Raw genomic sequence first — 144,179 nt, 5'->3', positions numbered from 1 at the left:
TAGACTGTTCTCTTTAGAGCGACTGTTCTATCTGAAGGAACAGATAATTTTTTTTTGCGTTTCGCGATAGAAAATTATTTTGTCACGACTGAAGATTACGTTTAAGATTATTCGGACCAGGTAATTTTATTTCCAGGTGCTGTGTGACTTCAATTAAAGAGAACATGTGGGAAAAAAGCAATGACAGAAAAATCCGGCAGATCCCACGCGCTGTGCGAAGCAGCCAGCAAAGAGCTCCATACGTTAGCTTGTTTTCTTTGAGGCAAATGAAGCCATTCATGTCATGACATCTAGTGCACTATATATCGCATATTTGTCATGCTGCATGTACAATCTGGTATATACCATGCTAATGAAACGTATATTCTGGTATACACAATGCATGACCTGTAATTTATGTTCGTCACGCACTCATATCATGCCATACCAATTTTGTATACATCCACTTAACAAAACTGCGGGAAGGGCAACAAGACAGTGTCATGTAAATCATACCATACATGACATGAATGTCATGATTCGCATGTTCGGACCTGTCATTTATGTTTATCGTACAGCCACGTCACGCAGTACCAATTTTAGTACATAATAAGCAAGCGAAACGGCAGCGAGCGCACCATGAGCATCGCGTGTAAATCATTCTGTACATGAAATGCATGCCATGATTGTCATGTTACCACTCGCCATTTATGTTTGCCGTACAGTCGCGTCACGCAATGCCAATTTTGGTGTGTATCAAATTAACAAAACGGCCGCAAGAGCACCAAGACCGTGACATGTAATCATGCTGTACATGGAAAGCATGTCAGGATTTTTATGTTATGACTTGTCATTTATGTTCGTCATACAGTCATGTTATGCTATACCTATTTTGGTAAAGATTCAATTAACGAAACGGCCAGGAGAGCACAAAGCCCTAGGCGACTAGATAGATACGCTCAAAGTCGCAGAAGTTCGCTAAGATATGCCTCGCATTTAAAAAAACCGCAGATCCCACGCACTGTGGGAATCGATGTAATGCGAAGCAGCCAGAAAAGAGCTGCATACATCGTCTTGTTTGTTTTTGAGCCAAATGAAATCATTCATGCCATGACATCTGGTTCACCATATATCTCATGTTTGCCGTGCACGCATGCATCCACAATCTGGTATGACCTGTCATTTATGTTCATCACGCACTCGTGTCATGCCATACCAATTTTGGTATATACTATCCAGTTAACAAAACAGCCGCAAGCGCACCATAGCAGTGTCATGTAAATCATACCGTACATGACATGCTTAACAAGATTCGCATATGTTCGGACCTGTCATTTATGTTCGTCACGCAGTCGCATCGCGCAATACTAATTTTGGTGTATATCAATCTAGCGAAACGGCCGCGAGTGCGCCATGTGCGTGGCATGTAAATCACGTCGTACATGTCATGCATGTCATGATTATCGTGTTACCATCTCTCACTTACGTTCGTCATACAGTCGCGTCACGCAATACCAATTTTGGTGTATATCAAGCTAGCGAAACGGCCGCGAATACATCATGAGTGTGGCATGCGAATCATGACACACATGACATGCAATGTCATGGTTTTCATGTTACCACCTGTTATTCATGTTCTTCATAGAGTCACATCGCGCAATACCAATTTTGGTGTATATCAATCTAGCGAAATGGCCGCGAGTGCGCCATGAGCGTGGCATGCAAACCATGTCGTGCATGACACGCATGCCATGGTTTTAATGTTACCACGTGTCAGGTATGTTTGTCATACAGAAACGTCTCGTCATACCAGTTTTCGTATATATCAATTCATTTAAACGGCCGCCAGCATCCGAGACCATGTTATGTAAATCATGATGCACATGACATGCGTTGTCATGATTTGCACGTTAGGACTTCTCATTATGTTCGCCATGAACTCTTGTCACGCCATACCAATTTGGTACTATATGAAATTAACGGAACGGCAGCGAGAGTCCCAAGGCCGTGGTATATAAATCATGCCGTTGATGACATGCATGTCATGATTTTCATGTATGACGTGTCATTTATGTTCGCAATACGGTCATGTTATGCCACACCAATTTTGGTATACATCTGTTCAACGAAACGGCGAGGAGAGCACAAAGTCGTAGGTGGCTAGATAGATAGATAGATAGATAGATAGATAGATAGATAGATAGATAGATAGATAGATAGATAGATAGATAGATAGATAGATAGATAGATAGATAGATAGATAGATAGATAGATAGATAGATAGATAGATAGATAGATAGATAGATAGATAGATAGATAGATAGATAGATAGATAGATAGATAGATAGATAGATAGATAGATAGATAGATAGATAGATAGATAGATAGATAGATAGATAGATAGATAGATACGCTCAAAGCCGCAGAAGTTCGCTAAGAAATGCTTTGCATTTAAAACAAGAATACTGTTTTGAGTGTGCTTGTTATCAAAGCACGTGTACACTCTGTCTTGACACGTCTACGTTGTCGCGATGTATAATCTGGTTATACTTTGGTCAGGCCGATTTTGATAGGAAATGGAATTGACTCGAACTTAATTTATCAATCTGCCGCCGGTTTATAATACACAGAAATATACTCATCGAATCGCCGCTTTGTGAACTTGGGTTGAGTAGAACATTACTCTCTTTTGATGCCTCGGTTCTGGTTTTTAGTAACGTTGTCGTGTTTCATGAGTGATTGCATTCAAAAAAACAATACTTATACCACGCTAACTCACATTTCTTCATTTAATAATAATTTTTCTTGGATCTTTACTTTTTTTTCATCTTTAAAGTGTAACCCTATGTTCATATGGTCCCATCGCGCAGTCCGTTGATAAGCATCGATGACCTCAAACTCGCTTCCAATATCATCCCAGAGAAACAGACATATGCCAGTTCCGCTGAGCGTAACACGGCATCGAGGCGGAAGTATCAGCCTCTCCCGCATTACTAAAAGCTGCGCTAACTCAAGCTTTGGAGAAGCAGTCCGAGAAATAGCTGCCCCCACTCCTGCAATGATGCGTCAGCTCATGCCTTGAATTTTCCACCTTAGACACTGTAATCTATGTAAGTCTCTTCACACATCCCCGGTATCAACACGAAAAAGAATATACCACAAGCTGAGATTTTGGAAATCACCCTAGAATACATCGCCAAGAAATGCTCCAGTTCGGCTCATATTTTTACTGACGGGTCTTGTTCTGCCATAGTTCGTCATGTGGTTTATACAAATCTTCAACTGACCAATGTTTCTGTTACCGTCTTGAACCACCAACAACAAGCACATCAGCTGAACTGTATGCGATAAAGGAAGTCATTCTTTACATCCAGCGGCAACCTCCTGGACGATGTGTCGTTTTAAAGGATTCGAAAGCAGCCCTACAAAGCATGATAAAACATCAACGTCACTCGTCAACAACATCCGGTGACCCGAGACATTGGTTACATCCACCACATGACCACTCTGTCTGGTCACACTGTCATGTTTCAGTGGATTCCCGAACACCGCGGCGTATACGGAAATGAAAAGCGGATCTAGCTGCACGCAGAGGTATGTATTTAAGGAAAATTCCGCGAACATACTTCGCTAAATCAGGTGCATCAGCAATGGCAAAGAAAATACGCCCACCGGGAGAGAGAGATCAATAGACCCTTTTCGAAAAAGGGCGCCCCTAGCGCCGCGCACGCAAACTACAGTCTGCCGCCATTGTGAGGGCACAGCGGCAGACGACGCAGGCTTCGGCAACGTGCCAGTGCGTGACATTTCAGCACCGCCGAATCGTGAACTGTCATCAACGTTTTTCGTAGAGACGGCGTGCTGCAATGGTGCAGACGTGCCTGCGTTCCCATGTGCCACCATCGAGGTATCGCGACGAGAACAGCGATAAGGTACGCGATAAAACTTGAACAACAAACGCCGTGTTCTCTCTCCGTACGTGATGTCAAACGGACGTGCGGAAGGGCGCCGTTTTGTAAACGCGCTACAGAAACGGACGTGCTTATTTCACAGCGCCATATGTAGCCTGCTTTTACGAATGAAGAGTCTTCTCCGGGGGCCCGTGACCCCCCCCCCCCCCCCCCTGGCTACGCCATATACCCAATATACCCAACGCGTGGCGTTCGGAAAATAGTTGCGTGGTATGGCTTGGCGGCAGACAGGATTTTCACGGTTGCGGTCGCATAGTTCCGCGACAGTGACGTCCTTCCTTTCCTTCGGTGATAAGTTTGTAGTTTGTAGCTTTCGGTAAGAAGCTTTGTAGCTTCGGCGAGCCTTTTTTCCGGTCCGTGCGCGCGCGCGAGTTGGCTGCGGTCGCGGTCCCGCAACCGCGGCAGTCGAGCCAAACTCTTCGTCCAACCCGTTGAAGGGTACAAAATGTCGCTCATTGTGCAGCAGAAGCACCTCAGAAAGACCAACAGAGAGTACTGTTCAAGCACGCAAACGGTGAGATTTCAGCGGATGACACGGAGAACTAGCCGCCAACACAAACATCACAGCACTCACGCATTTGACGGCTCGCTTTCCAGCGACTCGCTTTCCGCTGGATATCCCACGCTCCTTTGCGAAGCGAAACTGACGAAAAGCCCACAGTCAGGTGGCGTATTTATGAAAAGGGTCTATAGGGGGTTGAAAGATAGAGTGAGAAAATAAATAATAAGAGAAAAAAATGCACCATCTCTCGCTAAAGGGGACCATGAGGCGATGCGAAGCCGGAGCACTTGCACGATCGCGTTCCGTTGGCGTTCGTTGGGCATGCTACCGACCTCGGGCATGCTTCCGACCTCGCGTCGTGGAACGCGAAGAGGAACACTACGCGCGTCGTGTCTTCCCTCTAGCCTGGCCGGTAATTCTCACAGGGCGAGCGGGGAACGCCGTCGACAGGCGCGCGAGAGGGGAGCAGCGTAGGAGAGGAGAGAGGGGGGAGGGGACGCGCATGCGCTGGCGCTCATCGCGCGCTGCGCAGGACAGAACTTCGGCAGTCGAGCCCGCATTTCAGAGGCGTCAACCGAAGCAAGCGCTGGACTGGAACGCGCGCAGCGCTCTACACTTGAAGGAGAGGAGACTAGAGGGGAGGAGTAGCGCATGCGCCGCGAGAGCAGAAGCGAGAACGCAGGAGAAGCGCAAGCAGGTGCTGGTAGAGAAGCGGAGAGAGTAACGCGCAGCTGTTGGAGAGAGGGAAGGAGGAGAGTTGCGCATGCGTAGTGTGAGTGCGGACTAGCACGCCGCGGGACATACCCCCGAGCAAGAGATGCCTTCGCATCTAAAAAAACAATCACAACCACAAACACTCACACGAGAGCGAGGCGTTCTGACAGGCCAGCAGATTGCAGGAAGCCTAGTAGCGCTTGTAAGGCGTTCTTCTGCGAACTTGTGTCAGGACGATGGCACAGTAGTTTTTCTTATGATAGAGGCTGGTCGTCCAACTTGTTGAAAGCATGACAAAGAGATTGTCTCTGTGTACTATACTCCGGACAGTCACACAGAACATGTCGAATTGTTTCTTCGTCACCAGAGTGTTCACAGGCGGTGGTGTCGGCCATCCCTATGCGGAACGCATATGCATGGGTAAACGCGACGCCCAGCCATAACAAAACGGAGCGTCACCTAGGCGAAGTCTTGATGGGAGTCAAGGCTTAACGTGGGATCAAGGTAGTGTAGTCGTGCATGCATGAAATGTGGCTCATTCCAATTTGACGTGGTGCATTGGCGAGCGAGCATGCGGAGCTTCCGAGCAGCGTCTGTCCTGGAAACAGGTATCGACAGGTCGCGGTCCTCTGTATTGGCTGAACGGGCAGCTTGATCGGCCCGTTCATTACCGATAATCCACAGTGACTTGGTAGCCATTGAAATGCAATGTGGTGTCCATTCTCGGTTAGGTAGTGTAATATCTCAGCAATCTCAAGTACCAACTCTTCGTGCGGACCGCGGCGGAAGTTCGACAGTAGAGACTGCAGTGCCGTCTTGGAGTCGCAGAATATCGTCCACGTTTTTATTGCGATAGCAATTGTATGGACACTCTCGACTGGCTTTTGCCGTCGCCGTCGCCATCATGTCCCGGATATGTACATATATATGTATATATAAATAAAAGCCACAAAGAAAAATAAATCAGAAGAAAAAAAATTCCGAAGCGCACCACCGGGATACGAACATTCGACCCTCGCTCCGCAGCGCTCTGAATTAAACAACTCGGCCACGCCACCACCGGCTGTTCAGCATAACAATGGCGAGCTATTTATATACAGCATTTAACGCTAACGGCACGCAGAGCTCGGAGGTGCTTCAGTATGCGTAGTATCATCCGCGAGATTGCCCGAAGGGCACGCTTTAACGCAACGCTCCTACATTTTCCTGCAGACGCACACTAAAAAGGGGCCCATTTCTGTACCCACTGACGATGTGGAACGCCGAGTAAACGTAAGGTCCCTATATTTTAGAGAGACTTTAGAGGGACTTTAGAGTAAACGATGCGTCGAACGCCACCGCGCGGCAGGAGTAGCGGAGGGGTCACTCCACACGCCGCAGTTTTCAATAAAAAAGTCACAGTTTCGCCGCAACGGCGAAGCAATGAATGCGATAGCAACAAATTGGAATGTAACGAGAAGAACGGAAAGCAGCTCGAAATTGTCAGCGCGTCGCTCGAGCCCAAAGGACGCACGAAAAGAACGCACACAGGACGAGCGCGAACTATCATGCGTCACAGCTCGATACTTGTAGTGCACTGCTGAAACATAAAGCAGGATGCACGAAACGAACGAACAGGTACACACAGGACGAGCGCGAACTAAACATCGCAGTTGTTACTTATTTCTCTTTGAACAGCGCGCTCCTTTCGCAACGCGGCCGCTGCAGCGAGCGAAGGGACCGTCGTACGCTCTGTGACTTCAGCGCGGACATCGCGGGGAAAGCACAAAGCATACAACCCCCCGCTATACCCGCGCCCGCCCCCCTTCTTTCCTTGAGATAAGCGTACGAAGGCGACCACGCCCTGTAGGGCAAAGAGCAGCGGCGTGTTCCTCACGCGAGGCGGTAAATGCAGGAGAACGATCCTCAGGTCACGTGGGCATAAAGTCACGTGATCAAAGCGATAGCTCATCTAGGTACATCTTCACCTAGGAGCAGAGAGTGTGTCTAGGGACGGTTTAGGTACAACCACCGAACACGCGGAACACGTAGTACAATCGCGTGGTGCTTGATGGGTTTGTGTGAGAGGCATGAACGGGGTGGGCGTGTGTCCACAGCTTCCGAGCTAGTAAAGTTGCGTTAATTCGTTACCACTTAAAACGTGGCAGGTCGTTTCAAGCACGTCTTCATTAGCACTGAAACCGACTCTTGGGAAAAGAAATACAGGCAAGTGAGGTGTGAAAACGCAATGTGAAGTGCTAAATGTTGAGAAAGCGCTTATGAACCAAATGTACTGGCCAGGGGCGTAGCCAGAAATTTTTTCGGGGGGGGTTCAACCATACTTTATGTATGTTCGTGCGTTCGTTTGTATGTGTGCGGGCCTATATACGCATGCAAAATTGAAAAATTTCGGGGGGGGTTTGACCCAACCCCCAACCCCCCCCCCCCCCCCCTGGCTACGCCCTGGTACTGGCAACAGCTAGGTTGAGGCATTTTCATTGGTGTCATGTGTGTTGACTCTACGTAGTTTCCGTGAATGGTTTGAGAAGTGTTTTGCGTTTTTTTTCCTTCATGTATTGCATGAAGCTGCACACATTTTAAGTGTCCCGTAGAAATGCTTGTACGCAAGAAGAGTAGCTGGGCTTGTTCGTGTACATACATAACGCAAGCGGAATAGCTCACACCGAGGCAGGGACGGTGTAAGCAAGTCGACACGAGAGCATGTGTTGTCTGGCTTGCTCCGTCGCTGTCTCAGTATGTGCTATTCCGCTGCTCGTGCTAGGTCTAAGTTATTGGCAGATGCGGACATGTGCGATATATGTATTTTGCAGACGTGAGCACTAGTAGCGCAGTGCAATAGAAAATGTCTAAGGTAGTGCATCTGATGATGCACAGACATAACAAGTGCTTCATGACCAGTTTACTTTGAAGGACTTCATACGTTACGCCTTGCTCCCGACACAGTTTAACCGGTTGTTTACTCCGGTTGTTTACTCCTTTGTTTTGCTGTTGCCAAGGCCTCTTCTCCATGGACATTTTTCCATGGACATTTTTATGTGCCTTTTTTAAATTGCTCGCATTTGAACAAGCCTTGTCGCAGAAAGTGCAGATCTTGTCAAGTCTCGTGGAGGTGCTAGCGCGCGCCCCGGCACTTTCGCTGCCGTCCATCGAGAGCGTCCGACAGGAGAAAAGAATCGCTCTCCGCTAACTCGGGAGACGGGAACGCGAGGCTCACTTGTGCGGGATCGGCAGGAACTGTAGGTAAACTGGGAAAACTGGCATCGCCTCATAGGGAATAATCGAGCTCTTGATTTCTCTCGTGGTTGACGCTGCACCCGTCCTAGAATTCCCCAGAAAGCGATGTTATACGGAGCGGTGACGTCTGCATCGAACTAGCCAATGAGAGCGAGGATCACCCTCCTGGAGTTACCGCTTCGCGTTCCTCACCCAGCCCCAGCGCGCTCCTCGCGCCATCTCGCTGGTAATGAAGACCAATTTCACAAGGGGGCTGCCATTTTTAAAGCACTTCACCAACCGCAGCGCCGTCTAGCGTCTGCGATGTTTCGCCGCCCTTCCGGTGTGTGGGGTTCCGCGGCCGCGTATGCAGCGTATACGCTCTGTTCGCAAGGTATTGCTATTCTTCGCGGTACACGGGCAAAACAGAGCAACGCTTCGCGAGTGTAAAGCAGTGTAAAGGCGCTAGTGAGTAAACTGTAAGCTGTCAGCTTCCAAGATGGCTGAAACAGCAAGCAGCGGCGGCCCACGAGACGTTCCGCAGCGGCGCCCGACGATGAGTAGAATGTCAATGCAGTTCTCAGCAACGCGTTTAAATTGGTAATTGCTTTGTATGTTTGTTATGGCTGGCCTAGTGGGGTTCTTGGATTATGCACTATAAAAGAGCGTTAACTTTTAAGACAACTCTCGAAGTAATCGGTGAAACGTGGAGACGAGCGAACACATGGGTCATTGTCCGGCTGCGCGCTAGGTTCGCGCATTAGTGTTTTTAGGTGAACCTCGGGTTTTCTTGCCGTGATTGTTCAAGTGGCAACGTAACCCTCTCTAATCCCTAACAGACCATTTGGTTCCGCTTGGCACGTTGCAATACAGTGTTCATGGAACGAAGAGAGCATAAACACCGATGCCTGCGTTGATTCGTGTCGTCGTCATAGTTTAAAAACTTGTGCTCTATGATCGTTGCGTAGGATAAGAAACAGATGTATGATGGGTGAGCTCAAAATTCGGCGTAGAAACAACACGATGATAAAATTAAAATAAGCCTGTTACACATCTGGAAGCTCGGCATGGAGTAAGTTCGCTGCGGCGTGAGCCGCCGCCACTAGCAGTACGCCGAAAGGGCGCCCGTTTGAAGTAACGTTGTCAGTTGTTTTTCTGGCGAGTATATGAGAAACATTAGGACGAGCGCACGTGTTCAGGTAACGACCTTGCTTCAACGAACGTGGGCAGATTATTGACGACACCCAGGTTACCGTGCGAAAAAAAAAAGTGCGGTTGTCATAACACTACCCCAGTTATCGTCCACAAAATTGACAAGTCAAAAAGAACTTGCTCTCGATGAAACGTTAGAGACGCCTACCTGCGCCAACACATGTCACGCGGGCCTTTCTGTCATGTAGATTGGAAAGTGCTAATTCGATAATCTCTAAATTGCACGCACTAAAATAGAACATTCTGTAGCCGCGGCAGTGTAAATCATGTGCTGTAGCATAGAATTAGAGATGTCAATGTTGTGAGAGAACAACTCTTGGCTAAAATTTTGTGTATTAATCGTCAGCTTTGACATTGGTTCTCTTGGTGTAGATGATAAAGTGTACCAGCACACAAGCACAATCACAAGCTGGTGTGATGACTTGAACAAATGGCCATAAGTGCAGACACCCCTAAGTGTTTGTTGGAGAAGAAGGCGTGCGACCTAAGAGCATCGAAGTGATTTAAATTAATGGTGCACTTCGCATGCCTCGGCTGCCAGTCTTTTACTGTTCCGATAGCTGTTGCGGCAGCCAAACAGATGCAGTGGTATACCGTGTCGACCTGTTCTCGTCCGACATTTCGATTTTCTCCAGCACAATTGGTTTAGCGCGTCGGAAAATGGAAACACACTGACCTCCCACGCGCCACGCAATGCAAAACGCGGGAATGCGCACACACCCGCGGCAGTGGCCGGACACGGAGCAAGAATTCTTGGAGGCGAAACTGCGCTCGCTCGGTCGTCCTAATAAAGTCACGGAATAGGGCACAGCGCGCACGCGCCCTCTGTCGTGAGAGTCCGCTAGCGTAGAAGAAAATATGCGCGCGTCCCTCTCACCGCGCTCTCCGACAAAGCTCGTCGGTTCAAGGCCATTCCAAGGTCGATTCAAATAGGTCGCGAAGCTTCGGGCGAAACACGGTTCAGAACCTATTGCCAGCGACACCAGCAAGGGGAATTATGGGTGCTGCGATTAAAGCGCGACTATGTTTGGAGGGAACAAACACTAATAGCGAAAAAACTAAGTTTATTCAAACGTAAAGCAATGTTTATGTTTTTAGAAATTACATTTATTTCCCGAACAATATTATGTAGGTGCAATCTGCCAAGATTGTGCGACAGTGTTTAATTCTTACAAAAAACCTTTTTCTTAGCGCCCCCTGAAGAGAGGCGCACGTCATTGTCATTCAGGGCAGCTCTTGCAGTGCATGGAAAGGCGCGCTCGTAAGTTCGTCTGCGACGACACGCCCCCTCAGGTATTCTGGTGTTTCGCACTTGCATGCGTTCTGTGAATTAATGTCGTGAGAATTTAATTTGGTGTGCGTGAAGTTGCGAGGTGCGTTTCATCGTTGGTGAACGTGTTGGCTACGAGTGTTCAACGGACAACAGCACGAGGCGGCTAATATTTCATGCCGAACGCTTTCCTCGGCACTCGCACAAACGATGTGGTGTTCCAAGGATGCAATAGCAACACGCGTACGCCTGGCGAGCCCTCTCTTCTAGATTAGACACCGGGGCAACGGTTCGGAGTATTGTGCATGGTGGACTTTCATGGATCAGTATTCCTTGCCCGGTTTCCTTCGTGAACACGCGGGCCTACTATATTTCCTGTTATCGGTGAGCAGATCGACTAAGTTATCTATCGCTGCTACCATCACTATAATTCGCATGTCTTGATAAGTTACACGTACGGTTAATTTATCGGAACAAAAGCCAAAACATAGTGCACGTAGTCTACGCACTTTTTGTACTTAGTATGACATTTCTTGCTCATTGTGTATGGTGTGTAATTGCGTTATTGTGACCATTGAATAAAACTGAAATATTATTTTGGCGTGACCAGGCGTCATTTCTTCTCGTTAGAACTGAAGGACACATGCAATGCGCTCTTTAAGTCCCCTGCACATGTGCAAAGCAAATAAGCAACGCTGCAAACACGAGAGGTACGCTGTTGCCTACTTTATTCACGCTGTGGAAGATGACACGAACGCAGAATAAAAACTCAAAGAATAAAGTATCCTGGTAAAACCAAGGCGAATTGCACGACGGTACACTTAAACACCGCTGTTTAGTCACGGGTCGATATTAGTTTAGCTAGCGTTGGCTTCAAGCGCATTCGCCAAGGGCTTGCCGGCTCGCCGTAGCGCGAGTCCTTAGCGATCAGGGGCCTAAGAAGAATGTTTTGAGGTCAAATTTCGCGCTAGGGCCAACAAAATGACGTCACTTTACCGGATACTGCGTCACACTCGCTTATTTTTTGTTCCGCCGGAAGTGTTCCCTCCTCACACAGATGGCGCTAAGCCCCATGAGCCCCAAGTGTTCAATGATCACGGAGACCATACGGTATTAATACAGGGCCAAAAAATACCGAGGGTAAGCGAGTACAAGTACCTCGGAGTATGGGTAAATGAGGGGGATAGATATATGGAGGTACAAGAGAAAGCATCGGTAGCAAAGGGAAAGAGGAATGCTGCAATTATGAAGCACAGAGCTTTATGGGGATACAATAGGTACGAGGTGCTTCGAGGGCTGTGGAAGGGTGTGATGGTTCCGGGGCTTACATTTGGGAACTCAGTGGTGTGCATGAAGTCAGAGGTGCAATCAGGAATGGATGTAATCAAAGGACGGTGGGCCGCCTCGCGTTGGGCGCTCACGGGAAGACGACAAATGAGGCGGTAAAGGGTGATATGGGATGGACAGGCTTTGAAGTGAGGGAAGCGCAGAGCAAAATGAGATTCGAAGAGAGGCTGAGGAAAATGAAGGAGAGTAGATGGGCAGAGAAGGTTTTCAGGTATTTGTATAGAAAAAGCGTTGACACGCAGTGGAGAAAAAGAACTAGGAGGCTCACCAGTAAATATACGGCTGGCAGTGCGGGCGATATGGCAACAAGGAGCATTAAGCGGAAGGTCAGAGAGGCGGAGAGGACTTATTGGATGACAGCGATGGAAAAGAAGCCGGCTCTGAGTAACTACCGAAAAGGAAAAAACGAAATAGGAGGGAAAGGTTTATGATAATTCAAGGGGAAGCGCTTTACTGTTTGAAGCAAGGTCGGGCTGCCTTAGAACGCGTAGTTATAAAGCGAGATTTAGTAACGAAGAAGAACAATGTACATGCTGCGGGGGAACTAAGGAAACGATGGAACATGTACTGATTGAATGTGGCGATATTCACCCAGGTATACGTGTGGGCACGAGTTCTACATGAAGCCTTGGGTTTAGGGACAACAATGGAAAGCTGACACGTCGCGATAGAAATAAGTAAGAGACGGTTAGAGTATGGTGGCAGAAAAGTAGAGATAAAGAACAAAATAAATAATGGCGGAAAAATAAGGCATTCTGACTTAAGAGGCAGAGAAATGGACCGTGAATTTATATTTTTTGGTATAATAACATAGATTTAATCAATGTAGATAAGGTATTAGGCCAACATGAAACAAGGAAGCTTTTTTTTTTTTTTTTTTTCTTCGAGCCTGGTGGCAAGACATGTCCCCGCCCCGTTTTAAAGGGGACGCTCATAGCATCATCCATCCATAGAGTTTCCTAAAATGACCTAGAGGGAACTCTGGCGCTGCGATCGTTCAGCCACCATGGGAATGATGGGTAGTACGCGGATTTGCCTAGTCTTCGTGCTTGTGGGCTTCGAACGCACTTGTGGCTTTGTTTATTGCTATGTTTTGGTTTTCTTTCGGATAAAAAAATGGATCGTTGTGAACTTCTTGACCAGATTTGAATCGGTGAGCCTAAAGAAGTTAAAGTGGTGAAGTGAAACTGCTGATTTTTGCTGAACTTCGTTTTGCAACAAAGCGGATGCAGGCGACGCGGAGCCAAACGGAGCCGAAAGAACGAAGTTTAGACAAATCCGTGTACTACCCATGATTCCCATGCTGGCTGAAGCGCGATGCATTGCAGCTCCCATAGACACTAGCGCCAGAGTTCCCTCTAGTAAGTATTGTAGGGAACTCTATGCCATGAGCAGCTGATGAGCAGCCATTTTCTGAACGTATGGGCTTCTATGGAAGCTTCGCTACCATTTACATTTACCTTGGCCATTCGTCGCCGATTCACCGTTCGCGCTTCACGCCCGAATTATTCTAGGCACTATACCCGAATGGATGTGCTTTTGTGCGTCCTCGCCTGCTCCATATTTTAACGCGACAGCGTTAAAGAGCTCGTGTCGTAGAAACACCGGTCTCGGCGTCGGTGAGGCGAGCAACTGAGAAGGCGATGCGCACGGGGCCCGATTACGCTATCGCGTTCTACTCTTGAAGGCGAAGCTCAAGCGCACTTCAAGTTTTTTCGGTTAATTAACGAGAAAAATGGCGTCACATACAGGAAAATAATAGCGTGGTACATTTTGTACAACGCGAAATCTATAATTTTTGATAATGAGACTCAATGAATTAGGTATAATTTATCTCAACGAATGATGGGGCTTGCCCTATATGCCATCAATTCAGATTTAGGTTGTTGCGGCGGCCGCATTTAGATGGAGGCGAAATGCTAAAGGCCCGTGTGCTTACATTTAGGTGCACGTTACAAAGCACCAGGTTGTCGAAATTTCACGTTGTCTTTTTTTTTTAGAACATTAGACAGGTAGCTGGGACAGCGCGCGGAAAGGTTGAAGGCACGGCGTCTCGTAACAACACTGGCCGTTTCGGTTTGTCAAGGAGAACTTCGCCACCAAGCTCGCCATAATAACGCCGCCTGTCTATGTTACTGTCCGAGAAGTGCTTCTCGCAAACGTAGTCACGAGGCGTCAGCTGTCGGTCTTTTCTTGGCATGGCGCGAGCCCACGCTTCCAACATCACTGGGTCACTAGGAGCTTTGAAGGTAATTACCTTCTCCTTGCAGGACGCGTATTGACTGCTGCAGTTCGGCACGACACATTTCCGCCCCATCCTGAAGAAGCACTGGTCGAAATCTGCAAAGCACTCTCCTTTGTCGCGGCGGGAAAAGCGCGCGCAAACATCAAGGAGTCGGCGCCGCAGGCGCAACGCGCCCCAAGGCCACCTACGCATGCGCGCACACAACATGCGAGCGAAGAGCGAGGGGCGCGTGCATGCGGCGGCAGACGTCGTCTGCTCAGGGGCCACTACTAGCAGTTCGTTTCAAGCGATGTATGGCCCCTAATTCTGGCAGTATCTATTAGTAACTGCAGCTAAAATATCTGTCATATCTACCGATTGATAGACAGAAATCTTAGAAATTTTACAATGTACGAGGCGCTATCACGATTTTTATGCGTCGCGTCCATAGAAGAGCATGTAAAAGATGGCGACAGGCCGAAAGCGTCATCTGTCGTGCTTCGGCGTAAACCGCATTCCGCAGTGACGCTATCGCGCCGCCCTCGCGCACTGCAGCGGCCTAGAGATTCTCCTCCTCAAATATTTCTTTCTCCGTGGGCCGGACGGTCGGACACGCGGCGGAGAGAGAGGGAGGGGTGAAAATGCACCGGTTGAGGCTACGCTCCTCCTCGCCGTGAAAACGCTCTATAGGCAGTGGAGTGACATACCCATAGGGCCAATGGGGACGTTTTTCCGCTTCCGGCGACGGTGGCGGTTCCTGGGCTGGGCGGTAGTTGACTGGATTTTGGATTTCTGCTGGAGGCGAGCCAATCCGAAAGGAAAAAATCCAATATGGCCGCGCCCGTTTGCGGTCGCTTCCTCGCTCGTGGTGCCGCCGGCCCCGCGGCCGCGACGTCGGTTCGAGCGTTTGCGCACTAAATTGCACTGCACTTCTCTCTTTATTGCCGATGTACGTACGTAATGTGTGTAGTTTTTTCTGCTTCGTTGTAGCCTCTGTGGTAGCATGGCGAATGGTGGCGAGCGGCGCCGTCGCAGCTGCATAGCAGCCGCTTTCGGCGCTCGCTCGAGAAGCAAAAGCGCATATAACTTTCTTCACATGACATTTTATTGAAGGAAAACGTAAATTGCTGCACGTTTAGGCAATATTTGGGCTATAATATCGGTAACAATAACAAAAGGAAACGAAAAAGATTCGAAATACTGCTGTGGTAAAACCTGAATACAGGAATGCGTACATCGAGCACGCGTACAATATAAATAGGATACGAAAACGCATAATACAGCATATACAATCACATAAGCAGGGTAAGCATATAAAGTGCTACAATCAGCGTCAATAAGTGTACACATACGAGTTGTACAGATTATGACTAGCAGCATGAAGCGAAACAATCCCGCGCATTGAAATATATCATAACAAAACAAGTGTTCGAATGGTTGGTGCATACTGTGCAAAAGATAATGACTCAACGCAAGCCGAAGAAAACAAGGGGTATAGGAAAAACACCCTTTCCTGTACTTTTTTTTTATTGCCCTGCGTTGTGTCACTCCCTTTTGCACATACACACACACACATACTTTGCATATATGTACACAGAAAGTGCACCTAACAGTCATAGCCATTTGGCTCATGTAGACGAACCCATGGAGCATAAGTAGATCAATGTCATAATGTGGACTGATGCTGCAGTGCTACAGCATATTATTTTGTAAAAGCAGTGAGACAAATCTACCATTTGGCTCAGCTATCCCTGATCATGTTTTCCTCCAGGTAAATTGTGTTGTAGGCAAGCTCACGTGATGTGACAGGACACAGCATGCTTTAATTTTCAAGTAATAAAGGGAGAGAACGCAACAAAGAGTGGTCTAGACTCAGTTGCAGAGGTGACCTTTGAAATTTGTGGAAACATTGTGGTTGTGACTGGTGCATAACAGGAATGATCACAGGTCATTAGTCCAGTTCGAAGTTGTGCGAATACTCAAGGTACATGAAATCTACACGAAGATACGCATCTTATCAAAGAAATAAGTAGAGTAAAGTGCAAAGTTGAACGCAGCTTCCCTATTATTTTTCTACCAGGTATCATGTTGGATCCATCACAATGTCAGAAGATTTTCTGAGCAGTACTTAAATTGCAGATGGGGAACGCTGCACAGTTTCATCATAATGTGTCACTAACTAGAACTGCATCGCTTGTCATTCGTTGGTTCAGGAAGTGGAATGTCGGAGTTTGCAGAGTTTAGTTAAACAAGAAACACAGTTGCTCTACACAAACAGTACGTTGTGAATAGTTTCAGTGAGTATGGATGCATGCTTCTATTTCAAACTAACATGCATGTCAACCGAGTCGCAGCTTCTGCACAAACCCCTCTGGAATCCTCACAGAGCTGAGCACTTCATCAATGTATCTTTTATGCCTGTGAATAGCTGACACCATCAGTTCTTTGCAGTGGCACAACAGTCATGACCAGAGGTTTGTAATTGAAAAGTGACAGAGCCCCTGGGTGCTGAAAATCTTTTGGACTTGGTGAGCACCTGAATTCATGCATGCTTCAACCTTCGTGGCCCGTCGCAGTGGTCTAGTGGTTACGGTGCTCAACTGCTGGCCCGAACGTAGTGGGATTGAATCCCGGCTGCATATCAATGGATGCAATATGCTTGAGGCCCATCTGCCTAGATTTAGGTGCACGTTAAAAAAACGCCAGGTGCTCAAAATATCTGAAGTGCTCCACTACTGCATGCCTCATATTCGTATCATGGTTTTTGGACATAAAACCTCCACATTTTTTATTAATCAACCTATTTTTGCAACGTTCATTGTGAATTAATCACACTGTTACTGTTTGTAAAGACTGCTTCAGTGTAAAACGAGTCGTCAGTATTATATAAATTTTGGCATTTTTTGGGAGGCTGGATGTTTGATTGCCTTCCAAACCATGTCAAGCAAACAGAAAGAAAGCAGAACGAGCAGGGTTTTCCAGTGCATTTTGGGAAGTGTTGGCATTTCCCAATACTAAAGCAATCCAGAACCTCTGGTTGTAATACTCATGCTGATAGGGGCACACAAGGCTTCAAAAAAAAAGTTAGTCGGTTAAACTTGTATAATACAAAAGTAACGCAGCAGGAGCAAAAGTAGTCAATGCATTACATACAACCACAGCAGAATTATAAATACACATATATAAATATATACCTACATAAAATATACATATATACATAAAAATACGTACATATACACATAAAAAAAGAAATAGTGCAACACATCTAAAAAATGGATAGGAAATGGGTGCAGAAGGCTGCACTAGAAATCCAATTTACATAATCATGTTCTAGAAAGGCACAGGATAAATTTAGCCTGCTACTTTACGTTATTGCTGGCAGAAGCACTGTGCCTTGACTTTGTTTCTCGTGTGTTTTTGTTTACAAATGTAATGTGCCAATGTAGCCTTGTGCGGCAGAATATTAAGAAATTTCTCAGTGCAGCCAACTGAACAGAAAATAGCTTGCCGGATTGGCATCCTTTCCACCAGATTTTTGCACACATTGGAAAAATGTGCACAATAGTTGATTTCATGTCTGAAGGCGAATCTAATTCCTTTATGTAATTCAGACATGATTCAGAGGTTACTGCAATGGAACCGAGGAGTTTCTCGGGTACACCACTTTCCTTGAGTAGTGCAAAGAATTGGTGTCGTCCATGGAGAGAGCCTCCATCCACTTCAAGGAGTGTTCTCTCACATATGCACTCACTAGTCCTCAGTTCAAGAAAGCTGTTCACAAGAGTACCAGCGACATGGTACACAACATTTTCATACACCATGTCGGTCGCATCTTGTGAAGATGCCTGCACATCAGATGAATCAGAGGCCTGCTGCGTGCTGTGGCTTGTGGTTGGTGTGCTGCTATAGTTGACAACAATGCAGATGCACTCTCCAAGTTGTTGAGGAAAGCAATTGTTGTCACCTCACAGTTTCCTTGAGAAAGCTTGAAGAGCTTGCCAATCCAAATATGTTTTAGAGCCGCCACGAATTGGTACACATTTGGTGTCTCATTGCAGCCATGTTTTTGACAAATGATTCCAAAAAAGTTTTCTAGGGGATCTTGCTGCAATCAACGTGTGAAAAGATGAGTGAAATCAAAGTCCTCTTTTAAACCAGTCCACAGCAACAACAAGGCTTTGATTCTAATCTGCCAACCTTTAACAGTGCGCGGCTGCTTGTCCCGAGGACTACCAAAGTGCCATTGGGCAATCCAACTGATGCATGACTCAAGGGAAGCACGGTGTTCCGACCCATCAATCATTGCATACCGCAACTTATCATCCTGATTTTTTGGGGTCGAACTGTTCTGGCTGTCAAAAATCTTATCCATTCTTTCTGTGAACAGAGCTGTAAATTTAGCATCAAGAGGAAGCTCTTGAATGGCAATGAGAGTGGGGAGTGCCACAGAGACAGATTCACTGAATACTTGTGTGGCATACTTCACTCTTATGTCAGCCACGGCCGCTGGATGAAAAAGCGCACTTTTTATCCAGCGGCCGTGTGTCAGCAAAGGGCATCTTGTAGATATGTTGCTCTTTGAGCTTCCTTAGCAATCTTTCTTTTTTAGATGTTCAGTTGGTGTGTTAGAGGCGTGATTTGCGAGTATTTTTGTAAAAGGTTTCAATGTACGCCCAGTCAACAACCTCGGAGCCAATCGTGAGCTTGTGTTTTCTCAAATTATTCCGCGTGCATTTTATCAGGTGTGGGATGTCAAACATGAAGTATAGTTTGCAGTTGTTGACAGTAAAACATGGTTCATGAAGAGAATGGATCAGCATTCTTGACAGGCTGACATTGTTTGACCCTTGATCATAGATGACCACTTTTACCAAAAGACCTTTTTTTTTCAAGCTGCATAATTACATCTAATAGCAGCTTGTGCATTGCAAGAGCTGACGTTGCATTGCGGGACACTGCAAAGGCTACTGGCTGCATCCAAATTCTCGATATGCCAGACACAGCCATTAGAATGGCTGCATTTGCCACACGAGAAGTCCTTGTGTTTCCATCATATGTGTAGCCAATCACTATATCTTTTGATTGATCGTACATCAAATGTCTTTTCAAGGCTATTTAATCGAATAAAAGACAGCATGCTTTGTCTGCAGAGGCCAAGCTTTAATGATTGATTCTATTGCATCCATGGCACCTGGAATGATACCAGGTGTCATTGGGATGTCTGCCAGCCAGCACCTGAGTGTCCGCACATGTGGCAAGTGAAGCATTTCTCTGAGGAAGCGTGAATTGAGAGTGAATTGTTTCATCCATTTGGACCAATGTTTTTTTTGGGGGGGAATGTACCAAGCCTGATTCGTGCTTTAAGCAGTTCAAAAAAGGTCCTTTGACAAATCCGGTTCAAGCTTGTTTAAAACCTCCTGCTGCGTTACTCGCCTCGCCTCGTCCCTTTTTTTCATCTGACCGACTGCCTTGCGGTACCTTTCACTTCGTGAGTGAAGTGTTAGCAGCTTCTTTTTGGTGCGAAGGGTGTGCACAGAGCTGCGTTTTCTTCGCCCACTTTCTTGGCGTTTCTTGCATCTGCTCCGCGCTGCTGCCCTCCTTGGAAAATTGGAGGCCGCTCGGACTAGGCTCAGCTGAAAAAAAAAGACATGGAAGAATGCGAAGGTATAGGCTTTCATCAGTCTTGTAGAGAAAAAAAAATCACGATTAAGCTATCAGGGCGCAATCACAGGGCTACTAATATACGGACCACTATGTGCTGCCATGCCATTTTTCATTGGAAGCAATGTGTATTCTGCGACTGAGACAGGAATCATAATTGATTTATACATTCCAAGCATTTTATCTTCAAAGAATCATCCATGATTAAGGAAATATCACAAAGCATTGCAAAAATGAACATTTCATGAAATGCTGAACAGAGGCAATGACATTTACAAAGTGGAGGATTTTGAATTATTCATCTCATAAATAGCTATCTGGGCTGCATAAGCCACATTTACATGAATGCACACCTTGATTGTGCATCATTTCGCTGGCCTATCTCGCAGAGCTACTCTCATCACAACAAATCGGACAGCACAATTTTCAGTGTGAACATGTAGGTCCAACTGCACCCACCTTATATTTGAAATATAAATAATTGCGTGAACTAAATCACGGGTTGCAGGCCCTGAACTATATGTATGGTTTTGTCAACATTATAGGTTGTGACAATATTACACAGGCTTAGGTGTCCATATCTACTAGGAAAACATCAAGACTACTGGTCCATACTTCCTTATGCAGATGCAGGATGTGTACTTTGCAATAATTCTCTCTCTCACTTTTTGCACTTACCATCACTTGGTGAAACCTGTGACGGTGGTGTGGGCCTTCTTGTGGTTGTGCTTGGCGAAGCGGCTGTTGAAAAAGAAATAAATATGCTATAAAAGGCTGGCAAGCAGGTATTTTAATACCCTCACTTTGCATTGCACGTGTGAATACTGAGCAACAGACTTATGGAGCAATTTTCACATGTGCCTGAGGAAAACTACTCAGTGTTTTCATCTCTATGGAATGAGCTCAACAAAGAAAGCACTGAGTCTATGCATTGATGTAGAAAAAGAAAAGATATCTATACCACGCAACAAAGTTTTCTTGCAGGGAGTAACTAAAACGCGTTCTTGGGCTAGTTGGTGCATGGTCTGACAAAAATTTGCAGGCACAAAGGAACAAGGACAAGAAATGACAGGACTGGTGCCAAACTAACAACTGTTTTATTGGAAAGAACATTGCATTCCAGGTAGCTTCACGCGCATGCGCGAGTCACATTGACAATCACAGTAACAGAATGACAACCTAATTGAGTTATCAAACATGTCTAAAAAGTGCAATTCGTTGCGATATAAGTTCAAGGAAGGCACACTAACACATTGGGCACCCTTCTTATTTATGCAAAAAGCCTCCAACAATTCTCTGGCCACCTGGTTTCGACTTTTTTCAAGCACCCTGGTTTCAAAAAACCGGGGCGCGCATGCGCAGGACTTGCAGTGCGAAGGCAAGTGTAAACCAGATACACTGTTAAGGGAGGCTTCATGTTCCTTTAATCGAACATTTAAACATCGACCAGTCTGGCCGATGTATGTCCTACCACAGCTGAGGGGTATTTCGTAAACCACCCCAACTACGCATGGGCAATACGGTTTTACATGCTGTATGTCACAGGCGGCCTTATTGTTTTTCTCAGACACACGGGCGCATAGCCCGTGTGTCTGCCCCTAACAAGCTCTCGCGGCTATGCGCCCGTGTGTCTGAGAAAAGCAATAAGGCCGCCTGTGACATACAGCATGTAAAACCGTATTGCCCATGCGTAGTTGGGGTGGTTTACGAAATACCCCTCAGCTGTGGTAGGACATACATCGGCCAGACTGGTCGATGTTTAAATGTTCGATTAAAGGAACATGAAGCCTCCCTTAACAGTGTATCTGGTTTACACTTGCCTTCGCACTGCAAGTCCTGCGCATGCGCGCCCCGGTTTTTTGAAACCAGGGTGCTTGAAAAAAGTCGAAACCAGGTGGCCAGAGAATTGTTGGAGGCTTTTTGCATAAATAAGAAGGGTGCCCAATGTGTTAGTGTGCCTTCCTTGAACTTATATCGCAACGAATTGCACTTTTTAGACATGTTTGATAACTCAAATTAGGTTGTCATTCTGTTACTGTGATTGTCAATGTGACTCGCGCATGCGCGTGAAGCTACCTGGAATGCAATGTTCTTTCCAATAAAACAGTTGTTAGTTTGGCACCAGTCCTGTCATTTCTTGTCCTTGTTCCTTTGTGCCTGCAAATTTTTGTCAGATCTTGCAGGGAGGTTGGTTTGTTGTGAACTCATACCGAGCTCCACAAACACTAGAGGAGTAAGGACGGAAACAGGACAGAGTACAAACTATTTATACTGTGAGATGCCAAAAGCCATTTTCGCTGCTCTATCTCCCTGTTTCTTCATTTTGCGTTTGTGCAGCATGCTATCAGTTCATCCATACCATGTAAACAGTGCACTCAGACATTTTTACTGGAAAGCATGCAAAATGCTTCTCTATGAGTGCAAGCAAACAACATTTTTTTTCCCCTAGAGTACATTTCCTGCATTTAAGGTTTACGTACAGCAATTGTTCTCATAGCACTGGTAATTGAAAAACAGCTGTGGCATTTCTACCTACTGTTCTAATTTCAGAGAACAATATGCTCGAGTGTGCAGGTGTAGAATACAAAATAGTACCGCTCTTTGTTTTTATTTTTTGCAAGCTATTCGTGCAGTATTACAGTGGCACCACCAACCAAATATTCTGTACCCTTTCATTCCAAGCAGAAAGGTGAAACAGATCCTTGTTCGGTACACCTACCTTCCACACTAGGGGGGCAGTCTCAGCAGCAGGGACGGCAACTCGCTTGCAGTAAACTGGTTGTCTGCAATTAAAGTACTCGAACTTAGTCACCCTACGGTGAAAAAACAGCTGGTAAGCTTTTAAAGGCATGGCACTAAGCTTAATAAATGTGCTTGCTTTTAATCTCCACTAAATTATAATTACAGATAATTACATATATCCCGACAATATTCTCTGAATTAAAACTTGATATATGAAACACAACTCGATCGAGTTCTTGTTTTTCCACTGCTTTTGCGAGTCGAAACGATATTGAAAGCTTATAAGGAATTATGGTGTGTAAACGCCTAGCGCAAACAGCGCATTGAAAAAAAAAATACAGAAAAGTGAAAGGGTGGCGGTGGGGATGGGTCCAGATTAGAGAGGGAAAAAAAGTGGCCCCGCGCGATAAGTGCGGCCTGTTTCATGAACATCCAAAACCGAGCTTGGCCATGCCTTCGCCCGTTGGAAGCATCACGAGGGAGTAATGAAGAGATAAGCGAAACTGTTTCCGGTAGCTTCCCGAGAGCGAAAAGGGGCAGGTGGGTATCACGCTTGGTTCAAGGTCCCCCGTCGAGCAGCGCGGCAAGGTACGCCGAAGGGAAGGAATGCGGACAATTTACGGCGACAAAAATCCGAGCAGGCGGTCGGTGTGTAAACAGACACACAGATGAGGAACGCGGTGGTTTTCACTTGTGCAACAGCAGCACACATTCGAATCTGAGGGCAGTGTCCCGAGTTCGCTACTGGGGCCTCCGCAATAACTTTGCGAGCGATACTTTCGTCGGCTGCGAGCACCACCCATAAACTACACGGACATGATGTATACGCACGCATTAAAGCGCTTAAAAAAACAGCTGCAGCGAGCACAACAACTATCCCACTCCGTTAATGTTACTAGCACGCATAAGTTAAAGTAACACGTAACAAAACACCTGAAGACACGGTTGCATGACACGGTAATCCGAATTGGTTAGATTTCATGAGATAGTAGAGGTAACGTCAGGCAGTGAGGCACGCACATATATACTAACGTGAGCAACCATAACTAGCGAACAGCTCCGCTTTTGAGAGGTGACGCGCGTCGAGCCACAAACTGCAGCCCGCCCACTAATTTTAACTTATTATCGTAACCATTTCTCAAACAGATAGCTGCAGCAACGAATGGCAGTAAGAAAATTCGCTGTTCATTCAGCAGTTTCAAATCATAACGGTCAACGACAGTCAAATCAAAACTTTGCGAACATCTTGGGAAATAATAATAGTGAACGTATAAATACCTGTGGTCAGCAGGGATTCTGAAGAAGTGTTCGCCTTCATTCCCCGAGGAATCGCACCACTTCACGCCGCAATAAAGGTGCGACATCGCTGCTCCTCGCTGCGGTGGTAAAGTTTGCGTTTCTATGCGCTCTCGTGCTTGCGCGTCGTCTGCTTGTGCGCTGCGCAGGCGTGATGGCGGCGGTACCTAGCGGAGCCACGCACAGTCATGTTTACAAAACTTCTTTAAAACTTTGCCTTGTAAAACTCATGGCTGGTTATAGTTTAATGCAGAAGCACGTTTTTATTTACTGCTGTGTACTACAGTGGCCGCGTTATTTTATTTTAATTAGGCTTACTGAGGCCTTCACTCCCCGCCCGTACCAGGTTCGCTGCAATCGTTTCGACGGTAGCGACGCCCCATGGCTCGGACGCCAAACTGCCATCATGCCTCGGGCCTGCTATAGGCGCCTGCCGTCTCCGAGTCCGGCCAGCGGTAAAGGGTGTGTATATAACGCTCGCCGTTAGCTACGTGGACGATCTGCATTCCGTGGCGTAGTCAGGCGTAGTGGCTAGCGCAACGCGCTGCCGAGCGAGAGGTCCCTGGTTCGATTACGCGCTTCGGAAGCATTTCTTAGCGAACTTCTGTGACTTTGAGCGTATCTATCTATCTAGCCGCCTACGACTTTGTGTTCTCCTGGCCGTTTCGTTAACCAGAATTGAAACGACACATGACCGTATTGCGAACATAAATGGCAGGTCATAACATGAAAATCATGACATGCATTTCATGAACAGCATGATTTACATGCCACGGTCCTGGGGCTCTTGCGGCCGTCTCGTTAATTTGATATATACCAAAATTGGTATGGCGTGACAAGAGTGTATGACAAACATAATGACAGGTCCTAAAGTGCAAATCATGACACGCGTGTCATGTACAGCATGATTTACATTACATGGTTGGTATGTATCCATTCATTTAAACGGCCGCGAGCGGCCCGGCCCGGCCGGGCCGCTCGCGGCCGTTTAAATGAATGGATACATACCAAAACTGGTAAGACGAGACATTTCTGTGTGACAAACATAACTGACACATAGTAACATGAAAATCATGACATGCATGTCATGTACGACATGATTTACATGCCACGTTCATGGTGCCCTCGGGGCCATATGGCTCGCTTGATATACACCAAAATTGGTATTGCGCGACGATACTGTGTGATGAACGTAAATCAGTGGTGGTAACGGGAAAATCATGACATGCAAGTCATGTACGACATGATTGATGCGCCACGCTCATGGTGCCCTCGCGGCCATTTGGCTCGCTTGATATACACTAAAATTGGTATTGCTTGATCATACTGTGTGATGAACGTGAATCAGTGGTGATAACGGGAAAACCATGACATGCAAGTCATGTACGACATGATTTACATGCCACGCTCATTGTCCGATCGCTGCCGTTTCGCGCGCGTGATATACACCAAAATAGGTATTGCGCGACACGACAGCATGACGATCGTAAATAAGAGGTGGTACATGCAAGCCATGTATGACATGTATAACGTGATTTACATGCCACGCTCGTGGCGTACTCGCGGCCGTTTAGCACGCTTGATATACACCAAAATTGGTATTGCGCGACGTGTCTGTATGGCAAACATAAATGACCGGTGGTAACTTGAAAATCATGATATGCGTATAATTTGCGGCACGATTTACATGCCACGCTCATTGTCCAATCGCTGCTGTTTCGCTCACTTGATATACACCAAAACTGGTACTGCGCGACGCGTCTGTATGACAAACGTAAATGAGAGGTGGCAACATGAAAACCATGACACGCATGTCATTACGACATGATTTACATGCCACGCTTATAGGGCGCTTCCGCACTAAAACTGGATATACACCAAAACTGGTATGGCATGACACGAGTGTGTGATTAACATAAATGACAGGTCATGCATCGTATATTCTAGTATACACGTTAGCATCGTATATACGGATTGGACATGCATGCATGCATGGCAAACATACGATATATAGTGAACTAGATGCCATAGCATGAATGACTTCATTTGCCTCAAAAACAAACAAGGCCATGTAGCAGCTCTTTGCCGGCTGCTTCGCATTACATCGATTCCCACAGTGAGTGGGATCTGCCGTATTTTTAGGGGCGAAGCTCCTTAAGGCGGCACCCGTTCGTCCCTCGTAGTCGTCGTGGTCGTAGTAGTGAGTAACAAGTCTTACGCTTTGACCTCCAAGGTGGTGCCGGTGGGAGATTTCTCCTGTGCGTTGTTGAACAATAAAAAATTCGCAGCGTGCGCGTTAACTAAAAGCCGAATTCTTCTGTCTCTCATTCCCCATTAGCAGCCATTGGCATGTTCCAGTAGGAAACGTTAGTAGAAGTAGAAGTGTAAGTGTTAGCTAAAAGCCGACTTCTTCTGTCTCTCATTGCCATTAGCAGCCATTGTTTACCTCCAAGGTAGTGCCTGGTGAGATTTCTCCTGTGCGTGATTAAACAAAAAAATTTTGTTCAAAACGCCGTTGATTGATGAAATAAACCAACGAAAGACGCCAGATGTTTTGTAAAAGCAGAACGAAAGAACGCCAGATGTTTTTCTTAAAGTGTAGTAGTAGTAGTGTATGTAGCCACCTCGCCCGATCGTCAACGGGCGAGGTGGACCGGCAACGGCGCGAGGACCCTGCCGTACGAGAGTTAAATCACACTAAAAGACATACTTTGCGGGCGATACACTCTAGTGAGCTTTCAACTTTTCGTCTTAATGTACATGATAAAGAAATTATTTCTACGAAAAACGCAAGGCACACCTTGAGCAATATATTTGGTTTTGGGACGCTAAATGGAACCATGAGGCGATGCGAAGCCGGAGCACTTGCACGATCGCGTTCCGTTGGCTTTCGTTGGGCATGCTACCGACCTCGCGTCGTGGAACGCGCGTCCTGTCTTCCCTCTAGCCTTGCCTTTAATTCGCACAGGGCGAGCGGGGAATGCGGTCGCTCTTGGCGCTCTTTCGCTCGGGAGCGGACTTCTTCCTTGCATTTCACCGATCACAAGTGATAATGAAGGGACCACGTAAACCAACAGTACAATAAAAGTTTGATGTTTAATATATACACGATGTTTCACACTCTTTATATTATGTACTGGGCGCATTTCACGGAAGAGTTTCACGGTTTACAGATGATTCCCTCCGTAGCTTCGCCCCACTCATCATCATTCACCCCGTGGATATGCTGTGATTTTTTTTTCTTGAACTTCGAAGAGCGTTTTTCGTAGTTTATTTTTTGGGGCGGAAATTCGGCGTTTATCGGAGTTTATATCTCGTAAATCACCAATTCTCCGAAATTCAGAGTTTAATCGTGCATTATTCGCAATACTCCAATATCTTCACCAAGGTGGTAACCTGGGCACGTTGGCATCCACTTGGTTGCGACAGCAATTATATAGGCACTCTCGGCCATTTTTGCCGTCGCCATCATATATATATATATATATATATATATATATATATAAGGCACAAAGAAAAAATACTTTCCGAAGCGCGGTTTCGAACGGGCGACCCCTCGCTGGCTCGGCCATAAACTGTACGTCCCTCAGCGTACTAACGGCGAGCTATTTATATACACCATTTACCGCTGGCGGTACGCCGATCTCGGTGGAATTTCAGCGTGTTCTCTGCATTACCAGCGAGATGGCGCTTTAGAGGTCGTCGCCCCGCTTGTCGCGATGCGCGCGTTCCGCTATCATTCCTACTTTGCCCTACAGGTCGAAGTCGCGCGCGCTTGTCTCTTGATGGGGGCGGCTTGTTCGTCTTGTGCTTTCACCGGAAAGTTTGCTTTGATGTTACAGAGCGCACGAATGACACTTCGCTCGCTGCAGCGGCTGCGTTTCCGAAAGGAGCGCGCTGCTCAAACACAAGGAAGAAACAACTGTGATAGTTGTTAGTTCGCGTTCGTCCTGCTTATACCTGTGGGTTCGTTTCGTTCGTTCTTCTTTGTGTTTGAGCAGCACGCTTTAAATGTCGAGCTGTGCACGTTGTTAGTTCGCGCTCGTCTGTGTGTGTGCTCTTCTCGTGCGTCCTTTGTGCTTCTTCAGCATTGCGCTGCACGTTGCAGCAGCATTCCAATTTGTTGCTGTCGCATTCATTGCTTCGACCTTGAGGCGAAACTGTGACTTTTTTATGAATGGTAAAAGCGCACTGGAGACGATCACACAACTAAGGAACACACTACGCACACAATGTCTTAGATTAAATGATATCTGAACACGAAAACAACAGAACACACGAAGCATATAGCTGTATACCCCGGAACGCTTTCGTCTCCGTGGGCTAAAAACGAAACGACAGGCCCCTAAACCACCAACAGACGCTCGCGCTCACGTGCTCCTCTGCTAGCCCACACGTGCGCTCGTTCCTTGCGTTTTCACCTCGGAAGCTGAGGAAGGGCATTCGGATAGGTGGACAGACAAGCCGACGAATGCGTTCGCTGTAGACTCGTGCACAGCAACTGCAACGCCACATCTAAATTTCGACCTCTCGGTGGTTTAGGGGCCCTATAACAATTGCAGGCAAACGGCCTATCTTTCTTTGCAATCAGGCATACAGCATAAAGCTCAGTATTCGTTTCAATAAAGAAAACCACAAAACAAGCATCAAAACCACATGCTGGATCATGGATGATAAGGCACCTGTGAACAATGGGAACACCTTTCCACGCGTTCCCGGTAAAGATTAGGTTGCAGCTGCTTTGCATTTCACACGTGGGCTTCGATTGACGTCAAACGGCCCTTCCTTCTCCCCGCGTGTTTTTCCCGCTTTCATATATAAAAGGAAGACCCGTCTAGCAACTCACTGAGTTCATTCTAAGGCTGCCATGGGTAGACAACGTAAATTAAGGACAGTAGAAGAACAGCGAGAATACAATGCTCGACTAAAGGAACAAATTCGTCTTGCTGAAAATGTAACCAACACAGCGACAACAAAGCGATTTTGACTGCCATTACTCTAAAGTAATAATAAAGCATACCCCCCATCGGCATGTGTGATGTTTGATACAGCTGCGCTGGACATTCACGTTCGCAGGGCGGGATGGCGGCCAATCTTCTTTAGTTGTCTGGAACATAGGTGTCCGCAGGGATCTTCATTAGGGGCCGGGGCCAGTTTCACCGCAGCGCCCTCCCCCCGTTCGTCGATTCCGAAAGAAAACTAGCTCCGCAATGGGTGCAAATGAAGCGATGTCGTGCTTAGGACTTTAAGTAGCACAGTTGGGCGAGTTGGTACGGATGCATGGATTTAGAACGGCGCAACAAGGCAGACGAAAAGACAAATGGTCGCACGAACAAGACGCTTGTGTTCGTGTGATCATTTGTCTTTCCGTCTGCCTTGTTGCAACGTTCTAAATCCATGCTTCTGGCTTTTGGGTGAGAAGTAAACAGAGCTTTGAATGCAACATCAGGGCCCTTGGTCGCCATTATTGTCAAAAGACATGCCAGCCAAAACATGCGCATTAGAAAATGACGTGAAAGGTGCGACTTAGTAAAGGTATGGGGCATAATTGGCGCTCCACTTTAGATGATTTGGGGACCTATGGTGTGGAAGGTTTGAACGCACGAACACATATACACACACGCACAAATACTTGATTACAAAGTACCTGCGTTAGTGCGTATTACAGCCTTAAAGCTTGTTGTAATAGACGGAAGCGTACTTTATTTATTTTATTTATTTTTACATACTGCAGCCTCAATGAGGCTATTGCAGGAGTGGGAAAAGAAAACAAACAATAACAGCAAATCAACATTCATGAACATGCTTCCAGAAATTCTTTCAGTGGTAAGCAACGCACACTTCCGGGCAACAAATTCCAGGCTTCAATAGTTGCAGGAAAAAAGCTATATTTGAACATGTCAGTGCGGGTGAAAAAAGTTGTAATGTTAAGGGCGTGGTCGCTCCGCGTAGACAAAGGTCTGGAGAACTGAAGATAACTGTCTAGAGTGTCGAGGCGGGGAGAATTGATTAGATTGTAAAGGAATTGAGGCATTCAACGTGGCGACGCTTCGCAAGTGTAGTGAGACCTAGTTGAGGAAGACAATTCGACGGAGAAAAATCCCTGTCATATCTTTTGCATACAAACGCACAGCTCTTTTTGAACGCGTTCTAGTTTTTAATGTCACATTTCTTATGTGGGTTCCACACCACGCAACCATATTCGAGGATGGGACGAATGAGAGCTTTGTAGGTAAGCAGTTTGGTTTCTTGAAGAGCAAGACGGAGCGTACGATGTAAATAGCCTAATTTCTTAAGAGCCTTGTTGCATGTGTGATCAATGTGTTTAGACCATGAGAGATTATGTGTCATAAGGATACCGAGGTACTTGAATTCGTTCACCCTGCACAAACTAACATTGTTAAAACCATAGTCGAGGTCCTTACATTCGACTTCGTCTGGCGCGCTCCAGTGCCGCCAGTGGACCGTGTATCGTCTCGCGCTCCCGGGGGCCGTATACATACGTCGACTTCTTTCCCTCCGTGCGTGGCGAGCCCTTTGTTAAATGTGCGATGGGTGCAGTCTACGAGATGTTGCTGACGTGAGGTATACCTTTCGTGGTTGAAGGTTAAAATTTCGTAGTTGTGCGCAGCGCGCTGATGCTACTTTATTTGTACCCCCAGACAAAGAGCTTTATTTATTTATTTATTTATTTATTTATTTATTTATTTATTTATTTATTTATTTATTTATTTATTTATTTATTTATTTATTTATTTATTTATTTATTTATACCTCAAGTCCTTACAGAAGGGAGGGCTTAGAGTAGACAAACATGTGACCACCGATAACGTTTTCACAATAGAAGATGATTCAACTATCATTAGCCGCTCTCACCTGTACGATGAAAAATTCAAAAAGTGCGTTCAGAAACTGCGTGAAAGATTTTGAAGATGACCCGCACTTGGCACCGAACTCATTCTCGTTAGAACGTCTCGTAGCAAGAAGAAGGACATTAGAAACTTCCGAGGGTAATTGATTAAACGACGCCAAACAGCGAAAAGCAGTGAAGCACGTAAAGGCGTACAGTATAATTAGATAAATTAACTCTAAACTCGGCCGTTTTATTGGTAGCATTTTCTTCTCTGTAGTCCTGTGAGATACTTTAACGGCTTAGACTTCGACCAGCCGCCCAAAATCGTTACGATGGCTGACAGGGAAGGAAATGTGCAAACTGCCACGAAAATAACCAGCGAACATCATGTTCGCAGATGTTTCGACAACGGAATAAGAAAGTTCGAATGTTACATATGAAATTTTTTTAAAAAGCATACCGGTTAGCCGCCAACGAGGGGACGCCATCCAGCACTTTCAAATTAAAAATGACAACCGCACGGCATGCTCGAACCTGCCTAATGGTGTTTCATCATCCACATAAACTTTTCAAGTAGGAAGTTTGCCGATGATGACTCTTCGTCCCTAGCGTCTGCAAATGTCGCAGAAGATATTCACGATGTTTTCTTGTCATGCCACACTGTCCACGCGGTGGTAAGTAATGACGTAATTATCCTAGGGCCTTGAGGTTTAAAAGTAGTGAAATGAAAGAATCCATTATGGTTAAAGCAGCGCAAAAAACACGGACGGATAAAGAAGGCTTTTTTTGTTGTGCTACCCGAGGGTCTCTTGGGAGAAAAGGCATCTGATGCGCTACAGAATTTTCAGCTGACTTCACTGAAAGAAAAAAAGGTTGAGGAGAAGGCCCTAGTGCTGCTCGATGAACTTAACCTCACCAGAACCGCTGAAGAAGTTAAGAAGGCAAAGGGTCTTCACTTGGAAATCTTCTTTTCTATAAAAACCCACAAAGAGGGCATGCCCTTTAGAGCAATAGTGTCTGAACAGGGTACATGGTAATGCTGTTTCCAGCTACCCTCAGATGCATCTATCTACACTTAATGTTGTATACCCGTTTCGTGCTCACAATTTCGAAGTGGTTTTTGTCTATCTTATGTATAGTAACCCAGATGCATGCTCTGCCTTCAGTATTGATGTCAAATATGTTTTTTATTCTTTGCCACATGACCGTCTTTTGCGAAATGTGAAGCAATGTATCTGTGAGGATAACGATGAAGTTTTTTTTCCGCGATAAAGCCGGTATCAGTGTGGACGATTTTATGGAATTATTGTCTTTCTACCTTGTGTCGACCCTTGTAGGATCCTATGTGGCATCTATCTCACCAAATTTATCACAGCAAATATCTCAGCTGGAACAAAATTTGAATGGCCTAAGTAAACGAATCTCCCGCTGTGTAGAAGATTTTCTCATTTTTATTCCGAATTTCGACACTGGAAAGCTCCTCGTAGATTGAAGGTTTTTAGAGAAGTTAGTTTCGGTCTTACCTTCACGTTTGAACTTCCCAAAGACGAACATCTACAGTTTCTGGATTTACAACTAAAGTTTTCATGTGACCACACGTGTTGGATATTCTGCCCTATACTCGGGGACAACTTTTTGTGGCAATGAAGGGAAAGCTACAGAGCCACAATGCACGTATCCTACCGCTAATGAATGTAGTCCCACAATTGCGTCTGTATTTTTTTGCATGATATATATAAAATACTCCTTCATTTTCTACATGTAGCTTTTTGAGACGGAACGCAGCGCACACAAGCGAGGTATTTGTATTTCTTTTACTTTATACGTTGTCACTTTGGGTTTTTGCATGCTTGAAAAAGTCGCGCCTTTTACCCGTACCTTAGACGCTGAGCAGCGTTTGCGTCGAAATACAACGCTAGCCATCACTTTCCACGGCGTTACGAGACGCGCGCCAAACCGGACTACTTCGCGTAGCAGTACATGTGCAGGCGCTCCGCCCCCGTAGCTTTCCCTTCATTGCCACAGAAAGTTGTCCCCGAGTATAGATCAACAAAGCCACTTCTAAGTTACAGGTCTTCACATTCTAAAACGGTGAAAGATGGTATTGCACTTTCTTGCCTCCGTTTCGCACTCAGAAAATCATGCAAGCACCTCATTAGCACCAGCTTCTCCCTTCAAATACCGTATTTACTCGTATCTAGGCCGATGTTTTTTTTTTTCGAAAAAAAAAACGATGTGCGAAAGTGAGGGGGGGGGGTCGGCTTAGATTCGAGTACAATGATTAAGCATTTTTTTTCTGGCCTTGCGAATTTCGGGGGTCGGCTTAGAATCGGGGCAGGCCTATATTCGAGTAAATACGGTAGATAGACTGTCGGTTTCCACTTTCCCGCCTCAGATCTTGGTTGCTCAATGCAAAAAGCTTTTGAAGCAGGTAAAGGTGAATTTTGCATCACAACACAAGGATCAAAACAAAAAAAGAAACTGTCGTTCCCACAACCTAAAGAAAGTTGGTGCCCGTACTTCAGTGCGCCTCACAAACTGGTTCACAAGAAACTTGATCCTACCTCACAGGAAAGAGAATGTAGCACGAAACAGCAAAATCAGTTTGTGCCATGCGCTTCCGGCGTTGTTTATCAAACCCCTGTGGCCTGTGGGCTCATTGGGCAGACGGCACACGGCCTAAACACCCGCTTTAGGGAACATAAGAATAATTTGAACGCTAACTATGGTTCACATTTAGCCGCCCAATACGGGGATTGTAAGTGCACGCCTATTTTTAATAAGACGACAATTATGTATAGGCACAGGGATGACACGGCACGCGAAATTTACTCCTTCAGGGGCGTTATCGCCAAGCGAAGTCAGTTTTTTAGAAGCGGGGCGATGGATACACATGGTTGTTTCGGATTTTGAAGGTTTTGAAGATACGTTGTCATACCTATGTGCTACTTTCTGTTATTAAGATGTTAGGTATGTTTAGTGAAGATGTTGCATTCCTTGCCTTTTTGCAAGTTGGCAAGTTTCCTACGAGGCGGCGACTGCGCAGTTCGTTTGAGCTCACTTCTTTTTGTGTTTCTTTTTATGCTTCATCTAATAAACCTTTCAGTTAAGCGTTCTTTGTGTCTACTTCTTCGTCCTGCTTTAACCATAATGAAACCTTAGCAGCTAGCCCAATAGTCGACCTTGCTGCAAAAGAAAGAAGCCTGCCGGCAGAAAATATGTATTGTAGAAGACGGCTGCAGTGGACGGGGTGAAACCTGTCACGCTACAGTCCAGCAAACTGTGTTTATTCAATCGCGTTACTTGAAACAGCATGCTGGCGCAAGAAGAGAGGTGGGCAGTCGCGACCGAGGTGTCGCTGCCGATTAAGTTCAGCAAAACATTTTTTTTTTCGTTCTCTAGCGCCTGCTTTTGCCTTTCAAATGGTCTTACGGAGCATGGAAGCGGGTATTTAGCAGTAAATCAATTACTCTAAAAGAGTACAATGCGATATGTATTTTTGTTCGAGAGAATGGGTGGCTCCTCCGTGCAAAATGCTTACGTGAACTTGTTAGCTAGAACAGCAATGCATTTCATGACAAGTGCAAAGAGGCGTATTTTCCGAAGCACAAAGAACGCAAAAGGGTGCGAATGCTGACTGGTTTGAGTTTTCTGAAGGTTCATTATTCACCAGCTGTACAATTCAGAAACTGTTTATAAAAAAGATTTATAATTACTGTTGCCATTGCTCCACAGCATCTGCCTAAGTCACTCGTGTTCGCTCACTAGAAAAAAAAAGTTCGTTAATGCGCGACCTTCCACATTAAAGTTGAACTGCTTCAAATTGCTAAATAGCCTAGTTCACTAGTGCCAAAGGTCTATATCGTATCTGAAACTCAAATACACGATACTTCATACGATGTATCGGAAATATAGATCCTGCCGAAGGTATCGAGATACAAGATCGCCAAAGCGGATCTACGATAGTATCTAAGATAGGTGTATCTCCGATAGTGCCCTCATCTGTTTCCGTTAGATTGGCATTACTTATTTGAAAAGGTCCATAAGACAAGAACAAATAGAGCCTGCTGGGTCAGCATTAAACATCTCTTTCAGACAGCTCTTTCACTTGCCCCGCTGAGACAACAAACATAAATGCGCATGCGCGCGAGCCCTCTGTCCACCAAATTGGCCAACACTGTCCACAACCAACAGATCGTCGGTAAGTGTGCCCCACGAAAGCAATTCCGATTATACAAAACAAAATTATATATATATATACATATATATACCACGACCACAAAGGATGTCCGGCGAAATATTCAAGCGCGCACGCCTAGCGAGCGCCACGAAGGACCTTCACTGTACTGCAGCAGGGCCCCCTGCTGCACTGCATTGTGGAATCGACCGTCCCGAAGCTCTCGCTACGCCGTAGAAGTCTTTCCTTCACAAGTTCTGGAATAAAACAGCCGATGAAGCCTTATAGAGACGTAAAGGCAGTCTCATTTGACGCAGTGGTTTCGGGTCCTTTGGTGCGCACGGGAAAATTCGGGCGTTAAAAAGTGAGCCGTACTAAAGTGACGCTAATAGGCGGACATATCGCGGTCTCACGTCGTTTTCCGGCAAGCTGATTGCGCTCATTACATTTAAAATCCCATTGTTCCGTCATTAGCCATGTGCGCTTCTCTTTCTTTCGCTCTGCGCTGATTCAATCCGTTCGCTGTTTCAACTCTGCAAAACGAAGAGAACGCGTCCGCCCGCGTTATCGTGCATCGATATCTCATTATTCTTAGCCGAGGTCTCGTTAGCGCGTCACTTGCAGCGCTAATCAAGAGTCCGGCCAGTTATTAATTAACTCCCTCGCCCTTCGGTCAAAAATGAGCTCGCCTTTTCCGTGTCCCCATTTTGCTGCAGTGTTTGGCGAGGTGAACGATCAGAAACGCCCCGCCGGTTTCTCGCAGCGCGTTTCGCCGGTTTATACTTTATCGAGAGGTGTAAGAAGCTGAATACCGCGACATATCTGTCTCGTTTCATGCTAGCGCGAGCCAGGTTGAAGCGCATGCGCTCGTCTTTTATCGTTTAATGTTTCTATGCTTTCCGAAGAAGCTCATCAATGAATCAAGCTCTCTTAAGCTTTGTATATACGCGAAAGCCCTTACAGAAATTGGTTTCGCCTTAGTAATAATAATTGTTGCGGTTTCACGTCCCAAAACCAGGATATGATTATGAGCATAGGCCTGCGCACGGGGGGCGGCCGCCCCCCCCAATCACCAAAGAGGGAGGGGGGCGCAAGATCTGCCCCATACATTGACCCCCCTAGTCACCTAAGAGGGGGGGGGGGGGCAAAATCTGCCTCGTACATTGACTTAATAGGAGGGGGGGGGCCGCTGCAATGAACCTTCGCCCCTCCTGATGGGGAACCCTGCGCACGCCTATGATTATGAGAAGCCCCGCTGTGGAGGGCTCCGGAAATTTCGACCTTTAAGCCACCTGTGTGTTACCCACTACCCACCCTATAGTCACCTCCATGTGGACTAGGCCCTTTCTTTTAAAATAAACTTACTTAAAGAGAGGTTGGTGCTGCCAATGCGTGGCGCCAGCTATTCCTCTTCTCTTGGACAATAGTTGTAGCCGCAGAGCAGAAAACACGAGGCTATACACAGACACATAGTGCAACACTGATGCACTCAGTCCAAGTTCTTCAATACAAATATGTGTCCACGCAACAAAAAAGTTGACAAAGCTCAATTATTCACGCAATCGAAATGTCCACACATATAACATAAAAGTTTGCTAAAATGTTGTCACAGCCGATCACAAGTCACTTGGGAATTCTCTCTTAAGTGCCGCACTCTAACTGCTATAATTATGTTTTCCCAAAGAATTATCTGCTAAAACTAAAACACAAGAATCATGTAGCCAAGCGTACAGTTTAACAATAAAGCGAACGAAATTTTTATTAGATTTAGCATCTTTGTGATATTTCTGACTCCTCCAAAAATTGCACTACTGTGCGTGCATCAGTGTCTTGATAAATTCCTTTTGGCCATGGGTCCAAAATTTCCGCTATTGATGTGAGCCGTTCATGCAAACTTAGTCTTTGTAAACGTTTCTTTCCAAGAGCATCATAAGCTTTACAGTGTAGAAGAAGGTGTTGTGTCTTCTTCAGCTTCTTCACATGCGACCTATTTTACAGATCGTCTGTAGACATTGCGCAGACGGGAACAAGTATACTCATCTGTATGATCGACGTGCAAAGTGTGTGTGTGTGTGTGTGTGTGTGTGTGTGTGTGTGTGTGTGTGTGTGTGTGTGTGTGTGTGTGTGGTGTGTGTGTGTGTGTGTGTGTGTGTGTGTGCGTGCGTGCGTGCGCGCGCGCGCGCGCGCGCGAAGTCTGCAGAAAGGCTATAATTTTTTTGTACAGAGATCTCTATTTAGATGCGTTTCACTCGTATGGGAGAGCGAAAAAAAAAACCTTATTACACCTTATTACCACTGTAAGCTAGCGCTACGCGGTTCAAAGCTGAGCAAAAAATATAACGCACGTACGAAGGAAAGAAACACGAAAACACTGCTGACTAACAACTGGCGTACATTGAAACACTTTGCAAGGGGTGGGGGGGGTGTGCGCCATATTTCGGAACTTTGCGTATAATAAAAACACTGGTTTGACTTTGTACTCCAGGCAGTTAGCTCACCGCAAAGTTTCGGGCACACATAAAAATGTTTGCCTTGCGAACCCTAAGTCTCGCAGTTTCTTCTGCTGTAATTACTGCGTAATCAACGTTGCATCCCTCGGCAAGACTGGTACTCTTGTGCGGTAATGGCTTGTGCGGTAACTGCGCTTGCAGCTGGGCCTTAGCGGCCTCTCATCCCTAAACATTTATAATGGTTCCACATGCAAGCCTAACAAGCAATTAAACGCTCCGTGCGGCTTAAGACAGGGAAAACTTTTGAGCCGCTCGCACAGCAGCCATTCTCTCGGGAATACCTTAGGGCGTAATGTCAGGTTGGCGACAGCCGAGCGTGATTCACAGCCGCGCCACGTCGACGACATCATTTTGTCGTCATGTATTGCTGAGCGCAGCTGGTGATTAGTGTGCGACGATAAGACGCAGCCTGTGCTGCACGATGTCACGGAGGCCGTTCTGGCGTCAGTGCGCAGCGAACTGAGAAGCGAAGGTTCCTCCGCCCAGCGTGCACAGCGATGCGCAACGCCCCAACAATTTTCAGAATGAGAGAAAACTGAGCTAGTCGGTTCGCGACAAAAGACGACACGCGTGTAAACACGGACAAGAGAGAGAAGTCAGGACAACACAAACGCTTGCTACCTAACAACTGAAAAGGTACACAGCGGCGGAAAAGAAGGTAGGCGCAAAAACTTATCTGCGCATGCCCAGTAAAGAGGCGACACCTATCAATCCCGCACTCGTGGGGGCCTATGTTAGAGATAACTGTTTAGGCGTTTGATTTCTTCTAATTTATGCAATTTATTGACGGCTGGCTCACGCATGCAATGTCACTACTATCGATATACTATGCCTCAATATTAGACGCGTTTCTTCATTCCTGTGCCTGTATAAAACTGCGCATTAATCGAAATTTGGCGCCTTTACACCCTCGACAATGTGAAGATAGATTAGATGGGGAGCCTCCGGTTAGCAACCTCTTGTGTTCCATTAATCTCTGGTTAACAGAGCGACCCATCTGCCCTGCGCGTATCTTGTCGGTGCTCGAGACTATTTTTCTACATAAATCTGAATACCCGATAATAAAAGAAAAAGATGTGACCCCGTTGGTGTTCGTATATTTCACAGTTAACAATACGTCAAAACTTGGATGCACAAAGCATAATAAAAAGCATGGCTGATCCCTCCGTCATAGAAATCGGTATAACTCGAAAGTGAAACGTGTCTTCACGGAACTAGTGCTTATTGTGTAGTGATATATGAGAGCTTTTACAATGTATATTCCTGTTTGGCAGCTATAGCACCGTTTGACGTGGGTGCATCCATGTTGGCGCCTAGTGGCATATCTCCATCGCGACGACTAACGCCCATGATCAAGATTAAACCGTTGTGGTAGCTGAGGTTGTGAACATATATTTTGACACAGCGAATCGTGAATCCCGCGCAAAGATGACATCAACAAGCTCATAATCAACACTGGTACCCGATATGCACTTCTTCAAAACGTGGTCAATAAAGGAGAGAAACGGCACGGTGTGCGCTGTCTGGTAATGGGTTACCGACGCATGTGCTCATGCATACACTACCGCACTGCGCTTCAGCAACACGGGAGGCAGAGGTTCGTAGCTTGAGCGCCAAACGCGTGCGCCCCGCCGCCCGCTGTCTCACCCCACCAAAGCACGACATTCACCAGTCGAATTCGTGTCCTTTCTGCAACGCGTATCGCAGCAGTTTTGTTAGTCGGTGCTCTCGCAATCGAAGTAGTCGGCGGCGGAGAAATCCCGTTGGTGCATGTGGAAGCTGCATTACTACGATGAGCCAGCGCACGCTGACACGAAGCGAAAGGAAAATAATGTAACCAATGTAACTGCGTCTAGGTTCCCTCGGCGACGCTAGCGCGGCCAGTGTCCCTCCCTGGTATCGAGGCACTTTAACCATGACCTCCGATATCGCGCGCAATCTCGGAGCAAACGCTAGTAAGTTTCGATCGTGACGCATTACTTCTTTTCACCTCTCACAGACGGCGGCACCGCCCCGCCTACCTCTCTCTCTCTCTTTTGGCGGCGCGCACCGCCAACAGAGAGCACCGTGCGAGAGAGAATGTGTGAAAGATTTAAGGCGCGTTCGTGAAGTGCCCAACATCTACCAAGGTAGCTTAGTCGGTTGAGCGTCGGGCGCTTACCGTCGCGGCCATAAAGTCGTGGGTTCGATCACAAGCAGCGGACCTTTTCCTTGGACTTTCCTCATCACCCGATGGCGTTCATTTTATCAACGTCATATCCGTAACAGATGTACTTGGTGGACCCCGGCATAAAAAACACTTTCGTATTAAAATATTAACCCGAAGCGCAACTATTCAGCAGCACAGTGTTGCCGTCATTGGGCACTCTGCGCCAAATTGGCTACTTTACGACGACCCCGTATGGCAACGAAAATTTCAGTTTGGCTCCATGAATACTTTCTGGCTACTTTTAACTTCTGTTTTGGTGCGTTTGGTATAGCCATTTTAATATGAAAGTGTTTTATGTTGGGGTCCACCAAAACTTCAGTGACGTATTTCCATCACGGAAATGACGTCGCAAAAATGCACACGATCAGATGGCAAAGAAAAAAAAGGTTCCATCAACGGGAGTCGAACCCACGACCTTTCGGTCCGCAACTGCAGATGCTGCGCACGCTATCGACTGCGCCACGGTCACTTTTTTTTTTCTTTATTACTTACTTTTGCACCTCATACAATAATATTACAGTGCATAAACAGTACATACAGAGGTAATTACCGGAATGGTTACATAGTGACTAGAATTCCTTTAGACGGATAAGTGGCTCAAGATGTTCGAGCCACTCTGGAATTGGGTCTTTAGTTTTACACTCTTCAATATACTTCGTGATCATTTGGCGGAAATATTCACGAATGGGCAGTGTATTGATATCAGCATGGCGAACTGCCATGTACTTTTTCCAAATACTGTGAAGGCCGAGCAACATAACAGTATCATAAGGTGCTCCATCGTCTTCTTCATTAACTGGTAAAAACCTGATCCCGTAGGCATCAATCGGTAAATCTTTTTTTATAGTTCTCTGCAGAATGTCCCAGAAGAACACCTCTTCCCAACAATCCAGAAAGACATGTTCGATGGTTTCAGGTTTACAACAGAGAAAACAGTGCGTTCCCCACGGTACAAACAGTCCCCTTTCATGCATCCACGTTTTAACTTCTAGAGTCCCTGTATGGAGCTTAAAGAAAAATGATTTTGAACTAGATGGGACAGCCATTTTTTTTACTCGGGCCAGTACATTTTCGCCACGTCCAGCAGGGTACAAACTCCTGTAAAGTGGTACCGGTAAAACAATGTCGAGAAGGTCTCTATACAACCTTTTTCGTTTTACTCCCGCTAGATATTCGCTAGAGAAACGTGCCAATAAAAATTGCATGCACCAACTACTTCTTTTAGATAACCATAAAGCGCCCCATGCACATAGTCCGAGCTGACAACAAGTGAAGGTAAAACTCTTCCAAGCCTCAGCTGAATAACTGCACGTAGAAACGGGTCTCTGTGTCTCGCAGAAACATAAAACGACTAACGACCTGTCTTAAAAACAAATGTGACAGACTAAGACCACCGAAGCGAACACGACGAAAAAGATTAGTGCGACTAGACCGTTCCCACACTGATCCCCATATAAATACTGCAAACACACGGTGCAGCTTTTGCACGTTTATACGCGAGCAATGTAAAACCTGTAATGTGTACCAGAGTTTAGAGACAAAGAAAAGGTTACATATGGTGGCCCGCGTGAAAATAGAAAAGTCCCATCCTCTAACCTTATCCACTTTTTCACGCATTTCAGTGGCTTGCCGCCGCCAGTACGGCTCACTGTCACGATAAAATTCTAGTGGTACACCCAAATATTTCGCAGGCTGATTCACCCATGGCATGTTGGCAAAAACGACTGGAGTGGAAGGCCAATCCCCATGCCAACATCCCAAGCACTTTTCCCAGTTTACCGAACTTCCACTAGCCGTACAAAACTGTTTCGCAATATAGACTACTTCGTTAACACTCTCGCAATCTGAACAAAAAACTGCCACATCATCAGCATATGCAAGTAATCGTACTTCATTCTCATGCAGTTTGAATACACAATCTGGAGGCTTCACAAACGAGCCTTTTATATCTCCCACTTGCCTCTCGCGGTGCTCGGTCGGCGGGGTGGTGTCGCCGTCTGGGAGAGGTGCAGTAATGCACTATAACCCTGGCTTCCGCGATTCGCTCCTGCAACGCGTCGTTGCTACGCGTCCGTCCCATTCGGCGCGTTTCCAATAGACGTGCAATTTTGTGAACGCTTTAACACACCGCGAGGTGGCGACTTTAGCCCAAGCCCAGTTATTTTTCAGGGACTTTAAAGCCCCGGCCTTACTCATAGCATCCATCCATATTACAAATAGCTCTGCGACGCGCGCCTGCTTCACCTGGCTGTAACACCACTTTCCCGCCAGCACTTGACCCACGGCACCGTGGTTGTGGCCGCTCTAGGGTAGACGCGGCCGGGCTCTAGGGTAGACACGACGCGCGTTGCGTTTTCCTCGTCCCGTCTTGGAACTAACAACTCAGGGGTTAAATAACTCTTTAAGATGGTGACCTTAGCTTAAGTTCTGCGTCTAATGAGCGACGTTCTTTTGGCTGTCACACCGTTTTCTCTGATTACGCTCTCACCGTTAACTACAAACACAAAGGTTTGTTTATTCATTGATCATGGACATTATTCATCGGGAATGGAGATGTGTCACCAAGCGTCAACGTGAATGCATCCACCTTAAACGGTGCTATAGGTGCCAAACACCAATATTATTTGTGGAAGCCCTCTTATGTCAATGTACAGTAAACACTCTGTAGCGAAGCCTTGGAGCTCTACCGTGGGTCGTCCTCTCCAGCGCCTCCTAGTGGGTCACCCTTATAGTGAACTAGAACCAATAGTCACCCTCTTTAGCTCCTTTCTGAGAGAACGCCGCTCGTGCTGAGAGTCCGCGCCCCGCCTTGACTGGCGCCGTTGTGCATCGTCGCCGAGTGACCATTAAACGCCTTTACAATTTGGTGGAGAGTGATGTGCCTTCAAAACAACTTCGGTCCGCATTCGATGCCCCTGGAGCTTCGATCCCGTGCCGTGCCATCTACCATGCCTCAAGACGCCGCCCAACAAACGCCTCCTCCTGCATGTCCCGGTGTCCCCTGCATCCGTACCTATACCTACCGCTCTTTAACATATCCCAGACTTAAACTTTTACATCTATGCCGATGATATCGCTTTCTGGTTGAAATGAGGCTCAGATGTACACTTTCAAGACACACTACAAGCAGCTGTAGACATAATAGCTGCACTCGGATCTCAGATGAATCTTTATTTCACCCCCAGCAAATCAGAATTACTCCTTTTACCAACTCACCGTCGAAACAAACACGTTCCAATGATCGAAGCGCACATTAATGGGTGCTCGATTCCTAAAGTCTCACGCATTTGTGTGCTAGGTTTATTTATTCAAAACAACCGACTTAATACGCACACACTGGAAACTTTGCGCAATACCGTTGAAAACACCCTAAGACTGGTAGGAAGAATCTCGGGTAAAGACGGAGTGCTCCGGGAGTCAGAGCCACCTCGCCTCGTACAGGCTTTTGTGATTAGTAAAATCACATATACTCTCCCCTACCTTCACCTTAAACCAGCAGAGGAGGACTTGGTCAACACCCTCCTTTGCCGAGTTTACAAATACGCTCTAGGAATTGCGTGCAATTCCTCTAACGCACGACTCCATCAGACAGGAGTCATAAATACCCTATCAGAAATTAGCGAAGCCAATACGCTAGGCTCAGTACGCTAGGCTCGCGAGCCCTAGCGCAAGGCGTCACATTTTAGCTACTACCCACATTAACTTCACGTCTATCACCAAAGCTAAGTATAAAATTCCTCACCGCATACACAACCAATTACCAATTACTCATACCGCCCCTTCCTAAAAACATGCACCCCACTTATCATACTAAACGTCGAATCCAAAGAGCAAAAGCTTTTCAAAAAAAATTACAAGGAGCCCATGCATGCTTTATGTCGATGCGGCAGAATACCCATCTTCCTCGTCCTATGCCCTCTCTGCTGTGGATACCAACGGCAAGGCGATCACAACGGCATCCTGTACTGTCAACTCCTCGGTGGAGGCTGCCATCGCATTAAGTTTCCCCAATGTCACCATGATTGTTAGTGACTATAAAACTGCCATACGTAACTTCAGTGCAGGTCGCATCTCCCAAACTGCCTTTTCAATTCTTAATAAACATCCTCCCACGAAAGACGTTGCTCTCATATGGGCGCCCGCGCTGCGGGGCTGTGTGGCGATTAGGCGGCTCACGCTTGTGCATATCCTGTATTGGGCCAAGAGGGTAGTGGAGTAGGCTCTCCCTCCACCACTTTCCCTCCTGGGATAAATAAAGCCTTTTTCCTCCTCCACCCCCGCATCCGCGACCCTCCTGTATTCACCGGCGTGGATGGCACCGACGCGGGGGACTGGCTCGCGATTTACGAGCGCGTGAGCGTACCCAATAAATGGGACGAGGCAGGCAAACTCAGCAACCTGGTTTTCTACCTCGCGGGTGTGGCAAAAGCCTATGGTACAACCACGCATCCGATTTCCCTACGTGGTCAGATTTCAAGACCGCCATCATCGACATGTTTGACCGCCCTGCCGTTCGTAAGCTGCAAGCCGAACAGCGTTTACGTGAACGAGCACAACAGTCCGATGAGTCTTTCACAAGTTGCATCGAAGACTTGCTCGACCTGTGCAAGAAAGCCGACGAGAGCATGTCTGAGTCTGACAAGATCCGGAACGTTATGAAAGGCATCGACGATGATGCCTTCACCATGCTGCTCGCCAAAAACCCTCGCACTGTGGCAGTTGTCATCACACTGTGCCAGAGATATACAAGAAGCTGCCCGGCAGCGGCTGATGACGCGTCGACCTCCATCACGCGACGCCGATCTCGCTGGCTTTTTGGCCATTTCGGACCACTCCGTCTTGCTCGCCGAAATCAAGTCACTCGCGCGCGAGGAAATTGCCCGTCTGTTCTCTCTACTGGCCTTCGCTCACCCGCAGCATCTTGAACAGCCGTCGACCACACTGCTGCCTCCCCTTACGTCGAGCTATTGAGAAGGGAATCGCGCAGGTCACGCCGGAATGCCACCAGCTCCCTCCAGCACCTGCGCCGCTCAGTTGCGCGCAAGTTGTAGCCGGCCGACCCCAGCAATCGCTGTGGTTCCTCCCCTCCCCCCCCCCTTACTTACGCCGAAGCCGTCGCCAGGCCTCAGGCCTTCGAAGTGAGTGTGCCGGATGCGTATGCCGACGTCATCCATACGCCCCGACTGCAGTCATATCAGCAGCCGCCCCGGCCCTCGCTTCCTGCGACATGGATGGGACCACGGAGGATGGGACCTACCCCGGCAAGCCGATGGCGCACTTCCTACAACCACTCCATCTGCTTCGCGTGCGGTTGCGCCGGTCACGTCGCCCGCTATTGCAATCGCGTGCAGCCGCCTCGAGTCGGATCAACCGTCACCAGCCAGTCCAGCCGCCTGTATTACGACCCGCCGCCGCCTATGTCAACGACGTCGCGCCCAGCTCCATCTACCCACCGTTCACCGTCACCACGACGCCGCTCACTGTCAACAATGCGGCCACGTCCGGTCGCACGAGACCAGGAAAACTAGTCGTCGCAGTCCAAGAGGCAAGGGCTGCGCCGCTATCGAACTGCCAAAGCCCCCAGCAACGCCCATCGAACGTAGTAGACGTGTTTGCAGAAGGTGTTCGCATATCTGCCCTTGTAGACATTAGAGCTGCGGTATTCGTTATGGACGCCAAACTTAGCCGATTACTACGAAAAGTGACGACGCCACTTTCCGGGCTCTCCCTCCGTACAGCCAGCGCCCAAAGTATTCACCCGACAGCGGTGTGCACAGCCCGCGTCATCATTCAGGACGCTCTGTACGCCGTCGAATTCATCATATTTCTGCATGCTCTCACGACGTCATCCTAGGATGGGATTTTCTCGCCAACCACGACGCCGTAATTCAGTGTGCACAAGCCAAAATAGAGCTCTCACCATTCTCAGATCTGACGCCGGCAGACAGTCCATCGGCTGCGACAAAGGTATTCGTCAAGGACGACAACAAAGTTCCTGCAAACTCGACAACGGCTGTGTCAGTCTATTGCACCGAGGTTGCTATTTGGGCCTGTTGGTTTGCCATTAGTAGGTATAACGTTGCGTTAAAAATTGACACGGACACAAGAGAGACGATGTAACACACAGGGCGCATCGTCTCTCTTGTGTCCGTGTCAATTTTTTGCGCAACGTTATACCCACTGTTGCACCGGTCTCTCCGACACCGTTGCACTCCTTTCTCCATCTGAGCGCGTTTTCACTATAGGAAATAGAGGTGTGCACGGGCTCCGGGTAGCCCGAAAGCCCGAGCCCGACCCGGCCCGCGGGCCGGGCTCGGGCGGGCCGACGTATATTCACCTCGGGCCCGGGCCGGGCTCGGGCTACTTGGAGTTTTATCGGGCCGGGCTCGGGCCCGGCGCAAAGCCCGACTGAAGCCCGAAATATAGAGAATGAGCGGGAATTGTTTTCCAGCTCGCATACAGCGCCTTTTCCGCGAAGGCCCTCTACCGCTTTTCCTTTCCATTCGCTACTTTAAACAAATGGGGAGCAGGTAAAGCACTGCCTCTGTTGCACTCCGACAAACAGAGAAGTAACACCACCTGAGCTAGTGACGGCGCCACGCGACTGTTCGCGTCAGATTTAAGGCCAAATCCCATATGAGTGAAAATGCACGCGACTGCGACGAGCGACCCGACGTAGATCGCCTTCGTGCAAGCTGACGCATGCATGGTCAAAAGCGCCGCACTTCGTTGAAGTCGGAACCGTTGGACTGCTTTCTGTTTTCGCACGACAATTTGTAATCTGTGCAATAGAGACTGTTCGTCGTGATTCGCTTGATCATATTTGACATGCTCAATAAAACGCCAAATTACCGGAAAACGATGTTTTGTTTTCGCAGCGAACCTTCAAAAAGCCGAGCCGGGCCGGGCCGGGCCCGAGATTGTGTTTTCGTACGTCGGGCCGGGCCGGGCGGGCTCGCAGCCCTTTGCCGTCGGGCTCGGGCGGGCCTTCTACAAAGTCAGCGGGCCCGGGCCGGGCTCGGGCTCGGAAATACGGCCCGTGCACAGCTCTAATAGGAAAGGCTTGCTGGTGCCATTTGCAACCGCGCAAATCACTCAGGGCGACACCGATATTGTCACGGGGTCGTGACGTTACGAAGGCAGCAGTCGGCGTGTTCAAGATGAAACTCTTTATTTGGCCGAACTTGTGGCCTTGAAACGGAAAGTCAAACTATACAGCAATACACACTGTACACTGATAGCGGCGAACAAAGCGTCGGCCGTCGATAAAACTGAACCGCGGCAAGGCGTGCCGGCATTTATACATGCGGCATCGAACATTCGAGCCTCATCGCTGGTGGCCGCGTTAGTTCGAGAAGAAACTCAGCTGTTCGCGTTTGCGCGCTCAAGCCTAACCGATGATCATAAAATAATCTCGAATGTTCTCAGACATTCTGGCGCGGTTTGCGCAAGGCAGCAGCTATGCGTGCAACGGGCCAGTAACAGAAAACATGGAAAGAAAGGAGCGCGTGTGGCAATACTTTTGTTACCAACCCATTCCCGTACATAGGTATGTTGGTGCGAGGGGAATGTCTCGGCAGAGCGGAACCCCTCGAAGACGCACAAGTTATGGACTCACCGGATGACACGCACTCCGCCAGTTCCCGTACGCTCAGTGCGGTTTCCACGTCTGATTCATCATTTGCTGATATATTTGGCTCCTCCAATGCTGACAACTTTACGTCGGTCCAGCGTTCCCAGCTTCTGTGCCTACTGGAAGAATTTCGTTCTTCGTTCGATGCCACGCAAACTTCTCTCGGCCGCACGTCCGCTGTCACTCATCGCATCGACACTGGCGCCCAACCAACACTGCGGCAACGTCCATATCTTCAAGCAGAGCATCGTATAATTAACGAGAAAGTCGAAGACATGCTTCGCCGCGATGTTATTCGACCCTCAAATAGCCCGTAGGCGTCAACTATCGTTCTCGTTGCGAAGAAAGACGGCTCTGTGCGGTTATGTGTGGACTACCGACGACTCAATAATATCACGCGTAGGGACGTCTATTCCCAACCTCGAATAGACGCCGCCATTGACAGCGTGTAAGGAGCAGAACTCTTGTCATCACTCGATTTCCGCTCAGGGTACATCACTCAATTTGCGCTCAGGGTATGGCTGATGACGCTCGACCGAAGACAGCCTTTGTCACGCCCGACGGCTTGTACGAATTCAGCGTCATGCAGTTTGGGCTGTGTAATGCTCCCACGACGTTTGGGCGCACGATGGATACCGTCCTGCGCAACTTGAAATGGCACAAGTGCCTGTGCTACCTGGACGACGTCGTCGTTCTCGCTCCGGACTTCTCCACGCATCTTCAACGCCTGCGGCATGTTTTGACGCGTTTGAGCGACGCCGGTCTGCAACTGAACCTAAAGGAGTGCCGATTTGCTGTACGACAGCTGACAATACTCGGCTAAGTCGTGTCCAAGGACGGAATTCTCCCCGATCCAGCCAAGCTTCAGTCCAGCCAAGAGTTCCCCAAACCTTCGTCCGCCAAAGAACTGCGCAGTGTCGTAGGACTATGCTCCTACTTTCGGCGCTTCATACGAAACTTCGCGACTATCATATCGCCGCTGAAGAAGCTCCTTGGAAGTAACGGAATGGGCCCCTCAATTCATGGTCGTCAGAGTGTGACGACGCTTTCGCAAAGCTCCTTCGTTTGTTGACATCTCCTCCCATACTACGCCACTACGACTCTACGGCCCCTACAGAGGTACACACGGACGCCAGCGGTGTTGGCCTCGGCGCTGTCCTTGTGCAGCGCAAATCAGGGTTCCCCGAATATGTCGTGGCATATGCAAGTCGTACGCTTACTAAAGCCGAGACCAATTACACCGTCGCGGAGAAAGATTTGCCTGGCAATCATCTGGGCCCTTACGAAGTTCCGACTTTATTTGTATGGTCACCCATTTGATGTCGTCACCGACCATCATGCACTGTGCTGGTTTTCGTCATTGAAGGATCCCCTTAGGCGCCCGCTGGGCACTTCGCCTGCAAGACTACGACATCCGAGTGCTGTACCGTAACGGACGCCAGCATGCTGACGCCGACGCCCTGTGGCGCTCTCCCTTGCCTGACGACAATGCCCACAGCTCAGTGTCTCACCTTGCCGTTTCTTCCATCGACATTCACACCATCGTACCAAACAGCGCAAGGATCAATGGAGTGCCTTGCTGGTAGACTTGCTGACTGATCCATCGGCAGCACCTGGCAGCACCATCCACTCGCGTGTTGCATCAAGCCCACCATTTCGCCGTTCGCTTCGACCTCTTTCCCCGACGCAATTACAACGGCGACGGCCGCCGGTGGCTACTAGTAACACTCCGCAGTCTGCGTTCTGACATATGCGGGTTGTTCCCCTCTGATCCTCAGTGTACGCGCTCTGGGGTATCGAAAACTTATCACCGTATTCGCCAACGGGAACTTTTGGCGAGGATGTACCGCCACGTGTAGAAGTTCGTTCGCTCCTGCATCAATTGTCAGCAGGGGCGTAGCCAAAGAGGGGGAGGGGTTGGGGGCTTCAAACCCCGCCGAAAATTTTCAATTTCGCTTGCGTATATATACACGCACACATACAAACGCACGCACGAACATACATAAAGTATGGTTGCGCTCCCCTCCCCCCCCCCCCCCAAAAAAAAAAAATTCTGGCTGCGCCCTTGACTGTCAGCGCCGCAAAACTTCAACGCACATGCCACCGGCAGGTCTGCAACCTCTACCTTGCCCTAACCGGCCGTTTGGGCGCGTTGGCATCGGTTTGTATGGGCCACTTCCTCTAAAGTCGTTGGTAACCGCTGGGCCATTGTCGCTGTAGACCGCCTCACGCGATACGCCGAAATGCCGCCCTCCCAGCGGCTACAGCGCGCGATGTTGCCTCCTTTCGGCTCCACCGATTCATGCTGCGCCCACGTTCCTCCCTGGAGCGCTCGTATGGCTCTCTATCCCTACCACTGCAACTGGCCTCTCTTCCAAACTACTGCCCAAATACGAAGGCCCCTACCGTGTCGTCGAACGCACATCCCCCGTCAACTACCTGATCGAACCCATTGAACCAGCTTGGGACATGCGCCGTCGAGTGCGCGACATCGTCAACGTGGAGCGCCTCAAGGCCTACCATGACCCGCTCATACTGACAAGCTGTTAGGTCTCCAGGCGGCTCCCTTTTCGTACCCGGGGTAATTGTAGCTAAGCCTCGGATCTCTACCGTGGGTCGTCCTCTCCAGCGCCTTCTAGTGGGTCGCCCTCTTGGCTCCTTTCCCAGAGAACGCCGCTCGTGCTGAGAGTCCGCGCCCACCTTGACTGTCGCCGCTGTGCATCGTCGCCGAGCGCCCACCCATAAACGCCTTTACAACTCAACTACTTCTGCAAAGACACGTTTTACTTTCGTGTTTAAAGATTCCTATGACGGAGGGATCAGCCATATTTTTCCTTATTACTCGCAGGCATTGTTTTCTAAGCTTTTCTTCCACGTCAGCCGACGCGCACGCATGATGTCCTCACCCGCCAGCGGGCCTGAGCGTATCGAGGACCCCAACGCGCCTGACGGAGTGACCAAGTCGTGCGCATGTTGGCAGCGCTGAAGCTGCGCGCGAGCTTCTAATGCTGATGTGCAGTGCGTGTGAACTTGACAAAAACAAATATCGGCAACAAAGTGAAGCTGGACTGTTCATCTTCAACCAAATTTCACTCCTTGAAGCTGAACATGATATTCTAGTAGCCCTACTATCGATTTCGGTCTGCGGTTTCAAGGGAACGCTGCTTGCATACGTTTATTGTTCCTATACTGATTTGTTGGCTAGCATGTTCCAAAAGTAGTCTGTCTGGCAAGAACTATACATTTATTCTATAAACAATATAATTTGTTCTTTTATTTGCAACTAGTGCCTTGAAAGAGAGAAAAATATTGTTCTCGCACTTCTAAGCTCTTATCCAAAGGGACATTATTCATTGAACAATAATAAAACCTATTTATAACAATGTTTCTGTTCTCTTCGTCTACAAATATGGCGATTAAATGGCGGGACTACTATTAGCTTGAGGCTTCTCTTCAAAGCTACCAAACGCTTCTCGAAGACGAGTGAGTGACCCAGTTTGCCTGCCTGTTTGACGCAAGACAGAAAAGCGAGGCTGTTCTCCTCTACAAAGGATGCTTTCATAACATTCAGACCAATAATAAAAACTTTGAAATTTCGTGCGTACTTTTAAAAGCATACATAGCTGTTCCGTCCGCTCAAAGTATGTGCAGTCGTCCTTCACTTGTCTGACGTTGCAGAACCTTTTCCGTACGAAAATGGTTAGGCACCGCGAAGCTTCGTCAAAGTTGAGAATCACGGAGACACTGATGGTCCTTGTGGGCAAACTGAAAAGTTGCATTCGCTCCGAAGGCGAACCATTCGCATGAATTTATGCGAGTGGCCGTCGAGGCGAGGCAGCAGGCCGCATACCAAACATGCACTTCCCCACTCAAGGTGCTCTTCCCTTCGTTGCAGCGCGCGAGTGTTTGCATCGAGATGAGCGCACCTATTTGCATGAAATTCTCGTACACTGTTTGTGTGCGGCCTTCCAAGCGCCGCGTCTTTCGAGCCTCTTCCCGGCTATTCGGTGCAGCGTAGTATGTATACCGCCGACAATCGAACATGCCCGGCTGAAGGAGGCCAAATCTGACTCGCAGCCAGTCTAACAACACCATGTAACAATGACCGAAATTGTGTGCATTAGAGCTTGGTCGTGCAACCATCGGGCTATTTATTGCGCATCCGTTATCGCGTTCTTCGTCGTACACTCGGACTTGTCAATGTTTACTGCAGCGACGGTGATGAGAAATTGGGCGAGCAGCCGCAATGGATTGCAGTCATTTCAACAGGCCTCCTATATGCGCGATGATTGGTCGTAAACACTGCGAGACGCCACACAAAGTGGAAGCATATCGGTAGCACCTACTTGGCTTCACGAACACCTTCGCTTTGGCCCCGGTCAGTCACAGGAGGCGCTACTGTCTCCGCTGTGGGTGGCTGATGCTCATGCGAGCCAGTTAACGGAGCTTCTTCGGCGTACTGAGTGTATTGCTCGGCGTCTGGAGCAAGTTCATTATCATTATCGCACGGAAGCATAGCATCAAGCATGGTTTGCACGTTGCGTCCGTAAACAAGGCGGTATGGCGGAAATCGCGTTGTTTCCTGCGTCGCCGTATTGTATGCAAACGTGATATATGGAAGAATCTCGACCCACGTTTTGTGGTGCACGTCCACGTACATTGACAGCATGTCTGCTATGGTCTTGTTGAGCCTCTATAATCAGGGAATGGGCGCCCTTTTCCTCCCTCCATCGCCCGCGGGAGGAGATGAACGTATGCACACCGGTAAATTCCGATATGTTCGAGTTGGGGAGAGGTCACCGTACTTAAGCGGGAGCATCATCCCCCAAGACCTCCCAGCTGGGTACATTTTCGTTTACAGTGTACGGGCGCGCTCTGCCACTACTTGAGAAGCGCACTGTCCGCAAAGAAAAAACCCGAGGGTCTCCTGTCGCTACCCGAAAGCCGGGAGGGCAACGATGCGCCGCATAGATGCACAGAGACGAATAACTCTGGAAGGCGAAAGCCATCTTCTTTTCACTCGATGTTGCCCCCTACGACGACCGCTTCCTTCCCCTAACCTGGTTTCGCGCTGCCTTCGTGACCGGCCCACCATTGACCAGGCTACAATGGCATGTGATGACGTCATCGTGCGACAGTACGTCACGTGACGTCACAGATTTTGGACATCTGTGACGTCATCATGGCGTCATATGGAGACGTCATCACGCGATGATGATTATTTGCATCACTCGTGTTGACGCCGCCGGCGCAGGACGCCAGTTAATTTTCGAGTTTGATGAGGCATATAAGGATTTCGCCTTGATAACACAACACAAAACGGACACGGGTGTTCTTGCGTGATTCGTCTCTGTGCATCTATGCAGCGCACCGTTACCCACCTTCAGTGTGCCATACCGAGTGGCCCCAGTGGAAGCTCTTATGAACTGAAAGCCCGAGCGCCAGTGCACTGAAGACTGAAACATCCCGTCAGAAATGAAGTCATTTCTGCTCCAGTGTGTTCTTCTATGTCCTGCGCCGAATTTGCGCCCTGCAGTTTAGCAGCATTATGAGCCCAGCAACAAATTCTCTTAAAATGCACTCCGGTACGTCTTTGTCTTCAAGCAGCAAAGCGCTATCTCTCGTGCTATTTTATTTATTTAATGAACAGAATTTTCCTTCCGATTTCTTTCCCCCCCCCCCCCCTTCCTTTGCATCCAAATCGTTGTCTCTTCTTCATGGCACCACGTTGCCTAGATACATTTTCAATTACCGTTTGGCTGTCTTGATCTTCTTCTACATCCCGTGTCCACGCTAGTTAAGTGCAGCTACACTCTAGCCGCCCATTTCTTCTCACTCATATTTCTTATTGTTAAATACTAATTTTTCATTCATCAGCGGCGACGTGAGCGGCGGAGAAAGCAACCTCACTGCTGGGTTTATCGCTGCGCCCGTGTTCTGTCCCGCGCCTGTGCACGAACGAGAACGTGTATGTCGATTATGTGATCCTGGTATGGCGCGCTTCAACAGCACACGTGACGAAAGACTACGCGCACAGAGGGGAGCTAACATTGAATGTCCCAAAGTGCAACGTACATTTCTTCTTCAGTGACAGAGGAGGGCGTAATCCTCAACTAAATCGCCAGGGTGTGAACTTCTGATCGGCGCTGTAAGCGGAAGCTTCGGCCCTGTGCAAGACACGAAGATTTCCTCGGGCGCTTCATTAAGCGGCCCCGGGTCAGAGTTGCGGTGACGCGAGAAAAGCTGCTGCACACGGCACGGATACTCAGAAATTTTGTTCGGAGAAAGAAATGAAAACTCTGGGATTTTGCGAGCCAAATGCCACACTCTGATTACGAGGCATGCCGTTGGGGCGGACTGCAGACTAGGCTTGACCACGTCAATTAAATCTAAGTACACGGGTGCTCTTGGATTTCGACCTCATAGAAATGCGCATCACTGAGCTCAGCAGCGCAACACTTGAGCCGTTAAGCTGCTGCCACGGGTGGTAAAGAGAAACACAAAGGGTTTGGCAAAAACGCATTTATTTTCGACACCGCCACAGCTGGATAGCAAGCGCTGCCTTGGAACTAAAGCGCGCGTACAAATGCGGTATAAATTAGGCAGATTGCAATACGCAGAAGCGGTTTCGTGCGGAACAAGACTTTGGCAGCTTCGGTAACACAAAGCGAGCACCAACCAAGCGCGTTCCTTTTCAAACATATTCGCTCGTGCATATCCATAACAGAGCGCACTTTTTAAATGCATACCGAACGAACACAGAGGCTAACACGGACTCTCACCAACAGCCTAGAGATGCTTCATCCTTTTCTTCGTCTATGCTCTGTCTTTCCAAATGTCTGGATGAAAACTTCCCGAAATTAGGTGTAAGCATTTTTTTTATGAGGAAGGAAGAGGAGAGCTTGGCATCTTTATGGCGGCACACGCTAGTCGCTTAGCAAACAAAACAACACGAAGAAAAAGAAGGAAACATGCGCGGTATGACACAAGACATATGACACAATATGAACCAACGACGCATGAAACCACAAGGTTTTCTATATGACTTTATATAAGATTTTGTTACACATAGTTTTCGAGTCGATTAGGTTGCTTGTAAGATTAAAAAAAAACACCGTGTCGCGCGCACAAAACAATCTTAAATGTCATATAGCGCATAAAACGCGGAACACTTCGTAATTATACAAACGTAGAGCACACGATCGCAACATGAGGCATAATTGCTTGAAGACATAAGATTTCTATTAGATATTAGGGCATTCGGGAATTCAGTTGGCCATGCACCGGGTATTATTTTTAGTTTGAAAGGCAACAAATTCCCTCCTTGCGAACGTGCGTTTCGCAATTCATAACAACCGGCAGGTATTATAGTGCCTCAACCGTTGAAAGCCGGACGGTGTCAATTTAGGATGACCGGTCTTTCACTTCTGGCCTAATGAGGACCGACTTTCTCAATACGGAAGTACGTTTATTTCTTGTAAGAGATCTTCCTGCAGACCGCTGAGCAAAAGAAGAGCTACTCCAACACAGAATCATAAATTCTAGACCCGATATAAATGCACAAACTAAATTTGACATTGCGCCTGGTGATTCGACGGGGCCTTTCCGTGTTGTGCAACTAACACAACGATGCATGACAAAAAAAGAGAACGCACATTCAGCTACAGGGTATTCAGCCATATCACGCAGCCTGACGCATCTAGAATGACTGAAGCAAGATACAACCATTACGCCATTCTAAGAGACGCATGCCCATAACAAGAGCGAATGATACGCGATGATGTAAGGTAATGAGAAAGGCGCCGGAGGAAGTCAAAAAAAAAAAAACAGCTTCGTATGAGCGAAGTGATGCACTGCGTTTCGTTGCGTGTGCACGTGGCAAGCTCTCACCGCTTCAACTTCTGACCTTATAGCGCCAGTTAATTGTGCTCAAGAATCTGGCTATACAGCATATAGAAAAATGCATGCCTGTCTGAAAAAGAAGTTTTGTGGTTCAACGGAAATTTGTTCGGCACGAACTCCGCTTCCCGTTCTGGCTTTTTTTTCTTTTTCTTTTTTTCATTTTATATGTGCACTTCATGACTTCCGATGTAACCAATTTCCTGAAACAAGTCTTTTTTTTTTTTTCAATACGCGTCACCATTATAAGAATAAAGCGGTTCATCAACATGAACGTCGGCTGCTTTCTGCTTCGTGTACAACAATGCACTACGGATGGAGCAAAATGTAATTCAAAGCTGGGGTGCTATTCTGGACACTGTCGAATTCCACCATATTGTAAAATTTTGTAATGGCGTCAATTTAAGCCAATCAAAGAGACCGTAGCAGCCCTGTAGGCCAATGAGAGTTGATCAATGGTGGAAATTGACAATGTCCAGAACAGCACCCTGGCCAAGGAAGGTGTGCGCGATGTCACTAAGCCTGCGTGTTCATACAACAAAAACTCGTCTGTAGTATCTTGTACACACCGCGATTTGTGGAATAGAGCGGTCGACAACGGCTGAACGCAGTCGACAACGCTTTTCCAGGGCTCGTCAACGATTCAGGGTGCAGCCTTTTTGCCACGCAAATCGCTCGCTACCTGTCAACGTCGTTCTGCACAATTTCACACGTGACGAGTACGTAAGCATTCTATATTCTCGCAAAGAAATTGAAAAAAAGTAGATGAGCGAATGAGCGCTACTGACAAGATAGCCCTATTGCTCGATAGTTTTAGTAGCAAGTTTTAGTACTGCGTCCGTAGCGTCCGTAACGGCGTTGCGTACGTAAGTAGGCCGCGTTTCGCTGAGTGTACATGAGCAGAAGCTCTGCGCGCGCGCTCTGTGCGAAACGTGGCGTTCATACGTACGCAACGCCTTTACGGACGCTACGTACGCAGTACTAAATGTTCATTCACACATGCGACTAGCACCGGTCGTGCGACCAAGTTAGTCGCAAAGCGACTGCTCTGGCTCCGAGTCGCTAGCTGCTCGATTTTTCAGTCGCACGACTGCAGTCGCAAACGTCTGAACCAATCAGGTGCGCAAGACGTCAGTTTATCTTACGGGACAATGGCAATGCGAGCCATATGTGAGCAGGCGTGAATTCTGTGTGGCGACGAGTACAAGTCGCGCGCAGGTGTGAACATCGGTCTCCTTGAGTCCATTTTTTGTCTCCAGACGCAAATGGTCGCGCGACCGGTGCTAGTTGCAGCTGTGAACGAGCCTTAAAACTCGTGAGTATATTGCTTAGAACGATCGCCTGTATGTTTGTACGCACCCGTTAGTGATATTAAAGGCAATCGTTGGGCAGAGACGACCTTATTTTTTAACAATGTGTCCGCGATTTCAGACCACCACACGCATGGGCGAGCGCAGGGTTCCCCATTAGGGTGTCGGGGGGGGGGGGGGGGGGGGGGGAGTTCATCGCAGCGCCCATCCATTCGACCAAATGGGGGGAGGGCGCTGCGATGAACTATTCCCCTCTAATGTAATGTAGTGTACAGCGGTGCAACTTACGCTATCCACTAAAAGGCTCTTTATATCGGTCCAGCGCAATACCAGCGATTTCAGTGCCCTTTGATCTGTAGTTTGTGCCACTTTCATGCGGTACAATTTTTTTCAGCCCCTGTTGACCATGCATAGAAATATAACTATTTTCATGTCGCCCTGCCCGGGAAAAAGACGCGGTGCAAATTAGTTGGATGTAGCGCGCCCATAAGGTGATGCATTTTAAAAGAACTGCGAAAAAAGTGGTTTTGACAATATCCTGAGGATTTTATCAAGAGAAGAATAAGGCGAGTAGGGAGCTGAAACAACGAAAAGGGAGATTACGGACTGACTTTCAACGATTTTATTACGCCAGCACAGGCCACATGTTAGAGTCACTAGAACAGGAAAGCAAGAATAAATGGATGCGACGGTGTGTGTGTCGCAGTGGCCCCCGAAACGACTAAGTGGTGCGTCTATAGTTGCGATTCCAGAAGGGAAATACTGAAGAGGGAGCGATTGAAAGATCGAATAACACGCTTGGCGATCGTTAAAGATGCTCCATTTGGCAGAGATAGCAAGAAAGTGACGAGTCCCTCCCCCTCCGTTTGTTTGTTTCTTTTTTTTTTTGGGGGGGGGGGGGGTCAAAGACCAAGAAACCGTCTCTCCATATACGGTAGTTTAGGAGCAAAGGATCGTGTACAGTTATCTGCAAAGACCCATCAATTCGATACCTGTTTCACGGGGTTAGTCTGCGCACGCCGAGGACGCACACTTTATTGTGTCCACCAAATACGACTAATCCAGCTATAGTGGCTATTCTACGAAACGGAGTCTGCATAGGGAGGCCTCAGAAAGCCCATTTCTCGACGCCTAAAAGGTGTTCAGATATCATTTCGCGACAAAACAGCGTTGCTCCGTGGCTACCCGTTTCATCCTTTCTTCTGCTCCCTGTTCTACACTACGGTCGTCATCGACATAAAAGTCCGCTTGAAAGCTCTCACTTGACTGTCAGTGCTTTGTACGTCGTCTTTAGTCCGCTCTACCTTCCCAATACGAATTATTAATTGCACGCAATGCAGCTCACAGTGTGCGCATTCATAACCTTTTGGACGCACTGAGAGAAAAGTTATGAATGTGATTAAGCTTATTTATGTACACCGCAGCTATAGCGAAGACGTGTATCGAAGATGTCTTCGAACCTTCGTAGCAATTAACGCAGTTTCGTGGATGGCACCAAAACACGGGTATCTCAATGGATGCATTCTAACATGTAATCACTCGTCACTTTTACGAACTGCCTCTTCATTTCCTTCGATTTGAATACCGTACGCTATAACAAAGCCAACCCTGGCAAACAACAAAGCGTGCGAAAAATGCCCGGGCCTTTAAAAGACACTATGCATACTCCACAACGCGGTTATAAGTGTGGAAAGCTTGACACCTGTGTCTCGTCGCAAGCAATGCGCGGTTTAAATGCGGCGAGCCTTTCGCGAGCAATCAGGGCCAGTCGTGAAGCTGGACTGGGGTCAAGTGACTAACGAAAGGAAGCCCGGTGACCCAAGCATTTTTGAAGGAGAAAAAAGCAGCAGGGCAGTCGCAGAGAATGCTTTGTTTGGACACCGTTCGCTATGGCCAACAGCAACAAGCTAACGTTCGCAGGACCGTCCGCGAAGTGCGCAGCTGCAGCTGCACCTCGGAGGTAACTTATGTGTGGGACGTATACGCCGCTGAAATGACGTCATCGGTGTATGCCTACACTGCGTCAGATGTGGTAGTGCAGCCGGACTATAACGCCACGTTATGCAAATAGATTGACCCGACCATGAGCCCGAGTGGGATTTTCACGTTGGTAGAATACTTAGGCCCAATTTTTACTCACACGCTCACGCAGGGCAGATGAGACGAGACCCCACTCCTAGCTCTACACAGTTCAAGATGGCGTGAAGCACGAGACGCATTGCTCTTTTCGAAAACACTGTGGTAGCGATCGATTTTTTCGGGCTTACGAGAAGCGATGATCAGACCTCGGGGCAAGAAAATGTCACAGTTTCACCGCAAGAGCGAAGCAGTGAAGAGCTGGAATACTATACGAAGTAAGGCTAATGCTGACTCTTTTAGCACGAGACTTTTCGTAACTCAAACAAAATGTTGGCGTAAGAAAACCTTCCGATGAGAGCGCAACGCGTACAAAGGTATGAGCCGTCGGCTGATCCCTTCTAAAGACACGGCGCGCGCGACTACGCCCGGCTGGTCAGAGTACAAATTTCCTGCCCTCCGTCCACCCCCCCCCCCCCGTGAACCTTCCGCGCCAGGGAATTCTGCTTGGGCTGCGGTCATCGACAGCGCTCGCGCGCTTCACTCGCACATACAACATAGGACGTGCGGGTGGATTTATCGATTACCACTTTATACGGAACATGAAGGTGACGGTAAAAATGCGCCTGGAGTGTCCATATAATTCTCATCGCAATAATACGAGCGGTCACACGCTGCACGTATGGTTAGAACCTGTCCCGGTCGCGGACAATTAAAAGATAAGATGTGTGAGTCCAAATTCAAGCCCCGTCCCAATAACACCGAGAAAACGTTAATATAGTTGCCGGTATACACGAAGAGGGACAAAAACAACTAGAACATATATTATTTCCTTCGTTATCCCAAGAATAATATACGGATTCGCATTTCTAAAGCTGAGAATTGTATGAAGTTATATACGTGCATGATCACCACAAATTGATTAACACGTTCTGCCGTTCCTGCTGAGTCAAGCTTGGCAGGCGCCTCGTAAACTCGCGTGTGTGACTGCACAGCATCACACGAATACCGAAATTATTCGATGCGTTTTAATTAATCAATGCGTTTTAGCCATTGTGACGTTGCATGCTGGAAGGACTGTATAGCGTTTAACTTGGTATCTGTTGCAAAAATCTTTCTGGCACGAGAAGCAGGCAGTTGGGATATCGCTTGTATCCACCCATTAGCGTCATCATGAATCGACACAAACTCTAAACACAAGAACAGCGATAAACACAACAACACGAAAATGGACTTGGGCAAGTCACGTTTTAGGGATTCCGGATTCCGACGCATCGGGAAACAGCGAGCATTCTCACTGATCTCCCAATTACTCTGACGAAAATGAGAATCGCGAATGAGCTGCACAATACACGTACAACGGTCCTAGGTGCCTCGTCTCAAAGACGTGTCATCATTTGGCGTAATTTACAAACAAGGCTCTTTCAGTTAATGAGATCAAAAAGTTATTTAGATGGGCGTTTCCTTTTTGAAACCTAGGAACGCTCTGTTCGCATACGGATGCCACCATAGTAACAAGGACGCAAGGTTCTCGAGGCAAGAATCAAGTTGTATGCTCGATCTCCGGGGCTAAGGAGTCGCCTGCGCCTAATATGTCAACAACAACAAAAAAAGAGAGAATAATTATGGCTAATGGTAAACCAAGGCCTCGTTTGACGCACGACAGAAGACATGAGCGGATCATGCAAGCACACTTTTCAAGGTACGATGGTACCCACGGAATTACAGCTCGTGGCGCGCTAAGTGAACGCGCCAGAAATACGTGCATGTGTCAAACACAGAGTTTTTTTTAAATATTGAGCTTTTGCTGCAGTTCCGTACGATACGTTTTTGTTTTTCATTGCTGTTCACCGCGGCAAGAAGCAGGAGTGGACCGACAATGCAATGTGATGGAGGTTTATGGATCAGTAGCGTAGCCAGAAATTTTTTTCGGGGTTGGTGGGGGTTCAGTACACATGCAAAACTGAAAAATCTCGAGGAGGAGTTGAACCCCCCTGGCTACGCCAGTGTTTATGGATGTTATTGTGCAAAACATCAAGCGCCATGTCCGTTGACACGCATGGATCACATATCGGGTCTTCGTGGATTATCACCTCGAAATGCGCCACTGGCACGAACGAGCGTACCCCTGGCGGCCCCTATGGCGGAGCATCGAATGTTTTGTGGCGATCCTTTCCCGTTCTAGACCGAGAATATTCAGAGAAGTCGGCAAGTAATCCACCATGACTGGTGTGCAAACTTCTGCGAACAGCTACGATGCTTTGCATGAAAAGATTTTGGGTCAAGTCAGGTCATTGAGTTTTCGAAGCAAATCGTAACGGCGTGGTCCGGGAGGCTTTTTTCTAAGGGGATGCGCGGGAAGAAGAAGGCACTCGGCGAACACGGCGCCGTGCAGTGAAGGCGGCCTTTCATTTGCGCTCGCTGCACCTTCCACAAGAGCATTGCACAAATACTCTTTTCAGGGAAATTGTTTTTCTCGGCGCTTGACGTTTGCATTTAAAGGAAATGTTTATATATCAAGATGTTTCATTTATAGGCAGTGAGATTTTTTTAGAAACATCCCGACAACAGCTAAAAATAAAATTAAGCTATCGAGTTTACGTCTAGCTCTGTAACTCACGATAAAAAAAAAAGGGTCACAATTCCGCTAACTGAGCCATATTATTATATGGACGCTGCTCCGAAATATCGACGGTAGAAGTTTTGCAAAAACAAGTTCACGTAAGCTGCGAATAAAATTTGTTCGCTTAAGAGTCTATAGCTGATGCAGTTCATCGACATCCATGTTTTACGCAGAATGAAGGTAAACTTAATGCTCATAAACGTAAATTTTGCGAATTGTAGAAACGTATCACTAACTAAACGGGGGACGCCGGTTCCCGGAGCGTTGGGTCCACTTCAGCCACCGACTAATGCTGATGCTACAAGGTCACGTGATCGTGTCACGTGCCGCCTTGGAGGATCGTAGCGCATCGAATTCCTGACGCCACTTTCTGTCATGTCCACGTGAATCGATTTCCTCTTTCACAATTAGAAACGAGCTCCCAGATAATCGAGACTCTTTGGCGTCGCGGTTCTTTAGCGTTGGGTGCGATTGGTACTCGAGTGGGATCTGCGTGCGTCACGAAAAACGCCGTTGAGAAGGACGTCCTCCTTGCTACAACACTCCGGCGAGTCATCTAGGACAGCCGGTGCAGCAGGGCCAGCAGCAGGAGCGGCCCGAACGAGGGCCCCATGGCCGCTGCTCGGCCGGTCGTGGTGGAGAAGGCGACGGGATCGCACTCGGTGTGGTTCAGGTGCTTCTCGCACGATCCCGTGAACAGGCTGCTGCTCAAGTAGCCCGTGTAGCGCTCGAACAGCCGGTACGCCTCCGGGCCGCACTGCTTCTCCGTCTGGGCCCGGTAGCAGTTGTAGAAGGCGTAGAAGTAACTGCAACAACAACAGCGACTCTCTCAACGATGAGTTTACTTTCGAAGCATTACACTCTCTCCACCTGCCAATGAGCGACGCTGACGCCACGGCCTCGACCGGCACACGCGTGTATATCTAGAAGGCCACAGCGTTCAACGCCCGTGTTCATACGGCAGCGATATTTTCGCACGCGCTGACGGCCACAAGAACGCGCACTATAGAGGTTCCGAGCCTCCAAATCATCAAGACGCGGATCAGAGGACGGACCGGGTGACTATTGGCAGTCCTGTAACATAATCCCGAGCACAAATCAGCGACCGCACCCAAACGACAGCGCGAGCTGCAAGCGAAGGCAGCCAACGAATGTCTGTCTTCCGGATAACACCCGTACTGTTTTGCCGGGCACTATATGGCTGACATTCTATGCATTTGTTTTCTTTTAATAAGTGTATTTAAAATGTTGGTACCCACGTGTGGCTAGCTCCGGCAACTCCTCTTCTCTTACGCGACACCGTAAAGGTGTCAATGATCACAATGAATGCATCAACAGACTTTCGCATACCTATAATCACAGTACAACAATAATACAAACGTTCACGCATTAGGAGAGCTTCACAAATGCTTCCGAACCTGAAACGTCCGCACGTAAAATAGGTACATCAAGACGTTCACACAGCAAACACTTGCAGATTATCTCCTCATTGCCGCACTCTAAGTACAACTGTCGTTTTCGCAGAAAGAAGTGCAGCCTTTTACACGAATTATCGATTCCTTCATGCTTAGGCCACCTATATTTAAATCATTCACCGAAGTGCCCATCGTGCGATACGTGTTCTCTGACAAAATACGCTAGCGCAAAATAACGAAACAGGAAATTCACACAAGATACAACGTGGGTGCCGTGCGTCTTCTGCAGCGCTTAGCTCATGAAGCTCAAGCCCGGATCATACAATTCCATACCTACCTGCGCACAAAATGCCCTTTTCTGCCCGCTTAACCGCGTTTCCGTGCTTGATCGTCTGCCGAAACAACTCGTCTTTGCCCAACTCTCCAAACGAGCCATGATTCTGTACCAACCTCCCCGGCTGATCGAGGGAACTTGTAATGTTCCACGGGAAGGGGTGTTTCAGAAGCATTTCTTCTTCTGCGTTCACCTGGAATGTTCAGGCCCTTGCGTACGTCAAGATGGAAGACCCGAAGCTGTCTCGTTTTTCTTTAATCACATCTAAAATTTTCTCTCTTGACATCGCTATTGCCCTAGCAACGTACGTCATCAGTTGCTCCTTGATACCATACTGGCCACCGGTGTGGGTCAGCGACGTATGCACATGAACGGAAGGCGTGGCGACACCAGCCTTTTCTCGCTCGCGACTTTTATTTTTGGGAAGTGCTCCGGTATATACGGAGGAGGGGGACCGAGGCACGGCTCCCTTAACGAGTCGCGACTAGAGCTGTGCGAATAGCAAAATTTCGGGTGCGAAGCGAAAGTTTGAGTGCGAATCGATGTAATAGTTGTCTAATACCTCGAGCGAAATTACAGAAAGAAGTTGCTGAGGATCTCTAAGCATAGTCTAGGAACATGAAAGCGTATCCTTTAGCTCGGTTGGTGCTGATAAGGGCGTTCGCTAGAGCAGTCTTATAAGAAAGGCGATGCGAGGCCGAATTGTTTATTCACAGATTTGGCACACCAAAGTGGTGTGGACCACACTGCACACGTGAAGGGAAAAGGCACTATTTCCTCAACCTGAACTTCTGAAAACGCGCTATAGGACGGGGCAAAAAAAAAAAAAAAAAAAGACGAAGCGCTGTCTTCTTTGGCCCATCCTAGCGCTGTTTTCAGAAGTTCAGTATGTACCACCAAGCCCGCATTAATACTCTGTATCAGTTTCCTCCTTCAACCTCTGTGGAGGCCCAACAGGGGGCTCTCCCTTCGGGTCCGGAGTTCTTCATCTCCTGCGCGGATTCCCCTCTCCTACTCCGCGGCCTCTGTCATTCGCCTTTGCAGTCTCCACTCAACTACTGCAACCTAATTTGGGGTAACATATCAAAGGAAAACTTTAAAAAGCTACATATATTGCAAAAAAAAAAAAGATTATTGGAACTGTTGCAAATGTCCCTAGATTACAACATGCTAAAGAGCTTTTTCACAAATATAAAGTACCTCCGGTTGAAAACTTATAAGAATATCGTTTATCTGCAGCCTTCAAACGTGAAATTAACCAACGCACCACACAACTCGGCAAAATGATCATGGCTTGTTCAAACGTATAAAAAACATATGATTGCCATTTATTCAATCAATTGCCACGGCTTCTAAATAATTTGTGTAGAAAGACATCGTTCGAGAAAACACTATTAACAAAGCCACGATGTTTCTTGAACGAACTATGTGGTCGATTGTCCAAGAGACTTGGTTCGCGAACGGAGCTCAAAACTCTCAATTATATACAATCGATCGTGGAATGGAATTTCGAATTCCGGTTAAAATTAGCCGTTCTGTGAAACATTAATTCACAGACTTCGTCTAGGCCCTGCCTACACTAAGAGCTTCCTATATAGGATAAGAAAAACTAACTGCGCTGCATGTACATGTGAAGAGGCCGAAGAAGACATAGAACACCTCCTTCTACAGTGCAAAAATGCTGTTCCCCGTAAAAAACTCTTGGAAAAACTAAACAGATTGGATACACGGCCGCTATCATCAGCAAAAGTGTTGGGTCCATGGCCAACAGAAACCTTTCAAACATTGCTGCACGCGCCCTAGTACAGTTTTTAGAAGAGTCGAAAATATCAAAAGATACTGATTCACATTTGTAATTATTCTTCACATTGAGATACTTCTGGTCACATGTTTCGTGTTGCCTCTTGTGATTCAAGACAGCTGTTTTAAAGTGCGGGCAAGGGCCCAGTGAATGTTGTGTGATCGTATTATAAAAAGGAATGTGAGATGGACTATTCGGCAAAGTGCGATCGTTTCTTGTGTGTGAACATTGTTTGTCGACACGAGGACATTATGCATGACGTGAGAACATTCCTTTCAAAAGGTCATTGCCGTGAGTGAGTTTTAAAATACTCTACTTTTATTATAGTTCGTGACGCAAATTAATAATAACGGAAGAGGAGTAGCCGGAGCCATGTATAGGCACCAACCTCTCCTTAAACACATTTAATAAAAAAGCAATTTTTGAACATGTCCTTTTCCAAGATTATTAATATACTACGTAATGCATCTGTGGCGACACATTGCGCACAAACCGGCGCAGGCACCGCCTCGTCATTAGCCAGCCCGGTGACATGGCCGTACGCTGCACCACGCCTCCGATAAGGGACAGCGCCACCGCAGCGTCACCGGAGGCTTACGTCACCGACGGCTGTTTAAACCCGAGCTGCTAAGCTCGGAAGTATTCCTTCCTTCGCTACCCGACTGAGCGCAGCGTCGGTATGCTCGCCCCGCTGCTGCTACTCCGTTAATAAACAGTTGTTACGTTTTATGTTGGGGCTCCCTTCACCGACTCCGCATCCCACATCTGGTGACCCGGAAACCGAACAAACCGCACCGCCATGGCCGAACCGGAAGCCCTTGCCGCTCTTCGCAAGGAAGTGGAACATCTTGAACAGCAACTTCAGGAACAGCAGCAGCGCATGCAAAACGAACCGCATTCGCCCGACGATTCCGTACAGCCTCGTGCGGACTACGCCCCCCAAAGCTCCGCTTCAACGGTCGCTGTCAACGCAGGCGCTGCTACCACTGCGGCCGCTGCCGAGCTGGACGTCTGGCGCGCCACTTTCAAGCTTCCGCCATTTTGGGCGGACTCGCCAGAGGTATGGTTCGCCCAAGTCGAGGCCCGCTTCTCCCTGGCGCGCATCACGCAAGACCGGACCCGCTACAACTACGTCATCGCCCACCTGGACGCACGTTATGCCATCGAGGTCCGGGATATACTTACCAACCCTCCAACGGCCAACCTCTACGAACACCTGAAGACTACCCTTATCAGCCGCCTGTCGCTCTCGGAAGACCAAAGGTACGCCAACTTCAGTCCGCAGAGCTTTCCGAGCGCAAACCTTCGCAACTCCTGCGCCACATGCGTGCGCTCGCGGGCAACATGCAAGTGCCGGATTCCTTCCTCCGAGCGCTTTGGCTCCAGCGACTCCCCCGCACGTCCAGGCAATTCTGCAGGCTCAGGTTGGTCTACCTCTCGACGAACTTGCGGTGATTGCCGATCGCGTCATCGAGGCCTCCTTGCCACAGATGTCACCCACCACCCAGGCTGTCGCTGCACCGCTGACCACCGCAGTGCTTGCACGCCGTATCGACGACATCGATCGACAGCTCACCTGCATTCGACAACGCCTGGGTGAACGTCTCCCGATGCACGAGCGCCGCCACTCGCAAAGCCGCGACCGTAACACCACCTCGTCGCGGCAACCCGACAACGGCCCGTGTTACTACCACCGACGCTTCGGGGACAGAGCCCGGCAATGTCGACCACCGTGTTCCACTGGGCATGCGGAAAACGCCAACGCAGCTCGTGAGACGGCCGCAAGCTGCCAACCCGGAGGCCGTCGCATTTTCGTCACCGACCAAATCACGAAGCAGCGGTTCCTTGTCGACAGCGGTTCGGACATTTGCTGCTACCCGCGATCCCATCTTCAAGGTCCTCGTCCGCCTACGTCTTTCGAGCTCAGCGCGCAAACCGCTCCACAATCAAGACGTACGGCTCGCTCCGCATGCACATCCAGCTCAGAAACATACGCCGTGACCTTCACTGGAATTTTGTCATCGCCGACGTCGCCGAGCCAATCATCGGCTCGGACTTTCTGGCCCACTACAACCTCCTTCCGGACTGCCGCAACGACCCCTCCTCATCGACGCGACAACGGGACATTCCACACCAGGCCAACGAACGACCGCCCAACAGCCAAGCATCAAGGTACTCAGTGTTGACAATCATTCGCCGTACCACGGCATCCTCGCCGAATTTCCCGGATTGACGCGCCCCAGCGGACTGCCACGCAAAGTGCAGCACACCACCGTGCACTACATCCGGACCACTTCAGGCCCCCCGGTTTTCTGCCGCGCCCGTCGCCTTGCCCCGGACCGCATGCGCATAGCCAAAGCAGAGTTCGAGGCCATGCTCCGCGAAGGAATCGCCCGCCGCTCTGACGCTCCATGGGCCTCGCCACTTCACCTCGTTCCCAAGAAGACCGAAGGCTGGCGGCCCTGTGGGGACTACCGTGCCCTCAACGCGCGCACCATCCCGGACCGGTACCCCGTCCACCACATACAGGACTTCGCCCATCGCATTCATGGCTGCCACGTGTTCTCCGTGCTAGACTTGGTGAAGGCCTACACACAGATACCCGTCAATCCGGAGGACGTCCCGAAAACGGCAATCATCACTCCCTTTGGCTTGTTCGAGTTTCCCTTCATGAGCTTCGGCCTGAGGAACGCCGGACAAACCTTTCAGCGCTTCATCGACGAAGTCGTCCGCGGCCTCGACTTCTGCTTCGTTTACCTTGACGACATACTGGTATTCTCCCGCGACGCCGAAGAGCACCACAGGCACCTTCGTCTGCTTTTCCAACGCCTCGATGACCACGGTCTACTCGTCAATATCCAAAAAAGCACGCTAGGCGCTTCCGTCGTCCGCTTCCTCGGCCACGAAGTTTCATCTGAGGGAACTCGGCCCTTGCCCCAACGCATCTCGGACTTGCAAAATTACCCTCAACCCGCCACCGCTAAAGACCTTCGCCGTTTCCTCGGCATGCTGAACTTCTACAGGCGTTTCTTGCCACACGCAGCCGACTACCAGGCTCCCCTCCATGATGCTTTGGCTGGCCTACGAGGAAACCAACCCTCACGTGGACACCGACGTTAACGAAAACGTTCGAAGAATGCAAAGCCGCCCTCTGCACCGCCACGCTTCTCACCCATCCCGTGCCAGACGCTCCCTTGGGACTCTTCACGGACGCATCTGGTTTGGCCATCGGCGCCGCCCTCATGCAACGCGTGGACAACACCTGGCATCCCTTGGCGTTCTTCCAAGAAACTCGCAGCTCGGAAAACGGCCCCTTCAACCGCCAGTTCCGCTGACGAAACCACGACAACCGCCCCGACAACATTGCCAGCCTACTACAGGGAACTTCTGGCGATATACGCAGTGCAACACTTTCGCCATATTCTCGAAGCACAGAACTGCACCATCTATACCGACCACAAGCCTCTTACCTACGCCTTCTCTCAACGTCGCGACAAACTCCCGCCTGTACAGCAGAACCAACTCTCGTTCATCGCACAGTTCACCACCGACATCCAACATGTCAGCGGGAAAGACAACGTGGTCGCCGACGCGCTTTCACGTGTAGCAGCCATCAGCTCTGTGCAGATAACAGCGGACGTCCTCGCCGAGGCGCAGACTACAGACCCCGAACTGCAGGAACTTCTCAAGGGCACGTCCTCACTACAGCTGCAACAAGTCCCCATTCCAGGGTCGGCAACCACAATCTGTTGCGACATGTCGACAGGACGAAGCAGGCCCTACGTGCCCCTGGCCCATCGCCGTGGTCTTTTCAACCAGCTCCACAACCTCAGCCATCCCGGCATACGCGCCTCTACACGCCTCGTGGCTGACCGCTATGTCTGGCCCTCCATGCAGCGGGATTGTCGTACCTGGGCGCGCTCCTGCATTCAATGCCAACGCGCTAAAGTCACCAGGCACGTCACGTCACCACTCGGAACATTCCCTCAGCCCTCTGGTCTGTTTGAGCACGTCCACCTCGACATTATAGGACCCTTCCCCCTGGCTGGACCCTACCGCTACTGCCTCACCGCCATCGACCGGTACACTCGATGGCCCGAGGCATGGCCCCTCGAGGGAATCACCGCGGAAGACGTCGCCTCAGCCTTCTTCACCGGCTGGATTGCTCGTTTCGGCGCCCCCCGCCGCGTAACCACCGACCAAGGACGGCAGTTCGAGTCGCATCTTTTCAGGTTCCTCGGGCTGACCATCGGTTTTGAACGCTTAAGGACCACCAGTTACCACCCCTGCGCCAACGGAATGATCGAGCGTTTCCACCGACAGTTCAAAGCAGCCATTATGTGCCACCCGGACTCAACCTGGCTCGAGGCCATCCCAGCCGTCATCCTTGGTCTTCGCGCCACCTTCAAGCCGGACATCCACGCTACACCAGCAGAGCTCGTCTACGGGGAACCACTCCGCCTCCCAGGTGAATTTCTCGCTGCGCTGCCATCCAGTACTACGACGTCAGATCCCACCGACTTCGTCGCCCGGCTCCGACGCACCATCGCCGCCTTACGCCCGTCACCTCAGCCCACCACAGCAAGCCTACACCGTTCGTGTTCAAGGAGCTGGCATCGTGCACGCACGCTTTCCTCCGCGACGACACCGTCCGCAGGCCTTTCCAGCCACCCTACAGCGGACCCTACCTGGTCGTCAATCGCGACGACAAAAACTTCACTCTGCGCCTGAACGGGAACGACGTCCGCGTCTCAATTGACCGGCTCAAGCCCGCATACATCGCTGCGAACGAACCGGGCAGCGCCACTCCATCCACAGGCTATCCACAGACGCCGACGTCACAGCCCACTCCTTTCACAACACCGCTCTGGACGTCTGGTACGCCTCCCAGATTTTTACAGACCCTGAGGGCTCTGCACTCCGCGGGGGGGATGTGGCGACACATTGCGCACAAACCGGCGCAGGCACCGCCTCGTCATTAGCCAGCCCGGCGTGACATGGCCGTACGCTGCACCACGCCTCCGATAAGGGACAGCGCCACCGCAGCGTCACCGGAGGCTTACGTCACCGACGGCTGTTATAAACCCGAGCTGCTAAGCTCGGAAGTATTCCTTCCTTCGCTACCCGACTGAGCGCAGCGTCGGTATGCTCGCCCCGCTGCTGCTACTCCGTTAATAAACAGTTGTTACGTTTTATGTTGGGATGCGTCCCTTCACCGACTCCGCATCCCACACATCATTTATTGTTTGATTAAAATATTGACCTAATGTTATTACGCTATACTTCTATAACATGATGACCATGCACTCTAATTACATTGTACATGATCTTGCATTTTGCTTTCAATCATTTTGTATCCGCGAAATAAATCCCGGAGTCAAATTATAATGTCGTTGCTTTACTACTTATTGATGCATTTCCTTGTATTGTTCAGTTTATATTGTATTACCTGCGTGGTAATGCAATATAAACTGAACAATACAAGGAAATGCATCACTGTCTATTCCCAAGTGACTTTAGCTCGCAGTGCCCTGGCTGCGGGGGAACGTGCGATTTAGAGCACATGCTTTGGCGGTGCCCCTCGTTACGTGGGGATAAGGACCTCACAGAGCAGAAATAGAGCTCGGCCCTCAAGAGCTCGGCATATCAGCATCAACTTTGGGCTGTCCAGAGAGCCTGCGATGCGGCGGTTAGGCTAGGACTAACTGTCCCCACGTGGGAGCGGCCCGCGGTGTCACCCTAAGGGGTGGCACTTCTACGGACCTTTAAATAAAGTTCTTCGTACCGTATTGTATTACCGCTTTCCACCATGTCAAGCGTTATTTATGCCTTTTAACGCTATAGCGTTAGACAGCTCGTTTCGCAGAAATGCCGCCGTCGGTGTCGGCGTCGCTACGTCGCTTGTGAGCGAAAAATCGTCCATGACCGAAAAATCGAAAAATATGCAAATAAAATAAACAAAACTTTTTGATCCCATTGAGGATCGAACCTGGGCCGTTTGCGTCGCAAGCAGGTGTCCTACCACAAGGCCACGATGTTACTTGCAACTGATTTGGGAAGAAACACTGCATAAATGCCATGTAGTGGAAGGAGTCGCATTTTGCTCGGCAGGGAGCCCATTCGGCGATTTGTAGGCGCATTGGCGAGGCCATCAAACTACGTTTTTTGCGCGACGCCATGCTTCGAAAAAAGCCGGGATAGTGCAGCCATCGCCGCTGAAACTTTACACAAACTTTCAAACAGGTCCAAAAATGGACAACTATGACCATCTAGCGAAAAACATATTAAGCCAACGCCTCCTTTCCAGAGGAGGCGTTGATCAAGCAAACAGAAAACATTAGATGTGCTGCCACCTGTGAGGTATTCTGAGAAATATGTCTCGACTCTAGCACAGGGAAGTGTTTTAGATCGAAAACCTGTACCATTACTATAGATACACAGCTCGCGTGTGTGTGTGTGTGTGTGTGTGTGTGTGTGTGTGTGTGTGTGTGTGTGTGTGTGTGTGTGTGTGTGTGTGTGTGTGTTGTGTGTGTGTGTGTGTGTGTGTGTTTTGGGTGGGTGCGTGCGTGCGTGCGTGCGTGCGTGTGTGTGTGTGTGTGTGTGTGTGTGTGGTGTGTGTGTGTGTGTGTGTGTGTGTGTGTGTGTGTGTGTGTGTGTGTGTGTGTGTGTGTGTGTGTGTAACAGCACACATTAATAAGTATGCACTTAGTGGTTGAAGTGTGCACTAGAGGCCGGATTTCGCTATCGCGTTCAACTCTTAAAGGCGAAGCTTAAAGGTCCCCAAATTTTTTCGTGCGGCTGCAGTACCACCAAGGTGTTTTAGGTGTTCTCGGCGTTGTCAAGCTAGCTTTTACCGCGGGCTCCTATCTTGTTTTGTTATGATGGGGAAAAATAAACTGAAAGAAAGAGTGCCAGAGCACCGCGATGATCGGCCCCTTCGACACGGTCAGTAGTTTTTTTAATTCACATACTTACAACTTAACGTCCAGCTGCGAAAAGCATTAAATGAAGCCATATTTGATTCATCTCACCAGCAGAACTGGGGCAGCGTGCTGTTGTTCTGCTGGGTGAGGTCCATCTCGGAGCTGACGAGCTTGCTCAGCCTCTCGTACTTGCCGCGGCACGGTCCGTCGGGCCGAGACATGCGGCTGAAGCAGGGAGCGTGCTTCAGGTACTCTGCGCACAAGACACAACAATACTTCTTCAAAGGGCTTACGCGGGGAAAACAGGAGAAAAACCGTGTTTCTTCAATTAGTCGTCCTAAACCACGATACGATTATGAGGGACGCCATAGTGGAAAGCTCTGGAAATTTCGACCACCTGCGGTTCTTTAACGTGCACCTAAATTCAAGTGCACGGGCCTCAGGCATTTTCGCCTCCATCGAAAATGCGGCCGCTGGGACCGGGATTCGATCCCGCAACCTTCGGATCAGCAGTCGAGCACGATAACCACTAGATAACCGCGGCGGGTCTGTTATGCCCGAGGTTTGCCGTGTGTCGCAGATAGAAGATTGTCATCACCATGAACCGGCATCACCGCCCAAGCATTCCGTACAGATGGTTAGCAATAGAAGCTGAAATGTGCCCAGCAGGTCTGCTGTGAGCCAGCCTTGCGCGACTTAGCGCAAGCTGCGCTAACTATTCTTTTGACCAGAGCCAGTGCACTAGCTGCACCCCAATGAAAGCGATGCGTCGCACTTGAGCACAGCAGTGGGCCCATTAAATGCACCTGCTTGCGATATTGCGGAGGATCACTGCAGACAGATCAGCCTTGCAAAAGACACCGGCAATAGAGCAAATTAACACTGGTAGCCCTCGAGGGGTGACCTATATTACTGCGATAGTACTTATATAGACACTCCAAGCGCATTTTCGCGGTACAGCGTTAAAGAGATCGTATCGCAGAAATTCCGGTGTCGGCGTCGTTCGTATAACGTAGGGAGCGAAAAATCAGCCTCGTCCGTGAGCGAAAAATCGAGAAAGATGCACATAAATAAATATTAAAAATCCTCGGTTCGAGTCAGAATCGAATCCAGACTTTCTGCGTGGCAATCAGGTGTACTGCCACAGAGCCACGCCGTTGCTTGAACTGATTCCGAAAAAAAAAAAAAAAAGAATGAACGCTATATGAATGTCATGTAGGTGGAGGAGTCTCCTTAAAACATGTTGTATTGCGTAGCAGAAGCGCATAGAATAACATCAGGCGTCAAAACACGTGAACTGCGCTACGAGTGGATGTTTTAAAGGCCCACCCAATACAAAGCGCTCAGGCATAATTAATCATTCTTATCAGCTACAGCACCAACAAAGCGTGGAGCTGCGCGGGTGCGCGTGGCCCCTTACGAACGCGTAGTGGGTACTTCCCGTACAAAAATGTATGTAGACAGTCTATAGACTGTCTAAAAATGGGTTTCGACAGTCTATATAGACTGTCTAAACACATTTTTGTAAGGGTTAGCCGATTGGCGAACGGAAGAGTTATGGCGTAGTGGGCACTTCGCAATTTCACTTGCAGTAAGCATTCTAGGATAACTTGCAACGGTCAACTTTACGCGCACAGACGTTCGTTTCCTTGCGGCGGCACGCTTCAGGTGTCCACCCAGAAGCGGAGCCAGCCCAAGGAGGTTTAAAAAAACCCCTTGAGCCAGCCTAGCGATTATTGAGCACGGGGCCCGATTACGCTATCGCGTTCTGCTCTTGAAGGCGAAACTCAATCATCCACCAATTTTTTTTGTCTCTTTTTGCCGTTGCCACCAGCATCGGTAAACGTCCAAGGGCGATACCAGCCCCCACCCCCTCCCACGTCGTTTGTTCTGCGTGCGACGGCAGCCGACGATCGCGGCTCAAGCGAAGAGGAAAGGCGCCGGCCGTGTTTTGTCGCACGAAAGACCCATGGGGGTCTCATATGGGGGATCGGGGAGAGGGAGGGTTACTTTTGCTTGGCTCCAGCTGCGTGCTTTGAGGGACCGGACGTGGCCGCGCACTGCCTATCTTGACAGGGACCAGCAGACGGCTCATACCTTTGCACGTGCTCCCCACTCAGTTCGCGCTGACGCAGCATGAAGATCGCTTCGCTCGCTGCAGCGGCTGCGTTTCATTATGCGAGCGTTTTGTTGAGTTATACGCTAAAGAAGTGAGCTAGCCTTACTTCGTATAAAATTCCAATTGGTTGCTATCGCATTTATTGTTTCGTACTTCTTCCGGGATGGGCTGACATTTTACGGCGACCAACTACAGAGGCCTCCACCGCAAAGCTGGATCCTCCAAGAAGTCGTCACGCGCCCCAAAGCTCTGAGGCATCATTCAAAAAAAAAAAAACGAAAACACACACACACACACACACACACACACACACACACACACACACACACACACACACACACGCACACACGCCATACCGCTGCGAAACAAGCTTTCCGTGGTGCAATAGAAAATATTTGGTGCTCACTAGGTAAACGTGCTGAGCCCTTTGCTTGGTGTTGTTTAAAAGAAGAGGCAGCGACGAAAACGAAGACGAAGGACGGCACGAGCCACTTCTAACAACAATCCGCCCGACTCTTGGCCGATCCCCCTGAGTGGGTAGGTGCCATCATCCAAGGAACATCATCATCATCATCATCATCATCATGTCAACACAACTAGCGACACGAAGGCCGCCCTGACGCCTCGCCTGTCCATGTTCTTCCACTGGGACGCCGGTACGCGCATGTTTGTGGCCACTGAGCGTTCTGTCTGTTAGGTCGAGATCGCGAACTCAGCTGTGAAGATAGTGCGGAGACGCGGAGAGCAAGGAAGCTAGCGAAAGCACGTGCAATGCAAAGCATGTGGCACGCAGAGTTCAAGAGCGGTACGAAAGAATAAATGGATCAGAAGGTTCGATATTTGAAAAGAAAATAGAAAACCACGAAGGCTTCGTTTGAACTAATGCATCCGTCACCGAAACTGGCCCCAAGAAGGTGGACGGGAGCTCGACACGGGTTCGCTTGCAGTTGCCCTTTTCGTTCGCTTTCATATCCGGTGGATTCCCATACGGGATTCCCAGATGCACCGTAACCCTAGACCACTGGACACGCGTGCTGAGGTGCGTGCACACACTCGCTGCAGGAGAGATGAGCGTCGGCCCGGCGGCCTCTGCCCTGGAGAGCCGGCTGCAACGCATCAGCGAGCTTCGCCACGGAGCCCTGAGGCGCAACCTTCTGGACGTGCTGCTGTTCCTCGACCCGACTCGCCTGACTACCGCCAATATCGGAGGTGCGTGTGCAGCGCTAACGAGAGAGTTCTAGTGCATATGTACAAGCAGCGATAGCGACCCAAGAGGACCCGACGGCTCCTCGGCACCCTATCGACGTTTCCGGAGTGCCTGGCGAAAATATGGAGTGCTTAGAGAACAATTACATTTTATTAGTTTAATTCCGTCTGTCCCTTTCCAGTTTTTTCTTGCTCCATTCAAGACTATTTCTATATTGGTAACTGTTACCTACGACCCTGGTTTTATCAATATCTACCCGGCTTTTTTTTTTCTCCAACAATATCCTAAACGTGGTTTGCTTACTCTCTACAAGTTAATACTTCCTTCCGTTAAAATGTGACCAGCTACAGTTTCTGAGCCTATGTGGAAGCACAAACACATGCGTAATCCTATTGCGGATATTCACTACGGTGTGTAGCGGCCGCGAGCAGGCCACGACACGCAGGCAAGAGCGGGTGCTCTGCGAAACCTCCAGCTAGGAAGAGGAAAGGGAAGGCCGAGGAGGCTACAGTATTAAAATTCAGCTGAATGTTCGGCTTCATGCCGTCCCATAGCGGTCGGTTCCCACAGGAAAAGCTGAAATGTCTCGCTATCGACGATCCGTTCGTGGTATTCAAAAGTGGTTGTCACAGTCTTAGAAAAAAAGGTCGGCATATATTCACTAACTAAATACTAACCGTTTACTTGTCACAAAATACACTAGCCTCTTAGTAAGTGAAGGTAGTAAAATGCAGGTTAGTGGAACTTGCTACCTAGTTAGTGAGTGAAGAGTACTAGCAGAGTGGGTGAGGGAACAAACGGGGGTTAATGATATCATAGTTGAAATCAAGAAGAAGAAATGGATATGGGCCGGGCACGTAGCACGTCGGCAGGATAACCGGTGGTCATTAAGGGTAACTGACTGGATTCCAAGAGATGGCAAACGCGTGAGGGGGAGACAGAAAATTAGGTGGGTAGATGAGATTAAGAAGTTTGTAGGTATAACGTGGCAGCAGAAAGCACAGGACCGGGTTGATTGGCGGAACATGGGGAGGCATTTGCGCAGTGGGCGTAGACAGGCTGATGATGATGATGAGTACTAGCTCGAATGGCTACTAACCGTATTAACTCTGCTACATTTATCCAATGAGAGGTTTAGGCCTATTTTTGTTTATATGTGCGTGTGCATTGCCATATCAAGATTATTCTATTACAAAAGTACCTAAAGAATAAAGAAAAACGAAGTGGCATTGTCCTCGTACATCAACTAATGGCCGCTAATTACTTCGTGTAATTACCATGGTAAGTACACATCACAGCAACGTACATAGAGGCATGAATTGATCACGAATGAGAACACACACGCAAGCGCACACACAGAATAGCAAGACTTTTACGTAGCCGATATCTACTCTAGCAGCGGCTTGAAGACTGTTTATACTCCTACTTTGGGATAGCACACCGTGTACTGGTTAGCAACCATAGAATTTAGAAGAATAATTGATGTTTTCTACACATTATCGTGTGCCCTTATATTTGCTTATATACGTGCCATCACGTAGCACGAAACTTTAATTCCAAGGTAATCAATAAAATTAAAGTTTGTTTAAATTTTGCTAAAGACCGTCACGATTACGGCAAAGTATACTGCGCATCTACGAAAGATCTGGCAACGTGGATGTCTAGTAGATACTTAGTTAAAAACACCAAGAAACTTTCTGGTTAGTGAAGACAGCACTCTACGACCTTTACTAACTGCTGGCTAGTAAACAGATTTCGCGAAGGTAGTAAATGCAAGCATTTACTAACCATTTACTAACTTTTTTCAATGAGTTTAACAGTGAGTGCCTAAGCAAGCACGATAATGAGCGCTTCGCAGCTAATCAGCAGACATGAAAGACATGAAAGACATCTGTATTATTCTTTGCCACAAGAGCCAGTTTTGAAGTGCGCAGAAAGTATAGCACTGACCAGTTCAGTGCCGTTGATTCTCAGAACGCCACTGGTCTCGTGGGTAATTTTGTAGAGTTACTTTTTACTTGCACTCAACACACGTAAGGTGGGAGGACAGCCTTTATAGGCATCAGACTCTGCCCAGGCGACGCTGCGAGTCAGTCAGCGCCCTCATCGCAGCCCTGGCGCTGACTGGATAGCGCTTTCGTTTGTGGCGAGGCACGACTTCCTGAAAATTAAGGACCTGGAAAGCTTCTTCCCACCCATCCACGCTTCAGAAAGGTATCAAGCTTATCAAAGCGAACTGCGCGTACAATGCAAAAGAAGTTTCAGTGCCAGCGCGCTCAAACACGCAAGTACAAGCGAGCATCCCACGGCGCCAAGTTCGAGGCAAGCCCTCCGACGTCCGTTCTTTAACGCCTAAATGCGTCAAATTTCGCTATATACATAATTTCAAAGCGATGTCGTACATACACGATCAATTTAGTTAGCCATGTGTCTTACGATCTGTGGTACAAGCTCGCTTTATCACGGACGAATGGCCCCACGATTTTCGCCTTTTCAGTTGCATTCTCCCTTCAGCCCTCGCTTCCTGTGCGTTGGACTGTTTTATTACGCATCCTGGAATGTTCTGTTGACGGTTGCACTCCGTTCGTGTATACTGCAAATGGGGATACGTGCGTGTCCGCTTTCGCGGGGTACAACCGAAGGCAAAACGAACCTGAAGGTGGTGGCGACCAACATTTACTTGTTTGACGCACTTGTTAGCACTTGCTAGTTAACACTGAGCCTTCAAAACGCACGTGCGTGATTCTATGTGGTGACGACCAACTCAGATTATGGGAGGTCGCGGTGTGCGTGATGTTTGTCGCACGTGTCTTGAGTCTACCTCTATAGCTGCTACCCGTGCCAGACGGGCGTTTGGAAGGCTAATCAATGTGGACGATTGGGCCAGTTGGTGATTCATGATCGATGTAACTGCGCTGTAGAGAACACGGACGACAAGTCGACGGGGACAAGCGCAGTACCCCGTCTACTCGTCGTACGTGTTCTCTGCCGCGCAGTTACATCGATCGGTTTGGAAGGCCGCCTTCCAACCGATAGTCTATTGACTCAATGGTCAAGCACGAGCGGCTACACGGGACGTTTCGAAGGCCGTCGAGTCAATAGCCTATCGAGTCCGCCCCACAACTCTATCGAAACTTCCATTGAGCAACGGAAGCGGAAACAGCGCGCTCGTACTCACGATTAGAATAGAAGATCTAACCAGTATGCTTTAAAAGCAGTATATGTAATAAATTATTTAATAAAGTATCTTTGCCACTTAAGATCTGCGAACTGCACATACTCTCTACAACAGCAACGTGCTTGTCTTCATCGTGCCGCCTTGCCGTGTATCGCTCGCCACAGTTTCACTGCTCAACAACTTTAAAATTAAGTATGTATTCATAACCAATTAAAGTGTCTAAACAAAAACAACAGACATATATGTGTTTCTAAGTGGATTTATATTATTTAACTTTCGGTGACACGAACAGGAAAATAAAGATCCGCAGCGCCACGCAATTTTTGCGAGACACACCTGAACGACCCAACGGCCGTTCAAAACTGCCGTGTAGCAGCGCGACAACTCCATCGAGTCGACGGCCATCGACTGCATGGCCAAGGTTGCCACGATTCTCCGTCACGGCCGCAAAACAATAACAGCAGGTCACACTTTCTCGTGGGGCTGCGGAGAATGTGAGTAGTTCGCTTACCCAAGACGCTCGCAACGGCCCGTATCCAGCGCTATCGCCTTTCTACGTCATACGACAGCTATGGAAATCAGTAAAACTGAACGTTTTGTTATTCGGTCCTTTACCTCTGTGGCAATTTGCAAAGCAACAGTAGTGTCGATTGCGACGTTTCTTCGTAGCGCGCGGAGCTGTTGCGTTTGCTTTTGTTTTCGCCATCGTTCTGGCGAGTGATCCAACAAGCACTTCATGGCGTTTCGGTGACTCGTCCCACTAGCGGAGAGAAATGCATAGGTCTCTGAGTATTAAATGCGCAAGACATGCGCGATATTTAATTAAATATTTGTTTCGCACCCGCTAGTTGCACCTGGTTCCGCAGCAAACTTTGCAATGGAGTCGAACATTGTACTACTCAATTTATTCCTTCTCTCTGCGACAGGTGGCGCTACGCATCTTGTGGAACTCCAGAGTCTAGCAAGGTGCTTGCATTGCTTGCTGCTTATTTGCACCAATACTTAGCTATTTGGTTTTAGCTTCGCTGGACAAACGACTTTTCATGCGCCTAAAGAGTACCAACGTTTTTAAAGATTTTAGACTTGTAGACGACCATTTGATCTACAAGTCGTCTTGCGGAATTGCCTACAGCGTCTTGCAGAATGCCGACGTTGGAAACGTACAAGCCGTTTTCCAGGAAGTTCTGCGTCCTCTGGTAATAACGCATGGAATAGTATAGCACACAAATCATTTCTAGACAGGTCGGCGTCGAAGCGCAGGCGCGGCGATGACGTAATCACCCGTGCCACGACGTCACAGCCACGCCCATTCATTAGACTCACGGCATCACCGCGCGCAGCCCACCTCCGTCTTTCGCCTGAGGTGGGCTGCGCGCGTCCGGCCCTGTACTTTGACCCTACATGGCGTGGTCACCGGCGCTCGCGCGCTTATCTCTAGAAAGGCTACAGCAAATGGCCCATAAACTGAACTATAGCAGGGACAGTTGGGCGAGTTGGTGCAGATTCATATTTGAAGAAAGCGCCAAAAACCACGACAGAGAGAAACGAAAGGGACCGGACGACGCGCGACTAGTTGCTAGAACTCGTACCGTGTCGCTTAGCTGCCCCCTTCGTTCCTCTGTGTTGTGCTTTCTTCACATATAAATGGCCCATAGCTTCGTAAGTGTTTTGCTTTCGTCGCAAAGTTTGCATTGAAGCCATAGACCGCACGGAGGTCACTTCGCTCGCTGCAGCGGCCGTGTATGCTAATGAATTTGAGCTGCTGGCCTTTCTTCGTATCACATCCCAATTTGTTGCTATCGCATCCACTGCTTAGCCCTTGCGGCGAAACTGACTTTTCTTTTTTTTTCCTCACTTGCAAATCTCCGTGGCCTTCTTTTGTTTCGAACCACCGCACCCAATTTCTCACTTTCATAAGACTGATGGCTGTATATTTACACTTTCTATATAACATGGGCTTGGCCGGCGATATTTTTACCCTCTTATCCCATTCTATATCCACGCATTCTAAGTATATATGTGAGTGAAGAGGACTCACGTACGAAATGTAGTTTTATTAACGTTTCGGCTGGTGGGCCAGCCTTCGTCAGCTTGCCCACCAGCCGAAACGTTAATGATACTACATTTCTTATACGCGAGTCCTTCTCTTCAGTCATCTGTCGTACCAGACCCATCGATTTTCATACCCAAGGTGTGTGTGGTGTGTTATTATATATATATATATATATATATATATATATATATATATATATATATATATATATATATATTATAATATATATTTATATATATATATATATATATAGTAACTTTAGTTCTTCTGTGCCACTCCCTCCACCCCCTTTCAAGTGACCGACTGACATTTGACTAACTTTTAGCTTCTTTAGTTTGATCCCTGCAATGAACGAATATGGAAATAATAAAAGCAGGAAATGTCTGGAAGAAAACCCCGACACAGTATGAGGTATACACGTGTATTGATGCTTCGTGGTAGCAAATAATAGCCTCACCATCTCTGGTGTCGCTGTCGCTGCAGAGGTCCTGGAAGGAGGCAGTCACCGGCCGCAGGTAGTTCATGTAGATGCGACGTATCTCGTCTGGACAGAATGACGTCTCGCGCTCTAGACACTTCTGGGCCTCCTCCATCTCCCTGCAAGTACATGGTGCTCGCGTGTATATATGGGCTCAGTTGTTTCGTCCCTTGTTTACCAACTGTTCGCGAAGCGTGAGGAAAGCATCGTACCCACAACAACGAATCCGCATACACACAAACTGTAGAGAGATCAATGTGATGAAGATGAAATATATCAGTAGCCAAAATCTTTTTCGGGGTGGCGGGCTGCAACTTTAACTCCTCTACGGGATCGATATAATGCGCACGCACACACACACACAAACACACACACACACACACACACACACACACACACACACACACACACAACACACACACACCACACACACACACACACACACACACACACACACACACATATATATATATGTATATCCCTCCGGAAAAATAGGGGCCAGCGAAGCTGTATATGGCTAGGCGAAACGAAAAACCATTCGCCACATGTTTCGAAATGGTCTCCATTGGCTGCGCCGTTAGTTACGTCGTTCTCTACGTCGCACCAAAGCGCACGAGCCATTGGATTTGAGTTTGAGTTTGAGCTTATTCAACCACGTGACAAGTACACGAAAATACACTGTATACGTGGTTTGGTGCGAAGGGAAAAAAACTGCATTTCACAGCTTGACTGGCCCCTTCACCCAGAAAAAATCTAAACTACAAATTTACAAAAATTACAAAAATTACAGGCAGCGGAAAGCGACAATACAAAAAGAAACACGCATGTGGCCCATGACCGCAAATAATAGAATGACAACTCTGAAATACATACAAAAATATTCATAACAAAGCAATGTATGAAAGAATAAAACTGAATAACCATTACAGAAATCACCCAACATTCATTTGGGTTGGATAAACTTTTATTTGGTCCTTCAAAACACAGATCACTGTGTCGCGGGCCACTCCCACGTGGGGACCGAGAGGCCGAGCCCCTCAGCCGCCTCGCGGGCTTGGTGGACAGCCCAGAGTTGTTCTGCCAAGGACGGGCTGGGATTTGCCGCCTCCCATCTGTCAGAGGTGATGTTAGGTAAATGAGCGAATTTGGTACACTGCCAGAGCATATGGTCTAGGGTAGCTATTTCCCCACAACATGGGCAGAGATTACCTGGCTATAGTTCAGGGTAAATATTGTTTAACATTTTCAAGGTGGGGTACGTCTTGGTTTGCAATAGCCTTAATGTAAGTGCTTGGGGCCTAGTGAGATTTTTGTGAGGTAGAGGAAAAATCCTCCGGGATAGATAAAAATGCTTAGTGAGCTCGTTATATGTTGTGGGAATTTCCCAGTTATCCCCTTCACCATTAGAACGCATGCCCGTGGAGGCGCGGTTGGAGAGGTCTCGCGCCGCCTCGTGTGCTGCTTCATTGAGATTGGGAGGGGAGTCCTTGATTTGACCAATGTAAGCCGGGAACCAACTCAACAGGTGATGCGCGATTTTCTTGCCTTGTAGTATTCGGAGCGTTTCTCCCGAGACCGTACCATTTGCGAAGGCCCGTAGTGCTGCGCTTGAATCACTGTAGATGACTTCGATATCCTCCATCGTCAGTGCTAATGCAATGGCAACTTGTTCCGCAACGATTTGATCCTTCGTCCTGACCGTCACTGAGTTGACGACTCGGCCAGCCCCATCGACCACCACGGCCGCAAAAGCTTTCCGATTGGCGTGGGAAGCCGCGTCGACAAAGGCGACCCTTCTTTGCTCGTTTGAGACCTGACAAAGTATGGTACTGGCCCTCGCTAGTCTTCTTCCAATGTTGTGCTCCGGATGCATGTTTCGTGGTATAGGAGATACCGTGATGTTTTCCCTGATCTTTTCGGGAATATCATTGTACTTCAGTTTAATCGACATTGGATTCTGGTCCAGCTCTTGCAGGATGTTCCTTCCCGACCTTGTTGTAGATAGCCTCGCTAAATGCGCTCTCTCTTGGGCCTCTGCTATTTCTTCGAGAGTGTTGTGAATGCCAAGCTCTAGTAGACGTTCAGTGCTGGTGTGTATGGGTATGCCCAGGACCCTCTTGGTAACCTTTCTGAGGAGTGCATTAAGTTTCTCGGACTCTGCTCTCGACCAGTTGTGCATTGCTGCCTCATACGTGAAATGACTAAGGACGAACGCATGCATCAACCTGATGAGGTTGTCTTCCATGAGCCCATGTCTTTTGTTGGCCACTCTGCGTATAAGGCGCACAACGCTGTCGGTTTTCCAGGCCAGCTTGGCAATAGTCTTTCTGTTAGCACAGTTAGACTCGATCGTCATGCCTAGGACTTTGATGGCATCGACCCTCGGGATGGCATCCCCGTTGTACGTAGGTGGATGTCTATCTCGTTCAATGGTTTCCATCCCCTGGGATTTGGGCTCCGACGTGCAGTCCGATACAGTAGTAGTTCTGACTTGCTCGTGGAGCACCTGAGCACGGAAGGACGAAGGTATCCCTCTGTGATGTCAATCGCCTCTTGCATGGCGCTCTCAATCTGCCCCTCGCTTCCTCCTGTGCACCAGATGGTAATGTCATCCGCGTAGATGCTGTGCTTCAACCCCTCGATTCTCGATAATCTCTTCGACAGCTCAATCATGGCAAGGTTGAACAGCATTGGGGAAATCACTGCACCTTGTGGCGTGCCCCTTGCTCCTAGTTCAATTTCTGCGGTCTCGATATGTGCAACCTTCATCACTGCTTTTCGATCTGTTAGAAAGGACCGCACGTAGTCATGGAAGACTTTCCCAAGACTGAGCTTGGAAATCGCTTCGAGTATGAACGAGTGGTAGACGTTATCGAACGCTCTTTCTAGATCCAGGCCCAGAATGGCTCTCACGTCTCTGGTTTTGTTGTCGATGATCTGGTGTTTGATAAGATTTATTGCGTTTTGTGTGGATAGCCCTGCCCCGAATCCAACCATATTGTGTCGATAGATGTCATTATCTTCCAAGTACTTGTTTAGCCTATGCAGTATGGCATGTTCCGCAACCTTGCCGATACATGACGTCAATGATATTGGCCTCAGGTTTTCTAAGCTAGGGGGCTTCCCTTGCTTTGGAATAAGAACCGTGTTGGCCAGCTTCCACTGCTCCGGCACCTTGCCTTTTCTCCATGCTTCACTGACCATAACCTTTAGGGTCTCAATTGAATCGTCATCGAGGTTACGAAGTGCCTTGTTTGATATACCGTCCGGGCCGAGGGCGGATCTACCGTTAAGATCATGCAAGGCACTTCGTACCTCCTCGACGCTAAAGTCGCCTTCCAGACCTGGATTGGGCTTACCCTGGTACTCTCCACTTGGTGGTGCCAATCCTGTTTTGGTTGGGAGGTACTTATGCACCAACCGCTGTACGACTTGCTTTTCCGTAGAGACCCCTATCTCTTCATGTAAGATTCTAGCGATAACATGCCTTTGATTCGTTTTGGTGTTGTTTTCATTGAGGAGGTGTTTTAATATATTCCATGTCTTGCCATTGCGCATCTGACCGTCAACTCAGTTACAGATTTCGTCCCATTGCTGCTTAGATAGTGTGCGACAATGTTCCTCTACTGATCTGTTTATCTCAGCAATCTTCTTCCTCAACCTTCGGTTCAGTCGCTGACCCTTCCATCGGTTCAACAGCGCTTGCTTCGCCTCAAGAAGATGAGCGAGACGGCTATCCATTCTCTCAACCCGAAGATCCGTGATAATGGTCGAGGAGACAGATTGGATGTCCTCTTTAATCTGCTTGACCCACTTCTCTAAGCTTGGCCTGTGGCCGTCTTGTTCCCTTTCCGTCCTTAACTTTCTGAACTTATCCCAGTCTGTGTAGTGGAATTATCTCTGCTTCTTACGCTCCGCGGGGAAGGTGGTGGCAAGAATGCAGTGGTCACTCCCGAGGTCTACAGCGAGGTTCACCCACTGTGGCTTCGTGATGCTCTTTACAAAAGTAAGGTCGGGGGTGGAGTCCCTGCAGGAGGATCAGGCTCTGATCCGAAACGTCGACGTAGTGCCACCTCTCATACTTATATATATATATATATATATATATGCGAGGATGAAGTTCAATGGATCCGGTGGGAAATGCAGTCGAGAAAGGAAGACAAAACGTACGAAACAAGCTTTACTAACGTTTCGGCAGGAGGGCCTGCCTCTGACGAAGGCAGGCCCTCCTGCCGAAACGTTAGTAAAGCTGTTTCGTACGTTTTGTCTTCCTTTCTCGACTATATATATATATATTATATATATATAATATATAATATATTAATATATATATATTGCCACGTGCGTTTCTTATTATCACTTTTGCTGTATTCGGTTTTCGCCCACAAAGACTGTCATCGACGGAAAACACTGCCCACAAGACCAGCAGCAGCAGGCTTCCTTCAGCCGATCGAGCCTCCTCCGCGACCATCCCAGCAGATTGGGATGGACCTCCTGGGGCCGTTCCTAACGTCGACTTGCGGAAATAAATGGATCGTCGTGGCTACCGACTACTTCACCCGCTACGCCGAAACAAAAGCCCTGCCCAAAGGCAGTGCCGCTGAGGTAGCCAAGTTCTTCATTGAGAGCATCGTCCTTCGACACGGCGCCCAAGAGGTTCGCATCACCGACAAGAGGTACGGCGTTTACGGCTGACCTAACTCAGGCGATCTTGGAATACAGCCACACAAGCCACCGCCGGACCACCGCGTACCATCCACAGACCAACAGCCTCACCGAGCGTCTAAATAAGACCATCGCCGACATGCTGGCCATGTACGTCGACGTCGAACACAAGACATGGGACGCCATCCTTCCGTACGTGACCTTCGCGTACATCAAGGCCGTACAAGAAACGACGCAGATGACTCCGTATACAAGTTGGTCTACGGACGGAGTCCGGCAACGACGCTCGACGCCATGTTACCAAACGTGACCGACGAGGAAAACATCGACGTGACCGCCTACCTACAGCGCAGCGAAGAAGCACGACAGCTCGCCCGCCTACGGATCAAGAACCAGCAGACGACGGACAGCCGCCCCTACAACCTTCGACGACGCCACATGGAATACCAACCCGGTGACCGTGTGTGGGTATGGACGCCAATACGCCGACGGGGACTTAGTGAGAAGCTTTTTCGACGATACTTCGGACCGTACAGGGTACTTCGACGCCTCGGCGCACTCGACTACGAGGTTGTCCCTGACGGCATGCATTACGAACTCTCAGCGGCGCCGTGCGCGACCTGAAGTCGTCCATGTCGTGCGCCTCAAGCCATATTACGCGCGTTAGTGAATCTGAGGGCTGTACTTTTACATTATTGTGCTTTCTTGCTTGTGCTTGTTTTTATTGTACTAATTTTGCTTGTTCTTGTTTATTGTACTTTCTTGGCTTATTGTTGCTATTGTTGCATGCATTGGCCCCCCCCCCCCCCCCCCAACCCCCGTGTTCTGTTTTAAGCATCGGGACGATGCTTTTTCAGAGGGGGAGCATTGCCACGTGCGTTTCTTATTATAACTTTTGCCGTATTCGGTTTTCGCCCACAAAGACTGTAAGCAACTCTCAGCGCAAACCGCGCCTCATTGTTCGAGAAGCTTCGCGATCATTGTAGATCGTTTTGTTAAAGACGCGAGCACTCGAGCTTATTCTCGAGCTCGCGCGACAACCAGCGATAACGCTGGAATATTCGACGGCACGTGTATAAATGCCGACGCGCTTCACCGCTTGTCAGTTGATCGACGGTCGACGCTCTGTTCGCCGCTATCAGTGCATACCGTGTGTATTGCTGTAAATTAACTTTCCATTTCCCGGCCACAAGTTCGGCCAAATAAACAGTTTCATCTTGAAAACGCCGACTGCTGTCTTCGTCGACGTCACGACCACATGTCAATATATAGTAAAACCTCGGTGATACGATCATGGCTCGTACGAATATCGGGGTGATAGGAATTTTTCTGTGGTCCTGGTCAAAGCCCATTAACCTGCAGTGTAATGGAGTACGGTTGCTGCGAACTGATTTTAACGTCGCGACGTTTGATACGAACGTACAGTACCGCGCAGGTACGAAAAGGAGCTGCCCGCGCTGTCGCGGAAGACGCGGCAAACGCGCGGGCACGGGAACCGGTATGCGCGCTGCGCCGGCGCGTCGTAGCCGCCGAGGTGGAATCTTGGAGACCTAAATGCGCCTTCGTGTGCCTTCGCGTTTAGATTACAGATGGCGTTGAGGTCATGTTTTCTTTTTTTTTTAGTCGCTGGAAATTTTTTCAGTGACTCTAGTTTTTTTTTTCTTCAACGCGTCGACGCGTGCTGCTGTGCTAGAGGTAGCGTCGATGTACTATGCTTACACGCGCCTGCCACGTCGATGCAAGCCATGTCACAGCCACGGCCGCTACATAAAAAAACAGGTGCGGCCTGCTGCGTGGCGCCGAAACAGTGTCTGGGGCCTAGTTCTCCTTGCGCCCGCTCTGGCGCCACCGCTCCGGTACAGGCGTTCACGGAGAAGCGCTTCGACAGTCGCGTTTGTACGCGCGACACTTCAATCAGGCCGTAGATAACGCATTTTACAGCTGAACATTACTGGTTGAATATTGAAGTCGTTATTCGAAGTGCCGATTACCCCACATATATGTGAACAGTTTGCCCTAGGAGTACCAATGTTTTGTAGAGTGGGCCTGAATACTCTCCATGAATGGTGCCCGTTTGACTCACCTAAAACGAAAAGTGTCACTCAGTCACTCATCCCGTTAAAGGGGAGGCAGTTGCCGGGCAGATTCCAATCGGCCCACCGAAACGCACGACGAAAGCACACACAATTTAAATGTAGGTCCTTTTAGTGCGCCAACGAACGCCGGTTGTGGTCCAAAGACTGAGTTAGAGCCAAGAGACAACACAAACAAAATGTACTCTCAATTAGGGCAGAAGCATCACACAAACTTGCACACTCGGCAGGGTATCAATTACAACTCACAACATCACTTAGATGGTGTTTAAAACAACGGGAACAAACTTACCGCGCTACAAATGCAATCTCATCAATTCGAAACTATCCAAGAACACTTAAAGGCTTTGAATATTCACCAAACGTGTGCAGCCCACAATTCTTCGAACGATTCTCGAATATTTCACTTCTAGGAAACCCTCAGACGAATTCCAGCTCTGATCACCGTCGTTCGGCGACACTTTTCAAAACAGTGCTCCCACGGCGTCATCACGTTCGGTTCATCAAGATCGGCTGACCGCACTACAGGACTCACTCCAACAACATAAACTCTTCGCCGACTTCACCATACTGTCCTAAGGAAGTACACGGATTTGCCTAGTCTTCGTACTTGCGGGCTTCGAACGCTCATGTGGCTTTGTTTATTGCTGTGTTTTGGTTTTCTTTCGGATAAAAGAATGGATCATTGGGAACTTCGTGACTAGATTTGAATTGGACGTTTGCTGAACTTCGTCTTGCGACAAAGCGGATGCAGGCAACGCCAAGCCAAACGGAGTCGAAAGTACAAAGTTTAGACAAATCCGTGTACTACCCATCATCATGGAGGAAAGAAAAAGGGAGGAGGGAGCATTACGTCACGCAGCCAGCCTTGGCAAGCCAACTCGTTTTGAAGCCAGCAGCGTCGGCCCAAAACGTGATCATTTGCGTCATGATCACGCAACAAATGAGGTTCGCCGAGACTTCGGGTATAGCGCCCGGTAGCTTTTAATCGAAGCGCGCTCGTTCGGCGCAGACCTGCCGGATCACAGAGGAGGTTTAAAAACAGAACTCAGTCTCCACCGATAGTGCTAAAACCAACCGCGCGCTCTGACGTTTGATCACGTGTTGGGCCGACACGGTGGGCTTCGGTCGCGTGACGCAATGCTCCCTCCTTTCTTTTTCCTTCCTCCATGCCCATCATTCCCATGCTGGCTGAAGCGCCATGCGTTGCAGATAGAGTCACTGATATACAGTAACTCTACAGCTCCCATAGACACTAGCGCCAGAGTTCCCTCTAGTAAGTATTGTAGGAAACTCTATGGTTCTTTTAGCTAACAGATTTTTTTTTAAAAACTCATATGACAATAACTCGTATGCCATAACTTTTCATGAACTAGAATTAACTTTGTGATATAAACCACTGCCTTCAAGTCAATAACTAAAAAGTTAATTAGCGAGTTTTTGTTAAGTAGTAATCGCGCCAATGTTATTTCAACTGCGACAAAGTATTTCTGCTTCGACACAGAGTTTATGTGCGAAAACGATTGTGTGTGTGTGTGTGTGTGGTGTGTGTGTGTGTGTGTGTGTGTGTGTGTGTGCGTGTGTGTGTGTGTGCGTGTGTGTGTGTGTGTGTGTGCGTGTGTGTGTGTGTGTGTGTGTGTGTGTGTGTGTGTGGTGTGTGTGTGTGTGCGTGCGCGCGCGCGCGCGCGCGTGTCAGATTTTTTATAAAATCCTATGACAGTAATAAGGCTCCTGTCGTGAACTTTACCACATGGATGGATGGAATTTACCGCATTTTATGCTTAAAATATTCCAAAAGTGTTCGAATGATTTTTTAGTGGTGACCATAGAACATTTCGAATTTGGCGAAAAAGGGCTACACACACACACCTGCACTTTTGCTCAAGTCCGGCGACGTCCTCCGCCACTTGAAGGTCCTTCATGGGGTCAGTGGACATCTTGCGTAGGTCCTCCACGCATGCCGTCACGCGCGCCGGTTCGCAGACTGCGTGCACAATAAGGAAAAAAAAAAAAAAAACAGCTTCGAAAGTGGTCGCGACCCGTCCGATTTTGCGCCCGATCCGACACGTGGGGCGAACGAGCAGCGCAGGCGCCCACATCAGGCGCCTCGGCACGCTCTTCATGAAGCACAAAACAAACAGCTTTGCACCGCCATGCTTCGTTCTGTAAGAAAACAGTCGATAAAATTATATATGCCTTCACGAGCAACAAGCACATCGCAACAATCCCGCCGAAACTCGGTGCTAGGCCGGTAGGCCTAGCAAGGTGGACACCGGCCGTCGCATACGCGGCTACGCCGTTTCGAGATCTAACGTGAGCTCGTCGTAGTATAGCGCTTGTTTTTGTCAACACTTCGTACTCTTACGTCACAACCGCAAAGTTTGGAGCGAAGCGAGCCGGTTTGCCGGGACGGCCGGTTTCGCGCTGTTTACTTGAAAAATGGTCTTGCATCGCCGCTCGCGATCTCGCTACAGTGATTTGGAAACGGGCGCTGTCTTGAAGAAATGGCACGCTTCAAACATCGCTTTATTCATGCAGGAATTATTTCGCGTCGCAAGCAAATTGTAGCCAATCTTTTCCCATGCCACCGCGAGCGGCGATGCCGGCAAATGCCTCGAGCCTTGGCTACGGGGATCGGAGCGGCAACTCGCCGGCAAGGAACGGACCGCCAGTGAGGCAAGGAACGGAGCCTGGAAAGCACCGCAACCCACCGATTTGGTCAGTCGCCGACACGTGGTCGCTCTTCTCCATGGATGGTGTTAATACTTCATTAAATTCTGTAAAGTGCTTTGTGTCATGTGCTTATATTCCCCTATGTATCAAGCTGTCTACACCGTGCATTGGCGGACGCGCTGACAAAGGTATACCTCTCGCTAGAGCTGTGCACGGGCCGTATTTCCGAGCCCGAGCCCGGCCCGGGCCCGCTGACTTTGTCGAAGGCCCACCCGAGCCCGACGGCAAAGGGCTGCGAGCCCGCCCGGCCCGGCCCGACGTACAAAAACACTATCCCGGGCCAGGGGCGTAGGCAGAAATTTTTTTCGGGGGGGGGGGGGGGGCACCTCCTTGATCTGTAGTGGGGACGAGCAGGCAGATGTGGTCGAGTGTCATTTTCTGCTCTGTATGCTATGGCAAAAAAAAATTTCGGGGGGGGCACGGGCCCGGTGTGCCCTAACGTGGCTACGCCCCTGTCCCGGGCCCGGCCCGGCCCGGCTTTTTGAAGGTTCGCTGCGAAAACAAAACATCGTTTTCCGGTAATTTGGCATTTTATTGAGCATATCAAATATGATCAAACGACACACGATGAACAGTCTCTATAACACAGATTACAAATTACAAGTAGACGGCCTCATGCCAGCAACAATGGAGTTCGCTCGCCAAAGTCGTCACGTGTATGGGGTATGCCCATGCAAGCGTCAGCTTGCACGAAGGCGATCTACGTCGGGTCGCTCGTCGCTGTCGCGTGCATTTTCACTCATATGGGATTTAGCCTTAAATCTAACGCGAACAGTCGCGTGGCGCCGTCACTAGCTCAGGTGGTGTTACTTCACTGCTTGTCGGAGTGCAATAGAGGCAGTGCTTTACCTGCTCCCCTTTTGTGTAAAGTAGCGAATGGAAAGGAAAAGCGGTAAAGGGCGGTCGCGGAAAAGGCGCTGTATGCGTGCTGGAAAGCGATTCCCGCTCATTCTCTATATTTCGGGCTTGAGTCGGGCTTTGTGCAGGGCCCGAGCCCGGCCCGATGAAACTCCAAGAGGCCCGAGCCCGGCCCGGGCCCGAGGTGAAAATACGTCGGTCCGCCCGAGCCCGGCCCGCGGGCCGGGTCGGGCTTTCGGGCTACCCGGAGCCCGTGCACACCTCTACCTCTCGCACACCCCGCGTATTTTACGCCGTCTAAGTGGTTCGATTTTGTGTATTATGTAAGTTTCGGCATATATGGATCTTGTGTACAAGAAAAAAATACAAAGGAAACGCCCAATTATGTGGCGCGCACCACTTAGGCGTTTTCTTTGTATTTTGCACCGAATAAAGCGCGACATATATTCCCTCCCACAAGCGACGTACGCCCGACTTTTGGAGGATACTGGACACCCCAACCCCCCTCCCCTCCCTCTCCAAAAAAAAAAAAAAGAAGCTGCCTAAAAATTCTGCCTGTGTAGCTTCCAACGCGCTCGTCGGGAAGTCAGTGAAAATTAGTTCTCGGAACCCTGTGACCAGGCGTGCGCAGGGTTCCCCATCAGGGGGGGGGGGGCGAAGGTTCCTCGCAGCGCCCCCCACAATGTATGGGGCAGATTTTGCGCCCTCCCTCTCAGGTGATTAGGGGGGGGGGGGCGCCCCCCACCCTGCCCCCCCTGTGCACACGCCTATACCTGTGACAACACTCATACTTCACGGATTCGAAAAGTTTTTACGACAATTAAGCGATTCGTATATACGAATTGGAGTTTATATGAACATGGTTACATAGAAAAGTGTTGCAGGGCCCGCGTTTCGCCTCTTCCTAAATGCTGCCACCACGGCCGGGATATTCGAAACAGCAACAATTTGAGCTTAGCAACGCTACGCCAGAGTCGCTGCGAGCGGCGCCAAAAGTCGAGACGCCAGTTAAGTACGTTGTCCAACAACGTACTGCTTCAAATCACTATTTGAATTAAGCGCGAAGTCTGGGGGCCGCTTTTAACGAGTGACCTTGCGTTGCAGTCGGCGTCAGCGCATGTTTTCGCAACGCGCCGCAGTAAATATCTTGGCGCACTGACCTCACCGGCGAAGGTTTGTTTGTTTTCGTCGTTGTGAAATAAAATATTTAAAAAAAACCGAGATGCCGGCAAGATCACCCATACTTTTTTTTTCTTTCCATATTATTTGAAGTCGCACGCTTTCATTCGTTTTAGTGTTTAGAACAAATTTTAATGCGCGAATCGCTGTCGGTAACTTACATTATCCGCGTCCGGTTCGCGGTACTTGGCGCATGCTGTGGTTGACCTGCTTGGGGTCGATCCGATATGTTTTTCCCTGCTCCAGATCAGTATTTCGATCAGCCCAATACAGCAGCCGCCGCGCAGTTCCCTCTTCGACATTAACGTGGTGTTTCATCGCGCACTTGACGTTGCATTAACTGTGACAAACCACTTACGGACATGTTGAGCTCCAGCTTCGTCTACTACAAAAAAAAAAAAAAACGGCATGCAACAACAAACTACGTAAGATTAGAAATAAAATACGCTTTTTTGTCTCGCACAAGCTTTTATGGCTACGCTCGGCGGTGAAGCTGCCAGGGTGAAATGAACGGCGCGAAAGCGAGGCTCGCTCACCTGTGATGTGTTCCGCTGATAAAGTGTAGCCAACCGAAAGCGCTAGGACAATGCAATGAACAACAATAATGTTAACCACTCGCAAGTGAAGTACGACAGCCATGATGAACGAATGCGCGGTCGTCCCGTATCGATTATCCAGCATCACGTCTCGTCTGCTACGCTTCATATGCCGACCCAGCGCCACGGGGCGTGTCCGGCAGCCAAGATATGCAACCTTAACATTTACAGTTCATCTGAAATTACGTGTCGTTATATTCACTTTATAAGGCTTACGCAAAGCACTGTTTTAAAAGCTGTTGCGTATTTTACATTCAGGTACAATCACACTCGCGACACTGCCATGCGGAGCCGGATTGAGTCGGATCGTACCCGGGTTAAGCATTGAGCAAGCAAAAGCGGTGCTTTTACACATCCAACTTTTGTAATGACTCTCGGACACAATGTGAGCGCCTCATGCAAGTGTGCCTGCCTCATTGGTTGATGTGCCGTTTAAGTTGCGTTCCCACCGTAAGTATCAACGACGTAGGTGTGATCGATACATTATTGTGTACTCGCGGGTTCGTCCGTTGCACGTTGAAAACGAAACCAGCGTTTCTCTTTTGAGCCTCGGTGTTGTACTGTTTGTCCCGTAGGACAGCCCACTGCAAAGCCGATCGGTAATTCTCTCATCGAGAAGCATTCTCTGGTTCTTTTCTTTCTTTTTTTTTTGCGTGCCGCTAGCAGCACCTTGTAATCGAGTGCGACCGCCAGATATACCGAGAAGCGTTTGAACTTTGTACCTAAGAGCGTTGTACTGTTTCTTCGCGGTTGATCAGCCTTGCTGGCCGATCGTATGACTCATGCTTCGTTGTTTTGTACCGAAGACGTCGTCGTCCCACTTGCAGATGCTCTAATAAAGTCCATCATGATCGGCCACGTGAACCAGTTCGTCGTTGGTCTGAAAAGCCGCAGCGAAGATGTGCGCTTCAAGACCGCGAATGAGCTGCACCACTACGTCACCACAGAACTGCGGGAGATGGGCTCGGAGGACGTGTCGGCGTTCATGGAAGAGTTCCACCATCACATATTCGAGATGGTCTCGAGTTCTGACGTGAACGAGAAGAAAGGAGGCATCTTAGCAATAGGTAGCGTTGGACTTCCCTAGTTTTACCAAACTTGATCCTGTACAGCAAATCACGTGATGTTATGCTTACTCTAATTTATATTTAACCGGTAAAAATTGTGTTTCACTCTTTTTTCGTTGTTGTCCCCTGAACACATATGTATTATGTATGGAATAAAGCTCCTTCTGCTATTATAATTATTAGCTACCGGCATTCATTTTAAACATGGACGACTTCAGTGCAGAAGGTCACTTAACTTAATAACAATGACAAAACAATTTCAATGATGGCCCCCGTGTTACCTTCTCTTACATTAATGCTGGCCAATCTAGCACATTGCAGTATCATAGAGTATTCGGTGTATTGATGTCATTGCTCTGGTTATTGCTTTATTCAGTGAATCTCCTGGAAGTGGATTCTGGCAACACTGGATCAAGAATCAGCCGTTTTGCAAACTACCTCCGCAATCTACTGCCATCTAATGACACAACGGTTACAGAGCTTGCTGCGTATGCCATTGGCCGTCTGACAACTGTTGGCAGCAGCTTTACGGCTGAATACGACGACTTTGTCATTAAGCGTGCCATTGAGTGGCTTTGTGAAGAGCGCCACGAGGGCAAGCGTCACGCTGCTGTGCTGATTCTTCAGGAACTGGCCATTTCGACACCTACATTCTTCTTTCAAAACATACAGCCAATCTTCGACTGCATCTTCAATGGTGTACGAGACCCCAAACCTATGATCCGAGAAGGTGCTGTGCTGGCTCTGAGGGCTGCACTCATGGTGACAGCACAGCGTGAGACAAAGGACACCCAGAATCCTCCCTGGTACTCCAAGTGTTACGAAGAAGCCGAGAGTGGCTTTGAAGAGGCACTGGGAGGTGCGAGGGAAAAAGGTGTGAACAGAGAGGACCGCGTCCATGGCTCTCTGCTGGTCATCAGTGAACTTCTCAAGTGCAGCAACATTGAGGGAGAGAGGGTGCGCCAGGAACTGGAGGAGGTCACTTCCCAGCAGGCTAGGCACGAGGCACACCGGAGCTCAGGCAGTTCGTTGACGCGCTCCTTGCGGGCGCTGCAGCAGATGCAAGAGCACCGTGGGGCGAGAGCGGCTCTGCTGCGCTATCATCGAGCACAGGGCTTTCAGCCAGCATCCATCATGCACCCGCACCAGCTGCACGGAGGCCACCGGCACCACACTCATCGCCTGGTGCCCACGCACGAGAGCAACACCTGCAAGCGCCTGCTGGATGAGAAGTTTGACCAGGTGCGCTTGTGTTCTATTAGTGTTGGCCGAATTTAAAAGGACACTAAAATGATCTTTCTCGTATAAGTAAATTACCCTCTCATGACACCGAAGTCACCACTCTTGCTGTGCGAAGACGCTTAATGAACGAGCAAACGCACAAAATGGAAGTCCAGCTGGCGAAGCCACCGTGAAGTTGCCGAGCCAATCACGTCAGGTTTTGACCGTGTCTACTAGCGTCTAGTTAGCTCATAATCGGCAAAAATGAAGTACACTGTCCTCTGAGGAAGCCAGACTCTAAACATGCCAAGTTTGAGGAAATCTCGTTGAGCCAACATGGCAAAAATATGAAAAAACACTGAAATCCTTGACCTCACACTGAAATTCATGTGCAGGAATATCAGTGTAAAATTTTAAAATGAACCTATTGGCAACAGTAGAGGGTTGAAAGTGTGCTTATTTGTTTAAGCTGATTCATTGTTTCACTTTAATGTCACTTTAACAGCTGATTATGGGCTGGAATTTCCGTGCCAATCCAGGTAATTCTGAGTCTGCTGCTCAGACTTGTACATTTTACTGATTATAGTTACTTCTAAAATTTAATTGATCACAGTAACCAATCACAGTAACCCAAGAAAGTATTTGAGGAATTATAGAATAATAACATATTTCTCCTACGTTACTTCCATAGGTGTGTGCACATGGGGGGGTCAGCTGTTGCCCCTGATACCTTGTTCTTGCACTGTGTTTGATCGTGAGGACCTCAGTGGGAGGAGGTCGGGAAGGCAGGGGGAGGGGGAAGCAGCAGGAGTGAAGCGTTTGTTCACCTGTCGTCCGCGAAGTACCAAAAAAAAAAAAAAGACTGAGCGTTTACCAGAACATACCAGTGTCCACATGCATGCGATGCCACTGCATGAATGTGAATGAGTAGCGAGTTAAAACGTGGGGTGTGAGTGCACACGTGTGTGCCTGAACCTGAGCGCTCGCTGACATGAAAGGAGGTGTGCGAGTGTCGATTGCCACTTCTATGCTTCTTTGTATGAAGTGCGCTTGTTAAAGCGTATGTTTGATGGGCAAGGTGTACTGTCTTAAGTCGATTATGGCAGATGTTTTGTTGGAGAACAAAACCGAAATGTGGAGTGTTAATGATTTACAAATCGAATGGGGTAATGCAAAAGCAGGACCATGGGGTAAAAATTTTGTACCAGCGGCATCTATTACTGTCACACCTAAAGTACCGTATTTTCGGTCATGTAACCTGTGTCCATAATTCATAATTGACAAATCTTGGAAGTGGAACTGGGGTACAGGTAACACCTGAATTCAGCCCCAAAATGCACCTTCACCACACTGTGTGCTGCGCTGTGATAACTTTGTTGTCACCAGCCATCAATGCAATGTTTCTGGCTTATTGTCAAAAGAAAAAAAAATAAAATGAAAATCACAGTTTTGAGTAAAGCAATGAATGCAGTAGCAACGAATGGTAATGTTATGCGAAGGAAGGCAAGCAGCTAACTCCTTTAGCTTACAACCTTGTGTAACTGAAACGCTGGCATAAGGAAAAGTGGCCGCTGCAGCGAGTGAAGCGAACCTCTGTGCTGTCTATGGCTTCAATGCAAGCTTAGCGATGAGAACACAACACGTGCAAGTTTGAGCCATCTGCTGATCCCTGTAAAGGTACAGCAGGCATGACCACGAACGACCGCGTTCGGCTGGCTAAAGCACACAGTTGGTGGAGCCACGTAGCTCCTCCTCCATGCACCTTTCGTGCCAAGGAGATGGCTGGCACGTTTCCTCTCCACTTGAGCCACTGTCGATCATTGGCAGCCCTTGCACACGTTCGCTCGCACAGAGAACATATGATGCGTGGGGCAATGCTATCGAGTTGGACTGTAAGTCGAATCCCGCTATAACGAATACCGCTATAACGAAATTTCCGCCACAACGAATAATTTTCGATTCCCCGTCAGCCGTCCATAGAAAACAATGCGAAAAACGTCTCGCCACAACGAATACTTTTTCTAGGTATTTCCTAGAAAAAGTATTCGCGAAGTTTTCGCGAGTGCCACCACATAAGGAACTCGCCCAACTCGCCCATCAACGGATCCTTCTAAGGAAAAGGAGCTTGCCTAGGATTGCCGCGAAATTCCGCTAGAAACTGGACCATTTCTCGTTGCCAGAGCCGTGCGGCCGCATCGCAAGACCCGTGTCTTCATCGGAGACATGCTTCCAGCCACCACACGCACATCCCGGTAAATTTTTCGCCATTGAGATGCTCGGCGACAGATCGTCCATCCGCCATGATGCTGCCGGCGCGTGCGGGCCGCGGAAGAATCGTTCTTCAAGAACTCCCGGCATGTTTTTGAAGTAGCACTCAAAACAAAACTACTGCTTGTCGTCACAAGCCCTGGGATAGTGAATGACATCCACGGCGTTTTGAAGGCACACGCGCGGCCAGCGCGCACCTAGTCCAAGCGTAACTACATTCTGCCGCAACCGTTGCGAGCACAAATGCGGTCGTGTCGACGCGATCATGGGCGACCACGAAAGTACGCGCGCATCCAACGTACGCGCACCGACTCAAAGCAACGCTGCGGTCAAAACCGCGGTAGTTGCGATCACGGATAGCAACGACACAGTTCTGAAGGCACGCGCACGGCCAGTGCGCACAGATTGAACACGGAATTACAGTTTGCCGCAACCGCTGCGCAGAAAACCGCGGTCGCTATCGTCGCGATCATCGATAGCGAATACGCTCAAGTACGCAGCTAACACAACGGAAGAAAGATTAAAGGCAATCAAGTCGTAAAACGGCACGAAGCGTTTCGGCTTTCCGTTCGCTCGCTTATGACTGTAGTAGTGCGGAGCTTCGGCACCTCGTGGTCAGTTAGCCTCTAGCGAACCTTGGCACGCTCCTTCGTGGCGCTACTTGCTCGGCACGCTTCGAGGGTAGTCTGCATATCGTACTTGCGTATGTATGACCCACGTGTATAACTCGCGTATTGACGCAAAGCCGCTTTCCGTGCATTGCCGGGAAGCCAACTTGCGCACCGAAATTCGCTTATAACCCGCACCCCGAGTTTAGCTCTAAATTTTCTGTTTATTTCGTGCGTGTTATACGCGAGAAAATACATTCACACGGTGTGCGGCCAAGTACGTCCGAGTTAGTGAGAATTCAATGCAAAAGACAATGCATGCGCTTGCCGGGACCAAAGGACGAGTCATAATCATCAGATCCCACGAAACATGAAACCTCTGTAAAACGTTTTATAGAGGTTTATAGAGGTTTTAAATGTTTTAAAGACGTTTCATAGAGGTTTTGTGTTTCACCGCGACAACGAACTTTTTCGCGCGTCTCGTCAATTTAGTTGTAGCGGGATTTACCTGTATGGGACCTCAGGACCACGCCGATGGCGACAGCAAAAATTTGCGTGGGGACCATATAATTGCTGTCACAATAGTAAAATAGTTTTACTCGTCACTCGAACCCATACCATTTGCCTGCTGTTCCAATGCCGCCGTGCCGTGTGAGAGGATGAAATAACGGGCACGTCCTGGTACAAGTGAGCATCTGGCTTCTGAAAGCCTATATTTATAAGCAAGTAATCAGCTCAGTAGATGTGGCTTGCCATTTAGCAATGTTTTTCTTTTTTTTACTGCATTCCCCTGCAATAGCAGGGGGTTAGCAGGGGTAGCCGTGGTTCCATAGTAGACTTAGCCGGTTCAATTGGTAATCCAACATCTAGTGGGAGCATTAAGACAAGAAACAAGTGCAGTGGCTCTTACTGTCCAAATATGCTCAGGTGCGAGGCTGCTTTGTGGCGCCACTGGAGCTCCCACCTTATTCAAGTGCTCAAATCTGCATCGCCCGTCGTACAGTAAATGACTGCATGTCATGATTACATGAAAAGTACTAATTGAATTACAGTGAGCATTACTGAGTAGGAAGAGTAACTGGTTAATTACAAGCTGCAAGAAAAGGTAACTGATTGCAATGAACTAATCACATGTAGTTTCTTTGTACGAGTGTCCTCCTGCTGCAGCACCTTACATAGTCCAGTCACACTTAACACTGTCTGCCTGAGGCTGTAGAGCTGATAGCTACAAATATTGTTTTGCGTGAGAAGTGCAGCACCATTTTAACTGTGACATACAAGGGAAGGACAAGTGTGTTTGTACCCCAACAGCTCGAGGTCATGCGACCTGAGCAGAAACGTCACGTATGACATCATGCCTGTGATCCACTGGAGAGCACCTGAACCCAGCTTGCTTTTTAGGCTGGTCAAATTCATGTTTTAAATGCGAAATATTTCTTAGCAAACTTCTGCGACTTTGAACGTTCTGTCTGTCTGTGTCTGTCTGTCCGTCCGTCCGTCCGTCTCTGTCTGTCTGTCTGTCTGTCTGTCTGTCTACGACTTTGTGCTCTCCTAGCCGTTTCATTAATTGGATGTATACCAAAATTGGTGTAGCATAACATGACTGTATGGCGAACATAAATAACAGGTCATAACATGAAAATAATGACATGCTTGTCATGTACAGCATGATTTACATGCGACACGACACTCATGGTGGGCTCGCGGCCATTTCGCTTGCTTGACATTCACCAAAACTGGCATTGCGTGACACGACGGTATGATGAACATAAATGACAGATGGTACATGAAAATCATGACTTGCATGTCACGTAGGGCATGATTTACATGCCACATTCCTGGTGCGCTCGTGGCCGTTTTCCTAGCTTGATATACACCAAAATTGGTATTGCGTGACTTGACTGTTCAACGAACATAAGTGACAGGTGGTAACATGAAAATCATGATATGCATGTCACGTAGGGCATGATTTACATACCACGCTCATAATGCGTGGCCGTTTCACTTGCTTGATATGCACCAATATTGGTATTGCGTGATGTGACTGTACGACGAACATAAATAATAGGTCCTAACATGCGAATCAGTAATAATAATGTGTGGGGTGTAACGTCCCAAAACCACAATATGATTATGAGGGACACCGTAGTGGAGGGCTCCGGAAATTTATACCAACTGGGGTTCTTTAATGTGCACCTAAACCTAAGTACATGGGCCTCAAACATATTCGCCTCCATCGAAAATGCAGCCGCCGTAGCCGGGATTCGATCCCGCGACCTTCGGGTCAGCAGTCGAGCGCCATAACCACTACATCACCGTGGTGGGGCTAACATGCGAATCATGAATTCATTTCATGTATGGTATGATTTAAATTACACTGTCTTGTTGCTCTTCCCGCATTTTTGTTAAGTAGAAAAAATTGGTATGGCATGACATGAGTGCGTGACGAGCATAAATGACAGGTCATGCATTGTATATACCAGAATATATGTTTCATTAGCATGGTATATACCAGATTGTACATGCATGAATGCATGCATGACAAACATGTGATATATAGTACACTAGATGTCCTGACGTGAATGAATTCATTTGCTTCAAAGACAAACAAGGCTATATATGCAGCTCTTTGCTGGCTGCTTCGTATTAAAGTCTTCTTCCTCTTGTTCTTCGACTGCCTTGATAATGATACGTGCAGAGCACTTTAGGGGCCCGGGCTGCCGTATGCTGTCCTAGCTTGGCGTTACGCAGACAGAACCATGTGTGCTGGCATGCGCTAGCACGTTCGGGCCTGTGTAAGTGGCTGGTTAAGACGCTGTGGCCTCTCCCCCTTGCACTCTCTCAGCAATCATGTGATGGCGTCGGGGAATGAGCGATGAACCCGCGTGGCGTGCTCCAACAAGAGTTCAGGACGAGTAACAGCAACAGTAACTACAGTGAATTCATGGTGTGCTCCACTTGCAAGGACGCGTTAAAATCGGGCAAGGTGCCCGTGATGAACGGAACTTTAAGTCGACCCATGCGCTGCTTCGCATCCCCACATGGTTCCCTTTAGTGGGAGATGGTGTAATTTTTTCTCTTATCCTGTTTGAAATTACTTTTGTAAATATCTCGTATAACACTGAAAGTAAGATTATGGGCCCATAATTCTTCAAGTCTTGTGTGTTAATATAATGTTGGCATTTTTCCAGCTCACTGGCACATTTGAAGATTTGAGACATTGAGTGGAGTGTAGATTGTCGCTAGTTTCTTCAATGTATAATACCACCCCTCTTTGATCAAATCAACTGTTGTGTCATTCTCTCTGGCTGCTTTTCTGTGGGGCATATCTCCTATGGCTTTTCTAACCTTAATATTTGTGATATTCTTGAGCAGTCGTTCTTTTCATTCACCTTTAATGTTGCATTCTTTATGTGTTGTCAACATGGACTGCTCTTGCTTGGGCATGTGAAGACAAAATCCCATACCAGCTTTGCACCAGCATTTCTAAATGCTGAAGCAGATGTGTTCATTTTTTAAAAATCAGCTTGACTGGCCACAAAATGTACTGCTGTTCTCCAGTATCTGCATTTTTTGTTGGTCAGATAGGAATTTTCAATTTCTCAACCGCTACATGTGGTTTCCTTTCTATTTGTGTTCACCAAACTTCATACTGTTGTTTACATTTTCTTACAAGTTGTGCCGCAGAATTCGATGAAATACGCCTGCGTCTGTGACTGTTACTCATCTGATTTCAGATATGTGAAAGGGTTTTAAGGCAACGTGCCTTGCGAAATCCATACATCCAGCATGCCCTGCACATGGTGCTGCCCAGACTTGCTGCCTTCCAGACACAAAGATTTGTAAAGAGGTATGGGTGAACACTGCTATTGCTTGCTTCCTTATTCATATTTGATTCTTAATTGAACATTTCAATGTTTACACACTCTTAGTAATAACAAGTGCATCACATTTTGGTCATTTGTCGTTGTCACTTGAAGATAAGGCACTATACCAAAAAACATGTGGTAATTAAATTAGATTTGCCTTTTCAGGCGACTTATGCAAAATGTAAAATTAAGGTCAAGCTGTACAAGTGCTCCCTGCATTGGGCAGAACATCTTGAACGTGCCATCTTCTATGACCCCAAGTATGGAATGCATTATGTTCCACATTTATCTGCCTGTACTTGAATAAATTCTCACAACTTTCAGTGAAGCTCAGCGCAGTAGGGACTTTTAGCTTGTACGTATACTTTTTAACGTTACTGTGTTACCGGAATACTGGTTTGCGGTTACCGTTTTACCAGAATGCATGTTTTAGAAACGTTTTAGCTCACCATACATAAACGTTTACGTTTGCGGAAACCACTACATGGTGATGATAACTGCATTTAAACTACATTTAATTTGGATAATAATGAATTACCGCTGCGGCAAAATAATAAGAGGTTTTTAGCGTGTTAGTAACCCGGTATAAGCAGAGGAGTGTAGCAATACCGGGTTACCGAACAATGGTGTCGACATCTTATGGCGCTTTGTGCAACCACAGTCATGGACACGTTTGTTTTCGCTTAGTGTTATTGAAGAAAAAAAATGATTATCGCAAGTAGCCACGAACGAAGGTGGATTTGCGAGATAGGGCCGTAAACGTAAAGCCTATCCGGCGAGTAGTTTATGTTCCGTAAAGGTACACGCATGCACAGATTCCATCCAGTATCCGGTAACACGGCAACATAAAGAAGTATATGTACAAGCTAAAAGTCCCTAATAATTCACCTAGTGTTCGTGTCACTCTCTGAAGCCTGTTATGTCTTCAGTGATGCACTCATTATCCTCGTCCATCTGCTTACGCTAGTGTCGTGTATTTGCGTCTGCCTTTAAGCATGCACGATGACCGTCACGCACTTGCAGGTATCTGGCTGACACCATGGACTACCTACTTGGCTGCCTGCGGAGGGAGAGGGAGCGAAGCTGGGCGTTTCTCTCAATAGGACTGCTAGCGGTTGCTGTGGGTGAACATCTGTTGCCCTACCTTCCTAAGGTCATGGAAGTTATTCGTGTGTCCTTGCCCAGCAACAGCACACCATCCAAGTAAGTGGACCTTGCAAGGTTCATCCCAGATGATTTGCATCATGCACGGCTTGGAAGTGACCAAGGGTGCCATCTCTGCCTTGCAGGTGCTATTATTGTTATGCTTAACGATTACAGTCAGTCTCATTTTCGAAGGAGGGCCACTCGATCAGCTGTTGGAAATGCTGTGTAGCTCTGAGGCAACAAAAGGCTTATAGTTCAAGGGGCAAGGGAACTGTGATATTAGCCATGACATGAAAGCAGTTGTACGAGCACCCATGGGGATTTTTAGCTTTGCTGCACAGAGCTGCGCGATGTTCTGGTTCTCCTTACTTTGGCAAGTCTCTTTGATTATCCACTTCTGGCTACCTGCAGGCCGCCGGTGCCAGCCAGAGCGAGTTCTCTCAGGTACATTCACCTTTCTCTACAGGTCACCAGAACGTGCCAGGACAATTTTCACCTGGTAGCCCTCTGGAAGCTTTCTGGTGCACAAAAGTGAGATGAAAAGTGCTCGCTGTCACCATTATGGGGACTCAATGTATTGCAAGGCCTATTTTAAGCATAATGCCTATGATCATTCTTTAGGTACACATTTGTCTTAAAGGAGCACTGACACAAAATTTCGAAAGCGAGATAATGAGTGAAATAGATGTATGTGGAGCCATACACAAGGTCTACGAAATATCAAGGGCCAATATAGCCTAGAACATATTTAAAATCAATTTTAAAGTGCATGCCGCGCGACTGAGCGAGATGCGAGCGCCTCGTGACGCCGACATCAACGCGGCGGATATGTAAACAAACCTACGTCACAAGTTTGTGTTGGCTGGTTGCTGGTTGTGCCCTTGCACTTGTGCGCTTGTGCTACCTGTCATTTCTTCCTCCGTTCCTGCGGCTTTGCGTGTGCTGGTTGTGCTCCCTTCTGCTGTTCGCTCGTCGTGCCATTTGGCAGATGTTATGGTCCGCTCACGCTAGCGGCAAGCCTGCCGCAACGGCGTGGTGCCGCAAAACATAGGCCGTCGCCGCACGCGCGAGAGCTGTCCAATGTGCACGGCAAGCTTCTCCGGCGAGGTATTCGCGACTCCGAAACATGGCGCACTGCCAAAAGTGGTTGTCGTACACTTGACTCTATCAAGTGGCCGCCGTGCACTCGTAGCATGTAAGCTCCGAACTGATGCTTCAGTTTGTTTAGATTCATACCTTAAGCTTCGACAGCAATGTATTAATCCCGATTTCAGCGCCGTTTTTGAGAGCCATAGCAAATAATCGATGCTGTAGGGTAACGAGCTCGAAATGGGCGCTTCGAAGCTCGGGGGATATAGATAACGCGTTTGTTAGTTTCTAATCCTCCATAGCTGGCGCCACATGACCTAGTGCCACCTTGGGGACACTTTATTTGGTCTTACGCGACGCCTTTTTTAATGCCGGACAGACTAAAATGCTCTATTGACTGCTCGAACCATGCCTGGCAACGACACGGACGACGTCCGCACTTCTAGCGTGAAAAACGCGGATCAAAAAGCAAGCAGCTCGAAGCGTCCCGCGTCAGACGGACTGGCGTAGCAGACGAACCGCAATTGCGGCGCCCGCCGCACGCTCTCGCGCGTCGCCTACGTCACAATTTTGCGTGGTCACGTGGCCAACTATGTTTACCCGTCCTCCGGGAGTAGTGCTGCCTAGCTCGGTGCTCTTTGAAACCAAAACTGTGACTGGGCGCTCTAAAAACGTCTCTAAATAAATAACCGTCACGCACTTGCGCAGCGCAAACGAGGTTTGCAGCCGTGAAAAGTGGATCATAAGCTATCTATTGGAACAAAAAAAAAACAAGGTGCAAAATTTTTGTGTCAGTGCTCCTTTAACCTAATTTAGAAACAACAACTTTTTTTTGCGATGCATTTTTAAGTCATAGTTTTGAGCATTCCAAAAAACTTCGCGTGCGGCTTGTGGGGCTCAAAATTTTCTTTTTTGCAAAAAAATTTTTTTCGAAAAAATCGCCCCATCCCGTAGTGCAGTGTTACCAGTTAGACTGCAAACCTCACTTCTCTTATCTTATCCTTTTTTGATATGTTTGTGAAGTATAGCTTTTGAAATAGTGGCCTAAATAAATATTTTTTAACCTACAGTCACTAGGTTTTAACTTTCTTTCTGAAGTGCAACAGACCTGACCAAATTCAGTGCCATGGTTCTTGAGAAAAACAGCTTTAATTGTGAGGTATTTAGATGGGAGCTAAGTATCCTCATCAAGGGAACGGACAACCAATCGTTATGATACCTATTTTCTTTTGCACAGCGGAAAGGTTGCGAGGCACTGTCTATCGATGGAATGGTAGGGCAGAAAATGCTGCTTAACATTTTTTATCAGAATTTTTTTATCTGCAGTGTCGACACATACATGCAACACATGTTGCAAGCAGGGGTAGGTGAGCATGGTAGCAATTATACACTGGCAAACAAGTGAGGCCCTTCCAATGAAGTCCGTTGTAGCGGTTCATGTTGTGCGATATGCCATATGCATGCATGCATGCACCAAAGCTCTGCACGGGTGTTTGGTTCCACATGTTGTTGTGAAGGCACCTCTCACCGTCAACTCCTCATAGTAAGCGTAGAATAAAGTGGAGAGAATTTTAAGCATGTATTACAGTGCACCTAAACAAGAACAGACTAATCCAAATGACTCTTTTGGGTAGTACCAACATTTGTCCATCAAACGGTGTGACTTACTGCTTTTCGTGACTTTCAAGCACAATTTAAAAATACAAATCTTATTCAAATCATAAAAAAAAAGATGCTGTGATTCAAGGTCTTTCCATTTCTACTAAGGTCTAATCACACTTTCTGGCTTTTTGTCAGTCTCTTTAAGAGATGTTCTTCATGCACATTGTGTTAGTATATCATTGTATGCAAGATTTATTATTATTATATTTTTTGTTGTTCTTCTAGGAAAAAAGGTCCTGTGTTGGATCCTGCAGTTTTCACATGTATCAGTTTGCTAGCGAGAGCCACCAAAAGTAGCATCGCCAGTGATCTGAAAGACCTACTAGACCCCATGCTCAATACTGGCCTCAGGTTTGTCTTCATTTATCAGTTTCCAGTGGTTCTGAAATGGTAGCGTGCAGGTCCTTAAGATCTGTGCATGCCTTTGTAGAGAGCATATGGCGGATGAACTGATTATGCGACGAGATGTCCGTGCGGTATGGTTGTTTATTCTCCGTTGACCGAGCTGCGAGAGGGAAGAGGAAAGAGACTAAAGGGAAAGCGTACACCAGAGCACAGTGTAAGAAATGATGCACAAAGTAAGGTTCATGGCACAGAGCTAATGTTATGTGCGTGTGCAGAGGCGCAAGAATATAAACACAACTTGGGCTTGCGAGTTCCGACGCTCGCCACACCTTCACCGAGGCACTGGTTAAACGTGAAGCCTATGAGGAGGACCTCTTGCCTGTGTCTCCTATTGTTATGTCGGAAAAAAGAAAGTTTGGTTTGGGTTCAGTCCACTCTATTTTCATTCCAGTTGAGCTGCAGTACGAAAAAAATGAGTATTGATAACCGTAAGGGAATTAATTTGCAACTCTGAATGAGTTCACAGACTGGTTCAGTAAAGTAAAGTTTATGGCCCCATGCTGCACGGTTTGCTACTAGACGGTACGCAATCAGTAAGTGGTAAAAATGGGCAGACAGCAGTGGGTGCTTTTATGTGCATATAAATTAAGCTTAAAGGGACCGACAACTGATTTTTATCGACCCATTTTTTTACGACGCGACAGAAAGCTCACCCTTCGCAGTGTTGTAGCTGCAGTAGTTAATCCCAAAGCCATAGTTATTTACAAGCGTATTTTTCGATCTGAAGGCTCTAAACACGGATGTGCTCCTCCAGCTTTGCTAAGAATTGATAGCGATGCCGCCAGCCCTTTTCACGATTTGTGAAAGATTGTTGTTCTGCTTTGCAGGAGTTCCTGTAACTATGCTTAACCACCTTTATTTATAGCTTTTCAACTATTTTGAAAATAACAAGCTGTTACATGAGAGTGATGTGGCATTATACACCTTCCCTGTATTTGTACAGCGTTGTGTGCGCATGCGTCCAAGGTTGCCTGCACCTATGTCATGGGGGCTTATCCCGGTGTCGTTACTCTCTCGATGCACGAGCCAAGCCAAGTAGAGCTGTGCGAATAGCAAAATTTTGGGTGCGAAGCGATCGAATAATAAAGATTGAGTGCGAATCGAATCGAATAATTTCGAATAATTTTCGAATATTCTTAAACATTTTTCGAATAATTCGAAGTGAAATTACAGAAAAGTGCAGAGAATCCCTAAGTAGTTCTTGTGAGATGGCAACATGAAAGTGTTTCTTTCGCTAGGTTTATGAAACACGGTAGGGTCATATTTCATAGTTGTCTTTCTATCAGAGTGAGGCAATGTAGAGGCCGAATTGCATTTATGTACATGATTTGGTGCAACCAAGTGTTGCCGACAACACTTTACACGGGATAGGCAAGATGCCATTTCCTCAGCCCTCCTCTTTCAACTTCTGTGGAAGCCCGATTGAGTTGCAGAGAAGGGTGTGCTCCCTTCAAGTCCGAGTTCCAAATCTGCCTCGTAGTGTCGATATATAAGAACATCTGAAATTTTGGATGCTAAAAAGCTTCGGCGGTCCGTTTTTCGGACTTCCTGCCCATTTCAGGTCCAAAACAGCATTAATTGAGCCCCCAACTCTAACACATCTTTCATCCCTATTGGAACCAGCGTTTTCTTGAGTTACTACATTTGCGACCGTAGCGAGCTTGAAAGGCAGCTTTGCCGCAATGCAGGGGTGTGATGAGGTGAAGCATATTGAAAATCTAGGGACCACTTCAAACGGACGTTGACTGTCTCTTGGCTAAGTTCGACCGAAACGGACCTTGAAAGGCAGCTTTGCCGCAATACGGGGGGTGATGAGGTGACGCATATTGAAAATCTAGGACCGTTCCAACCGGACTTTGTCTCTTGGTAAGTTCGACCGTAACGGAGCTTGAAAGTCAGCTTTGCCGCAATACGAGAGTGTTAATGAGGTGAAGCATATTGAAAATCTGAAGGGGTCCTTTCAATCGGACGTTGACTGCATTTGTCTTGGGAAGTCGAATAGTTCGAATAGTAAAACTTCAGTGCGAATCGAATCGAATAGCAAACACTATTCGAAAAATATTCGAAATTTCGAATATTCGCACACCTAAAGCCAAGTCATCGAAAACGTTACTACGCATATGCGCGGCCGTGCCGAGTAGCAGCACGCGTCATTTCTGAGACGAGTTGTAAGTAGCAAAACTATGTCGCTCCAAAATCCTAGCGACCTGGAAACTGCGTGCACGACGCATGAGCACGCTGAAAAGTTGCCCAAGACGCTCTGACGAGCATGGGATCATTACGTCACACGAAGGCAGCACCACTTTAATGCATACTACTAACGCAGGCCTATATGTACATTATTATGGAGTAATACCTTTTAATATAAAGAAACGAACAATATTTCAATACTAACAAAAAAAATCGTCGACCGCATACAGCAATCAATGTCACCGTGGCCGTCTTCATCGGATCATCATGTATTTGCCGCCAGAGGCGCCAGGTCATTTTCGCGACTTTCAATTAAGAAATAAAAATATAAATTCATCTCTCACGAAAAAAACAGGGTTGGTTTTAGTCAATGCGATGGACAACGTTTACATCAGTGGAGTCAACTCATTTCATATTCTGGGCAGTTGTCGGTCCCTTTAACGTTGAGCAGCTACAGCAGCTATACAGTTAAAGATGGCCATCTCAGGCTTCGGCATCACAAGGGGGTGCAGCATGTGTTGTGGCACCTCGACTCATCGGTTTCTACAAAGGCTCTCTCCTGCATTTCCTTTTATTATTATTTATGCTGAGTGTGGCAGAACAGTGGAAGTATGTAGGAGCATTCTAGTAGTTTAATTACGAACATGTACCTTGGAGAATTAAAGACAGTTGAATATCAAATCTAACAGTGAAATAAAATGGAACATTTGCCAAGAGGCGAATATGTTGAATATTTGCAGTTTTCAAAGAACACAGATAAGAACGGTAGGTCACAGATACATGTGCTCCTTTAAAGGGACACTAGAGGCAAATATTAAGTCGACGTTGATTGTTGAAATAACAGTCCAAAAACCTCGTAGTGCTACTGTTGTGCCAAGGAAGTGCTTATTTTGAAATAAAATCATGTTTTAGTGGTACGCATCGCGTTAGCGCACGTCAAATCACCCGCCTGAAAGCGGGTGTTTCTCAGGTCACTGCTGCCGTGCCCAATGCTGCCCGCCTTTACTGCATGGCGGCATGCGCCATTCGGGCATCCGGCAACATCACATGCATGCGGCATTTTGTCGAACTTTCTGTCAGAGCAACTTTCACGAGTGCGCAAAACACATGCAGCAGTACGCGATACCGAAACTACCACTGAGACACGACCGCGTGAGCGAAGCAGGGTGCCAGGTGAAGCACAGTTCGGCGAAAACTGAACCTTTGAACCACGCGCCGTTTCCCATGGCAACGCCAAAGAGGTTCTTTTTTCCATGAATCAAACAGAAACGAACAAGCAGCATTTTATTACGTCTCTTGATGCACGGAAGGTTCTTTTTTTATTGCAGCTAGTTTGATTATATGTGATTAATTGTAGTCGAACTTTCTTACGTCATCGTGATCATTTCCAAAATGTGCCGCTCGTGGCGTTCATCGTGTGATACATTTAGCTTAATTTCTCGGTAAGTAGGGCACTGCTGTTGATAATATATTCCCGTTCTAGATGTTGTCATACATTGAGCTTTCACTCTGACATAAATTATTATTTGCCTTTAGTGTCCCTTTAAAGAGTTCCTTTATACACTACAGCACTCCGCATCGTGCATCGACTTGTCTGAACTGTCAAAAAATAAATAAATAAATAAATAAAATTCATTGGGATTTTTCTTTGAGATCTGGGCCACCAAGCGTTGAAAGTGCAGCAGCAATAATGTTAGTGACAAGTATATCGTACCATCTGTCGCCTAACTGGGACATTGACCATAAGCTAGCTACGGTGGCGCACAGTTCAAAAGATCTGTTGCAGACCTAATTAGTGTTCAAACTAAGGAGCTTTTGCAATACACGGCATTTCATGGAGCACAGGTGGACTGTGCCTCTTGGATTGTGCAAACATTTGAATTAATATTGGGTCAATCGGCAAGCATTTTACGATAGATTTTGCTGTAACCATCAGTCACTCGAATTAATATTAACATTGTGTTGGGCTGCATGGTGCATTAAATTCAGTATGTTTCCTAAAAAGGCGGCATGTACATACGGTCGTTTTTCATCCTTTGCACACTGGTCCTAATATGCAGACTTGATCCGGTAAATATGTCTGAGGAAAATAGTCGTATAAGCATGTGAACCCCTGGATGAATGTGCCTGATGAGGGCATTGTTTGTTGCAGCCCAGCACTGACAGCTGCCTTGCAGGAAGTATCGCTGCGCATTCCCCAGTTGAAGCGAGATATTCAGGATGGCCTACTCAAGATGCTGTCCTGTATACTGATGCAGCGTCCACTCAAGCACCCTGGTGTGCCCAAGCACATGCATGCAGCTCAGCCTAGTCCAGGTCTGCCCATGCTTTATACTCTGGGAATGAGAGCCAGCACTGTGCTTGCCTCCTAAGCTTGCTAGGGCAGTTGACACTGGGGTTTCCTCTTGCCTTAGCTTGTACGACTATAGTTGACGCACTCAGGCTAGGCCTAGTGTGCATGCATAATCTTGCAAACCGCAATTAAGCTTTGCAGCGGGATTCTCTAGGCACAGATATGCTAGAAGAATTCTTCCAAGTGGAACTGTGTAGAAACTCACTGCCTCCAACTTTTCAGTACAAACATGCCTGCTTGCTGTACTCATTAAAAAGTTCATTATTCAATCTTAGTTAATTGGGTATCTGACAGCGATAATTATTGTCTCACTTTGTGTCCCTGTGCATAAAAAACCTATCTGCAAAGGTGGTTTTCACGTACCTCCCAGTGCTGAACTTTAAGAAAACCATAGAGCTTAACACCTTCGTGGACAGAGACTTGTGGAGTTCAGCGGTGCTGTAATATGGGATGCACTCCCTCACAGACTAGCCAAAACTTTTTGCAATGCTTCAAAAACATGTTTTGTGAATGCTGACATGGTTTTTTCATTTGTGTCCCCTTTTGTCATAATATAGTATTTTGTTTGTCCTTTTTTCCCCTGTTAATACGCTTTAATATTGTGTGTTTACATTGTACCATACAATAAGTACGCTGTTCTGCATATGTCTGTTTTGTTGGGTTTATCTTATATTTTCCATGTAAAAATGCTTTAGCAACATGAATTTAAGTTGTCTTTTAAAATACAGTTAAACCTGCTTATAACGAACCTCCATATAACAAATTCCTGGATATAACGAAGTTTTTCTATTCCCTGCCATTACTCCATAGAAGCACAGGTATTTGAGACCTCTACGTAACGCAGTGGCAGCAGGAGACCCCCTCAAAATAACGAATTTTCCCCGCCGATGACCTGAAGGTGTTGGCCCAAATTTTGTCATTTTTGTGTGAGCAGCAGCCCTAAGCACCTTCTCCGCCGCGACGGAATGCGAAGCGGCGGCGTCGCGCTTGGCGCGCTCGAAGGCACGGCGACTGCGAGGCGAGAGCGAGCACACGTGTGCATGCGTGCGAGCGAGTGTACGCGAGGCGGGCCTGCATCCCTTGATCCGGCGATCTTGCCACCGCGGGCGTGACTTTTCCGAACCCTCCCCTCAAACCTGATCTCGCCGCTTGCTGCAGCTGGCCTAGCTTGCTCCTTTTTGCCGAAGAGAGAGAGAAAAAAACGCGCTGGCAGCACCACTCTTTGGTTACAGTGCTTCACTCTGCACTTCACTTCACTAACCTGACACTAGGTGACACTACTTAAAAAGGAAAAAAGAAGAAAAAGAGGGAGTTGCAGCAGAGCCTGCAGCGCTGTGGCTTTCCGCATTCTCCGTTTCTGTCTGTTGGTTTTCTTCGGTACGACGCCATCGTGTCGCTCACTCTTAGTTTCCGACGCCTCGCGCTTGTGCGAACCGACACGCGACCACACACCCAGTACCTGTTGTCACAATCGAAGGATGAGTGCTTCGACAAAGAAACGCAAGATACTGGCTCTTGAGGACAAAATGGCCATCTTGGATGCCGTTTCTAGAGGCCAAAAAAACAAGGATGTCGCTGCCAAATTTCAAGTAGGTGTGTGCGAATATTCGAAATTTCAAATATTTTTCTAATAGTGTTTGCTATTCTATTCAATTCGCACTGGAATTTTACTATTCGAACTTCCCAAAAACAAATACAGTCAACGTCTAATTGAAAGTGACCCCTTCAAATTTTCAATATGCTTCACCTCATTACACTCGTATTGCGGCAAAGCTGCCTTTCAAGCTCCGTTATGGTCGAACTGTGTCAAGACACAGTCAACGACCGATTGGAAGTGGTCCCTAGAGTTTCAATATGCTTCACCTCATCACACCCCGGTACTGCGGCAAAGCTGCCTTTCAAGCTCTGCTACGGTCGCAAATGTATTAACTCAAGAAAACGCTTGTTCCAATATGGAGGTGAAAGATGTGGCAGAGGTGGGGGCTCAATTAATGTTGTTTTGGACCTGAAATTTGGGCAGGAAGTCCGAAAAATCAGAAGCCGAAGCTTTTTAGCATCCAAAATTTCAGATGTTCTTATATATCGACGTCTACGAGGCAGATTTGGAACTTCGGACTTGAAGGGAGCACACCCTTGTCCGCCACATCAGTTGGGCTTCCACAAAAGTTGAAACAGGAGGAGAGGCCGAGGAAATGGCGTATTTGCCTATCACGTGTAAAATGTCAGCAACATTTTGGCTGCACCAAATCATGTACATAAATAGAATTCGGCCTCTACATTGCCTCATTCTTGATAAGACAACTATGAAACACCACCCCACCAGTGCTTCATCAACCTAGTGAAAAGAAACACTTTCATGTTGCTATCTCATAAGAATATGCTTAGGAATCCTCTCTAACTTTTTTTCTGCAATTTCGCTTCAAAGTATTCGAAAAATATTCTAGAAATATTCTAGAAATATTCGAAAAATATTCGATTCGATTCGCACTCACACTTCAGTATTCGAATTCGCTTCGCACCCAAAATCTTGCTATTCGCACAGCTCTACAAATTTGGCATCCCAGCTAGTTCTTTGTTGATGATTTTAAACGCGAAAGATGCGATTCGCAGCACTGTGGAGCATGGCACAGACAGGAAAAAGAAGAAGTTGAAGTCGTCAACATACGCCGACGTCGACAAAGCTGTGTTCACATAGTTTATGGACATGCGAGCACGAAACGTACGCATCAGCACCGCTCCTGGGCTGCAATGATTTAAAAGGCAGTAACGGGTGGCTCGAAGGTTTTAAACGCAGGTACGGGATTGTTGGCAAAGTGATCAGTGGCGAGTCCTGCTCTGCGGATATAGATGGCGCCGACTTGTGGATCCAACACAAACTACCGGGTATTTTGGAGTGCTACGAAGCATCGGATGTGTACAATGCTGACGAAACGGCTCTTTTCTACGAGTTGCTTCCGAACCATACCCTTATGCTTAAAGGACCTCTGCCACGGCGGTAAACAGAGCAAACATCGTTTGACTGTTCTACTGTGCACGAATTCAGACTGAAGCAACAAGCGAGTTCCACTGGTCATCGGCAAAAGTGCTCGACCTAGGTGCTTCAAAGGAACCCACAGCATGCCCGTAAAATATGTGGCGAACACGAAAGCCTGGATGTCGCGCGACATATTTAGTGAGTGGCTGACGGATTTCGACAATGACGTCAAGAGGCAAGGACGCAAGATTTGTCTGTTCATAGACAATTGCACTGCACACCACATAGAGGGGCTCGAGCTCTCCAACATTGAACTGCAGTTTTTACTCGCGTACTGCACCGTTTTGCTGCACATCGCTCATTCAGCCCCTTGATAAAGGAATTATTAAAAGTGTCAAGTGCTCATACCGTCGGCGACTAATCCAAAAACTGCTCCTGAACATTCATCTGCAGCGAGATATGAAGGTAGACATTGCGCAAGCAATTGAGATGCTTGAAGCGTCCTAGCAAGAAACAAGTGCTGAAATTGTCACGAACTGCTTCTGCAAGGCCCATATCTCAACAGAGGTTCAGGTGGTTCAGGCTGAGGAAATCGACGCCGGAGAGGAGGAGCCTTCATGCCCGCCTGATCTCGCCGAAGCTTGGATTTCGTTGTGCACGAATGGAGGCGCCCCGGATGATGTGCAGATTTGTGATTTTTTACATGCGGACAACTGCGCTGTCACAACTGAGGAGATGACGGATGAGGCTCTGGCAGAAACTGTCCGAGACCGCAGTGATGACAACGGACCTTGGGAGGACGACTCGGCACGCGCTTTGCCCTCCGCAAAGGAGGTGCTGGACGTCATCGACCTTTAGCGCCGCGCCGCGGGCTTGCTGGACGATGACGGAGCAGCATTGTGTTCATTGATGTCGTACGAATGGTCAGTGCTGCCGTCTATCGAGAACAAACAACAAAGCAAAATCACGCAGTTTTTTGCCTCGAAATAAATGTTTTTAGTGAGTTCTGCCGTCTGTTACTTTTTTTCTTACTTAAGCGTTCCTTTTTCGACTGTTCTTGTGGAACCTCAATATAACGAAATCCTCTTTATAACGAAGTTTTTTGGGAATTTGTCAATTTCGTTATATCCCTGTTTAACTGTAAGTGTGCTGTTCTTTTTATGTCTACTTTGTTATTGGACCCCAAACTAGCCGCCAAGGCTATGAAACAGTATTGTCTGTATGCAGGGAATAAAAGAAAAAGAAATATAATAACAAGTGCAGTGGTTTTATGTGAGGCACACCGTTGTGGAGGCCTCTGGAAACGTCGACCACCTGAGGTTCTTTAATGTGAACCTACACCTCTGTCATTTCTCCTCGATCGAAATGTCATCACTGGGGCCGGGATTGAACCCACATCTTTCGGGTCTGTAGCCAAATGCTGTAACCACTGTACCACCGAGGTGACCATGCCATCCTCTGAATGATTCGTGATGCAGTAATGGATCTTGCTCATAAAAAATGGCCACCGTAAATAGAGGTGCCTAATTCAGGTTGTTGCACACTTTGACATGATTTTAGAGCACAGCTCTTTTGTTTTTGTGGCACAAGACAGTTTTTGATGTTGCACATTCATCGGGCTAAGCTTTATTTTTTACATTACTGAAATTAGTTCTTTTCATACAGCCAAATTATTCAAGACAGTTTTTGATGTTGCACATTCATCGGGCTAAGCTTTATTTTTTACATTACTGAAATTAGTTCTTTTCATACAGCCAAATTATTCGAACATTCTTGCAGCACTTTCTGTGTTAAAAATGAATCTTTCAGAAAAAATATGGCTGATCCCTCCGTCATAGGAATCGGTATAACACGAAAGTGAAACGTGTCTTCACAGGAGTAGTGCTTATTGTGTAGTGATACATGAGAGCTTGTACAAGGTCTATTCGTGCTTGGCAGCTATAGCACCGTTTGGTGTGAATGCACCCATGTTGACGCCTAGTTCGTATAGGTTCGTAGCTTGAGCTGCAAATGCGTGCGTCCCGCTAGCCTCTGTCTCGTTCCACTGAGGCACGACATTCGCCCGTCGAAATCGTGTCCTTTCTGCAACGTGTATTGCAGCAGCTTTGTTGGTCGGTGCTCTCGCAATCGAAGTAGTCGGCGGCAGGGAAATCCCATTGGTGCATGTGGAAGCTGCACTACTCCGATGAGCCGGCGCACGCTAAGACAAAGCGAAAGGCAAAGAACGTATCTGCGTCTAGGGTGCCTCGGTGATGCCAGTGCGGCCAGTGTCCTTCGCTGGTATCGAGACACTTTAACCATGACCTCTGATATCATGCGCAATCTCGGAGTAAGCGCTAGTAAGTGTCGATCGTGATGCATTACTTCTTTTCACCTCTCGCAGATGGCGGCACTGCCCCGTCTCGCCCCGCGTACCTACACTGCCAACAAAGAGCACCGTGCGAGAGAGAATGTGTGAAAGATATAAGGCGTGTTTGTGACGTGTCCAGCATCTGCCAAGGTGGCTTAGTTGGTTTACCGTCGCGGCCGCTACGTTGTGGGTTCGATTCCCAGCGGCGGATCTTTTTCTTAGATTTTTTATTTCTCACCTGTTGGCGTCCATTTTATCAATGTCATCCGTAACGGATGTACTTGGTGGACCCCGGCGTAAAACACTTTCGTGTTAAAAAAGAATTTTGATTTAACGAAGTTTTGATATAACAAAGTAGATTGACGATTTTAGTGAGTGTTATAACGGGGTTCAACCTGTGCAGGCAGACCAAAATAAGTGAGAATAAGAGCTTGTTATATTCTAAAGTATGTTTTTTGCAGTTCTATTGTATTGGGTGCAGACTGTATAAAGGGGTTCATGAAGTCTGCACTTGGCGTCGTTATGTTAAAATTCACTCTTTGCGGACCACTTCTATTCTATGCAGAAGTGGACCACAAAAAATGTCAGCATGATTGGGCTGTCACCGAATTTCAATAAATTGTGGAACTTGATTTCAACCTCAACCATTGCCCATAGTGGAACAGCACCAAACCATGCTGTGTTCTTCCCACATTCCAATGAATGCAGCATCAAAGCTTGTCAGATGCCACAAAGAATGAAGCTTTCCTTTGTGACAACTTTGTTCACTGCTGTTGCAGGCTCAGTTTTGCAACATCACATGCTCATCTTGTCTAAAAAATGGAGTAAGATACCGTGCAGCATTGGAAATTTTGGTGGCCACTATGCGTTGGTTCAACAGAAGTTCTTCCTTGGGGTATCGACATATTTGCACAGCGCTAAGTGAATGAGGACGTATGAAAGGACACAACACTTAGCGCCTGTGTTGTGTCCTTTCATATGTCCTCGTACACTTAGCGCTGTGCAAATATGTTGATTCTAAATCACCAACTAACCCATGCTGCCGTTCTATCCTTGGGGTAGATATTGGGGTGACAGGTAACTGTGAGCAGCCCCCAGAGTTCATCAGCTGCTTGTGGCAGGAGCAGTGCACTTTTATTTGTGGCAAAAGTGTGTTAGCTCCACTTGCTTTCTCAGGGTCCTTTTCTTCAGCTAGTTGAGGGTACATTCTTTTGGCTTGGAGCCACAACATTGAAATAAGGAAGAAATAACTAAGAAAAATGTATGGAAGCAACCGTACATGATGCTTTCAAGTGTGATACACAATCTGACTTGCAAGCCTGGGCAACTATGCAAGCAAATATTCACTTGGGCAGTTAGCCTTCACTAATTAGGTATCAACATTAACAGAAAAAAGTTGCTAGCTTGCAGCAGTCTCTTGTAAGTAAAACACTATCGCACTGTCATATCTCGTTGGCCATTTTTAGTTATCTTGGCCCGAGTTACCTGGATCACACTGTGTACAATACAGTGAATCATCATTCTCTCACAAGATGACCAAAATTTCTTTCTCGTGAAAAATGTCACTGATAAAAAGAGAACGGACCTGCCGCTGTTTGATCCGATCTACTTAGAAAAATAACCTGTCTGTTTGTTAATTTTGCACATTGCGACAAATGACTAACATACATATTTCAGGAGGAGAATAACAAAAATATTTCCATAGGCACAGCTGCTCTAAATTTTATTGCTAGAGGTGAGACAGATTTTGAGTGATTGCTTGTTTGTTTGTGTTATGTTTACGTTATGTAATTAATCATGTGGTAAAAGGTGAACTTGTATCATTATTCTTTTATGAGGTTTGGATTACTAGTATGCTTTCTGTTATTGTTTGCTTTATTGTAACATTTTCTTGAAATTTTGCAGAAAGCTCCGATGTTGCAACTATTTCGCTTGCTTTGAAGACCTTGGGTAGCTTTGACTTTCAGGGTGAGTGTGGCAACATGGTTCTGTGCAATTGCATTGAAACTGCATTTTCTAAAACTTAGCAAGGCATTGATTTTATGAAATACACAATGAGCATCTTCAGCTCTCTAAGAAACAGTGATGACATTTTGAAATGGGCCTAGCAAAGAGTAGATACCACGGGACAAAACACGAGAGAAGGACACCCTATCTGCTAATCATGTCGAATTTAGGTTGACATGGCAAACTAACAGCATTCTTTCCTGTGAGTTGTGCAAATGGAGCATTGCCCTTTATATCTGTAGTAAAACATATAACCTGTTACAGGTTGTCCCTTAGCACTCTGCTAATAAAACATTGCGTCTTGTTGCTCCTGACATTTCAGGACGCACACTGACAAGCTTTGTCAAGCATTGCGCTAATACGTACCTCACAAGTGAGCACAAAGAAATACGGCTGGAAGCAGTTCGAACGTGCTGCTGCCTTCTCTCACCAGCATTGCAGGTGAGCACACATTTGCCTTCATTTCTCTCACTCCAAGAGTTTTATTTTGATGAAGTAGTCTTAAAATTGAAATTAAGTTAGCAGTACCTGGGGAACTGTCAAGTCATGAACTGAGATGGCCTAATAGCACCATTGTCTGCCTTTTCCATAGCTTGCCCGAAGATAAATTTTTTGATATAAAGCAAAATCAAAGCAATGAGTGAAATTAGTATTGAGTAAAGTTAAAACAAATAATCGAGGGATTTCCATAAAAATTTTGGCACGTGCCAGATGTGGGTGAGGGTGAAACAATTAGGTGGTTTACTTGGCAAGTAAAGAACAGCGTCACCTCTGGAGTCACTTTATATTTAGGGTGCTCTTAAATTATGCGTAAGGTACTCTTAAATTAGAGGACGTCATCATGTGACATCACCTAATGTGACACGTCATGATGACGTCATAGTGACATCACAAATTTTGGCAATCTGTGACGTCTGATCATGTGACTTCTTGCATCATTCATGTTGACGCTGCTGTTGACTGTCACTTTTCTCATTTGATGAGGCATAAAAGGCTTTCGCATAACAGCATAGAAAACATATCTCTCAGGCCAGCTAGAAAGAAGTGTTAGGTGTTGCAGCGATCCCAGCTACTCACAATCTTCCGATGAACTGAATAAATTAATTTGCATTAATTATCCTGATAGTTAATTGTTATGCTCAGATATCCACTAGAGCCATTGATTTCCATTTTTCAGAAGACTTTTTATGAATATTTGGAAGTAAGTGCTTGACCAGATATGCTTGGAAAAGAAACAAGAGTGTCACACGGTACTCATGCCTCTAAAAAATTTTAAAGACTCATGTGCCCTGTTAGCTAAGAAAATGCGGCTTCTTGTCTTCATATGCCAAAGAATGTTGACCAAACTGAAAAGCTTTAGTAGAATAGTACTTCAGTCACACCATAAAGTAGTCTGAGGAGGGACATCTCTAAAGACACTGTATTGCTTCATGTGCAACGCATTTCTTATGTGGTTTCAAGAACTTATTATGTGATGACTGGCTGTATCTGTCAACATTAGCTTCTTACCTCACGACTTCCTTTCACTTGTCGTGTGGAACACTCTTTCAAAACCTTGCCAACAGAGATAGTTTGATGCCTATGAAGACCAGTGGCTTCATTAAAAACATGTTTAGAGTTTCTCAGTGGCTGGTGCTTTCATCTTTTGGCTTGTAGTGACTGGGTTCTATTAAAAGTCAACTAGTTGCTGTATTTCTACGTCTGTTGTTCCGCTAGTTTTTCCTCCAGATAATTTTTGTCTGTTTACAGAACATGAAAGCAACTGGCAAATACAGCCCTTCCCTCATGGATGATGTCCAGAGAGTGCTTGGAAAATTGTTGCTGGCTGGTGTGACGGACACTGGTAATCTCTTGTCTATGGTTTTGTTTGTTCTGCATCCTTTGCAGTTACAATCACCGTATCGTTGTTTTTGCTTGCCAATCATGCTTTGTTGTGCGGCATGTAATTACAGTATTACATTATGCAACTGTTGCGAGTTGTGAAATGTTACTAACATTGTTTCTTTTTGTCCCTTGAAATTCAGACTCGGATGTGCGTTACTGTGTGCTTGCATCCCTGGATGAGAAGTTTGATGGCCACCTGGCCCAAGCAGAGAACCTCAGTGCCTTGTTCATCTCTCTGAATGATGAAGTTTTTGAGATTCGGGAGCTTGCCTTGTGCATTATTGGCCGGCTGAGCAGTCTGAACCCAGCGTACATCATGCCTCCTCTTAGGAAAGTGCTCATACAGGTATGCATTGACATTGCATTGCATTGCATTGTGTGGTCTTTTGGTGGCTTTTACCTGAATTCTCTCTCTTTACTGCTCACACCTTCACAACCTTAACAGTGTTCGATGCAGTGAGATTATAACACCTCTCAAATGCAACATAGCACATCATTCATGCCATGAGCCACAATTGGAATTTGAGGTGAAGATGATGCGACAGAGTAGCACCCAACTCTAATGGCAGCATTGACAACATGTGGCAATCTGTGCCATATTGTTGTGCATGCCTGGCTTGGCAAAACTTACTGGTGACATTCATGACCCAGAGCTGTGACATTATTTATTTATTTAAAAAGTCCTTACAGGCCTCGTAAGAGGAATTGGGTAAGGGGCATCACAATAATAAATGATCATACTTAATATCTAATACAGGGGTGAGACAGCTGCGCATATTGCGTATTTTTGATACAATTCGGTTTTCCTGCGCCAAGCTGCTCCAAACGCATAAAAATTGCAAACATTGCGCCAGAATGCTCCAAAACAGCCTCAAAAGCAAGAATTCTGATGCCCACGTGAGCTTCAGTGGGGAAAAGAGGCTGAGTGGACAACATGATTTTCCAAGCAGCACCAGGTATACCAAGAAAATAAGACTTTGCAGAACACTTAGACACACCCAAGCGTCTTTCTTCCAGTATGCACCTTTCTAATGAAGGCTCCCATGGTGCCGCCATAATCTCTTCTGGACTGTTCTAAATATGCGTGACCCTGCAGAAATGTGCTGCCGTACTCCGAGAGTACTGCTTCTACTCGCTAGGCTGTGTGTTCTGACGCTGCTGTCGCTTAGCAAAAACTACCGAGTGGCATGTGTAGCTGGGTTGACTCTCAGGTTCTTTGTTGCGCATAGTGTGTTCCTCCATTCGCTGCGGTGTTCGTGACGGCGCTGCTGTGTGTGGTCATTAACGCGTGTGCTTGTCGTGGGTGAGTACCTAGTTGTGTCAACGCGGCGTTAACTATCTTTCTGCATGTGACGCATCTCTGCAAGGCTCTAGTGCGTGGGTTCTCAAACTGGGTTCTGTGGAACCCAGGGGTTCTTTCTATGAAGGACATCTTAGGGTTCCGCATTCGGCCAGAACGAATGCAACCCGCTGCCGTTTTACCCCCCATTCGCATTTAATTAATTTATTTAGATGAGCAAATTTGCATTGCATTTTGCATTTAACAAAGCCATCGACACCAATGTTACTAGAACAAACTCAGTTTCAAAGCTCCGTATCTCCGCCAGCGGAGGAGGGTGGTCCGAACGGCGGTCACGAGAACTAGCGGCGCTGCAGTCCCGTCTTGCGCCACTATTGGCGCGTCGTCTGCTGCCACGGCGTAACGCGGCAGTCCACCGCGAAGTTTCTAGCGGCAACTTTCTTATTGTACCAGTGACAAAATCAAACATTATCATTCTTTCATTTGATGTTCGTGCATCTCATTTGCGGATTACTTAGGGGGATATGCATAAGGTCGTCTGTATGCATTGGCCCGCGTGCGTTGTTCATTGATTGGCTAAAAATCGATGTTCGGTCTATATTTGAACTGTCTACATTGCGCTTAACATCCAAGCATAGGAGTTTCTAAGCGAATGAGGGTTTTCAGCGTAATTTTTATAACTACCACCACAATTTTAGCCGCTGCCGTCTTATCTAGACAAAGAACAACCCAGCACGTTTGTAAAAACCTTTATAGTGTACAAAGAAGCGTACTTACTCAAGATACAAAAACGTTCTAGTAGAACAGTACTCATGTTGTCTACAATTTATTGAAAAAAAACTTTCTCGAAAAACATCACCAGTGCTTTGCAATGTTTACAAGACACGTTTTCGCGACGATTAAAGGGATACTGACCCAAAATCGGAAAATTTTAGAGAACTCTGTAAATGAAATCACAGTGTGCGATTACATCGAATAGATGTCGTCTCTGAGCAATTTTTTCAGCGGATAGTTGTATTTTCGATGTCACACCTTTCTATGTTGCATCCTTCTATGGTGCCTTAAACAATTCGAACAGATTGGCCGTAATATGAGCACCGAGCAGTTATTCGCGCGTACTTTGTCGCTAGCAGAGTCGTCAGTATTGACTCCTTCGCACAACTTCAGTTTTTCAACTTCACCGAGCAGATGTTCCATGCCCGCAGCACTTCTTACACTCTACGACAGCCGTTTGCGTTTCGTGCTGTAACTGCTCGTCAACTACAATTATCATTTGCACAAGTACGTCTCCATTCCCGAAGCAAAGTGTGGGATTGGGCTAGTTGGTATTCCATTATTAAACTGGTCAGCGCAAAAAATTTGACATGGTACATATATATAGAAAAGACGGGGACCAGCGCTGGTCCTCGTCCTTTCTGTGTATACTGCGTGTCAAATTTTTGTGCTGAGCAGTCCGTTCCAGGGCAGGCGAGTGTAAAATATTCCGCACATCTTCTTCGATACCTCGTCGCAAAATCTCTCGAAAATCCACTGCTTGGAAGGCATAGCGATAGTTGACAACTGATCGAATGTCAGTGTGATGCAACTCTCAGTCTCGGTAGAGTATATAGGTAATCGCCTGCCTATCGTTTTGCTGCTCTATTTCTGGCGGCTCCTCCAAACTGGGCACTGGGCTTTCGCGAGACGCCGTGCGTTTTGGGGGGGATTTACGCCCTGGTCCCAAACATTTTGGCTTTGAAATGTGGGGTAGAAGTGCTGGGAACAAGCGCGGCATAGCCCCGGGCGCGAGTTCCCACTTTCCACGCGGGATCAAAACTTCTTGTCCCACAACGACAACACGATAGTGCTTTACAATGTCGTCTTTCTCAAAATGAACGTCACAGACCTTGCATTTCGCAGTAAGCTTTCTATCTTTACGATGCAAAGCTTGAATGGCATAGGGTCTTTTTGAGGTCCGAAGAAGTGTCATGAAGCGAAAGTGTCGTGGAGTCGTTGCAGTAGCTGCTCTTGCAGCCCGGCGCAATGCAAGTCGGCATACCGCACTGTGAATCTGTTTGCCCTCATTACGCTGCGCACATTATGCACGTGTCTTCGCACAAGACGCTAAGCGTGGTCAAGAACAATCGCAAAAATGACGAGCTAACAAAGCGCAGACGTCGCTGCAACCCACGTGCGCTCGTAGATCGTCGGCGCCGATCACAACAAGCGCCAGCCGCGGGAGCTAGATGTGACTGCAGCGCCACTAGTTCTCACGACCGCCACGCGGTTTGCCTCTCCGGCGGAGCTTTTAAACTGAGTTTGTTCTAGTAACGTTGATCGACACTGCATCCGCACATCAGGTGTCTGCGGGTAGCGAGAGCCCCACATGGTAGCAGCACTAAAGACTCGTCGTCTAGTGTACGCCATGGAACTTGCACGATTTAACGGGCACCTCGGCGCTTTATTTGTAGCTCATGGTGTGTCGGTGATCATGTGGCACAGTTTTCATGCACGGTGATTTGCCACTGCTTGGTTTTGTAATCAAAGCGCACAGCGAGCACTTTGATATACGTAAGAGGAGTCGCTTTGTGCCGGCTGTGGGCTACACAAGCGTTTAGGCTTAGCTTTTTGACTGGGGTATTGGTCGACAGTCATTTCGCTGTGCGACAGGCATGCCTCCATTTTATGTGAAGATGTTGCTTACGCTGCGCGGTCCCTGAAGCATGCAGCGTATGGTTGGCAGGCACTTTATGCGAGTCGTGGAGTGGCGGGGGGGAGGGTGGGGAGGAGGAGACGAGTTGAGAGTTCTGCATCAATTTTCGATGGCCTTTGACATTAAAGAAAAGAAAACAGGCCAATGCGGGCAGTGGCAGTGCCTATACTGTGGTTGCCGAGACGTTTTTGACTGACTTCATGCTCAAGAAAAAGTTGTGGGTTCCGCGGCACTCTGGAAAGCTCCTTTGTGTTGTCGCCCAATAAAAGTGTACAGTATGCTTCAGGCACGTAGCCAGGATTTTTTTTTCGGGGGGGGGGGGGCAAGGCCTGATTGTTCGAAAGAAAGTCTTTCCATGGCAATGAGACGTCCCCCCTTTCTATCGACCACCAAAGAGGGGAGGCCACTACCTACACTCGCTCGCCCCCTCTTGGCTACGCATCTCAGCAACTTCTACTCGAAAGGATTCGTGCTGGAGCCAGCAAGGAAGAGAGGCAATGAGCTTTCCTTGTTTACAAACAAATTATTTAATAGCAATTATAAATGGCATATGCGCATGCTCTCCTCACACAACACACACTACACAAAATCATAACAAAGAAATACAACACTCGCGACGTAAAATGCAGAATACAGGAGGAGGATATCAATGATAATAAAATAACGTGATCAGCACAAGAGGGTAAAGATAATAATTAGTTAAACTGCGCAATGTCCCAATACGCTGCTTCCCGCTTCGCAAAGTTCGTGAAAATAGAAAGGGGTGTGGCTCATCTCACGACCCACGAAACACGAAACCTCTATAGAACGTTTTATAGAGGTTTATAGAGGTTTTAAACGTTTTAAAGACGTTTTATAGATGTTTTGTGTTTCGTGGGGAGTGAGTCCATGCCTCAGGCCTAGGGGCTCGTTCGGGTCGGTTCGAGTCGAGGCTCGAGAGTTGTCCTCCGGGTCAATGTCCAATTCGTCCGGAGGCCTTCCTAGGTCATTGCGGCGGACTTCTTCGTGCTCCAAGCACCTAGATGTTCATTTTTTTTTTCGGGACTTCGAGCGACCGAACTTTGTCGGCCAAAATCAACGTCCAACTATCTCGCGACTCTCTTGATCTCCTCTCTCTTTTCCTCCACTTGACCATGGTCCTGCGGTCGCTTTTCATAGGCCCTGACTCCGCCCCTCGGTGATGCCAAACCAATTGTCACTATTTACGCAACATATTTCATTGTCAATCAGCTTGTATCGGTCCGACGACCGCCCTCATAGCCCACAGCCACGCATGACCCTCTCCTGAGGCAAAGCAGAGCAAGAAAATGCACAAGCGCAAAACTTGGAGAGGGCAACTGGCAAACTTGCCGTAGATGCGGGGGCGTCCAGGAATTTCAACGCTCAAACAAAGCGTGCCGTCTCTTATGTCCAACGCGCAGTGTTCTGAGTGCTGTGCAGAAAAGCCACTGGCCGTCCCCATCACTCCCGTTTCCCCGGTGCCTGACGACCAGATGTCAAGGTCGTGTTTCAACGCTTGTAACAGGCATCTTCGGTACGGTTCCCCGTAGTTGTCGCTTCTCCTCCCTGAGTGCCGCAGGTGGTCATTCACGGAAGGTGCGATAATGAGCCTCGGGAGCAGTGGAGGTAGCGGCCCCGCTGACGGGATGGCTGGCCCGGCCCGTCACAGGGGCTATAGCAAAGTCGCATCAACAGAATCAACAATAGGCGCTCCGCTTTGCCCATGCCATAAAACTGAGGGGCGCGCACGGCACCTCGCATCCACAGTGACCGCTGCCCAAGGGCGCTGCCACCCGATCCTGGTGTTCGTGCGGTGGGCCCCACGAGGATCATTGACAGAAGCTTTCAAGAACCTCGCTGCGGAATGCAGTCTTCGTCGCCTCTGGCGGGAAGGGGAAGGGGTCTTCTTTTCTTCAAGACGGTGCATCCAGACAACGGGCCAAACCGCTCTTTTGGCCCGCGGCCTCGCCGTCACGTGACCCTTCACTTCCAGTTGGGGGAGTCCATAGCTGGGTCGGGGATCGGGAGGGCCAACAATGCTGAAAACATTTTCACGAACCACCCGTCCCCATCCTCGCTTGTGGGCCGTGTGCTTGGAGTGGTGGGGTGTCATCAAGACAGGTTTTTTTCTTCTTTTTTCGGTAGCCCCCCATCCTCGCTTGTGGGCCGTGTGCTTGGAGTGGTGGGGTGTCAACAAGACAGGTTTTTTTCTTCTTTTTTCGGTAGCCGAGTGCACTGGTAGCTCTTCGAACTTGCGGTTTCTCTTTCGAGACGCGCGCGCTGCATCATCTGCGGTTGGAACAGGACTCGGCCCGGGCTTTATTCCTCCCGTTTCGGACTGCACATGTGTATCGCGCAAGCGGACGGGCCACTCGTGTTCCTACTGTCACGTGACTCAGCCGCCCGTGGGTCGGTCCGTTGTCTGGATACGCCATTATAAGAGAATGGGTGTAAGCACTTTACGAGTCCTGGGGTCCGGTCAGCATAAGTTGGACGTCTTATTAGCAAAAAGAAAAAAAAGTTGCCCGGGAATATAGAAGGCTGGCCGATCCCCCCCCCGAAATTCCAGGCACGTAGGCAAATTCCAGGCACATAGGCAAGGGGGGTCCCCCCCCCTTGCCTATGTGCCTGGAACGGCGCTACTCTTGCAGTACCACACGCTCATGTTTGACGAGATAGTCAGGGCGGCGAGGTTTCTTGGCACCCGTGCCGCACTCTTGAAAGTGGTCCCGCATGAGGTGGCAGCGAACTGTGGTGCAGCACGCTTTTGTTGTCTGTTAAAAGCGTGCAGTACACTTGACGCTATGCCAACCGCGTGGCTGAGCAGATAGCTGAAGGCGCTTATTGTGATGTTCTCCTGACAAATAGTAACACTGACCTACAGGAAGCTCTGAATAAGCAAACGAAGCAGATGTACAAAAAGCTAAAGCAGTAATATGCTAAGTTATATCACTGATCTTAAACAGAGGCCTACTGCTATGTGACTACAATTTTTGTGTAATCACGATTTTTTTTTAATTTTATGATAAGTGTTATGCTTTTTCATTTTTCTTTTTTTCAAATGTTTGAGGTGAACCTGGTTCCAGAACCTTTTTTCAATTATTGCATATGTTTGTTACACGGGCTGATAGGTCTTGGGGTATGTAGAAAGGTAGTGTAGTTCATACTTGGTGATAATCTGTTAAAAGAACTTTCTCCAAAGGCTGTTTTAGTGATAGGTGTATTCTAAGCCAATTAAAATATGTACTTGTCTCCACAAGTTGCTAAAAATTGGTTTTTTCAAGCTCCTAAGACGACATGTTAAATGCCGCTAACTGCTCCAAATCAAGGTTCTTCTGCTCCAAAATCAAAATTTTACTGCTCCAAAAACTGCTCCCACTTCAGTTTCAGCCGTCTCACCCCTGGCAATATCATACAGGATGAAATGGCATAATGCATACACATGACTTCATGAACACATTAGAAGATTACATAACAATCATCGTAGAAGCAACATGATTACTAGAGTAAAAATGAAAGTGGTAGTTCAATGTATTATGCAAAAAAAAAAACAAAATAAAAAAACAAGAATAGAGATAATCATGAACCCATAAACAAGTAGGTTACATATAAATATATTGGAGTGGTGGCTTGCCAATTAGAGAAGAAGTCAAAAAGATATATTTCGTACATGAGTACGCAGCAAAAAAGTTAAAGAAATAAGAATACACGAATGAGTTAAAAGAAGTAACGTAACGCATAAACAAGAGAGCTAACAAAACACACATGACTAAAAGAAAACAAAGGTGATATATACTGTGATATATGCAGTGGAATGTGAATTGATGAGCTGGCGAAAGTTATCATGAATTTTTTCGGGGACAATGAAATGAGGAAGGGCATTTCAAAACTGAATGGCACGAAGAAATGCCGACCAATGGAATGACTTTCACAATTATAAACATTGTCACTCGTTTCAGATTAAAAAAAAAAGAATTATTTTTGATATCATGTTTGCCATGAATTTAACGCATCCGTGAACAACAGGACACTGGAGACTTTTGACTAGAGTCAACATTTATAAATATTGACTCCGGATAATTCACTTTTTTGGTTAATCGGCTAGGCCTACAAACAAATTAGGAATTAGGAATAGAATTGGGATGAACAAGTATTCTTGCTATATGTGGTGTTTTCAGCAATGTCATGCACCAAAGCCTCATCAAGCAAATGGCAAAAAAGGGCTGGTCAACTGTTTGGGAGTCATTCATCTACAGTGGAACAACTCTGTGCTTCTGTTATTGGGCCATTGCCTGTGACTCGCAAGCTGAACACATTCACAAGATCTATTGGACCTTTTTTTTTACTTTGAGCACCAATTTTCAAAGCGATTATATGTATGAAATACAGTACACTTTGATTTAACGGAACCTGAAGTGACCAGGAACATATGTTCAGTTTAGCAGGACAGTTTAGCAAGTTTCGTTCACTGAGAAACGAACAGGGGTGCAGAACTTGGGTATGAAACCAATCACATCAGAGGCAGTTGTTCTGCAGCAGTAGTTCTGTTGAAGAGATTTCTGCTTACTGAGAGTCATTGTAGTTTTAAAGGGCCCATGACATGGTCACCCAACAAATTGTGGTTTTAAGTGAGAAATGAAAGTAGAAGATCTATTGTGCCTGTACATGTATGAAGAATGGACTGTAAAAGAATATTTCATTGCAAAATGAGCCCTAGAAATCGCCGGTGTAAAACCCCACCCGCCGACGGCGACCGCCAGTTTGCCATAGTGTATGGGACGTCATGGGCTGCATGGAGCGAAGCCGTTGTCTTCTACCAAAGTTTCAGCCGCTGCAGATTGTTCAATTTCAGTGCCAAGCTGAAGAAAGCTGAAATAGCTCCATTGCACATGCAGCTGACCACGAAACAAAATCATTGGCCGGAATGCAGACGGTCGCAAAGAAAGCACCATGTTACGTCGCGGTTCGCGAGTGCACCAGTGTTGCCTGTCTCTCGGGCTGTTCGCATGTTTATAAAAAATATAAGTTAAGTGCTCGACCAAATATGCTAAAATTTTGCCAGCTTGTTTGTGAACTCACGAGGATTAACCCACATTCTCTCTGATCGAAAATTGGGTGTCATGGCCCCTTTAAGCGTTTTGTAGCCATATGGCATTCCACATTTCAGTGGTGAACAGTTTGTGACTATGCTGTGGAAATTAGTTCTTCAACACTGGGCCATCAAAGAGTGTGATGCTGTATCCAAGGATGTTTAAAAAAAACTTCTGGAGTGGAGGTCCCCTATACGCGCCCACGCGAGCGGGTGAAGCCTGGGAAATCGGTTGGCAGCCATTTTGCTCCGGGCAAGAGGCAGCGCAGCTTGAGCGCGGACAGCGTAATTGTGAGCTTCCGCGGGGGCGTTTCAGCGTGAGAACTGGATAGTTAGTGCCACTTATTTGGCCGAATTTTTTTGTTGTCCTGCAGGATTGAAGAAGGCAGTTTTTTACACCATTATACATGGGCTGAAGCGTGCCTGATAACACGTAGAATTCGCTTCCAGCATTCCCGAAATGAAGCACATGGAGGAGTTAATAAGTGGTACATAAAATTTTATTCCCCCGGCTTTTACACAATTTCAAAAGAAAAAAAGAAGAATATACAATGTGGTTTATACGTGAATCGATAAAGCAAGAAATCCAAAATAACTTCAAAATGCATCATAATGCACACAGTCACGAAACTAACCGTATGAAACACGCGCCCTTAAAAACTAAACACAGCAAAAGAAAAGATACAAAAGCAAACTAGTTGACCAGTTTTGCTGCAGCTGGTTTACGCATAATGCAGACAATCACGAAACTAACCATATGAAACACGCACCCTTAAAAAGTAAACACAGCAAAAAGAAGTGATACGAAAGCAGATTAATTGACTAGCTTGCTGCAGCTCTTGTTTACACTCGTCTATAAATTTTTAAAAAATAGCAGTCCTTAATTGTCAGCCGCGTTCTTACTCCGCTCTGGGATTTTTAAATGCTAGGCATTTCTTAGCGAACCTTTGGCACATTCAGCGTTTTTATCTACGAATCTATCTACCTAGCCACCCATGCCGAGGTGCTCTCATGATCGCCTCCTTAACTTGGTGTAGACCAAGATCGGCATGGGAGGGTAAGAGGATTTGACGGATATGGCTGTCGTATCATGACATGAATAACAGGAAAATCCTGTCGCGTAGGTCGTCAAACCCTTTCCTCCAGACACGTGTGGCACATAGCCGTTTACCACTGGCCGTGGTGTACGGGTATGCGCCACATGTGATTGACAGTTTATATCTACCCAGGAACGGCGAAAACAGACATTGGTACTTTAAATGCGAGAGCGTTAAGAAAAACCGACATCGGGAGCATTGACCTGACGAATGGAAAGAATAAATATTAAGATCACAGTAGGAATGTAACCCAAGCATTCTGCGTGGCAATCAAGTATTCTACCACAGAGGTACGTCGGGTATATAGACTGGTTTGGAAAAAGAGCCTATGCAGTAATTTCGGTGCAACGTCAAGTGTGGTTGTGGTGCTGGCTATCTAATTTTGCAAGAAAGCAATGCACAGTACGTATGTACTCCTACGATACAGGCGTCATATCAGATTAACGTCTGCGGTTCCAGTGTTGGCTCCGCTTTTATAGCAGTGTAATAAACATTACATTTGTATTCCTCTGTTTCAGCAAGCTATATATTGAAGCATTGCTCGACCCAAAGGAATACATTAACGAAAGTTACGTATCATATCCACATGGTTGTACCATAATGTGCACTTAGTTTCGATAATACTGACCTATGTACTCTTACGTGAGGGGCTGGCGTTACGCTGCACCATAAGTTACCCTTTAAACGCCAGTGTTGTCGACGTGCCTGGTAAGCCCACGATGCGGACACAGCTACTACACTTACAAAAACACGTTGATCCACCTCGTAACACTTGGCTCAAAGCCATAAAATACAGCATAGAAGTACTCGCTGACTGCTTCGCATGAAACAGATTTCCACAACGCGTGGGATCTGCCGAATTTTCTTCCAGTTGATTTCTTTTGAAATGTGGTGAAGCCTGATTTTACAGCGAAAGCTGTTATCAGATCACAACGGCTGTGGGGTGGTTGTCCGTTGCCGCCGCCAGTGTCCGTAACTACTATCGCGAGAAATAAGAAAAATGAAATAAATAAAAATAAACAGGCTCATATGGGATTTGAACACCGGTCCTCTCCATGGGAGTCGAGTATTCTACCACAGAGCCACGCTAGTGACTGGAACTCCTTTGCAAAAACATCCTTACAGGCGTCATGTCGGGCAAGGAATTGCGTTAAATGCGTAATATAGCGTGTCAGAAGAGTAAAATAACCACCAGGCGTCACATAATGCTAATTGAGCAACGAGTGATCGGATCGTTAATTGCTTCAAATCCATTACAAAAGGCTCAGCCATAATTCTTCATCCAGCAACCACAGGCAGCATCAACAAAGTTCACATAATGCCTTACAGATGTGTAGCGGGTACCTCGCTTATCCGCAGACAGACGAATAATGGCATAGTGATTGCTTCCGTACTTCACAAAAATTATGATTTGCGGCGTAGTGGGTACCTTGCAAGTGTACTTGTATTAGTTCCCCCAAGAGAGTTTAGAACGGGATCTAGAAAGGCCGCTCTTCCAGCTTTCGCTGTGACTGTGCTGCGCGCAGGCCCGGCGTTTTTTATGTACAGCTTGGCAGTCTTCGACAAATTGTAAATGTGGTTATCGAGTGGATCGCAGTCCAAAAAATGATACATCCACAACACACGCTTGTCATCAAAAGAATGGAGAAATTTGCCATCTGTGGAACTTCCGCGTGGGCTCAAGCGACGACCCACACGTTTTCTGCCTGGAGCAATATGGCGGTCGTCGGCTTCAGCGGCGGCGCGCCGGCTCCACTCCAGAAGCTTTTTTTCAACCTCCTTGGCTGTATCTAACCAACAAGTCAACCCAATTCACTTCATAAAAATCATGCTTTGTAAAACCTATAACCATACAGCCCACTCTATAGGCCTTATGCAAAATCTGCTTCCATGTTCGCATGTGCGTATATGGAACGTACATATCAACACGCAGCGGATGATAAGAACTGCAGTGCCAACGTAATGCTGTGTGCCGTGTTGCACAAATAGAGGAAATCAGCATGCTGAAAAATTAAAAAGAAAAGGAGCTTGAAGGAAGCTTTACCTACATGTTGGTATATTTTCTCACTGCTGATGAGGAGCAGCACAGCGTTCCCGTGCTTCAGCTGCTGCTTCTGTCTAATGCCGTGTTCTTGGGAAATACGGTGTGTGACAGCATCGACGCACATTATCAAAGAACACTGTTTTGCGTCATGCAGGAATGATACACATTTTCTGCCGCATGCACAGACAAACCAGCTTCACATATGATGAGCTTTAAAGCCCCATTGGTGCTGCTCACACGTGCCTACATTGCTGGTGACATCTTTTGTTTGCTTATTTCTTACGACGGCACCTCTCCTGTGCTCTGTTTTCATTTTGTAAAGAATCTGACAGAGTTGGAGCATTCCGGTGTGGTTCGAAACAAGGAGCAGGCGGCCAAGATGCTGGGCCACCTCCTGTCCAATGCACCAGGGCTAATACGACCATACATGGAGCCCATTCTGGCTGTAAGTTTTTTCACTGTATGCTCACTGAGCGCACGGTTAAAAGAGATTCTACAATGCTTTTCAAGGACACTTCTTCAGGCTTTCTTGTCGCTAAAGAACCGCTCTCACGAAAACGTATCTTGCATGAATGGAATTACTAGGAACCAGCAGTCACACTTCTTGAGGAAAATAGGCACGAACTGAGAAATACGGGCACCTATGTTTGTCGGTTTGTGTTTTCACTTTGTCCTCGTCCTTTTAGCCGATGCAGTGACTTCATGCAATGACTTCATTTCATTTGACGGAATAAAATGACAACCGAAAAAGTGGCTGCATGTTTCTCACCACATGGCTCACTAGTGAGCAGCTTTCCTTGCCATTTTCATAAGGCGTCATAGGGGGCCCAATTGTAATTCTCAGGGACTTGGTGCAGGTGCTTATTCCAAAGCTCAAGGCTCCAGATCCAAACCCTGGGGTAGTCATATGTGTCCTGGCAGCAGTTGGAGAGCAGGCACAGGTGAGTTGGCCTCATTTATTCACAGACACTGTTAGTAAAGGTTTTCAAGCTGTATCTTGATTCCTCTTGTAAATATTTTAGCCCACGTAATGCGTCCGCACCTTGAGGTCTCCGTTAATTTTTTTTTTTTTTAGAAAAAAGGTGGGGATCATTACGTGAGTGAATGCAGTATAATGCAGGTTTCCACAGAACTGAATTGCTTGATCTTTCATGGAGTGTTCCAGTGGTAATAACAGAAGGCAATGGCTCTTTTATTCAGAGATGTGGCCTTGCTTCAGTTTAAAGGAGTACTGACACGATTTTGAAGTGCAGCAAAACGGACGTTTTTGGTTTCCTTGGCATGTAGTGTTAACGCTCTCCCCACACCGCATCCGGGAAACACGTATAAATATTTAAGTTTGATTTTAAAGTTTTCACCTCCCAGCATCTGCAAGGCAGCTTCGCCGCATGGAGAGCCCTATGACGTTTCAAGTCAGCTCACTTGGTTTGCGAAGTCTGGGTTCTGCATGCAGCTTAAATCACAGAAATCGCTGTCGGAGGCACTGGACGACAGTTCACTCATCATGAACCACGTTCGACTGACAGCAAAGGACAGCAGGTGCATATTTCGTGGGTTGTAGTCTGCCCGTGACGTCACGGGCAGACTTGACACGTCACTATGAAGCCGCCCTCTCGAAACCGAAACCGAAACTGCTGGTTGAAAGAAGCGGTATTAAAAATATATGCAATGCATCCCCAGGCACCACGACACTCTTTTTAGGGTTCTCGACACCCGTGCTTTCATTTAGAGCAACAACCCAAAAAATTTTTAAATTCATGTCAGTACTCCTTTAAGTTCATGGCTCTGCTTTTAAACCATTGCTGCACTTTTGCCACTTTTCACATTGTGCTCATTCCAGGTGAGCGGGACAGAGATGCGCAAGTGGATGAACGAACTGCTGCCCATCATCATAGACATGCTGCAGGATTCATCATCATTGCCAAAGAGAGAGGTGTGTAGCAAACTACATGACGTGCATGGGCCACCACAGCTTTACAAGGCACTGTCGCAGGCAATGAGAAAATTGTGCACGGGTTCACAAGGACGTTTATTGTAAAACGTTTATAATATGTGCCTTCTTAAAACAAGGCAATAATGAAGATGTAGTTTCAACTAATCCTTGAGCCTATCTTTATAAGCCTTATGTACTGGCCAGCTAATTTGTACTGTAAACCAAGTCTTCCTGGGCGCTGCCATAATCCCCTCTGGGCTGTGGTAATTAGGCATGACCCCCCCCCAAGAATGCTCTGCAAAGGCAACGCCGTCGCTGTGCTTCAGCCTTTGTACTCTCGTGCCATAGTCATACCTGCCAAGTCTCCCGGATTACCCGGGAGACTCCCGGATTTTGAACGTTTCTCCCGGTTGTACGGGTCATAGAGAAATCTCCCGGAAATCCAGTTTTGCCCCGCGCGTCCACTGCTTTGTCTGGCCACATGAGCAAAGTTGTCTGGCCAGTAGAAGAAAGGATCTTCTTTCTTTTTTAACGATGGTAGAAAGGTTCAACTCAGTTTCATTGCGCATGAAGTAGCTGTGCACTTTGCGCCGCAGTCCAGCACTTAAAAGGGTAGTCGATGTCTGTCTAGATAGCGCGTTCGCCAGCGCTCGCGACCGTCCCCGTCTCAACGGCGCCCCTTATGGTCCCTTGCCCGACAAAATAACTGTAAGCAAGCGACGACAGGCTCGCCCGCGGAGCGATGTTATGCGCATGTGCCCTGCGCGCGACGGTGACGGCCGGGTCCGTTCATCTCTGCTTCAACCGCGTTCGTCCCTAGCGCTAGCGCGCATTTACTCGCACGTGAAACAGACGATGCGTAAGCGATGTTATTGGTTTGGACTCTGTACAGATCAGCGGCGACCGCAAAATCCCGCTGACAGTAGGCAGTTTTAGAATTGCGTACGCTAAGTTAGCGTTAGCGTTTGCGGCCCGCTATTTCCGTCACTTATACCGGGAGCCCGCAAGCGCTTAGCGTAGGACGCACGCGCAGGCGCAGTTGCGCTAAAAGCCAGCGCAAAGCTTTGCGTACGCTGTTCTAAAACTGCCTAATGTACATATAATTGCTATCGCAGTACATCCCCCCCCCCCCCCCGCGGTTGGCATACTTTATTCCCCCTCCTCCCGTGGTCGAAATAGTTCCCCCCCCCCCTTCCGGTTCAGTAACTCTCCCGGATTCCGTTTCTCCAAACTTGGCAGGTATGCATAGTCCAGAAGGAGATGCTCTTCTTCTCTGTTGAAAAGGTCTATAGCTAGTGGTTAGTATTTATTTACTTTGGAGCACAGATGTGGAGTGCACCACTCTGACTTACCATTTAGCTGATGTCACATTGTTCTGGGCAAGGTTTTCTGCTTTTCAGAAAGTATAGAGAATAATGACTGAATGCGCCGTATAAGATTGTTGCATGCCACAGAAAACAAAAGAGCTTCAATTTAAAATTACATAAAAGCAAGGTGAGTACTGGAATTACGGCACCTTAGTTGAACGGGGCCCTGTTTTCAGTTTTGCAACGTCACGCATGTGGCATTATGTTAAAAAAACATCCAGTATGGTGTTGCAAATTTTGGTAGAAGCCACTATGCGTTGGTTCAGCAGAAGTCTTAGTTGGTTTTTTGCACCCACATGATCTTCTCAAGTTCACAGTGGTGGCATGGGCAAGTATGAGCAGCTCTGAGAAATCAGTTGGTTACATAAAGGGACCTTGCAACAACTCCAAGAAAGTTTGTTGGGCAGCACCAATAGCAGCATCAGAGTGCAGGAAATTCGAGCACTGAGTGCGACGTACATTCCATCACTAATTGCACTATGATCATTGGTTGTAAGTGTAATGTGTACTTTACGTTTGTGCTATACTGCAAGTTATTAAAAAGAATTGTGCTGTGGCATCTTACAAACACTTAAGATATTGCAAAAGTTATAGGCGGGGTGTTGTACTATCGAGAACAACGCATCAACGTGCCAAGTGCTCTCCGTACCAACAGGCACCTCACATGTACTTATGTAATTAGGGGACACACCATGAGCGGTGAGGTTCAAGTGGGCAGTGCCTGGTCATGGAGGCTGTTGAAGATGGAAGGTGGGGACGATTGTGCACTGCGCACCTACAATCGCCATGCAGATTGGAGTGTGGCATTAAAGGAGGAAGAAGAAGGCAGCCGTGCCATCGGTCTCTATTCTTTACATTTGGTGCTGTGAAGCCCGTGATTACAACTCCGGTTGGAATTGAGACAAGACAGTGATTCATGGGTTGATGAGGCGGCATTCATCACCTGGAGGTTTTTAAGGAGTGAGCACATCACGTTTAGTTCGACTCTGGTCTGTCCTTGCCCTTCAAGACAATGGCCCGAGGTTTGCAAAGCTGGATGTCCATGAAAGAAGAAGAGGCCCATCCTTGTCAGGCCAGCCCTCGGAGCAGCTAACGACACGTCTGCCCGTCCACTGGATTTTCACTTCAGCAGCAACCTAGAGGTTTGCGAGGCCAGGACAGTGAGCTTCTGCTGTGACAACACCTGTCCTGCAGGCCACACCAGCATTGTTGATCTTGACGCATAAGAACTGTGGACTTGCAAGCGTGAAGGAGACAGATCAGAAGACCAGAACATGAAGGGGCTCCAAGATATGCGGAGAACATTGCATGCAGACATCTAAGAAGTCATGAAAAAGTGGCATATTACTTTTGTCCTGATCGCCGAAAATCGGTAAGCTCAAGGAATATTGCTTACATTTTGAATTGATGAGACAGGAATTGAATAACGTAGACCGCCAGATTCATTGCGCTATACACCTTGATGAACTAGAAGGTAACATCGAGAATTGTGAAAACTTTGAATGCAACATCTTAGACGCTATATCAGACTTTGAAGTTCAACAGGGAGAGAGAGTATAAACATTTATTCTGAGCAAGCGCACTGTGCACCCAAGGTTGGCGGCCTCCTTATTCCAGGTAGCCGTGGGCCTTCGCCATCTCTCGTGCCCGTTGAACCAGGCTCAGAATCAGAAAAAAGACCGTTGGATGCACTCGCACAACCAGCAGGAAGTTCAGTGGCGAGGTCTAAACTGAGCTTGATTTACTCGCAGGGTGAGGGAATTCCCGTTGGTGGTAACGGTGAGAAAATTGTCAGATTAAGGAATTCTGCTACCAATGTTCGACACGGCTTAAGCAGTGTAACTGTAAGAATCACGGGTTCCAAAGATGAAGCACTGACACCACCTGCATCTGAGCATAAAACGATCGAAGCAAGTTCCAGAAATTGTGCAGAATGTACAGTTTCAAGACCTGGCACACTGTCATCTGTCGGATTGGGAGCCGTTAAGGCATTCACAGCTATTCTTTAACTGGAGCTCGTGATGCATCCGACACGACTTCGCAAGAAGCATTAAACGTGTGCCATGATGAGAAAAGAGCCAAATGAAGGAAATACACTGAAGAAGACACGCAAATTGGGCGAGTTGGTGAGGTTCCACTGTAAAAATATAAAACAGCACTTTCTTAAACACAAGACGAAGGAAAAAGAGGCACACATGGCGTTGAACTTGTAAGTGGCTTAATGGAAAAGCGACACATACTTTTTCAAGGCGAGCGCGCATGCTCATTGTCAAAGCTGATTCTCTTGTCAAACCGTAAGGCAAAGCCTTGTGTGAGCTCCCTAGTCACCCCTGGTAAACAGGCCCATTTCCTTTGAAGATAACGCCAGGGAAGGTTGGCTAATGCAATCACTTGCTTTTCTTGATATGTGGAATGCCTCAGCTACTTTTCAACAGGACCACCTATGTTGGCAGTATGCCCCCAGGAGCGAGAAGCCACTTCTGAGCTACAAGTCGTGTCACTCCAAACTTGTAAAAAACGGCATGGCCTCTGGCTGCCTAGGAATGGCAGTAAAGAAGTCTTGTGCTCACAAGATGAGTACTAGTCTAGAGACCCAGGTGCATTGCTGCAGGGAAGACGGTTTCAAAGACTCTGTTCTTGTAGAATGTGTTAGTAGATTAATGAGAACATTGAAACCGTCGAAACGCGACCTAGAGCAGCGCAGTAATGTGGATGACTGTAATCGCAAGGTAGCCGTAATGCCTTACGTGCATTCTCTTTCCCACAAGTTTTGGAAAGTAGGCGCCAGGTATGGTGTTAATGTGCTGTTCTCTGTTCCTAATAAAGTGAGCAAGGTGGGAGCCACAGTTCAAAGGAAGATAGAGGCATCGGGAAGAAGCTCAGGCTGCCTAATAAAACATGTTAACAAGTTTGTTCCGTGCAAAATCGCTGTTGTGTACCAGATACTGTTGTCATGCGGCCGTACATACATAGGGCAAACAGGCCAGTGCATTAAGGTGAGGCTTCTTGAGCACAAGAATTCATTACAAAAGAAATCAACTAACTTGTCCAAGCACTGTTCTGAGTGTCTGTGTGTGCTATTTTTTGTTGACACAAAAATCTTGTTTGTTCATAATGACAGCTACACAAGAGAAGTAGCTGAGGCATTCCATATATCAAGGAAAGCAAGTGATTGCGTTAGCCAACCTTTCCTGGCGTTATCTTCGAAGGAAATGGGCCTGTTAACCAGGGGTGACTAGGAAGCTCACACGAGGCTTTGCCTTACGGTTTGACAAAAGAATCATCTTTGACAATGAGCATGCGCGATCACCTTGAAAAAGTATGTGTCCTTTTTTTTCATTAAACCAGTTTCAAGTTCAACGCCGTGTGTGTCTCTTCTTCCTTCGTCTTGTGTTTAAGAAAGCGCTGTTTTATATTTTTACCATGAAGGAAATACCAATGTTCGCGAGACTAATACAACTGTGGAGGCCTGAACGGCAGCATCTGCAGAAACGTAATCGCTGTGCGTGATTCAATCAGCACCAATAGTTGGAAGTGTGAACGAACAAGCATGCTTGCACAAACTTTGCAGCTTTTCAAAAGCAATGCAAGAACAGTGCAAAATGACCACAGGAAGCCTGGAGACCTCCAACAATATCGATCCTGACGATGAATCCTTGCCAAAGCAACAGCTCTCTGGGAAGCAGAAGCAGATCTCGAATGCCTTAATTTTCGTAACTTTTGGTGCCAAAACTAGTTTCAGGGTCAAAACACATCATAAGCACCATATTCAGATATCAAATACAGATCTTGAAGGCCATGCTTTTGCTGATAGGGCTGAAAACACATCCTTAGTGTCACACCCGCTATATCTTGCAGCTAATCTCATAGTCACGCCAGTCTAAGCTGTGTGAAAACTGAAAAGCCAACATGGCCATTCTCTATGGCTGCTTGGGCAAGCTTGAAGGGCCATTTTGTGACATATACTGGAACGGTGCCAAGTTTGCTAAGTAACAGCAGCGTTCCCAGTGCTTTGGATCCTATGGGAGCTTTGCTGGGACAAGTGAAAAATAATGTAGTAGCCAGGGAAATGAAGCTGTAAGAACATAATGGAAGGATTGTTCTGTATTGAGAATTTCATGAGAGCTACTGTGTGTTACTTGGCTCCTCAATCTATTGATTTCATGCCGTTGTAAGGCACAACAAGTTAACCCTCGTTTCCCCCTATTTTCTCTCTTATTGAATTGGTATATGCCAGCTTCACACAGTGGGAGCAGAATCCATACGTCACATGTGTCCTTGTGTGATCTCTGCATAGATTTCTCACAGTGAGCATCTTTCCAAATTGGTGTTTGTATTTCATCATATTGCATCATTCTTTTTTACTCTCATATACCGCATTGAGATAATGCTTTTCTGGGAGAGGGAGCAATACCACATGCCCTCATCTATGAGTCATCCGCTGTGGCACATGCATGCTTAGGAGTGGAAAAAGAAAAGAACGTTTCTCTGGTCTGGTTTCGGGGAAGACATGCACTCCTGGCTCTCTTTCTTGGTTCGTACGTGACAATATATTCTCTGTGGTGCAATACATAGGCATAAGCACTGTATGACACAAAGTAAGACCTGTCCAGTGCTTGTCCAACACTGCATTGGAGGAATACACATCACATTTAGTTTTGCAGTCAAACTTTATTGTAAGTGTATGTCTGTTACAATGCAATGGTGGTGAGTCAGCTTTTGTTTACCTCACGGTTCTCTATATCGATTTTCAGTTTTATAATATTTGCTTCGCTTTATACAGCTTGAAACGTACGCATTACGGATAATGCCAGGATTTTTTTTACTGAGGCGGGCAGCCATGACAAGTGAGTTCCTTTGGTGTGGCAGGGAGGCAGGAGCTTATGCATTGTGATTTGACTGGTTGCTTGGAAGGGGGGCAGGGGCAAACATTTTGTAGGGGTGGTTGCCCCCTCTGTGCCCCCTCTGTGCCCCCCTGGTGCCACCCCTAATTGGCATTGGCTCTGCATCAATTTTTTAGAGCACAGCTCTTAAGCATCTCATAATGCTGCCATCACTCCAGAGATGCTAAGTGCCATTGTCGAGAAGACCCGGGAGAGTGTGTTGTTGAAGCAGACACTAATTGTCGCCGCAGAGTAGGCACCCTGCCATTTGCCTATTGTGAGCTAAAAACTAGGGGTGTGCGAATATTCAAAATTTCGAATATTTTTCTAATAGTGTTTGCTATTCGATTCGATTTTCACTGGAATTTTACTATTCGAACAATTCGAACTTCCCAAAGACCATACAGTCAACATCAGATTGAAAGTGACCCCTACAGATTTTCAATATGCTTCACCTCATTACACTCTCGTATTGCGGCAAAGCTGCCTTTCAAGCTCCGTAACGGCCGAACTTAGCCAAGACACAGAAATCGTTCGATTGGAAGTGGTCCCTAGATTTTCAATATGCTTCACCTGATCACACCCCCGTATTGCGGCAAAGCGGCCTTTCAAGCTGCGCTACGGTCGCAAATGTATTAACTCATGAAAACGCTGGTTCGAACATGGAGATAAAAGATGTGGCAGAGGTGGGGCTCAATTAATGCTGTTTTGGACCTGATATTTGGGCAGGAAGTGCGAAAAATCGGAAGCCGAAGCTTTTTAGCATCCAAAATTTCAGATGTTCTTATACATCGACGTCTACGAAGCAGATTTGGAACTCCGGACTTGAAGGGAGCACACCCTTGTCCGCCACATCAGTTGGGCTTCCACAGCAGTTGAAAGAGGAGGAGAGGCTGAGGAAATGGCATCTTTGCCTATCACATGTAAAATGTTGTCGGCAACACTTTGGTTGCACCAAATCATGTACATAAATAGAATTCGTCCTCTACATTGCCTCATTCTTGATAAGACAACTATGAAACACCACTCCACCAGTGCTTCATCAACCTAGCGAAAAGAAACACTTTCATGTTGCTATCTCATAAGAATATGCTTAGGATTCCTCTCCAACTTTTTTTTCTGCAATTTCGCTTTGAAGTATTAGAAAAATATTCAAGAAATATTCCAAAAATATTTTAAAAAATGTTGCAGTGGCTTAGCTCGGCTATGCCAGGATAACGTAGCGTTAGCAAAGGTTCAGCTAATTATTCTTAGCTTTCCTGATTGTCTAGGATTAGCTTGATTATCATGCTTACTGCTGCTCCAATGACACACACACGGTATACGTATTATATGGCACATGTATGTTTTGCCAGGCAACTACTTCGGGATCCGATGAGTTAAGCTTCTCGGCTCTTCTGCGCCGTTGAGCAGCATTTGCGCTCTCCTTCTCCATGGCTAAACCACACTGGGAAACGCCAGTCAGAGGCGCTATCAAGCGGCTCCAGCACAGTGTCAGATGGCGACTGCACAGCGAAGGTGAATAGCTGCACGCGCGCCGGCGCCAATTTGTCTGCCAAGGCTACGACGTCACTCCTCTGGAAAGCGCAGACCGGGGAATGCGTTACTCCTCTCGAATGCGCAAACCAGCAGCGGCGAGCCGTGCGCGGCAATGGTGGAGAGCGCGTGAGATGCCGGCTCCGGTGAGCCAGCTGAGTGACATCACTGATCCTCGCGCATTCTCAGCACGGCTCATGAGGATCCATGCAAAATCGGCTCCGGCTAGGCAAGTGTAGCTAACGCTACAAAATATTCGATTCGATTCGCACTCACACTTCAATATTTGAATTCGCTTCGCACCCAAAATTTTGCTATTCGCACAGCTCTACTAAAAACACTTCAACAGCTGTGCTCAAATTTTGCAGTACAATATATCCTAATTGTCGGTGAAATTTTTTTTGTTTCCTCTATTTTCAGATCAGCCTCTGGACACTTGGTCAGCTAGTGGAAAGCACCGGCTACGTAGTTGAGCCATATCACAAGTATCCCACTCTCCTGGATGTGCTTCTAAACTTCCTCAAGACGGAGCAGTCCAGTAGCATTCGGAGAGAAGTGAGCACACCCTTGCATGTACTTTTTTACTGGCGTTAAATTGAGCCTGTGCACAGTTTCAGTGGCCATGACAATATGTTGGTGGTTCTTACTACAGTGAACATTATGGTTCTTACTACGTACAGTAAATTCCCGTTATGACGAGTTCTCGCTTATGCCAAACACGGGAACGTTTGTTTGGTTTCCCATAGACTCAATGCAAAAAAATCTTCTTAATACGAACCACCTAACAGGTACTGTTCTGTTAAGACAAACTTTCGCAGTGACCGCCACTGCTGGCGATAGTGTGCGGCGGACATTGCAGTCTTGATGGGGCATTCTGGCAACCGAGGGAAAGCAAAAAAAAACTTAGCACTTTTTGGCACAAAGATACTAAGTGAATTGCACCGCGGAGGGAGAGAGTGAGATAAGAGAAAAAGAAAGGTCTGTGTGTAATGCGGACGCCTTCTCCACACCTAGCCTGTGGATGGAGGAGGTGCCCACTTCATCAGCGAAATACAACAAGAAAAAAGTGTTATGAGCCTTACCACAGGCTTTACTTCTGGGACCCCCAGCTGTTGTGCCATTTGTATTCTCCCAGCATTCTACTGTTCCCCAGCAGGAGTACAAAGGAGTACAGAAGGAACGCAAGAGCAGTGGACAGAGAGGTAAACACAAGAGGAGTGGGAAAAAAAAGCAAAATGAAAGTGACAATGGAGACAAAAATTGTCAGCTTCCTGTTAGAGGGGTCAGCATAGAGAAACATGCTTTCCTATTGGGTTACGTCAGATGCATTGTCATCGCTGTCATACAGTGGCAACTGAGAACATTTTGTTGTCATTTTGTATAGGTTCACAAGGGACCTGTGTGCATTGTATGCAGTGGTTCTACTCCTGCACCAAAGTGTGCCAAAGTAGATTTACTGCGCCATCACGGTAAAATCAATGCAACTTGTGCCAATCTGCACCACAGCCTTGGGTTTGACGGTGTCTATCACCCACCATCGCACTGCCGGCTCATCAAAATATGTGAAGCTTTATCTTGCAGCCACCAAAGTTACAAAGACCAAAGATTATTAAGCGAACTAAACAGCGCTTGCATGTGTGTCCCGATTAAGCCATGACACCATGCATGGTGCCTATGCACTTTCTGTTGCACAAGTGGGCTCGACGGAAAAATGTGCTCTCCTCAGAGCCTCGTGACTTCTAGGTCAACCGATGACTATCAAGTGCTTTGGCAATTCATCAGCTGACGACGTCTGTTCCAAAAACGCTGCTGGTAGCTCCTTTCAAGCGGCGTACGGCATGTAAATAAGCACTTGAACTGGTACAGCGCATCACGAGAAAAAAGAAGAAACGGCTGGGCCGGGCCGGGCTGGACAAAAGTACAGAGCGCTATAAGACAAGTACAAATCAACGCGTACCTTCACCTACAAAGAAAACGCCACATAAATCCCACAATATACGTGCACAGCTGGGAATGGGAGTCGCAGCCCCAAAAAATCTATTCTCCCCTTTTGAGGACATCTTCAACAAGGCAGTGGGAGACCTGGCTTGCT

At 47.4% G+C, this 144,179-nt stretch overlaps 2 protein-coding genes across 2 annotated transcripts; one reads left to right on the top strand and one right to left on the bottom strand.

Annotated features, from left to right (window-relative positions):
• Positions 1–61,667: 61,667 nt before the first annotated feature.
• On the bottom strand, positions 61,668–93,199 carry LOC119377946 (uncharacterized). The gene is made up of 5 exons (XM_037647225.2): positions 92,994–93,199; positions 89,557–89,671; positions 80,909–81,048; positions 72,003–72,147; positions 61,668–62,227 (listed from the first exon to the last, which is right to left on the bottom strand). The coding sequence occupies exons 1-5, from the start codon at positions 93,160–93,162 to the stop codon at positions 61,978–61,980; spliced, it is 819 nt and encodes a 272-aa protein (XP_037503153.1). The 5' UTR covers positions 93,163–93,199; the 3' UTR covers positions 61,668–61,977.
• A 135-nt stretch (positions 93,200–93,334) lies between these two features.
• On the top strand, positions 93,335–142,642 carry LOC119377945 (serine/threonine-protein kinase mTOR; the record flags this gene model as incomplete). The annotated part of the gene is given in 15 exon segments (XM_037647224.2): positions 93,335–93,503; positions 93,881–94,120; positions 94,497–95,362; positions 101,955–102,067; positions 103,110–103,289; positions 106,209–106,334; positions 110,731–110,894; positions 118,161–118,223; positions 118,585–118,703; positions 120,012–120,105; positions 120,287–120,492; positions 132,691–132,813; positions 133,226–133,309; positions 134,209–134,301; positions 142,508–142,642. Coding segments are annotated over 14 exon segments (2,586 nt in total), but the record flags the coding sequence as incomplete, so codon positions are not given.
• Between the last annotated feature and the right edge of the window lie 1,537 nt (positions 142,643–144,179).

Source organism: Rhipicephalus sanguineus, unplaced genomic scaffold, assembly GCF_013339695.2.
Source record: "Rhipicephalus sanguineus isolate Rsan-2018 unplaced genomic scaffold, BIME_Rsan_1.4 Seq626, whole genome shotgun sequence".
Lineage (NCBI taxonomy): Eukaryota > Metazoa > Arthropoda > Arachnida > Ixodida > Ixodidae > Rhipicephalus > Rhipicephalus sanguineus.
This window is presented reverse-complemented; position numbering and strand designations above follow the sequence as displayed.

Bases quoted from the DNA above. Each gene is read 5' to 3' on its own strand.
- LOC119377946 (XM_037647225.2), bottom strand. From the start codon at position 93,162: ATGAAGCGTAGCAGACGAGACGTGATGCTGGATAATCGATACGGGACG. The intron at 72,148-80,908 runs GTGAGGCTATTA...TCTTGTGCGCAG, and splicing joins CGACAGCGACACCAGAGATG to AGTACCTGAAGCACGCTCCC. The intron at 62,228-72,002 runs GTGAGATGAATC...TTGTTGTTGCAG, and splicing joins ACGCTGCCCCAGTTCTGCTG to TTACTTCTACGCCTTCTACA.